Source organism: Ranitomeya imitator, chromosome 2, assembly GCF_032444005.1.
Source record: "Ranitomeya imitator isolate aRanImi1 chromosome 2, aRanImi1.pri, whole genome shotgun sequence".
Classification (NCBI taxonomy): Eukaryota; Metazoa; Chordata; class Amphibia; order Anura; family Dendrobatidae; genus Ranitomeya; species Ranitomeya imitator.
The window spans coordinates 571,358,168-571,485,816 of record NC_091283.1 but is presented as its reverse complement, the minus strand read 5'-3'; the positions used below and the strand labels follow the sequence as shown (position 1 = coordinate 571,485,816).

Here is a 127,649-nt window from a genome sequence, read left to right as displayed (position 1 = left end):
AACTAGTCTATGGTTTATAATTGGTATAAAGACCTTGAGTGTTCTAACTCGAGCCGAGCTAGATAAGAGTCTCGTGGGTGTATCGCTATACAAGACTGAGGCATCTGTTAATATGTTTTTTATGCCAAAAAGACACGACCATATCTGTAGTTTCCATTTTTCCTGTATTCTCATGGGTTAAGTTTTTCCTGTATTCTTATAGGTTAAGAACTGTGAGCGTGTTCTTATGCTGATTGGTTGAAGTATAATTTCTATGACTATGAAAACTCATACACAATAAACGGGGGCCCAGAGATCTGCTCGATCCCCCATACAGAGGCACGAGTCTTCGTCTGGTCATTTTCAGTTGCCGGCAACGCCCTGTAGATTAATCTGGAAATCACTGAGTCAACCGTGAAGGATCACTTTAGATCCTCCCTCAACACCCTAACAACCAGGCAACCCCCACATGTATTCAGGCTGGCTAGCAGCTGTAAATCATGCAGCTACGTCAACAAAAACTAAATCTCCGAGTAGTCAAAATACTCGGAGACCACCCGACCGTGCTCGAGAAAACCCAAGCAACGAGTATACTCACTCATCACTAGTTGCAACATGTGTCGGTGAGAGCTAATCATATGGTAGTACACATAGTAAGGTCCAAAACATATCAAGACGGGAAAGGCATTAGCCTGAAATCAAGGTGTTTCCCGGATACTCATATATGTCCAGTTTGTTTAATTAACGTTTATTTGACCATGCGCCCCATTGGGGGTGAGCTTCTGCTGTTACACCACTCCGGTATGCTGCTGTTGCAATTTCAAATTAGAAGCATTCTAAGGAAATGCCTGTTTAATTTGGGTTTAGGGAATAGATATTTTTCTACAAATTCTTTTCGTATTAGAGCTGCGACAGAGGCTGCAAGATTAGAATTAAATAAATCAATTACAAAAAAGTTGGGAAGGTGGGAATCAAAAGGCTATCAGCTGTATATTAGAATGTAATTGTCCCTAATGCCATTATTATACGGCTTTTACAGGTTTTACTGTCTGGATTCTCGGTCATTCCTTCATCCACTGGGCGGAGCACAGAGCGCAGAAGAGGTGCTATGGACCAAATTTCTCATTACCACCTGGTCGAGGAAGCGTTTGCTGGAAGGGATTCAGAGAGCAGAAAGGGACGCTTTGATTGATCAAGCGTAGTGATGAGCAAATGTATTTGTTACTTGAGATTTCTCCAGCACGCTCGGGTGTCCTCCGAGTATTTTTTAGTGCTCGGAGATTTAGTTTTTCATGCCGCAGCTGAATGATTTACATCTGTTAGCCAGCATAAGTACATGTGGGGATTCCCTAGCAACCAGGCAACCCCCACATGTACTTATGCTGGCTAACAGATGTAAATCATTCAGCTGTGGCAAGAAAAACGAAATCTCCGAGCACTAAAAAATACTCGGAGGACCCCCGAGCGTGCTCAGGAAATCTCGAGTAATGAGTATATTCGCTCATCACTAATCAAGTGCTAATGATGAGTGACAATTTTCGTTCGCCTGACATCATTATAATATATTTAGGAGGTAATGACATCAGGAATGTCAATCCGGATCTCCTTTTTATTATGAAGAAGAATCTGCAGAAGATTAGTGGGCTGTTCCCATGTGTTGAAATAATTTTTTTCAGAGATTATATAAGGAATCTTATGGGTAAGGTCGGAGGGGCTGAAGTTCTGCTAAAATAATGAGGAAGTGTTTGAACAGAACGATTTGTTGAAGTTTTTACCGTCAAATGGCGGCTTTTCGTTCAGACACATTGACTTAGAAGGTGGAGTTCCCGGCCTCTTTCGGAAAGATTTGGTATACCCATCAGAGATTGGTAACGATACTTTCAATCTGAATCTGCAGGCGATGGTGGAAATAGCCCTTGGTGGGGTGGGGCCATACTTACCTAGGTAGGCAAGATAGCTGGTTGGGGTTTGTCATTCAGGGATCTGAATAGACAGCAAGTTGTGGGTTAACAGCCTTTAGCCTTTTGGCTAAGCTGCAGTGATTGGTTAAAGTTTGAATTTATGAAGTTATGGATAATTTTGGGCTGTTATTTAGCTAAAAAAAGGCCATAGCCACATTTTTCTCCACCAAAGTCAATTTCTCTGAGTGGTTTATTTTTAAGTAGGTTATAGTTGTAAGTAGTGTTGAGCGATACCTTCCGATATCGGAAAGTATCGGTATCGGATAGGATCGGCCGATATTCAAAAAATATCAGATATCGCCGATACCGATACCCGATCCCAATGCAAGTCAATGGGACCAAAATATCGGAATTAAAATAAACCCTTTCTTTCCTTGTAGGTTCATTCTACATGAAGGAAAACAACTAAGAATAATGTAGGATGTATTTGGGGAGGTGGCGGAGACATTAAAGTCATAGAGGTTTAGCCCAATCAAATAGAATAGCATGTTTTTTTTTTTTCTTTTAAAGACGTTCGGAGTGACAAAGATATTGACTATGTAAATTTTTTTTTATTTTGTCAGATATTGATGTTTCACTATTCCACGCCCTTCCCCTTCTTTTTTTTTACTTTTCCCACATTTTCATCTTCATCATCATCAGCATCTTTGACATCAACTTCTTCTTCACCTTATTCATCTTCTTCTTCATGATTTACCTTTTTTTTTTTTTTAATACATTCTTCATATTCATTTTATTCAACTATTATTATTCTTCCTATTCTACATATTCATTTTATTCAACTGTTATTATTCTTCCTATTCTACTTCTTCATCATATTCTCATTTGTGACAGGCATTCCCGTAGTTGTTATCTATAAAAGTTGGAAGATTACACCTTCCGTTCTGCCAGTCACAAAAGTTACATTTGTCCGCGTTCAGTTTGGCCTGCAGCATCAGGCTTTATCCAGGGGCACCACGAGGAGGAACGGACTCACCCCCATACACTGCTTAGTCTTCTTCTGCATATAATTTAGATAATATCTTTTGCTCTGATATTAAGTGTTATGCTTAATGTTCTTCTGCTCTTTGTTCTGCAGCCTCTTGTTCTTCTGCTTCTCGGTCTTCCATGTCGTCGTGTCCAGGGTCGTCGTCTCCAGTGTCGTCGTCTCCGCCGTCGTCGTCTCCGCCGTCGTCGTCGTCGTCATCGGGGTGGTCTTCCGGGTCGTCGACGTTAGGGTCTTCAACTTGGAAATGTAGCAGAAGGTACAAGAAGGCTGAGAAAATGCCAAGAACCAGCTGATGGAACTGGAACTCGGATGGCTACCCAAAGGTTCAAGAGCCTATGGAACTACCGAGGACCAGCTGACGTTACTGGAACCCGGTTAATAAGCAGGAGGTACCCGTGCTAAAAAGCACTACCAAGGACCGCCTGACGTTGGCGGAACTCGGATACCCAGAAGGAGGCACCTAAGCCAAAGGCTCTGCCCGGAACCAGCTGACGGTACTGGAACCAGGATGGGGAGCAGAAGGTACAAGAGCAAAAGACACTGCCGAGAACCAGCTGACGGTACTGGAACCCGGATGGGTAGCCGAAGGTCCAAGAGCCAATGGAACTACCGAGGACCAGCTGACGTTACTGGAACCCGGTTACTAAGCAGGAGGTACCCGTGCCTGAAAGCACTACCAAGGACCACCTGACGTTGGTGGAACTTGGATACCCAGAAGGAGGCACCTAAGCCAAAGGCTCTGCCCGGAACCAGCTGACGGTACTGGAACCAGGATGGGGAGCAGAAGGTACAAGAGCAAAAGACACTGCCGAGAACCAGCTGACGGTGCTGGAACCAGGTGGTGGACCCGAAGGCCCACAGGAGAGGAGAGAACAGCTAGGCCGCGAGGCAGCCGCAGTTACCGAACCCCAACAGTTCTACAGGGGGAGCTGGGCCTACTGGCACTACAGAACCAGCCTTGACTACCAGTTCACGCAGCCCACATAGGAAGCTCCTAAACTGGAGGCACCCTGGAGTTGGCTAACCCGACCGCACCACGACGGGGCAAGCATAGGCGTCTCAGTGAGCTTGACACTACCCGGAAACAGCTGACGGTGCTGGAACCAGGTTTGGCACGAGGGAGTACCTGTGACAAAAACACTGCCGAGAACCAGCTGGCGGTGCTGGAACCCAGATGCGTTGCCCCAGTGTGCAAGAGCCAATGGCACGACCGAGGACCAGTTGACGGTGCTGGAACCCGGTTAGTAAGCTGTAGGTGCCCGCGCTTAAAAGCACTACCAAGGACCGCCTGACGTTGGCGGAACTCGGATACCCAGGAGGAGGCACCTAAGCCAAAGGCTCGGCCCGGAACCAGCTGACGGTGCTGGAACCAGGTGGAGGACCCGAAGGCCCACAGGAGAGGAGAGAACAGCTAGGCCGCGAGGCAGCCGCAGTTACCGAACCCCAACAGTCCTACAGGGGGAGCAGGGTCTACTGGCACTACAGAACCAGCCTTGACTACCAGTTCACGCAGCCCACATAGGAAGCTCCTAAACTGGAGGCACCCTGGAGTTGGCTAACCCGACCGCACCACGACGGGGCAAGCATAGGCGTCTCAGTGAGCTTGACACTACCCGGAAACAGCTGACGGTGCTGAAACCAGGTTTGGCACGAGGGAGTACCTGTGACAAAAACACTGCCGAGAACCAGCTGGCGGTGCTGGAACCCAGATGCGTTGCCCCAGTGTGCAAGAGCCAATGGCACGACCGAGGACCAGCTGACGGTGCTGGAACCCGGTTAGTAAGCTGTAGGTGCCCGCGCTTAAAAGCACTACCAAGGACCGCCTGACGTTGGCGGAACTCGGATACCCAGGAGGAGGCACCTAAGCCAAAGGCTCGGCCCGGAACCAGCTGACGGTGCTGGAACCAGGTGGTGGACCCGAAGGCCCACAGAAGAGGAGAGAACAGCTAGGCCGCGAGGCAGCCGCAGTTACCGAACCCCAACAGTCCTACAGGGGGAGCTGAGCCTACTGGCACTACAGAACCAGCCTTGACTACCAGTTCACGCAGCCCACATAGGAAGCTCCTAAACTGGAGGCACCCTGGAGTTGGCTAACCCGACCGCACCACGACGGGGCAAGCATAGGCGTCTCAGTGAGCTTGACACTACCCGGAAACAGCTGACGGTGCTGGAACCAGGTTTGGCACGAGGGAGTACCTGTGACAAAAACACTGCCGAGAACCAGCTGGCGGTGCTGGAACCCAGATGCGTTGCCCCAGTGTGCAAGAGCCAATGGCACGACCGAGGACCAGCTGACGGTGCTGGAACCCGGTTAGTAAGCTGTAGGTGCCCGCGCTTAAAAGCACTACCAAGGACCGCCTGACGTTGGCGGAACTCGGATACCCAGGAGGAGGCACCTAAGCCAAAGGCTCGGCCCGGAACCAGCTGACGGTGCTGGAACCAGGTGGTGGACCCGAAGGCCCACAGGAGAGGAGAGAACAGCTAGGCCGCGAGGCAGCCGCAGTTACCGAACCCCAACAGTCCTACAGGGGGAGCTGGGCCTACTGGCACTACAGAACCAGCCTTGACTACCAGTTCACGCAGCCCACATAGGAAGCTCCTAAACTGGAGGCACCCTGGAGTTGGCTAACCCGACCGCACCACGACGGGGCAAGCATAGGCGTCTCAGTGAGCTTGACACTACCCGGAAACAGCTGACGGTGCTGGAACCAGGTTTGGCACGAGGGAGTACCTGTGACAAAAACACTGCCGAGAACCAGCTGGCGGTGCTGGAACCCAGATGCGTTGCCCCAGTGTGCAAGAGCCAATGGCACGACCGAGGACCAGCTGACGGTGCTGGAACCCGGTTAGTAAGCTGTAGGTGCCCGCGCTTAAAAGCACTACCAAGGACCGCCTGACGTTGGCGGAACTCGGATACCCAGGAGGAGGCACCTAAGCCAAAGGCTCGGCCCGGAACCAGCTGACGGTGCTGGAACCAGGTGGTGGACCCGAAGGCCCACAGGAGAGGAGAGAACAGCTAGGCCGCGAGGCAGCCGCAGTTACCGAACCCCAACAGTCCTACAGGGGGAGCTGGGCCTACTGGCACTACAGAACCAGCCTTGACTACCAGTTCACGCAGCCCACATAGGAAGCTCCTAAACTGGAGGCACCCTGGAGTTGGCTAACCCGACCGCACCACGACGGGGCAAGCATAGGCGTCTCAGTGAGCTTGACACTACCCGGAAACAGCTGACGGTGCTGGAACCAGGTTTGGCACGAGGGAGTACCTGTGACAAAAACACTGCCGAGAACCAGCTGGCGGTGCTGGAACCCAGATGCGTTGCCCCAGTGTGCAAGAGCCAATGGCACGACCGAGGACCAGCTGACGGTGCTGGAACCCGGTTAGTAAGCTGTAGGTGCCCGCGCTTAAAAGCACTACCAAGGACCGCCTGACGTTGTCGGAACTCGGATACCCAGGAGGAGGCACCTAAGCCAAAGGCTCGGCCGGGAACCAGCTGACGGTGCTGGAACCAGGTGGTGGACCCGAAGGCCCACAGGAGAGGAGAGAACAGCTAGGCCGCGAGGCAGCCGCAGTTACCGAACCCCAACAGTCCTACAGGGGGAGCAGGGTCTACTGGCACTACAGAACCAGCCTTGACTACCAGTTCACGCAGCCCACATAGGAAGCTCCTAAACTGGAGGCACCCTGGAGTTGGCTAACCCGACCGCACCACGACGGGGCAAGCATAGGCGTCTCAGTGAGCTTGACACTACCCAGAAACAGCTGACGGTGCTGGAACCAGGTTTGGCACGAGGGAGTACCTGTGACAAAAACACTGCCGAGAACCAGCTGGCGGTGCTGGAACCCGGATGCGTTGCCTATCAAAGATTGTCTTCCTACAGCCCCAACTAGCGGTGTTGGAGCAAAGGGTAAGCAGGGGGAGCAGAGTGTAGGCCGAAGCCTGCACTGGAGTCAGCTTTGTGTCTGCGTTGCGTTTGCAGGACACTTTGCCGGCTACACAGTGGGGGAACAGCAGGCGGTGCTGAACCCCACTAACACATTGGCTGGTGTTTTTCTCTGTGCAGCTAGCACTTCCGGGCAAAAACTAGCGGTGTTATAGCCCAGGGGCAGCAGGAGGAGGAGAGGAGAAGAGTGTAGGCCGAAGCCTAGTTGAACCAATTTCAAAGGTAAACTTTAACCCCCCCTCAGGTGTTACAAAGTACAAGAGCCACACCTTGTGCAGCATTAATGCTGCACAAGTAAAAGGTTGCTCTATTAATTTTTCTACTTGCACACGCTGAATGCAACACGTACACAATTTAGCCCATTCTACAGTCAAACTGTAGTTGAGGCGTGACTTGTATTTTTAAGGAGACGCAGCATAGGTGTCCCAAATAACGCCTTTGTGCTTGGCGCAGCTTCCTGAGCGTTGTTTTTTGCTGTACAGGAGTCTGCGCTCTTGTGTTATCCCTTGGCAATGCCCTTTTAGGCTACGTTCACATTAGCGTCGCGTCGCTTTTGCGTCGGCGACGCAGCGGCGACGCGCCCTTATGTTTAACATAGGGGACGCGTGCGTCTTTTTGCACGCGTTTTCCGACACGTGCGTCGTTTTAGACGCTAGCGTCGGACGCATGAAAACGCTACAAGTTGCATTTTTCTTGCGTCCGATTTCGTCAAAAAACGACGTTTTTCCGTGCGTCGCGCGTTGCGTCGCCGACGCAGGGCGGCGCAACGCTAGTGTGAACGTAGACTTAGCGCTGCCCGTCTTATGACCTCATTTCATGTTGGCCGCTGCGGTTAACGATGGCCATAAATCCCAGACCCACAGTGCCTTTTGATAAAGTCACACTGCGGTGCTGGGATTCGTGGCCTTGAGCAGTAAATATTTTCGACGCTCACACACGTCCTTACACCTGCTTCAGACTGGGCGGCCTCTGCTGATCCCTTTTCGCATGCCGCGGCCATGAGGCTGCACAGTCAGAAGAAGGCGGAAGGAGATGAGTGACGACAGGCGAACATATGCACTGCTCGTGCCCATAAACCACACCCTCGCTGACAAAATAAATAAGACAACGAGGGGCGTTGTTTCACGCAGGGCGGATGCACAGGCGCAGCCAGCTAACCATGATGTCAAAAGACGGGAAGCGCTACCAAGGGTGGTGCTGCGTATCATTAGAAAGGAAAGTCACACCTCAGGGACAGTGGAATGGTCTCAATGAGACACATTTTGTACGTGTTGAGTTCCACGTGGGCAAGGAGAAAAACTCAGCCACCTTGTACAAATGCAGCAGTACTGCTGAACAAGGTGGCTGTTATACATAGAAACACCTGGGGGTGGGGGGCAGGCTCCCTTCAATTTCAGTTCATGTGCCTGCATGGCGTTTGCAGGTCACGTTGCCGGCTACACAGCTGGGGAACAGCTGGCGGTGCTGAACCCCACTGACACATTGGCTGGTGTTTTTCTCTGTGCAGCTAGCACTTCCAGGCTAAAACTGGCGGTGTTATGAGCCCAGGGTCAGCAGGAGGAGGAGAGGAGCAGAGTGTAGGCCGAAGCCTGCACTGGTGGCAGCTTTTGTTCTGCTGTGCCTGCGTGGCGTTTGCAGGTCACGTTGCCAGCTACACAGCTGGGGAACAGCTGGCGGTGCTGAACCCCACTAACACATTGGCTGGTGTTTTTCTCTGTGCAGCTAGCAATTCCGGGCAAAAACTAGCGGTGTTAGAGCCCAGGGTGAGCAGGAGGAGGAGATGAGCAGAGTGTAGGCCGAAGCCTCCACTGGTGGCAGCTTTTGGTTGGTTGTGCCAGCGTGGCTTGTGCTGGACACGATGCCGGCTACACAGCAGGGGAACAGCTGGCGGTGCTGAACCCCACTAACACATTGGCTGGTGTTTTTCTCTGTGCAGCTAGCACGTCCGGGCAAAAACTGGCGGTGTTAGAGCCCAGGGTCAGCAGGAGGAGGAGAGAAGCAGAGTGTAGGCCGAAGCCTAGTTGAACCAATTTCAAAGGTAACCTTTAACCCCCCTCAGGTGTTGCAAGGTACAAGAGCCACACCTCGTTCAGCATTAATGCTGCACAAGTAAAAGGTTGCTCTCTTAATTATTCTCCTTGCACACGCTGAATAAAACACGTACACTATTTAGCCCATTATACTGTCAAACAGTAGTGGAGGCGTGACTTTTCTCTTGAAGAAGACGCAGCACAGGTGTCAAAATTTACACCTAGGTGCTGGGCGCAGACTCCTTACTGTTGTTATTTGCAGTACAGGAGAGTGCGCTCTTGTGTTATCCCTTGGCAATACCCTGTTAGTGCAGGCCGTCTTATGACCTCATTTCATGTTGGCCGGTGCGGTTAGCGATGGCCATAAATCCCAGACCCACAGTGCCTTTCCATAAAGTCACACTGCGGTGCTGGGATTCGTGGCCTTGTGCAGTAAATATGTTCGCCGCTCACACATGTCCTTACACCTGCTTCAGACTGGGCGACCTCAGCTGATCCCTTATTGCCTGCCACGGCCATGAGGCCGCACAGTCTGAAGAAGGCGGAAGGAGGGGAGTGAAGACAGGCGAACATATGCACTGCTCGTGCCCATCAATCACACCCTCGCAGTCAAAATATATGAGACAACGAGGGGCGTTGTGTCGGGCAGGGCGGACGCACAGGCACAGCCAGCCAACCAATGATGTCTGAAGACGGGCAGCGCTAACAATGGGGGTGCTGCGTGTCATTAAAAAGGAAAGTCACACCTCAGGGACATTGTAATGGTCTCTAATGAGACACATTTTGTACGTGTTGAGTTCCACGTGGGCAAGGAGAAAAAGTCAGCCACCTTGTACAAATGCAGCAGTACTGCTGTACAAGGTGGCTGTTATACATAGAAACACCTGGGGGTGGGGGGCAGGCTCACTTCAATTTCAGTTCATGTGCCTGCGTGGCGTTTGCAGGACACGTTGCCAGCTACACAGCAGGGGAACAGCTGGCGTTGCTGAACCCCACTGACACATTGACTGGTGTTTTTCTCTGTGCAGCTCACATGTCCGGGCAAAAACTGGCAGTGTTAGAGCCCAGGGTCAGCAGGAGGAGGAGAGGAGCAAATTGTAGGCCGAAGCCTCCACTGGTGGCAGCTTTTGGTCAGTTGTGCCAGCGTGGCTTGTGCTGGACACGATGCAGGCTACACAGCAGGGGAACAGCTGGCGGTGCTGAACCCCACAAACACATTGGCTGTTTTTTTTCTCTGTGCAGCTCGCATTTCCGGGCAAAAACTAGCGGTGTTTGAGCCCAGGGGCAGCAGGAGGAGGAGAGGAGCAGAGTGTAGGCCGAAGCCTGCACTGGTGGCAGCTTTTGGTCAGTTGTGCCAGCGTGGCTTGTGCTGGACACGATGCCGGCTACACAGCAGGGGGACAGCTGGCTGTGCTGAACCCCACTAACACATTGGCGGGTGTTTTTCTCTGTGCACCTAGCACTTCCAGGCTACAACTGGCGGTGTTATAGCCCAGGGTCAGCAGGAGGAGGAGAGGAGCAGAGTGTAGGCCGAAGCCTAGTTGAACCAATTTCAAAGGTAACCTTTAACCCTCCCTCAGGTGTTGCAAGGTACAAGAGCCACACCTTGTGCAGCATTAATGCTGCACAAGTAAAAGGTTGCTCTCTTCATTTTTCTCCTTGCACACGCTGAATAAAACACGTACACTATTTAGCCCATTCTACTGTAAAACAGTAGTGGAGGCGTGACTTTTCTTTTTAAAGAAAAGCAGCACAGGTGTCGAAAATAACACCTTGGTGCATGGGCACAGCTTCCTGAGCATTGTTATTTGCTGTACAGGAGTCTGCGCTCTAGTTATCCCTTGGCCATGCGCTGTGAGCGCTTCCTGTCTTCTGACCTCATTTCATGTCGGCCGTTGCGGTTAGCGATGGACATGAATCCCAGACCCACAGTGTGTTTTCAAATAATCACACTGCGTGGCTGAGATTCGTGGCCTTGTGCAGTAAATATGTTTGCTGCTCACACATGTCCTTACACCTGCTTCAGACTGGGCGGCCTCATCTGATCCCTTATCGCATGCCGTGGCCATGAGGCCACCCAGTCTGAAGAAGGCGGAAGGAGATGAGTGAACACAGGCAAACATATGCACTGCACATGCCCATCAATCACACCCTCGCTGTCCAAAAAAATAAGACACCGAGGGGCGTTGTTTCGAGCAGGGCAGACGCACAGGCGCAGCCAGCTAACCAATGATGTCAAAAGACGGGCAGCGCTAACAAGGGTGGTGCTGCGTATCATTAGAAAGGAAAGTCACACCTCAGGGACAGTGGAATGGTCTCAATGAGACACATTTAGTACGTGTTTAATTAAACGTGGGCAAGGAGAAAAAGTCAGCCACCTTGTACAAATGCAGCAGTACTGCTGTACAAGGTGGCTGTAATACATAGAAACACCTGGGGGTGGGGGGCAGGCTTCCTTCAATTTCAGTTCATGTGCCTGCGTGGCGTTTGCAGGACACGTTGCCAGCTACACAGCAGGGGAACAGCTGGCGTTGCTGAACCCCACTGACACATTGGCGGGTGTTTTTCTCTGTGCACCTAGCACTTCCAGGCTACAACTGGCAGTGTTATAGCCCAGGGTCAGCAGGAGGAGGAGAGGAGCAGAGTGTAGGCCGAAGCCTGCACTGGTGGCAGCTTTTGGTCGGTTGTGCCAGCGTGCCTTGTGCTGGACACGATGCCGGCTACACAGCAGGGGAACAGCTGGCGGTGCTGAACCCCACTAACACATTGGCGGGTGTTTTTCTCTGTGCACCTAGCACTTCCAGGCTACAAACGGTGGTGTTATAGCCCAGGGTCAGCAGGAGGAGGAGAGGAGCAGAGTGTAGGCCAAAGCCTAGTTGAACCAATTTCAAAGGTAACCTTTAACCCCCCCTCAGGTGTTGCAAGGTACAAGAGCCACACTTTGTGCAGCATTAATGCTGCACAAGTAAAAGGTTGCTCTATTTAGTTTGCTCCTTGCACACGCTGAATAAAACACGTACACTATTTAGCCCATTATACTGTCTAACAGTAGTGGAGGCGTGACTTGTCTTTTTAAGGAGACGCAGCACAGGTGTCAAAATTTACACCTAGGTGCTGGGCGCAGAATCCTGAGCGTTGTTATTAGCTGTACAGGAGTCTGCGCTATTGTGATCCCTTGGCCATGCGCTGTGAGCGCTGCCTGTCTTCTCACCTCATTTCATGTTGGCCGTTGCGGTTAGCAATGGATATGAATCCCAGGCCCGCAGTGTGTTTTCAAAAAATCACACTGCGTGGCTGGGATTCGTGGCCTTGTGCAGTAAATATGTTTGCCGCTCACACATGTCCTTACACCTGCTTCAGACTGGGCGGCCTCAGCTGATCCCTTATCGCCTACCACGGCCAGGAGGCCGCACAGTCTGAAGAAGGCGGAAGGAGATGAGTTAAGACAGGCGAACATATGCACTGCACATGCCCATCAATCACACCCTCGCAGCCAAAATATATGAAACGAGGGGGGTTGTGTCGGGCAGGGCGGACGCACAGGCACAGGCAGCCAACCAATGATGTCAGAAGACGGGCAGCGCTACCAAGGGGGGTGGTGCGTGTCATTAAAAAGGAAAGTCACACCTCAGGGACATTGTAATGGTCTGTAATGAGACACATATTTTACGTGTTTAATTCTACGTGGGCAAGGATAAAAAATCAGCCACCTTGTACAAATGCAGCAGTACTGCTGTACTAGGTGGCTGTTATACATAGAAACACCTGGGGGGGTGGGGCCAGGTTCCCTTTAATTTCAGTTCATGTGCCTGCGTGGCGTTTGCAGGTCACGTTGCCGGCTACACAGCAGGGGAACAGCTGGCGCTGCTGAACCCCACTAACACATTGGCTGGTGTTTTTCTCTGTGCAGCTAGCACTTCCGGGCAAAAACTAGCGGTGTTTAAGCCCAGGGTCAGCAGGAGGAGGAGAGGAGCAGAGTGTAGGCCGAAGCCTGCACTGGTGGCAGCTTTTGTTCTGTTGTGCCAGCGTGGCTTGTGCTGGACACGTTGCCGACTACACAGCAGGGGAACAGCTGGCGGTGCTGAACCCCATTGACACATCAGCTAGTGTTTTTTTCTGTGTAGACAACACTTCCAGGTGGCAACTGACAGTGTTGAAACCCAGGGAATCAAAGAGGAGCAGAGTGTAGGCCGAAGCCTGCAGTGGAGCAAGTTGAAAGGGAACCTTTAACCCCCCCCCAGGCATTTGTTGCTGAAAGAGCCATCTTGTACAGCAGTAATACTGCACATGGCAAATGGTGGCTCTGAAAATTATGCTCCTTGCAAACGCTGAAGTACACACTCATATAATGTGTCCCCTCACACTGTCAAAACGTCCCGGAAGTGGGACTTTCCTTTGTAATGTGACACAGCAAAGCCGTCATTCCAACCCCCTTGGTGCCGTGCGCCACCTCCTCAACGTTGTTTGGTTCTGTCACGGAGCCCGCGCTGTAATGTTATCCCTTGGCCATGCACAGTTAGCGGTGCCCGTCTTCTGACATCATGTAGGTGTCAGGCTGGCAGTGCCTGTGCGTCCAAGCTGCCCGAGATCCAACCTTGCAGTGTCATCTAATGTAGTCCCACTGCGGGCCAGGGATCCATGGGCATGCGCAGTGCATCGCCTCTCACTCACCTCCTTCCTGCTTCTTCAGACTGTGCGGCGTCACGGCCATGGCATGCTATTAGGGATCAGCTGACGCCGCCTAGTCTGAAGAAGCGTGAAGAAGGGGAGTGAGAGGCTAGTATATGCACTGCGCATGGCCATGGATACCAGGCCCACTGTGGGATCACATTAGACGACACTGCGAGGTGGGATTTCGGGCAGCGTGGACGCACAGGCGCAGCCAGGATGACAACAAATGATGTCAGAGGACGGGCAGCGCAAACTGTGCATGGCCAAGGGATAACATAACAGCGCAGGGTCCATGACGGAATCAAACAACGCTAAGGAGCCAGCGCACGGTGGCAAGGGGGTAGCAATGACGGCTGTGCTGCGTCACATTACAAAGGAAAGTCCCACCTCCGGGACGGTTGGACGGTGTGAGGGGACACATTACATGAGTGTGTAGTTCAGCATTTGCAAGGAGCATAATTTCAAGAGCGACCTTTCCCTTGTGCAGTATTAGTGCTGCACATGGTGGCTCTTTCAGTAACAAACGCCTGGGGGGGGGGGGGGGTCCACTTACATTTCCTTACATCTCCTGCTTGATGGCATTCCAGAGCTCCTGCGCTGTGTGGCTTCGATTCCCCAATGAAACAAGTTTCAAGACGGCCTGCTGACGTTTGGCCACGGCTGTGCTCATGTCGGTCATAGGTAAACGTTCACGGGTCCATGTGGAGGTGGACTGTGACGGCTCCTGCAGAGTTGATTCTGAGGAACTTGTGTAAGAGGAGGAATCAATGCGTACAGACTGGATTCCTGCAATCCTTGGAGTGGGCAGGACACGTCCTGCGCCACTCGCACGATCTGTACCTGGCTCAACAACATTAACCCAATGGGCAGTGAGGGAAACGTATCGCCCCTGTCCATGCTGACTGGTCCACGCATCGGTGGTGAGGTGGACCTTGCTACTGACGGCGTTCAGTAGCGCATGTTTTATGTTTCCCTCAACATGCCTGTGCAGGGCAGGGACAGCTTGCCTGCTGAAGTAAAAGCGGCTGGGCACCTTGTACTGTGGGACTGCCAATGCCATCAAGTCACGGAAGCTGTCAGTCTCCACCAGCCTGAACGAGAGCATTTCCAGGGACAACAGTTTGGCAATGCCTGCATTCAGAGCCTGTGCTCGGGGGTGGTTGGCCGAGAATGCCCGCCTTTTCTCCCATGCCTGTACTACCGATGGCTGTAGAGTAGACTGGGAGTGTGAGGATGACTGGGAAGGTGGTGCTGTGGGCGGAATTACACAAGGTCTCTGGACAACAGTGCCAGAGGTTCTTCCATGGCGATCCTGGGAGGAAGCCAAACCAGCTGTTTCCTTGAGCTGGAGGAAGAGGCAACACGAGCTGAAGAGGTGGTAGCTGCCGCTGTTGGTTGGCCTACATCTTCAGTCTGTTTCTGTAACTCCACTGCGTGCCTGGTCCGCACATGTTTCCACATATTTGTGGTATTGAGGTTGCTGACATTTTTCCCTCTTTTTACTTTCTGATGACACAGCTTGCATTTGACAAAACAAATGTCATCTGCAACTGTGTCAAAAAAGGATCAGGCACTGCAAGTCTTGGGAGCGCCCTTTTTGGCTTTGGAAAGAGACAGGCTCCTAACGGGTGCCAAAGTGGAGGCTACAGGCTCCGCAGTCTTCCCCCTCCCTCTTTGGCCCGTAAGGGGAATCTCTTCCTCAGAGCTGCTCCCACCACCTTCCTGTTCCTCACGCCACGATGGGTCAACGACCTCATCATCTCCACTACCCTCTGCCACCAACTGCTCCTCCTGGGTAGTCTCGGCAGCACAGTACGCACCAGAAAGCGGCACCTGAGTTTCATCATCAGATGCGTACTGCGCTGTGGTCACCGGAGGCACTGGCCCACCCGCCTCTTCAGAGTCAGAGAGACAAAGCTGTTGGGCATCACTGCACACTGCCTCTTCTTCCATTTCTCCAATGCTGCTTGGCTGGCCCCCTGTTTCCAAGCCAAGAGATTCAGAGAACAGAAGTAGAGACGGCTCCTGTCCTGGGCTCTCTGACTGCCTGGCCAATTTGGCAGGTGGTGAAGAGACAGATGGCTGCTCTCCAGTGGTCTGTGCCTGAGAGGATGTGGCACTAACTGAAGTCGACGCCGAGGCGTTAGCTGCCATCCACCCGACAACGGCTTCAATTTGGTCTTCACGCAGCCGCGGTGCACGGCTCTCTCCGACAAAGCTGCGCATGAAGGACTGTTCCCTGCTGAAACTGAGTGACGAGTCACCGGCGCCCGCGCAGGCACAGAATCACCACGTCCTCTCCCTGCTCCAGGCCCACGCCCTCGTGCCTTACTCCCTGCCCTCTTCATCTTGGTTGACAGATAAAGATAAGCAGAAAAGTACTAAGGCCTTAGTGTGCTTATTCCTGAAATGCTCCTCCTAACAGGTGTAAGAAACACCAGGGTTACTTACTGGTAACAGGTTTTTCCGGAACCCATGACGGCACACCTGAGAGAGGGGATCCGCCCAGCCAGGACAGGAAACCCTACTGAAAATAAAAGGGCGGTACCTCTCCCTCGCTTCAGTTGGTTTTCAGAGCATGAGAAGCCCCCCTGGTTAGTACACATGGCAATCCAACACCACATCATATTAACTAAAAAAGCACCCAAAACAATAGTGCACACCGAAAAGGTGATAAAGGGGGGGAATATACAGGTGCCGTCATGGGTTCCGGAAAAACCTGTTACCAGTAAGTAACCCTGGTGTTTTCCCTTCCCCCATGACGGCACACCTGAGAGACTTTTGTAGAATGAAACCTTAGGGAGGGACCACCGCTTGGAGTACCCTTCTACCAAAGGTTAGGTCAGCAGAGGAGGAAAGGTCTAGCCGGTAGTGCTTGAAAAAAGTTGAGGGTGAGGGCCAGGTAGCAGCCTTGCAAATTTGATCAATTGATACCTCAGCCTTTTCCGCCCAGGAGGTAGCCATGGCTCTGGTAGAGTGAGCCTTGATGCCTTCAGGAACCGGAGTGCCACCCGCAGAGTAGGATAAGCTAATGGCCTCCCTAATCCATCTAGCAATAGTACTTTTAGCTACCCCACACCCTCTTTTGCTACCCTGAAAGGCTATGAATAGGGTTTGGTCTTTCCTCCACTGACTAGTCATAGATATGTATTGTAATATAGATCTTCTCACATCTAGCATGTGGAACTTTTGTTCCCCTGGATTTCTAGGATTACTACAGAAAGATGGTAAGGTAATCTCTTGACTCCTATAGAACTTTTGTACCACCTTGGGGAGATAGGCCGGGTCTGGTCTTAGAACGATCCTGTCATCAAAAACCTGAGTATAAGGAGGGGATATTGACAGGGCTTGCAAATCACTTACCCTACGTGCCGATGTTAGGGCTACTAGAAGAACTGTTTTAAGGGTAAGTAACTTAGGTGATAACTCCTGTAAGGGCTCGAAAGGGTGTTTAGTTAGAGCTTCTAAGACCAAATTTAGATCCCAAGGAGGGATTTTTGGGATAACGACCGGCCGAGATCTACTGCAAGATTTTATGAATCGTGAAACCCATCTATTTGAGGCAAGATTACAGTTATACAGGGCCCCCAAGGCTGAAACCTGAACTTTAAGGGTGCTGGTTGCTAACCCAAGATGTAATCCTGCTTGCAGAAATTCTAGGATAGGACCCACTGGAGCCACCTCCCCCAATGGTTCACCTAGGAAGTCAAGAAATTTTTTCCATGTCCTACCATAGATTCTAGAAGTTATGGGTTTTCTGCTTTTCAACAGGGTGGAGATTAAACCTGGTGAGAATCCATGGCGACTTAGTAACGCCCTCTCAAATTCCAGGCTGCCAGATGGAAGCCCTTCACCTGAGAGTGGGTTACTGGGCCCTGGGTTAGTAGGTCCGGAATTTCTGGCAAAATCCATGGATCTGTTACCGACATCTGTCTTAGAAGGGAGAACCATGGTCTCCTTGGCCAAAATGGAGCTATGAGGATAATCCTCGCCTGATCTTCCGGATCACAGCTGGGATCATCACTATCGGGGGGAATGCGTAGGCCAGAGAAAACTTCCAAGGTATTAGTAGGGCATCTACTGCGAAGGGATGTTCTCTTGGATTCAAGGAGCAGAATTTTCTGACTTTTTTGTTGTGAGAATTGGCAAACAAGTCTATTTCTGGTGAGCCCCAGGCTTGGACTATTTGTTGAAATATCTGGGGGTTTAAGGACCATTCCCCCTGTCTTAAGCCTCTGCGACTCAGGAAGTCTGCTTGAGTGTTTTCTATGAACCTGATGTGTAGTGCCGACAGAGATAACAGGTGTTGTTCCGCCAGTTGGAAGAGGAGTTTTGACGCATTCATGAGGCCTTTGGACCTCGTTCCCCCCTGATGATTGACATACGCCACCACTGCTCGATTGTCTGTTAGGATTCGAGTATGGCGACCCTGGAGTAAAGGGAGAAAATGTCTTAGGGCTTTCTCCACTGCCCATAGCTCTTTTTCGTTTGATCCATAGTTTTTTTCTCGTATGGACCAGGTACCTTGTACAGAGTGAGATCTCAGATGAGCTCCCCAACCTGTACCGCTTGCGTCGGTCGTGATGATGTCTATGACCGGATTTTTCCACCGGACCCCCTTTGTCAGGTGGTGTTCTACAGTCCACCAAGCTAGGGAATCCCTTACGCTCAGGGAGAGACATAGATTTCCTTCTAAATGCCCTCTTAACAGTCTTTGAGCTGAGAGAACTTCCCACTGTAGATGTCTTAGGTGGAATTGTGCCCATTCTACTGCCGGTATACACGATGTTAACGAGCCTAGAAGGGACATCGCTTTTCTGAGAGTCATTGCGGGTTGACGTATTGCTGTACTGGTCAGGTTTATTATCTTGTCCACTTTGTTTTGTGGAAGGAGGCAGAGCTGACGCTCGGAGTCCAGTATTAACCCCAGGAAGGACTGTATTTTTACTGGCAGTAGTCTGGATTTGGGGATGTTTATTATCCAACCCAGCTCCATTAGAGTTGATGTTACCACTGATATTTGATGAGTGCAGTGGGACTCTGACCTCCCTATTACCAGGAAATCGTCCAGATATGGGACAATTACTACATCCCGGGACCGGAGGTATGACATCACTTCCACCATCACTTTGGTGAAAACTCTGGGGGCTGTAGACAGGCCGAATGGAAGAGCTGTATATTGAAAATGCTTTACCTGATTTTGAATATAGAGAGCTACCCTCAAGTATTTCCGATATTCCTGATGTATTGGTATATGGTAGTAAGCATCCTTTAAGTCTATTACTGCCATGAAGAAGTGTTGGAAGAGAAGTTTTATGGTAATGTTTATAGACTCCATCTTGAAAGTGTAGTTCTCTATGGATTGGTTGAGCTTCCTTAGATTTATAATAGTTCTCCAAGAACCATCCGGTTTTTGGATCAAGAAGAGGGGGAAGTAAAACCTCTCTCCTTCCTCCTGAACCGGGACCTCCTGAAGAACCTTTTTGTGGACAAGTCCCAAGATCTCGGTTTCTAGGGCAGATTGTTCCTGCTGAGACTTCCGTCGGGGAGTTATTATGAAGTTTCGTCTGGGAGGACAGACGAATTTTATTTTTAGGCCGTCTCTGATGATGTTCGTGACCCAGATACTGGGGGAGATATTTACCCAGGCCGGAAAGAAGAGGGAGAGTCTTCCTCCCACTTCTGGCATAATGTCATTGGGGGGATTTTTTTGCCGATGTGGAGGGGCCTTTAAACATATAGCCCGATCCTCTTTTATCTCTAAAGTCCCAATTTTTCCTCTCCCCTGGGGGGCGACCTCTATTATATCTTCTCCTCCGAAAAAAAGGTTTTTTAGGATCTTTAGGGATGTTGGGAAAACCTTTCTTCTTATCTCCTGCATGTTCCAGGATGTCTTCAAGTTTTTTCCCGAAGAGAAGTTGGCCGTCACATGGAATAGAACACAGTTTGTGTTTTGATGGCAAATCCCCCGGGCAACCTTTGAGCCAGAGGGCTCTTCTTGCCGCGTTGGACAAACCCGCGGCTCTAGCTGTTAGTCTTGCGGAATCCGCAGAAGAGTCTGCCAAAAAAGCTGCTGCTCCTTGTAGCAAAGAAATATTTGCAAGGATGTCAGTTCTGGGTACTTTGTTTTTCAGCTGATCTTCTACCTGATGTAGCCAGACCATTAGGGCACGGGCCGTACATGTTCCCGCAATCGCCGGCTTAAGGCCCCCCGCTGAGGCTTCCCAGATGTGTCTCAGGAAACTATCTGCTTTCTTATCAAGCGGGTCTTTGAGAACACCAGAGTCCTCTAATGGAAGGGATGATCTTTTTAAACATTTGGCTACTGCCCCGTCAATCTTAGGGATTTTCTCCCAGGACTCAGAGTCTTTATCCTCAAAAGGATATCTCCTTTTGGATGAAGAGGGCAAGGAACCCATTTTTTCCGGCTTTTTCCACTCTTTGTCAATTAATGCTTTTATTTTTTCATTAACCGGAAACGTGCGTTTCCTTTTCTCTTCTAGGCCACCAAACATGACATCTTCTAGTGACCTAGGTGTCTTCTCCTCTTTAAGCCCCATTGCAGATCTAACTGCTTTGACCAGTTTATCTACGTCCTCAGTTGGGAAACATGGACGACCTCCTGAATCACTGTCCGAGGAGGAATCTGAAGACTGGACAGAGGCCGAGGAGGTAGAGGGAGACCGGGATGTTTTATGACTCCCCTGTCTCTGAGAGGCATCTGAGTCTGTGGACGCCTTACGGCTTCTCCTTCTTGGTTCGCTAATGGCCAATTTTAAGGAGTCTTTTATTTCAGCCTGTATTATGGCTTTTAGGCTAGTGGCAAAATTAGGGGTCTCTTCTTGTATGGTTTTAGTAATGCAGTCAGCACAGAGATCCTTCTGCCACTGAACTGCAAGCGGGTTTCTACAAAGGGCACACTCTCGGTTCTTTGTTTTACCAACCGCTTTCCTGGACCCCTAGTGATCAAAACAGACAAAAATGGACCCTGTTACCATAAGGGTGACATTCACGTAGATCACTCACCACTACCGACAATCAAGGGTACCGATTTTGGAGGCTGGACAGATGCACGTGAAGCGTCCCTCCTGGACGCCGACGAATCCTGCCGGACAGAACGACTGCTGTTCCTACCACTTGAGCGGCTGCTCTTGGTATGCTGGTGGCTCGGCAAGGCATCTGGTGAGAGCTACATTTGCTGCTGCTGTTGCTGTGAAGGCGGCTGCTGCTGCTGCTGCTCCTGTTGTCCTACTTCCATGGTGAAGTTTATGGACATGAGCGCGTCTTCTGTGGTCTAACCCCCTTTTATGGGGGGACCACTGCACTCCCCGCCTCCTTCGGTGCCCAAATTAACCCCCTCCCACTCTCTGCCGTGCCGCCGGAGTTCCCTTTCACCGGCCGGCGTTCTCATCATGGGCGCCGCCATCTTGGATCCGGCGCCCGCCCCCGACGTCACGCGGACACGCCCATTCCCAGCGTGCCTTGCGCGTGACGTCAGACGAGCGACCCGGAAGCGGCCACCGCACCTGGACGCCGGCAGAGAGGGGAGGGCGGCGTGGCAGCCATGGAAGGGAACACAGCCCTCTGACCATGCTGCTCAACGCCCGCTCGGACGCAGAGACCCGGGGGACCTGCGGACGGCGCTTCCAGACTCCCGAACCCGACGCACAGGCGCTGCCTGATTCTTCCACGCCGGGACGGGACCTGGGTAAGTGAACCGCCATGTTCAGTAAGAGGGTCCCTGTCAGGACAGGAAACCCAACTGAAGCGAGGGAGAGGTACCGCCCTTTTATTTTCAGTAGGGTTTCCTGTCCTGGCAGGGCGGATCCCCTCTCTCAGGTGTGCCGTCATGGGGGAAGGGAAAACACTAATGTTGTAAAGTGTGGACTAAACTTTATTATTTTTCAAATGTGGCCTACACAAGTGTTAAGTTGTGTTTGGTGAACTTTACTTTTTTTTTTTTGGCAGATCGGGCTACAGAGCTAGTTTAAATCACACGGAGACCGTGCAGACAGTCGTAAACGGCGCTGCAAGGCCCAAAAAACCTCCTCTAGGTTATCCTATGTAGTGTTTTTCCACTATTTAGCTGGAGACGGGTGGAAAGACACTAATAGGGAATTTTTTTTTTAAATTTTAAACAGGCTGCACTATTTGAAAAAAAGGAAATTTTTTTTCAAGGTATGAGGCAGTAACGCACCCTGAGCTGAATCCAACCGGCTATGGCTGCACACAGACTACAGGCGAGCTGCGCTCACACAGAGACCGTGCAGACAGCCGTAAACGGCGCTGCAAGGCCCAAAAAAAAAACCTCTAGGTTAGCCTATGTAGTGTTTTTCCACAATTTATCTGGAGACGGGTGGAAAAACACTAATAGGAAATTTTTTTTTTAAAGTTTAAACAGGCTGCACTATTTGAAAAAAAAAGTAAATTTTTTTTCAAGGTATGAGGCAGTAACGCACCCTGAGCTGAATCCAACCGGCTATGGCTGCACACACACTACAGGGCGAGCTGCGCTCACACAGAGACCGTGCGGACAGCCGTAAACGGCGCTGCAAGGCCCAAAAAAACCCCTCTAGGTTATCCTATGTAGTGTTTTTCCACAATTTAGCTGGAGACGGGTGGAAAAACACTAATAGGAATTTTTTTTTTAAATTTTAAACAGGCTGCACTATTTGAAAAAAAGGAAAATTTTTCTCAAGGTATGAGGCAGTAACGAACCCTGAGCTGAATCCAACCGGCTATGGCTGCACACAGACTACAGGGCGAGCTGGGCTCACACGGAGACCGTGCAGACAGCCGTAAACGGCGCTGCAAGGCCCAAAAACCCCCCTCTAGGTTATCCTATGTAGTGTTTTTCCACAATTTAGCTGGAGACGGGTGGAAAAACACTAATAGGAAATTTGAGAAAAAATGTGCAGCAGGCTGCACTATGAGCAAAAAAGGACAACTGTGTGAGGCAGTGTGAACCCCCCCTGAGCTGAATACAACCGGGTATATGGCTGCACACAGACTACAGAGTGAGCTGCACACACACACACACACAGAGACCTTGCAGAACGCTGTTAAAACAGCGCTGCAAGGCAAGAGCAAGGTGAACAGTGAAGAACACACAGCGTTTTGCTAAATTAGCCTTTGGAAAGGAAAATAAAGCAATTAGCTATCTCAACTGGCCCTCAGTTAGAACACAGCGTCCTGTCCCTAACTGAAATCACAGCAGAGTGAGCGCAAAATGGCGGCAGCGTTTTTTATAGTGCAGAGTGACATCATTTCAGCAGCCAATCACAGCCTTGCCAGTACTTACATGCCCACCATGCTAAACAGGATGTGCCCACACTTCCAATCATTCCTCATTGGCTGCTGCATTCAGTTTGAATTCTGGGAACTTCCGATTCCGGTATCCGATACGTGGGAAGTATCGGAATTCGGTATCGGAATTCCGATACCGCAAATATCGGCCGATACCCGATACTTGCGGTATCAGAATGCTCAACACTAGTTGTAAGTTAATTCGTATAATGTCATTAGGCCTCATTCAGACGTCCTTGAGTTACGGTGTGTTCTATCAGTGTTTTTCATGGCTAGAGACCCATAATTTATGGGACATATGTCTAATTGCGTCATATGCAAAAAATCAGGGAGACATGATTAATCAAAATTACCCATACAAGTCTATGACATCAGTGTGTTATCAGTATGCTATCCGTGATTAACAATGTAATGTATATTAGACCTATTTTATTTATTTTAGTTGTTTCATCTGTGAAAATCACTGATAAAACACGAATGGTGAAAACGAACACTGACCAAACACTGAGGAACAACGGTCCACATTTTTAAGTACAAGAAATCATGGATATGAGAACACCAGCTATATCAAGTCTAAGATATCTATTTAATAATATACAGTATACAGTTTGTATTAAATCTGGTGACAAATCTTCTTGAAAAAGAGGTACTCCCATCGCTGCCATTCATGGCTGTGATAGTAATACCTGTCTATATGTGGTGGCCCGAAGTAATCAGGATTACAGAACCAGTCGAGCAGGCTGTGCTAAACTATTCATGGATCTCTATTCACTTCTATGGAAGTTACAGAAACAGATTAGCACTACTCACTCAATTCCATAATCCGGATCACCTCTGTTTCTGGCAATGGGTGGGAGTTCAAAAGTTCAGATGCTCCCTCATCACACAATATAAGATTTATCACCTATTCAGTGGACAGACGATATCTGCTACTGGCAGGAACAACCTTTTAAAGGGAATCTGTCACCTCATATTTCGTATATAGACTCCGGCCACCTCCATCAGGGGCTTATCTACAGCATTACGATGACGTCCTCTTCTTGTCTTCCTGCAGCGCTCCTGCGCAGGCGTACCGATTTGCCCAGTTGAGGGCAGCGTAAAGTACTGCAGTGCGCAGGCGCCGCCGGGCCTCTTTGACCTTTCTCGGCGCCTGTGCACTGCAGTACTTTGCTCTGCCCTCAACAGCAAATCGGTACGCCTGCGCAGGAGCCGGGGCTGGAAGCAAAGAAGAGGACGTCATCGTATGAAGATGGGAGGCACCGGACCGCGACACCCATCAGACCGAACCGGGACCGCCCCTGGGTGAGTATAATCTAACTTGTTTTTCTTATCTTTCAGGTTACATGGGGACTTATCTACAGCATTACAGAATGCTGTAGATAAGCCCCTGATGGCGGTGGCCGCAGTTTATATACGAAATATGAGGTTACAGATTCCCTTTAATGTTAGAATTATAAGAAAAAAAATGTATTGCTCAATGCAGTCAGAGCTAAAGTTTCTAATTTGAAAGGGGCGATCCAAAACGAACATTGATTTAATCATAAATCTCTAATGTATAATAATCTAACTACATTTCTAATATACTATAATTAAAAATATCCTACCATTCCCTCGCTAACAATTTTATTCATTTTTTACCAACTTCTTGTTTGATGAAGCTTCAATTTGAGAATCCCATGTGCATGGTGGGATAGTCAAATGGGATGTCATCAGGGGGCACAGGCTTCGGCCACTGTCACAGCCTCTGTCCCCACCCTGACAGGAAACCTCATTTGTGACGTCCCTTTCAGGTGCTGGACTAGTCCCTGCTCTACTGAGCATGTGTCAGATGTGAATTCCGACGGATGCTCTGTAGGATCTTGCCACTGTGCAATATTATTTTTAATGCACAGTGACAGTGCGCTCCCTCGCTGGCTCTGAGAAGTGAGGAGCCAGCAAGAGAGCGCACTGTCAGTGCACATTGTAAGATAACCTGACTAGCAGAAAAAGCTGAGGTCAGCCCTGCCTCTGAAAATAACACTTCGTTTCATGGTGGAGACAGAGGCTGCGGCAGTGACCGAAGCCTCTTATCCCTTATGGCATGCTATTTCAGTATCCCGCTACCAGGAGGAAATTAACTTTATTCTCCCAGGCACTGTTCGGTGTTCAGTCACCAGAGCCCCAGCACTGACTAACAGAAAGATCAGCATCAGGGCCAGTGCAAGGCACAGGGTTATAGCCGACCCCTCTCTGTACACAGAGTCATAACTAAACCCACACCAGCGCCGACCACGTGACTGAGACCTGAACACTACTGGGAGGACTAAAGTTCAATTCCTCCTGGCAACAGGTAGGAGGTCTAAGTGCTGGCACTGGGCAGAATGCTATTAACCCCATATGTGCAGGATAAGTGACAGGTTTCTTTTAACCCTTTTATGTCCAATGTTCTTGTTTCAAAGATTATTCCTCCACCTGGAATCTTCGTCTAATGTGTCATTCAAAGTGGAAGATGTTGAGGCCCCCAAAAGTTCCAAAAAGACAGGTACTGTGGATTTTATAAAAGTGGCTGCACCCCGGATATTAACTGGGAAACATAGACCTGCGAAACCCATAAAGGCAACAGGTTTCTGCTAATAACCAAGAAAAATTATCTTTCACAATTGGTGCAGAATCCAACCAGAGGAGCAGCACTTTTAGACCTAATACTATCTAATAGACCTGACAGAATAACAAATCTGCAGGTGGTCGGGCATCTAGGAAATAGCAACCACAATATTGTACAGTTTCACTTGTCTTTCGCTAGGGGGACTTGTCAGGGAGTCATAAAAACATTGAACTTTAGGAAAGCAAAGTTTGACCAGCTTAGAGATGCCCTTAATCTAGTTGACAGGGACAGTATCCTCAGAAATAAGAATACAGATAATAAATGGGAAATGTTTAAGAACATCCTAAATAGGCAGTGTAAGCGGTTTATACCTTGTGGGAATAAAAGGACTAGAAATAGGAAAAACCCAATGTGGCTAAACAAAGAATAGGGGCAATTAACAGTAAAAAGAAAGCATTTGCACTACTAAAGCAGGATGGCACCATTGAAGCTCTAAAATACTATATAGAGAAAAATACTTTAGCTAAAAAACTAAGGCTATGTTCACACCTAGGAAGGGGGCTGTGGGTTCTCCCGTGGGTTTTCCCGCAGATTTGATAAATCTGCAGGGCAAACCCGCTGCGGTTATCCCTGCAGATTTATCGCGGTTTGTGTTGCGGGTTCCACTGCGGGATTTACTCCTACTATTGATGCCGCATATGCAGCAATATGCAGCATCAATAGTAATGTTAAAAATAATAAAAAATCATGATATACTCACCCTCTGACGTCCCGATCTCCTCTGCCCTGCAGGCGGCGGACCGGTTCCAAAGATGCTGTGCGAGAAGGACCTTCGTGACGTCACGATCATGTGACCGCGACATCACCGCAGGTCCTGGTCGCATAGCAAACCTGAGACCGGACGGCCGCGTGCAGCGCTGAGGAGATCGGGACGTCAGAGGGTGAGTATATCATGATTTTTTTTTTTTTTTACACAAATATGGTTCCCGGGGCCTGGAGGAGAGTCTCCTCTCCTCCACCCCGGGTACCACCCGCACATTATCCGCTTACTTCCCACATGGTGGGCACAGCCCCATGCGGGAAGTAAGCGGATCAATGCATTCCTATGGGTGCAGAATCGCTGCGATTCTGCACAAAGAAGTGACATGCTGCGGGTTGTAAACCGCTGCGTTCCCGCGCGTTTTTTCCCGCAGCATGTGCACAGCGGTTTGCGGTTTCCATAGGGTTTACATGTTACTGTAAACGCAATGGAAACTGCAGCGGACCCGCAGCGGCAAAATCGCCGCTGTTCCGCGGTAAAAACCACAAAGTGTGAACATGGCCTTAAAGCTGCCAAAAAGGAAACAGAGAAGCACATTGCTAAGGAGAGTAAAACGAATCCCAAACTGTTCTTCAACTATATCAATAGAATCATAAGTGAAAGTGTAGGCCCCTTAAAAAAAATGTGGGGAAAGAATGGTTGTTGATGACGAGGAAAAAGCTAATATATTAAATACTTTCTTCTCCACGGTATTCATGGTGGAAAATAAAATGCTAGGTGAAATCCCAAGAAACAATGAAAACCCTATATTAAGGGTCACTAACCTAACCCAAAAAGAAGTGCGAAAGCGGCTAAATAAGATTAAAATAGATAAATCTCCGAGTACGGATGGCATACACCCACGAGTACTCAGAGAACTAAGTAATGTAACAGACAAATCATTATTTCTTATATTTAGGGACTCTATAGCGATGGTATCTGTTCCACAGGACTGGCGCATAGCAAATGTGGTACCAATATTCAAAAAGGGCTCTAAAAGTGAACCATTACACACTGAACGTGAAATCACGTAAATCTGGCATGGAGAAGGACTTGGGGATCCTAGTTAATGATACACTTAAATGGAGCAGCCAGTGCCAGGCACCGGCTGCCGAGGCAAACAGGATCATGGGGTGCATTAAAAGAGGTCTGGATACATATGATGAGACCATTATACTGCCTCTGTACTAATCCATGGTTAGACCGCACATGGAGTACTGTGTACAGTTTTGGGCACCGGTGCTCAGGAAGGATATAATGGAACTAGAGCGAGTACAAAGGAGGGCAACAAAATTAATAAAGGGGATGGGGGGGACATACAATGCCCAGAGAGATTGGCAAAATTAGGATTATTTAGTCTAGAAAAAAGACAACTGAGGGACGATCTGATAACCATGTATGTAGAAGTATATAAGGGGACAATACAAATATCTCTCCGAGGATTTGTTTATACCCAGGAAGGCGACGGTCACAAGGGACCACTCTCTGCGTCTGGAGGAGAGAAGGTTTTCCAACAACATAGAAGAGGATTCTTTACTGTTAGGGCAGTGAGAATCTGGAATTGCTTGCCTGAGGAGGTGGTGATGGCGAACTCAGTCGAGGGGTTCAAGAGAGGCCTGGATGTCTTCCTGGAGCAGAACAATATTGCATCTTACAGTTATTAGGTTCTGTTGAAGAACGTAAATCTGGGGATTTATTCTGACGGAATATAGGCTGAACTGCATGGACAAATGTCTTTTTTCGGCCTTACTAACTATGTTACTATGTTACTTTGTCTCTGAAAATCCTAGCGACCTTGTGGAACCAATGCATAGCTTGAAGACTGATATTTGTTTAGTAGTTATTACTTAAATAAGAGAATGACACAGACACAATTCTTTGTTACATTCTAATATATTTATTACCTTAAGAATAAAGCAATTTTTACGTAGAAGAGTAAATTAAAGTTCCCATTTTTATGGCCATCATATACAGAGATGGCTGGTTTGAGGCTAATACTGAGATGTCCTGGTCATTCTAGATCATTACAGTAGGAGTACACTTAATACTGACTGTTGCCCCAACCTGAGAATTTTGCACGTATATAGATGTATATGTAATAGTCTTCACATGCTATCCTTAGCAGAAGAGCATCCAATACCTGAGCATCACTCATAAATGCTATGGACGCCAATGGTCAGATGGACTTTCCGTACCTTTAAGAATACATGTGACAAAAAAGTGACAATAGATAAACTAACTCTTACCTATATATTACAGAATAAATAATATTCAAGCCTGGACAACAATTTATATGAAAAAGGTTGGACCAAAACAGCAATAAGCTGACTGACTTCCAGTAATATTTTCCATGGCTGTATAATATCCTTCATCAGGGGTGCAAAGATGACGAGCACATTGGTAATACTCCGGGGTACATCTGCCAACTTCAGCATCCCGGTGCAAGATTAAATTCTAGGTCACCCATAGACCTTACATACATATTTACATATGTAGAATGGGGCTTGCAGAATGTTCCCCATAAGTTCTTTATTACGACGTAGGGTGGGATAGGTAAGATTTGCCCAGTGCTATATTTATTGGTACCCCCAGATGAGCTAGGTGACTGGCAGTATATCATCTTGACCCCTGGTTTATAAATACATGTTAAAGGGGAACTCCAAAGAAAACTGGAGCTTACTATTGTAGTTTGGCAGTCATGAATAATGCTTTAGTCCCCCCTCAAATGTGGACAGAGAAACCATCTGTAGCGTTTCGATGACATGGCACATCTCCATGCTCTTGTGGGCATCAGGTCGTTATGATCTTTTCTAACAATTATGCCATCTCTTAAAATAATTTAACTACAAACCCATCTTTTATCCAGTGCATTGTGATTTCCCCAAAGCTGGCAGGTGCGATTGCAGGTACTGCACCGTGCATCTGAAACCCCATCTATTGGGATACCGATACAGCCACTGGGCATCACGGTGGGTTGAGTTTCAGACGAATGCAGCACGACACAGGGTCTGTAGTCACCCTTATTTCCGATTTTGTGCATTTTGACCTTTCTGGTTGTTTACAGAACAGCAAAATATACTATTGTAGTAGTTAAAAAATCATATTAACACATTGTGAGCAAAAATGTTTTTTTAGTACATGCCTGTTCTTTTCTTATTTTATATGCAATAGCAATTTTTTCATTAATCTTGTACATAGTTTTCATTAAATATCCCATCATGTTGTGTCTGCAGCTACTACTAAGGCCTACACGTCTCCATGGTGAGAGACTACGTGTAGCCGGATCAGTCGATTATTTTGCTATCCCTCCATTACTTCTTGCTAGCACTTTTCTTACTTTTGTGAGACAGATGGAGAGAGAAATGACTCCGGTATCTTGCACAGTTTGTTTGTAGTCGGTTACCATGGTGACACAGTTCGGAAAACGAGCTATAGTCACAAAACATTATGGATGTTTAATAAAAAATGTTTGCAAAGTGGGGTCACATGTACTCCACGAGTTTTACATGACTTTGATGGCCAAAACCACACCTGCATATTTTTTTGCCATTTTTTTGGGCATACATGGAGGTATTGTATAAGAAAACTAGGCACCATGGATCAATTTGTCTATGACAAAATGGGTGCTTCAAGGGAATGTGTAATCATAAAAGAACCTGTTAAAAATAGGTTTTTGTGCTAAATTAATCTTTGGAATTTTTTTTTTTTACATATCACAATCTTTAGGAAAAATAAAAAACATAGAACTCTTGCAATTTTCACATTGGCCATTGTTTTGTTTTTAGACTCATACTTCCTGTTTCAGGAAACAATACATGTGCATAGCCACAATGGTGTTTTTTTTTGTTATTAAAGTGTCCAATGATCCTGCGCAAATGTCATGAGGGAGCAGGATCAGCTGTGGCATCACCTATTGTAATTGGTGGATCCTGTGTTATCGGCTGTGTATAAAGAGGTTACTTGTCATTGTAGTACTGACTATGATAATATGGAGCCTCCGCTAAACTCTTAAGTCAGGAAGTTTGAGCTTAAAATATGCCAGCGTGAAAATTGCAGGCTTACTTAGGTTTTTTATTTTTAATAAAAAATGAGATCTGGAAAAAAACTGCTCAAAATGTTTAAAAGTACACGTAACACAAACCTGGATCATATCTGGTCCCTTTACAACAAGTGATGGGTATGATTTGACAACTCAGCACCAAAGCGGAGCATTTACATGTTACATAAATGTTAATTATTCACATTTCTATATGTGACCTTGAGCAAATGGATCACCCCAACATGTGTCCACAAAATAAATATGGTAAAAAAAAACAAAAAGATTGCTTAAAATATCAGATATTTCAGAAATCAGCTGGCAAAGAAAAATACATTACATATTTCTTGTTCATAGCTCCATAGTTTTGTGGTCAAACTGAAATCTCAGTCTCTGACTTTGGATAATCCATTGATGTCATTAGGGTCATATGACATTTCGCTTATCACAAAGTGTGGTACCATCAGCAATCAGGAAAAAAAACCTGGCAAAAAGTGTTCTATTTTCCCACAGGGGAAAATGGAACATTACACAGAGACCATTTAATCCAATAGGATGTGTGTGGACCAGACAGGGTCTCCAGACAAAAGGCGCTAATTGCTCTGTGGCAAAGATCCTGAATTGGAAAGCCCCTCTATGAACACAATTCACCAAAAAAAGTTATGAAAATGGGGTTGTTTGAGTGAATGAATGTATGGTACGGTCATGGGAAGGTGCAATACATGCAGTAGATAGATACACTTGCATGTGCACGCAGGGTCCTACGGTGGCTGTTCAGAGCAGAAAAAAATTCTGGGGCAAAAAAAAAACAAAAAAAACCGCCATCGTATTGCATACAATTTTAGGCTTACACAGCACCTCTGTTGCATCCTTTTACTGCTGGGGTGCTGGAAGCATGGCTTTTATCGAGTGATCATATGACGATAATGTTCATATATTTCTGGTAGTTTGCTCAGTAATGTGTCACAGTGACAGGTCCAAAGACACTGTGAATTAGAAGAGACAGGGCCAGGCCCTCTTTATGTTGTACCGGATAGATCACGGTTACGATACCTGCCCTTTAAAATTAAAGCTTATAAAAAAAAAAAAATGTATAAATGGCCAAGATTTTGTCCTAGTCGCTGCTTTTTGTAGTTGCAATATTAAACGGGTTCGACCTGGATTTGGAAAGGAGACGCGTACATACACACAACGGACAATACATGTAGCAGCAGAGCGCAGAGACAGACTCTGCAGAGCTTTACAATACTGATGCGGATCATCTCTGCAAAATCCTTCTCATACCAAATGTGCGCCACAGAACAGGCGTGCTGTATATACCTGCAATGTTAATAAATAAATAAGCCGACAGTGACACCACTGTTTATATCCTAGTGTTATATACTACCTGGAGCTACATGATAACCAACTAGGCCTGGGATACAATGCCACTTTCTGTAGCGCCACTGATGGATTCTAACCATTAAGTGGCAGCCACAGTCCAGCCAATTGCATACAACTCAATGTGCTACTTTTGACTACAGCCGATGTAGGCAACTAGCTAAAATCAAGCAGTGGCGCTACAAAAAAGTTGGGGTGTAGCCCAGAACTTAGTGATCCCCCAATTTAAAGTGAACTAATGCATGTCAATTTCTAAAAGTCATAGGTAATGATGTACATTACGTACCATCCAATTCTTACTGGGATACCCCGGACCATTTTTCAGGTCTAAGGTGGGTAAAGGTCAGACCTGTGAATATTACCCATGAGACAGGTCTAAAGACAACCTGAGCTCCGGATCTTACCTTTTTCTTCTTTATATAGCTCTGCTATAGTAATAACATCATACACATCTACATTAATAATGCATTGGCTGTGCATAGCAAAGCTTATTCAGAATACTGGCACCGTACATAAGTGTTGAGAAAGGAGGGTCTGCTATGGGCAGTGAGAAGAGTACTCCACTAGCAACTGTCAGGAATACATAAGAGTGCAGGGGTGGTTAGTGCGAGCAACACTGGAAGTTTGGTCTGAAAGGTCTCACTTGCCACCAGGTCCCTTTCCAGCACTGACATCTTGCTTGGTTCTCTGTATACGATTAAATATCTCTTTAAACAGAGCCTTGTACTCTGGTTGACTCTGTTCCAGCCGACGGTCAGCCGCCTCCAGCTGCAGTGTTAGTGCTCGCTCAGGCTCTACTTCTTCTGTAGGGAGGTCTCTGCTGGAATTGTCTCTTGACACCGGACGAGAAGTTTGCACCCCAGCGTGGCAGAGATTGTCCTCGTGTCTTCTGCATTTGGCCAACAGCTCCTCGTAACGTTCCAGCAGTGCGTGATACTGCTCATCCACTTCTCGCAGAATAGACATGCCACGGCGCCTCGTATTGTTGGCATGCAGGGTATAATTTCCTTCATGTCGGCTGGCAGCATCTCTCCCTACAATATCGCTCAGTGCGGTGTCGCTGCAGCTTTTCCTGACAGCTGAGTTTGGAGATGCTGGATTCTTGCCCAAAACGTCGTCCCCGTCTATAGGCTCTGGGTCATCAGTTTCTGGGGTCTTGTTAAGGGGTTCCAGCAGCGCCTGTGATAGGCTATCTCCACGGCTTAGGAGGTAACGCTTTACCTGTGTGAACATTGGGATGAGACATTTAAGTATACAGGGCAGGCACTACATGCTATGGAAGGAAGGCTGAGAATACATCATTAATTCTAGGCTACAGCCATTGTCTGTGTGATTTATGCACAGGATTTAGACACAAAGGCCTCTTTGTATCCATGATTGCCTTTCGTCTTTGGGTAATTGTCTTTACACGATTACAGCCCTTGTTCATAGGCGTACACTGGGGGAGAGTTATCAAAGGCAATTTCCTCATAATTGTATAGCTAGCAAATGGCGCTTGGAATGAATAACAAGCTCAGGGACGCTTGACAACATTTTAGGTTTTCTGAGGACTCGTATTTTATTTATGTCGGCTTCTTAAATGGTAAAGCAGAAATAGAGCATGCTACCCTATTATAAAGACACTCTAAAGAATGCAAGAAATCCAACCACGTTGGATTTTTTTGTGACAGCCACACACTCACCCCAAGGCTGCAGTATAATTGCAGTAACCCCTGCCTTACAGATTAACATGATGCATTCTCCTTAATGTACTCACTTGTTTCATTTGCTGTAATTCCTGCAGTTCGTTCTCAAGTTCTCTTATACGCATCTTACAGCTCTCCATCTCACAAGCTCTTTGCTCCAGCTCTGCATACTCCTGGATGACAGCCTGGTACTCTTGTTCTGCTCGCTCCTTCCGCTGCCGTTCCTCTGCTACCTGCGCCCTCAATGCATTAACTGCCATCTGCAAGCGCTGATTTTCCATTTGGAATGGCTTTTGAGAAATGTCCAAGCAAGAAGCATGCTTGCTGACCGCATCATCGTACCTGTGCACAAGCATTAGTCATTGTCAGTAACACTATTACGTATTTCCTCAATGTCATTCTCATACTCGCAGCGGGCTACACATGGGTTTCAGATGAACCAAATTGCCTTTAAATCTAAAATGTGAGAGCAATGTGGTCAGCACTGAAGAATGGATTTCTGGTGTTACGTTGTAGGACATAAAGACAATATATGTGAAGCATATTGACATATATGGTGACGCAGTGGTTAGCACAGCAGCCTTGCAGCGCTGGAGTCCTGGGTTCAAACCCCATCAAGGACAACATCTGCAAAGAGTTTGTATGTTCTCTCCGTGTTTGCGTGGGTTTCCTCCGGGTTCTCCGGTTTCCTCCCACATTCCAAAGACATACTGATAGGGAATTTAGATTGTGAGCTCCATCGGGGACAGCGATGATGATGTGTGCAAAACTGTAAAGCGCTGCAGAATATGTTAGCGCTCTATAAAATTAAAGATTAAGTATCTAGCCGAGACACTCAATATCCATTATTTCCTCTTTGAGATACATATATGCAGTGAAGGCCAACGTATGAGCCCTTCCAAGACACATTATCCATACAATAAAGGTCTTGACGAAGATCCTGCAAAGGGCTGAAACGTTGTCCTCCACTTTTTATATTGATACATTAGATTAAATAAATATGTCTTGCTAAACGAATATTACCTCTAAAATGTATCAGCATATGGGCTCATGTCCCTATACCCAATGCAGCAGTCAACATGAAGAAACACTAATTCTTTCCTGTATACTCTTGACTTGTGTGTGGACAACCATGGCCTTATCAAGGATCACATGTGGCTCTGACATGAGTCTTTACCCATCTGTCAAACTTTAGATTACAGTATTTTTCGGACTATAAGATGAACTTTTTCCTCCAAAATGTGGAGGAAAATGGGAGGGTGCATCTTATAGTCTGGATGTCCCTAATCTGGCTGTGGTGGGGAGGTGGGGAAGCGGCAGCGGCGGAGCAGTGGGTCACCGGAGGCAGGAGCCGGCTGATGCAGCTAACTACTGTGCCCGCTGCTAAAGAGAAATTAATATTCACTCCATTCCATGCCTATGGGTGTGGAAAGGAGTGAATATTAATTTCTCTTTAATAGTGATTACAGTGTTATCTGCAGCAGCCGGCTCCTTGCAGCTACCTGGCGTTCGAGTGTGCAGGCTACTTAAGGCAATGAACATTCCTTCCCTTTAGTAGTGGCACACATGAAAGCCCAGCAGCTGCCGGAACCCTGCGGCTGACACTGTGCTCTTTAAAGAGCAATGAATACTCACTGCGCTCCACGCACATAGTCTCGGCGTGGAGAACAGTGAGTATTCTGGCAGCTGTCCTCAGCGGCTTGAGAACAGCTCATGACGTCACTGCCATAAGCTGCTTACAAGCATAAAGCGGCTGCTGGCACTGGAGCAGGACGCTGCGAGGGCAGACAGGGAAGGTAAGAATTTTTGTTTTCCTGGTGGGGCCATGCATACCAGGATGGGGAAGTGGGCCAATCATACCAGGATAAGGATGGGGTCATGCATACCAGGATAAAGATGGGGCCAATCATACCAGGACAAAGATGGAGCTATGCATACCAGGACGGAGATGAGGTCCCGCCATACCAGGATAGGTATTGGGGCCATGTATACCAGCATAAGGATGAGTTCCTGCATACAAGGAAGGGGGCCAATCATACCAGGATAAGGATGGGGGCTCTTTATACCAGGATAGAGATAAGGCAGCCATGCATATCAGGATGGGAGATATTAAGTACAGAATTGACAACAATTTTTCCTTCCATTTTTTTTTCTAATTTCCTCCTCTAAAACCTAGGTGCGTCTTATAGTCTGAAAAATACGGTATGTGAGCACAATTCATGAAGGTGTTTAAACCAGAATTCTCGCATAAAACACCTTTAGAAGTCTCAACATTTTTGCATCGATCGGAAGTTGGCTACACCCACCAATCAAGATTGTGATACGTTACGCCACTTTGGTGGAGCAACTTACTCTAACAATGTACTCCAGTCAGTGACTGAAGTAAATTTTTGGAGGCACTGCTCGCCACTTAACAGATGCTGCTTAATGAATTACCCAAATTGTACTCGAGCGAGTAGTTCATTAAGGGTGGTGTGCGCAACGCCAGTCTTAAGGGGAATCTTTCAGTAAGAACTAGCTCTTTTAATCCGTCTGAGTACGTAAGTCATAGGAACTTGAAAAAAATGATATCGTGATATCTGTGATCCAATGTTTTATTCCCAAGAAATCTTCATTTTTTTATATGCAAATGAGCAGTTAAGATCTATGGGCCGGACACAGATCTATAAACCTATTATGTATATCAAAAGGAGTATATTAGAGTGAACGACCAATAAGAAAAACCCCTTAAAATTAACTTTTATTACAAGATTAAAATAAACGTTCAAACTAAACATATTGGGATGGGCTTCCGAATATCTACAATGAGAGAAGAAGATACACTTATCACATTTTGACCATGCATGGATCCATGGCGATGCTGATATTAATACTGTCTGGTGTTATGTTGGTCTGGAAGGACGCTTAGAGCGTAGTGAATGGGTGATGATCTAGACATTGAACGGTATCTATAAACATTCTGCTCATTCAATAGTTCAATTTTTTTAGGAGTATGTTATTGGTTTGACTCACTCCCATTATGTCCACCTGAATACAAATCAGGTAACTTTGTTGCATATCTCTGCAATTTATGAAATTTCTCCTTACATAAGGGTATATGGCCAGACATAATTAATTTATAAGCATTTCAGACCTGTATATTTGGGGGATGGTGGTGGTTTTGTTAAGAGGTCATAGTAGGGTCACATAGGGATAGCCTACGTTGAGCGGGGGCGCCATATAGAATCCTTAGGGTGCCAACCTCAGTGGCAAGGAAGGGTCTGTATGGGCTAATCTACTCCACTCTAGACTGTTTTTGATTTACGCCAAGCCTTGGGATATTCTTTCCCTGCATTTTTTACTCCACTTTATGAATATATAATATGTTTTTTAATCATATTTAATAAAAAATATTTTTTTAAGGTTTTTTTTTTTTTTTTTTTTCCACAAGACACAGATCTACATGAGAATCTGCCTGGAAAGCCTATTTTAAATTGTTTTTTTTTTCATTTACAATTATGATAACAAAAAACCTAAAGTAGTGGTCTGCTCTTAGTACTTACCAGCTGCTGGGGCACAGTTCACGTACACAAGGAAAGGTATGGATAGTGCGACGTCTTTCTCGTTTTTCCCTTCTGGTTCGGACCTTTTCAAGCCCTTGCAATTCCTCAATCTGTCTCTGCAGATCTTCTACCTGTTTCTGTAGACCATCTATAGTGTCTGTCAAACTGGAAATACAAAATATTCAGAATCATGTCTACCGTATATTAAATTGCAATATTTTCCTTCCCCCCCATAGTAAGTTGCTCCATGAAAAGTTATCAGTGGTTAGACAGACAAGGGTCCTGAATACAAGGATATGTTGTTCTCACAGGTCCCAATAAACTACAAGATATATGGCAGACATTGTGGTAGTGCTGCAGATATGCAGTTTGCAGAATCATGGATCTCCATTAAAATTAGCCCAAATCAATGGATCTGATCTGTGTCAGGCAAATACAAAGTGGAAAAAAAAATGTCAAAAATATAAAGAAATAAAATGTATAATTTTAAATAACTCACCTTTTGCAGAAATGTATATAGCAAAATGTAAAACATATTTAGTATGGCATGGGATGTAGATAATGGAATTAGCGCTGACACCTGTATTAAAGTTTTTAATTACTGTAAATTTAGTTATCAATGTTGCATTGTGACATCTGATCTAACGATTTTGTAGAGTCGCAAATGTTTCCAAATGTGCTGGATTCCCTTTTGCTGATCGCACGTGACTCATTTCAATGCAGGTCACATGCGACTTGCATGCAACTTCTCTGCGGTTTGGCCACTTTTTTTTACAGCAAGATTACAACTCTAAAATAGAAGTAAATTGCAGAAAAGTTGCACAGGTTTTCTTTTATTTGCCATTTTTTCTGAGAAGTGCTGTCATGCACCACATGACCGTGTAGCTTTACCCAAAATCACCCGTGTTTGAACATAGCCCTAAGGTCCAATTACATGGACTGACCAGTGGCACGATACAACTGCCGATCGGTAAACGTTTTGCTCATACATCACCGACAGCCAGTTTCCATGGCAAGATAATTGTGATAACAGCGGTTTTAAGAACTCACAATTATGAGGTGTAAATCCCCCTGCTAAGTAACATAATGCAGTCTGGTTCTTCACAACTGTCCAATCTTGAGCGTCTGCTACCACAATGTGTCCTTTCCTATTTTCTCACCTTTCTATTTTTTGTTGCGCCATCTTGTTTTCCTGTACAAGTCGGACATTGGAGGCTTCCAGGTCTCGCGCTACAGTGTCCAGCTGCTCATATACCTTAGCGTGTTGCTCGTTCACCTGGCGGAGCATTTCCAGCTGTTTACTCAGGTACTGTGGAGCCACAAATAAAAAAAAAAAAAAAATTATATATATATATATATATATATATATATATATAAAATTTGCTATTCTAACAGCGAGTGTGTCTGAGTTTCAACTTATGTCCATGTTTTTAGTGCACGCTTAAAATTGTAGACGCTGAGAATATTACATATTGTAACGTAAGTTACCATCAGCTTAGTAACGAGAGTTACTATACTGTGCGGTAACGTAAGTTATCTATATTTCTTGTAATAAAAACGGTTGCGTTTAACTTGAGAGGTTAAAATAAATTTGTTAAAGTTGCTGAAACTATGGTGTTTTAATACAATAAAAATAGTGCTTCTCCCCCGTTTACCAGAACAGAAACTTTGGCAGACTCATGAAGGACAATTGCCTTTCCTTTTTCTGTAACGTAAGTTACCAAGCAATAAGGCCATGTTCACACGATCCTTTTTTTCATGCGGAATTGCCGCGATTTTCCCGCTGCGGGTCCGCAGCTGTTTTCCATGCAGGGTACATTACATTGTACCCTATGGAAAACAGGAACTGCTGTGCCCACAATGCGGAAAATAAAAAAAAAAGCCGCGCTGAATAGCTGCGGGAAAAAAGAAGTACCATGTCACTTCTTTTTTCGGAGCCGCAGCAGTTCTGCACCCATTGACCTCCATTGTGAGGTCAAACCCGCAGTAAAACCCGCAGATGAAAAAAATATCTGCGGGTTTTACTGCGGTTTGTGGTGCAGAACCGCTGCAGCAGGAAGTGCGGGGAAGCGGGCGGAAGTGCGTGGGCGAAGTGTGGCTGCCCCCCCGTGCTCCGATCCCGCCCCCTCCGTGCTCCAATCCCACCGCCCCGTGCTCCGATGCCCCCCCCCAGTGCTCCGATGCCCCCCCCCGTGCCCTAATCTCCCCCCCCTTATACTTACCCGACGTCCCGGTGTCCGTCCGGCCATCTTCTCCCTGGGCGCCGCCATCTTGCAAAATGGCGGGCGCATGCGCAGTGCGCCCGCCGAATCTGCCGGCTGGCAGATTCGTTCCAAAGTGCATTTTGATCACTGAGATATAATCTATCTCAGTGATCAAAATAAAAAAAAAATAGTAAATGACACCCCCCCTTTGTCACCCCCATAGGTAGGGACAATAAAAAAAAATTAAGAATTTTTTTTTTTTTCCCACTAAGGTTAGAATAGGGTTAGGGGTAGTAGGGTTAGGGGTAGGGTTAGGGTTAGGGGTAGGGTATTTTCAGCCATTTTAACCCTAAAAAACTTCCTAGAAAACACACAGACTCTGCATAGAAAACTGCATAAAAAAAAAAAGGATCAAAAAACGCATAAAAAAACGCATCAAAAAACGCATCAAACAAGGACAAAAAAAGGACCAAAAAAAGGACCAAAAAAAAGGACCTGCGTTTTCTGCCAAGAGCTGCAGTTTTTTAAAAAACAGTCCTGAAAAAAAGAGGATGGAAATCAGGAACGTGTGAACATACTTTTTTAAAAAACTGCAGCTCTTGGCAGAAAACGCAGGTCCTTTTTTTGGTCCTTTTTTTGTCCTTTTTTGATGCGTTTTTTGATCCTTTTTTTGATCCTTTTTTTTTATGCAGTTTTCTATGCAGTTAAAATGGCTGAAAATACCCTAACCCTACCCCTAACCCTACCCCTATTCTAACCTTAGTGAAAAAAAAAAAAAAAATTCTTAATTTTTTTTTATTGTCCCTACCTATGGGGGTGACAAAGGGGGGGGGGTGTCATTTACTATTTTTTTTTTATTTTGATCACTGAGATAGGTTATATCTCAGTGGTCAAAATGCACTTTGGAACGAATCTGCCGGCCGGCAGATTCGGCGGGCGCACTGCGCATGCGCCCGCCATTTTGCAAGATGGCGGCGCCCAGGGAGAAGACGGCCGGACGGACACCGGGTAAGTATAAGGGGGGGAGATTAGGGCACGGGGGGGGGGGCATCGGAGCACTGGGGGGGGCATCGGAGCATGGGGCGGTGGGATTGGAGCACGGGGGGCGGGATCGGAGCACGGGGGGGCAGCCACACTCCGCCCACGCACTTCCGCCCGCTTCCCCGCACTTCCTGCTGCAGCGGTTCTGCACCACAAACCGCAGTAAAACCCGCAGATATTTTTTTCATCTGCGGGTTTTACTGCAGGTTTGACCTCACAATGGAGGTCAATGGGTGCAGAACCGCTGCGGCTCCGAAAAAAGAAGTGACATGGTACTTCTTTTTTCCCGCAGCTATTCAGCGCGGTTTTTTTTTTTTATTTTCCGCATTGTGGGCACAGCAGTTCCTGTTTTCCATAGGGTACAATGTAATGTACCCTGCATGGAAAACAGCTGCGGACCCGCAGCGGGAAAATCGCGGCAATTCCGCATGAAAAAAAGGATCGTGTGAACATGGCCTAACACTGTATTTTGTATTTAATTTTATTGTTGAAAAACAAAACTGTGTTGAAATCTATTGAGAATAGTTTAATGTACAATATACATTCACTCCTTTTTGTGCTTGCCTTCAAAGAACAGTCCATAGCCAGTTTTTGGCTTGTGAATGTAACGTAAGTTATCATGGAATGACCCCCAAAGAGAAGAGAAGGGGGACTAGGGCTGAGCGCTGAAGAACCCCAGCAGGAAGCGGAGAGAAAGAAGAGTCGGCAATTACAAGCCCTGGCAAAAATTATGGAATCACCGGCCTTGGAGGATGTTCATTCAGTTGTTTAATTTTGCAGAAAAAAAGCAGTTCACAGACATGGCACAAAACTAAAGTCATTTCAAATGGCAACTTTCTGGCTTTAAGAAACACTAAAAGAAATCAAGAGCAAAAAATGTGGTAGTCAGTGATGGTTACTTTTTTAACCAAGCATAGGGGAAAAATTATGGAATCACTCAATTCTGAGGAAAAAATTATGGAATCATGAAAAACAAACAAAAAAACATTCCACAACATCACTGGTATTTAGTTGCACCACCTCTGGCTTTTATAACAGCTTGCAGTCTCTGAGGCATGGACATAATGAGTGTCAAACAGTACTCTTCATCAATCTGGCTCCAACTCTCTCTGACTGCTGTTGCCAGATCAGCTTTGCAGGTTGGAGCCTTGTCATGGACCATTTTCTTCAACTTCCACCAAAGATTTTCAATTGGATTGAGATCTGCGCTACTGAATGAACATCCTCCATGGCCGGTGATTCCATAATTTTTGCCAGGGTTGTAATAGACTGTAGGAGCGGTCAGAGAGGTAGGAGGAGAACCGTAAGAGCGCGGTTTCTTTGAGACAGATAAATAGGAGCGTAGGAAGGTGGAGCTGGTGATCCACAGTGTAGAATGCTGCAGAGAGATCCAGGAGAACCAGCAGGGAGTAGTGACCATTACATGTAGTTGTTAGTAGATCATTAGAGACTTTTGTAAGGGCAGTTTTTGTAAAATGTTAAGATCAGAATCCTGATTGTAAAAAGTCAAGAGACTAGATAAAGCATTCCGGGAGTTTAGATATGAAGTGGAGATTAGAGTCAGGTCAGTAATTAGAATTAATTTCTCATGCAACAGCCACTTCTTGGATAATGTAGCATTACATTAAATTCAAGAATGGTCAACTATGTATGATTAACCATGTAATGCAAGAACATTCTGGGCCACCATTGCAGAAATCATTTTCATCATCTTCCTGTTCTGGCTCACAGGAAGATCCAAAGCAGGGAACCCACCTTTGTGACATCAATAAGTGCCCAGTGGGAATATGGATAGAAAACCCCTTCAATGATGTCCTGTTACCTCAATCTCCTGCACCTGGTCCTCATTGCTCAGGTACATCTGCTGCAGAGATACTTCCAGCTCCTTGTTGCGCTCTAACAGGGTCTTCCCAAGTTCTGCTGCCAGATGCAGATCTGATAGAGAGAAACGTACGCTTAATCCATGAAATCAGATTCTCTGTTGCTATCCTTTCAGAACATACACATTATATATTATTCATATTTGTAATGTCAACTTCCTCTGCTACGTAGTATTCATATCTCACCACCATGGCTTCTTAAAAGAGAAAATGGATCATTGTGTTAGACTGTCAGGCACCACACATTCATAATTCATTGAGAAAACAATGGATGGTTTCTAGCCATGAATGAATGCAAGCACAAAGCAGACACAGTCATGCAAACATTCTCAATTTTGAAGAACAAACATGAAATAAAGTTAAGCCCCATTGTTGACTAGAACAGGTTATATATATATATTTTTTTTTAAAACACCACTCCAGCAGGTTTTTTTTGTACTGCAGTGCTGGAGTGGTGCGATTAATGCAAGTTCTCTGCCACTACTCGCATACTTGCCTGCCGCAGTGTTCATCTTTCATCAGCGCTGCTCCGATCACACCCAAGCAGTTTGTAACCTACCGGATCACTCCAGCGTTTCATGGAGCGGGCTGGAGGTCACAAGCTCTCAATGCAAGTCTATGAGACTCGTACACTTACACTGAGAGCGTGTGACTGTTTCTTCTGATTTATGAGGAGGCAGAATTTGCAGTCACAAGATAGCACCACGCGACCTGAGGGGCGCCGGATGAGCTGAAGATGGCGGGCAGTGAGTAGAATATTAGAGGCAGGGATCTTGCATTTCTCTCTCTGTCTGCTGGCATCCACAGGATACATCTACCTAATCTAGACATGCCGGGAATTCTCAGGAGCACAATTCCAAAGCAACAAAACTAAATTCTGAATATCTTTTTGTGGAAATGCTGAGGATTTACCAGAAGAATTGACATGCTGTGGATAACCTGTAGACCTGCACAATTTAGGCTCTGAACTGTGACACATATCATATTGTGGATAAACAACCTTGTTTCAAGCATGTGATGCTCCTTCAAACTGGGTATGTTCCCACGGTCAGTAAACGCTGTAGGCTGGACGCTGTGTACATCCGCAGCGTCCAGATGTTATAGCATAGTGGATGGGATTTCAAGAAATCCCATGTCCATTATGCAGGCACCAGCGCCCGCGGCTCACCAGCGGAGATGCACATGTGGCACGTCTTTCCAGACCGCAGCATGTCTATTTATCTTGCGGAGACGCCACCCATACAATGTATCGTACGTGGTGAATCCGCATGGTTCAATGAACACATGCAGAATCACCTGCGTTCAAAAGCCGGCAGAGCTTTGGACGTAGCGGACATGTGCTGTGTGCAAAGCGCTGCCAATTACTGAATGTCTGCACATACCCTAGCAAGTAATAGGTATGGGCAATATGAAAATTACAGCTGACATCAGATGAAAAGGGGAGATGATGACTAAATCTTAGCATTGTGTTTCTGTGAGTGTCACACTAAGCAAGGAGAGCAGAGAGAGGAGAACAGACAGAGGAGAACAGAGAGAGGAGAACAGAGAGAGGAGAACAGAGAGAGGAGAACAGACAGAGGAGAACAGACAGAGGAGAACAGACAGAGGAGAACAGACAGAGGAGAACAGACAGAGGAGAACAGACAGAGGAGAACAGACAGAGGAGAACAGACAGAGGAGAACAGACAGAGGAGAACAGACAGAGGAGAACAGACAGAGGAGAACAGACAGAGGAGAACAGACAGAGGAGAACAGACAGAGGAGAACAGACAGAGGAGAACAGACAGAGGAGGGCAGACAGAGGAGGGCAGACAGAGGAGAACAGACAGAGGAGAACAGACAGAGGAGGGCAGACAGAGGAGGGCAGACAGAGGAGAACAGACAGAGGAGAACAGACAGAGGAGAACAGACAGAGGAGAACAGACAGAGGAGGGCAGACAGAGGAGGGCAGACAGAGGAGAGCAGACAGAGGAGGGCAGACAGAGGAGGGCAGACAGAGGAGGGCAGACAGAGGAGGGCAGACAGAGGAGAACAGACAGAGGAGAACAGACAGAGGAGGGCAGACAGAGGAGAACAGACAGAGGAGGGCAGACAGAGGAGGGCAGACAGAGGAGGGCAGACAGAGGAGGGCAGACAGAGGAGGGCAGACAGAGGAGAACAGACAGAGGAGAACAGACAGAGGAGAACAGACAGAGGAGAACAGACAGAGGAGAACAGACAGAGGAGAACAGACAGAGGAGGGCAGACAGAGGAGGGCAGACAGAGGAGGGCAGACAGAGGAGAGCAGACAGAGGAGAACAGACAGAGGAGAACAGACAGAGGAGAACAGACAGAGGAGAGCAGACAGAGGAGGGCAGACAGAGGAGGGCAGACAGAGGAGGGCAGACAGAGGAGAACAGACAGAGGAGGGCAGACAGAGGAGGGCAGACAGAGGAGAGCAGACAGAGGAGAACAGACAGAGGAGAACAGACAGAGGAGAACAGACAGAGGAGAACAGACAGAGGAGAACAGACAGAGGAGAACAGACAGAGGAGGGCAGACAGAGGAGAACAGACAGAGGAGGGCAGACAGAGGAGGGCAGACAGAGGAGAGCAGACAGAGGAGAACAGACAGAGGAGAACAGACAGAGGAGAACAGACAGAGGAGAACAGACAGAGGAGAACAGACAGAGGAGAACAGACAGAGGAGAACAGACAGAGGAGAACAGACAGAGGAGAACAGACAGAGGAGAACAGACAGAGGAGAACAGACAGAGGAGAACAGACAGAGGAGAGCAGACAGAGGAGGGCAGACAGAGGAGAACAGACAGAGGAGGGCAGACAGAGGAGGGCAGACAGAGGAGAACAGACAGAGGAGAACAGACAGAGGAGAACAGACAGAGGAGAACAGACAGAGGAGAACAGACAGAGGAGGGCAGACAGAGGAGAACAGACAGAGGAGGGCAGACAGAGGAGAACAGACAGAGGAGAACAGACAGAGGAGAACAGACAGAGGAGAACAGACAGAGGAGGGCAGACAGAGGAGAACAGACAGAGGAGGGCAGACAGAGGAGGGCAGACAGAGGAGGGCAGACAGAGGAGGGCAGACAGAGGAGGGCAGACAGAGGAGGGCAGACAGAGGAGGGCAGACAGAGGAGGGCAGACAGAGGAGGGCAGACAGAGGAGGGCAGACAGAGGAGGGCAGACAGAGGAGGGCAGACAGAGGAGGGCAGACAGAGGAGGGCAGACAGAGGAGGGCAGACAGAGGAGGGCAGAACTGTTTGAGGACTTAAGAATCAAAATTGTTGAATATCAACAATCTCAAGGTTACAAGTCCATCTCCAGAGATCTTGATGTTCCTTTGTCAAAGGTGAACAAAATAATAAAAAAGGCACTGTAGCTAATCTTCCTGGACGTGGACGGCAGAGGAAAATTGATGAAAGGTTGCAACGCAGGATTGTCCACATGGTGGATAAGCAGCCTCAGTCAAGTTCCAAAGAAACTCAAGTTGTCCTGTAGCAAAGGGTGCATCAGAGTCAGCGCAAACTATGGGTCGACATTTGACTGAAATGAAACATTATGGCAGGAGACCCAGGAGGAGCCCACTGATAACACAGAGACATAAAAAAGCTACACTGCAGTGTGCTAAAATATACACAAGCCAAAATCCTTCTATGAAAGCATCTTGTGGAGAGTGGAGACAAAGATAGAGCTGTTTGGTAAAGCAAATCATTCTACTGTTTAATGAAAACAGAATAAGACCTACAAAGAAAAGAACACAGTGCCTACAGTCAAATATAGTGGAGGTTCAAAGATGTTTTGAGATTGTTCTGCTGCCTCTGGCACTGGGTGCCTTGACTGTGTGCAAGGCATCATGAAATCTGAAGATTACCCAAGGATTTGGGGTAGCAATGTAGTGGCCAGTGTCAGAAAGCTTTGGTCTTATGTCGTGTGTCTTCCAGCAGGACAATGACCCCAAAAATACTTGAAGAGCACCCAGAAATAGATGGAAACAAAGCACTAGAGAGTTCTGAAGTGGGAAGCAATGAATCAGGATCTAAATCCTATTGAACACCTGTAGAGAGATCTTAAAGTTGCTGCTAGGAGAAGGCACCCTTCAAATATGAGAGACCTGGAGCAGTTTGCAAAACTGCAGGTCATGCAGCTTGGATTTTCAAAATCACCAGCATGCCCTATCTGCTGCAGATATTTTTTTTTCTGGTATTTACAGCAGATTTCATACCTCATCTTACAATATGGGAGCAATCAGTTGCAGAAATTGTTAAAGCGACCCTCCACCCCCACCATAGTCAATGCACTATAGAATTTATAGTAAATGTCTAGACTCTTCTCAGTGTTAAACATGGGATTCTGTGATGGCTCTTTTGCACATCTGCCTACTCTATGCCTGAAGTACTGATTATGGCAAACTACTATAATTGCTATAGCTACGCCTTTGTCTACGGCTGGTGACAATAAACCATATAATTAAAACTAGCGATGATCGAATAGTTTTGGATAATTCCTTATCTGAATAGCTATAGCGCTTACCGAATAGCTGCATCAGGAACCCGGATACCTGGAGCGCTCCCAATAATCAGCTGTTCGGAGCCTCAGCTGCATGTTTTGCGGCTGTGTACTAGTGCCAGCACATGCATGGAGAGCCTGTTTATTTTGACTGTCACACAGCTGCAACACATGCAGCTGCGGTGCCGAACACCTGATTATCGGGAGCGCTCCAGGTATCCGGGGTCCCGATGTAGTTCTTTGGTAAGCGCTATAGCTATTCGGATAAGAAATTATCCAAAGCTATTAGCTCATCCCTTATTAAAATATGCTGTGGTGTCATCTTGTTTGACTAAGTAAAGGAAGGTGTGATCAATATAATACCTCGCACAAAATATGCCAGTGTTGGGTCTGCTATAATTGTGATATTGCCATGTATTAATATGGAGACCTGGCAGAAATCCATGACTACATAATATCTGGGTATAAGTAGCCCTGTAAAAGGGGTTGTCCAGAGGAGAACACTTCTCAAAGGTCTCAAACTGCTATAAAAAAAAAAAAAGAATGGAAGAAGTAAAACAAAGGCTTGGGGGGGGGGGAGGGGATAACACAGAGAATGGGGCCGATTATGACAATCACACTCAGAACAAACTCAGAGTTTGAGCCGAGTGTCATCTTAGGCTAAGCTCACATTAGCGTTTGAGCCGCAGCGTGGTGCTGTGGACTTCTTTCCTTAGCTCCGCCTACTTCTGCGTGCGTCCTGCGTACCTATCTTTAACATTGGGTACGCAGGGACATGCCTTGTATGCGGATGCCTCCGCCGTTTTGACGTGCCTGCCGAACGCAAGAAAATCCTACATGATGCATGCAGAAGTAGGCGGAGTTAAAGAAAGAAGTCCGCAGCACCACGCTGCGGAATCAAACGCTAATGTGAACCCGGCCTTTGATCAGATTGTCTCACATGAAAGAATCAGCACAGGTGTGGAAAAGATGGAGACCTTAATTTCTCCAAAAAAATTGCAGATCTGCCCTGCCCCGTAGTATAACATTGGGCCGAGTGCTATGTGATAAAACGTGGGATAGCACTTGGTCGTTTTATTCGCTTGTGCGAGGGAACCCTTATACGGACCCTCAGTGACCCCCTGCAGCTATGCCAAAACTTACCTAGTCTTCACTGGCCTCCGCTTCCTTAACCACCAGAATAGGAATCGCCGGCCTAACCAACCTCCGGCTGAGCTGTAGAAATCATTTTCATGCTCACGGAAACCCCAGAAAGGTCATAGAATTTCTCAGTTAGTCCGTGTGCCCACAGTCAGTTTTTGACGCTGAGTATTTTTGCTACGTAAAAAAATCCCAGTGTCTTACAGTTGTAGCAACATGGATGGGAGCTATGGAAATCTCGTGACGACTGCGCTTTTTTTAATTGCTCAGCATAAACTGACCTGCGGGGTGAATTTCAAACCTGCAACAAGTCTATTTATCTTGCGGGTACGTTTTCTGTGCAAATTTTCCCCATAGACTTACAATAAATGTGGAAATTCCGCAAATTAAAAACGCACATGCGTTTGTAGTGCGTTTCCATGGAAGCATGGCATCTAAAACACATTGGATTCTACACATATCTTATTATTATCATAGCACCATTTATTCCATGGCGCTTTACATGTCAGGAGGGGTATACAGTGCAAAAGGTTTGTGGTCTTGTAAATGTTACTTTCTGCTTATACAACTGCCAGTACAGGTGGGGATGGTTTATTTCTATGGGGTAAATGCAGAGGATTTGTTTATAGACCCCTGTGAATGGAGCCTGTGGGGAAATTCTTCAAAAAGCTACAGTAGGAATGTATGGAAGAGCCGAAAGCAGCGTCCTGTATGGTGGGTTCATGCAGGCGAGGGTGGTAGCTAAAATCCCAATTCTAATGTAGTGTTTATCTGACCAGAGAATCTGACCGCAGCGTGATGTCGTCATTCCAGCTATGTCTCACTTACTGGGCTGCTTGCTGTAGTTTTGATAAGAATGTTGTAATCAGCAGGAGATTATCACTAGAGGACTAGTAATATTGCTGCCAGGTTGTCACCCATATTCATGAGCTCTGTATATCTTCACCCCACCACTGATTGATGGCTTTCTGCCTATGCACAGCAAACAATTCTCAGTGAACAGGGTCACACAGAGCTCAGCAATCAGAGAACTGCAGTGGACAAAACAGTAATTTTATCAAAACTGCAGCATTCGGCCCAGTAAGTAACACATCACTGGAATCAGGGTCTCTACCCCTACGTTACGCTGCTCTCAGACGTGGTAGCAAAAACCTGGTGACGGATTCCCTCACTGAAGGTCCCTTCCCAGGGTGTGATCTGCAGCGTTACAGAGTGGCAACGTGGCGCGCACTGTACGATGTGTGTCACCCCATGGGCCGCCATTGTGTTCCGCAGCGGGCGGCTCGTTTCTACAGGCTTGGATGCAGTGTTTTTGTGCCAAGGGAGCAGATTTTGGTTTCTGATAAAAAAATGCTGCAAAAATGCAAAGTGTGAACATAGCCGCACGTAGGGAGTGAGGCCAGTGTGTAAACTAGCCACAGACATGTGATGGGGGGCGTGCAGCCCCCTCACCGATTACACCAGGCTACACACATAGGGCACCTGGGTCCATCTCTTACCTTGCTCCAGGTCATGGTGGTCATACCAAGGCTCGTCCTCCTCGCTGTGGAACTCCTCCATTCTTCCTGCCCCCAACATCAGGCCAGGTGGGCAGCTGGATCTATGGGTGGGACAGGACCAGAGGATTAGTGACCCTTCTGCACCCTACCCCTAATACCGGCTCCCAGCACCATGTCAGCTGTACCAAGGGTTAATAATCAGGGGTCACACAGCAGGCAGCTCACGCCACACAGGCCAGTGATTGGGGCCGGCCACCGACTACAATGCCCAGCAGCTGTGTGCAGTGTGCGGCACGGTGACTGACCAGGACCGCACCACTGTGCTATAGGGGCCGCCCACACCTGCTGGCCCGGCCAGTGCTCGTCACCCGGCGGCCTGTGAGGCTGCACACCCCCGCTCTTCCCGGTCCTTGTCCTGTATCCCGGCTCCCCGTAGCATCCCGTCACATCCCTGGGCCTGGACCGGCGACGCCCCGCCCCTCAGATCCAGGCAGGAGCGCTGCTGATTGGAGGCCGCGTCCCCCTCCTCCCCACATCATCCGGGGCTCCGGCATCCTTAACCCGTGCATGGCCGCAGCAGGGCCACCGCATTACCGTGCAGCACACACCAGAGCGCCGCTTGTACACGTCCCAGCATATATGCCTAGAAACTAGCGATTATATGATAACTGGGCGGAGACTAATACAATGTGGGCGGAGTCTAGAGAGGTCACCGTGACCTGTCAGTGATAGAACACATACTCCAGCTGAGTGGGCGGGCCTGGTGACGCAGGAGAGGGCGTTGACTGACTGATCCGGTTCCCTGGCTGCTGCAGGCGGATCTGGAAGGGATCCGGACCGGGCCGTGAACAGGCGGGGCTTATAGCCGGCACCGGGATGGGGAACACGGACACGAAGCTGAACTTCAGGAAGGCGGTCATCCAGCTGACAACGAAAACACAGGTACCGGGCGCTGGGGGAGGGGCCACGAGTCCACACCTGTAGGAACAGGTGTCTGTATGTTACATATGGTGCGGGGCTGTGTCATACCGGGCCATCTGCTCCATACCTCTGTGTGCTGCCAATTACACATGCATCATGTAGCCTCTTACACCCTGCGCTGGGCATACACCTGCATCATGTAACCTCTTACACCCTGCGCTGGGCATACACCTGCATCATGTAGCCTCTTACACCCTGCGCTGGGCATACACCTGCATCATGCAGCCTCTTACACCCTGCGCTGGGCATACACCTGCCTCATGTAACCTCTTACACCGTGTGCTGGGCATACACCTGCATCATGTAGCCTCTTACACCCTGCGCTGGGCATACACCTGCATCATGCAGCCTCTTACACCGTGTGTTTGGGCATACACCTGCATCATGCAGCCTCTTATACCGTGTGTTTGGGCATACACCTGCATCATGCAGCATGTTACACCCTGCGCTGGGCATACACCTGCATCATGCAGCCTCTTACACCGTGTGCTGGGCACTACACCTGCCTCATGTAGCCTCTTACACCCTGCGCTGGGCACTACACCTGCATCATGCAGCCTCTTATACCCTGCGCTGGGCACTACACCTGCATCATGCAGCCTCTTACACCGTGTGCTGGGCATACACCTGCATCATGCAGCCTGTTACACCCTGCGCTGGGCATACACCTGCCTCATGTAACCTCTTACACCGTGTGCTGGGCATACACCTGCATCATGTAGCCTCTTACACCCTGCGCTGGGCATACACCTGCATCATGCAGCCTCTTACACCGTGTGTTTGGGCATACACCTGCATCATGCAGCCTCTTATACCGTGTGTTTGGGCATACACCTGCATCATGCAGCATGTTACACCCTGCGCTGGGCATACACCTGCATCATGCAGCCTCTTACACCGTGTGCTGGGCACTACACCTGCCTCATGTAGCCTCTTACACCCTGCGCTGGGCACTACACCTGCATCATGCAGCCTCTTATACCCTGCGCTGGGCACTACACCTGCATCATGCAGCCTCTTACACCGTGTGCTGGGCATACACCTGCATCATGCAGCCTGTTACACCCTGCGCTGGGCACTACACCTGCATCATTCAGCCTCTTATACCCTGCGCTGGGCACTACACCTGCATCATGCAGCCTCTTACACCGTGTGCTGCCAATTACACTTGCATCATGTAGCCTCTTACACCGTTTGCTGGGCACTACACCTGCATCATGCAGCCTCATTCACCGTGTGCTGGGCATACACCTGCATCATGTAGCCTCTTACACCCTGCGCTGGGCACTACACCTGCATCATGCAGCCTCTTACACCGTGTTCTGGGCACTACACCTGCATCATGCAGCCTCTTACACCGTGTGCTGCCAATTACACCTGCATCATGTAGCCTCTTACACCGTGTGCTGGGCATACACCTGCATCATGTAGCCTCTTACACCCTGCGCTAGGCACTACACCTGCATCATGCAGCCTCTTATACCCTGCGCTGGGCACTACACCTGCATCATGCAGCCTCTTACACCGTTTGCTGGGCACTACACCTGCATCATGCAGCCTCTTTCACCGTGTGCTGGGCATACACCTGCATCATGCAGCCTCTTTCTCCGTGTGCTGGGCACAACACCTGCCTCATGTAGCCTCTTACACCCTGCGCTGGACATTACACCTGCATCATGCAGCCTCTTACACCCTGCACTCGGCACTACACCTACATCATGTAGCCTCTTACACTCTGCGCTGGGCACTACACCTGCATCATGCAGCCTCTTACACCCTGCGCTGGGCACTACACCTGCATCATGCAGCCTCTTACACCGTGAGCTGGGCATTACACCTGCATCATGTAGCCTCTTACACCGTGTGCTGCCAATTACACTTGCATCATGTAGCCTCTTACACTGTTTGCTGGGCACTACACCTGCATCATGTAGCCTCTTACACCCTGCGCTGGGCATACACCTGCATCATGCAGCCTCTTTCTCCGTGTGCTGGGCACAACACCTGCCTCATGTAGCCTCTTACACCCTGCGCTGGACATTACACCTGCATCATGCAGCCTCTTACACCCTGCGCTGGACATTACACCTGCATCATGTAGCCTCTTACACCCTGCGCTGGACATTACACCAGCATCATGCAGCCTATTACACCCTGTGCTGGGCATACACCTGCATCATGTAGCCTCTTACACCCTGCGCTGGGCATTACACCAGCATCATGCAGCCTCTTACACCCTGCGCTGGACATTACACCTGCATCATGCAGCCTATTACACCCTGTGCTGGGCATACACCTGCATCATGTAGCCTCTTACACCCTGTGCTGGGCATACACCTGCATCATGTAGCCTCTTACACCCTGCGCTGGACATTACACCTGCATCATGTAACCTCTTAGGTCGGCTTCATACTACCGTAGAATGCGGCCAAGTGCTATGCGAGAAAACATTGCATAGCACTCGGACCAGTGTTAATCTATGGGGCAGCTCACATCAGTATTTATTTTCTCAGACGTATTTGATGTGCGTGTAAAAGCGCAGCATGCTGCGATTGTATGCGTATATCGCCCGAGACTTGCCACTGCAAGCCTATGGGTGCGAGAGAAAAAGAAAAAATCAAACAGCACTCGAACCATGTGAGTGCTGTCCAATTTTTACGCATTGGCATCATTTGAAAAGCCGGCAATTCATTTGCAGCATACAGTAAAATCAGACTGACAGGTTAGGATAGGATATATACATAAAGAATATAGAGATGTCAGTGACACATACAGTGGGGCAAAAATGTATTTAGTCAGTCAGCAATAGTGCAAGTTCCACCACTTAATAAGATGAGAGGCGTCTGTAATTTACATCATAGGTAGACCTCAACTATGGGAGATAAACTGAGAAAAAAAAATCCAGAAAATCACATTGTCTGTTTTTTTTAACAATTTATTTGCATATTATGGTGGAAAATAAGTATTTGGTCAGAAACAAACAATCAAGATTTCTGGCTCTCACAGACCTGTAACTTCTTCTTTAAGAGTCTCCTCTTTCCTCCACTCTAATAACTAGAGCGGGGGCACCACATAGGAAACGGGGATCCAACCTGGTCTATACTATACTAAGCCATGAAAAAACAACACAAGAAATAGACCATAAAAGGGGATCACCCAAGGCAATGGATTAAATATGAAAATTACAAATTTTATTAGAATAACACTCATGGACATAGGAAACAACCACATGGAGCACACAATTAAAAGCATTTAAAATTGGTCACACATAGGACCTAGAAACATGAACAAATGGCCCATAATAGAACCCTCCTCCTAGATGCGATCCCTCCCCAAACGCACTGTAATGGCTAATAATAATATATAGTACAGTGTAAGATGTCTGCATGAACAGCACTATTGGAATATAGGGTAAAGCAACACAACCTAAGAAGTATAGTTGTGACCATGATATATAATGCACCAGTCTGAATACCTCACACCAGCAGGATTACCTATGTAACACAAATAAGCAGATATGCAAAAAAAAAAAAAAAAAAATAACCTTTTTGCAATAACATAAGACATAGACAAAAGCTTAATAAAGCATACACAGTGAATCAGATTGATCCCAAACCACACATATAGCATGTAGGTCTACTCCATTAAGGTATAGAGTTGTATATAATGCAACGTTAGTTGTGTAGCGCTTCCACTGGTCTAGTCTAACGTGGTATATAACCTGTGCCATTAAGTTGCAAAAGCTCCCATAGTAAGGGAAATAAAAAGATCTGCTGAGGAGTGAGGATTCAGATCACCAATAACAAGAAACCAGTATGCAAACCCAGGAGCTGTTCAAGCTCTGTACATAGCCAAGGGGGGTATCAACAGGAGGAGCAGAGACCCTACGCGTGTCGCCACACCAGTGGCTTCGTCAGGGGCAGCTCCTATGGAGATCCTGCGTCCTTATCTAATCGAGTAATTGCAATTTAAGCAGTTGCAGCTGTGCTGCTTACCAGAGGCCGGCATGTGTTCCATCACCCAGTGATTCCAGAGGCGGTGCTTAGTGAGCTAAGCAAACATGTGAGCCTGGAGGGCTCCCCCCCTCCTACCTTCGTCACCATGCCCTTGGAGTGGTTGCCATAGCACCATGTAAATACTGCAATCCCTGGATTAACCAGTGTGCACACGTCAGGAGATTCCTCCTGCTGTGTGTCGTCACACTTTCAGTCCTGTTACCATAGTCACCAGATGTATACAGAAACTGAGGAGCACAGCAGCACCTACAGAGTCTATACCAATATGTCTTGCCGCACCTTATCGCTTCAGTGTGAATCACATCACTACATACTGGCGGCACAGGAATATTAACCCCTTCCCGACCTTTGACGCCACGTAGGCGTCATGAAAGTCGGTGCCATTCCGACCCATGACGCCTATGCGGCGTCATGGAAAGATCGCGTCCCTGCAGATCGGGTGAAAGGGTTAACTCCCATTTCACCCGATCTGCAGGGACAGGGGGAGTGGTAGTTTAGCCCAGGGGGGGTGGCTTCACCCCCTCGTGGCTACGATCGCTCTGATTGGCTGTTGAAAGTGAAACTGCCAATCAGAGCGATTTGTAATATTTCACCCATTATAACGGGTGAAATATTACAATCCAGCCATGGCCGATGCTGAAATATCATCGGCCATGGCTGGAAATACTAGTGTGCCCCCACCCCACCCCTCCGATCGCCCCCCCACCCCCCCGATCTGGCCGGTACACTGCTCCGGCTCCCCTCCGTCCAGTGCTCCGCTCCCCCCCGTGCTCGTGTCCGCTCCCCCCGTGCTCCAATCACCCCCCCGTGCTCCAATCACCCCCCCTGCACTCCGATCCACCCCCCCCGTGCTCCGTTCAACCCCCCCGTGCTCCATTCCAGCCCCCCGTGCTCCGTTCCACGCCCCCCGCGCTCCGTTCCACCCCTCCCGCGCTCCGATTCCCCCCCCCGTGCTCCGATCCCCCCCCCCCCCCGTGGTCCCCCCCCACCCTATCATACTTACCGATCCAGCCGTGGTCCCGTCCGTCTTCTCCCGGGCGCCGCCATCTTCCAAAATGGCGGGCGCATGCGCAGTGCGCCCGCCGAATCTGCCGGCCGGCAGATTCGTTCCAAAGTGCATTTTGATCACTGAGATATAATCTATCTCAGTGATCAAAATAAAAAAAATAATAAATGACCCCCCCCCCCCTTTGTCACCCCCATAGGGACAATAAAAAAATAAAGATTTTTTTTTTTTTTCCACTAATGTTAGAATAGGGTTAGGGTTAGGGGTAGGGTTAGGGTTAAGGTTAGGGCTAGGGGTAGGGGTAGGGTTAGGGTTAGGGTTAGGGTTAGGGGTAGGGTTAGGGTTAGGGCTAGGGTTAGGGCTAGGGTTAGGGTTAGGAATGTGCACACGTATTCTGGTCCTCTGCGGATTTTTCCGCTGCGGATTTGATAAATCCGCAGTGCTAAACCGCTGCGGATTTATGGCGGATTTACCGCGTTTTTTTCTGCGCATTTCACTGCGGTTTTACAATTGCGATTTTCTATTGGAGCAGTTGTAAAACCGCTGCGGAATCCGCACAAAGAAGTGACATGCTGCGGAATGTAAACCGCTGCGTTTCCGTGCAGTTTTTCCGCAGCATGTGTGCAGCGATTTTTGTTTCCCATAGGTTTACATTGAACTGTACACTCATGGGAAACTGCTGCGGATCCGCAGCGTGTGCACATACCTTTAGAATTAGGCTATGTGCACATGGTGCGGATTTGGCTGAGGATTCGTAGCAGTTTTCCATCACGTTTACAGTACCATGTAAACATATGAAAAACCAAATCCGCTGTGCCCATGGTGCGGAAAATACCGCGCGGGAACGCTGCGTTGTATTTTCCGCAGCATGTCAATTCTTTGTGCGGATTCCGCAGCGTTTTACACCTGTTCCTCAATAGGAATCCGCAGGTGAAATCCGCACAAAAAACACTGGAAATCCGCGGAAAATCCGCAGGTAAAACACAGTGCCTTTTACCCGCAGATTTTTCAAAAATGGTGCGGAAATATCTCACACGAATCCGCAACGTGGGCACATAGCCTTAGGGTTAGGGTTAGGGTTAGGGTTGTGGTTAGGGTTAGGGGTGTGTTGGGGTTAGTGTTGTGGTTAGGGGTGTGTTGGGGTTAGGGTTGTGATTAGGATTATGGCTACAGTTGGGATTAGGGTTAGGGGTGTGTTGGGGTTAGTGTTGGAGTTAGAATTGAGGGGTTACCACTGTTTAGGCACATCAGGGGTCTCCAAACGCAACATGGCGCCACCATTGATTCCAGCCAATCTCGTATTCAAAAAGTCAAATGGTGCTCCCTCACTTCCGAGCCCTGACGTGTGCCCAAACAGTGGTTTACCCCCACATATGGGGTACCAGCATACTCAGGACAAACTGCGCAACAATTACTGGGGTCCAATTTCTCCTGTTACCCTTGTGAATCTAAAAAAATGCTTGCTAAAACATAATTTTTGAGGAAAGAAAAATGATTTTTTATTTTCACGGCTCTGCGTTGTAAACGTCTGTGAAGCACTTGGGGGTTCAAAGTGCTCACCACATATCTAGATAAGTTCCTTGGGGGGTCTAGTTTCTAAAATGGGATCACTTGTGGGGGGTCTCTACTGTTTAGGCACACCAGGGGCTCTGCAAACGCAACGTGACACCCGCAGACCATTCCATCAAAGTCTGCATTTCAAAAGTCACTACTTCCCTTCTGAGCCCCGACGTGTGCCCAAACAGTGGTTTACCCCCACATATGGGGTATCAGCGTACTCAGGAGAAACTGGACAACAACTTTTGGGGTCCAATTTCTCCTGTAACCCTTGGGAAAATAAAAAATTCTGGGCTAAATAATTATTTTTGAGGAAAGAAAACGTATTTATTATTTTCACGGCTCTGCATTATAAACTTCTATGAAGCACTTGGGGGTTCAAAGTGCTCACCACACATCTAGATAAGTTCCTTTCAGGGTCTAGTTTCCAAAATGGGGTCACTTGTGGGGGGTTTCTACTGTTTAGGCACATCAGGGGCTCTGCAAACGCAACGTGACTCCCGCAGAGCATTCCATCAAAGTCTGCATTTCAAAACGTCACTACTTCAATTCCAAGCCCCGGCATGTGCCCAAACAGTAGTTTACCCCCACATATGGGGTATCACCGTACTCAGGAGAAACTGGACAACAACTTTTGGGGTCAAATTTCTCCTGTTACCCTTGGGAAAATAAAAAATTGCAGGCTAAAAGATCATTTTTGAGAAAATAATTTTTTTTTTTATTTTCATGGCTCTGCGTTATAAACTTCTGTGAAGCACTTGGGGGTTCAAAGTCCTCACCACACATCTAGATTAGTTCCTTTGGGGGTCTAGTTTCCAAAATGGTGTCATTTCTGGGGGATCTCCAATGTTTAAGCACACAGGGGCTCTCCAAACGTGACATGGTGTCCGCTAATGATTGGAGCTAATTTTCCATTTAAAAAGCCAAATGGCGTGCCATCCCTTCCGAGCCCTGCCGTGCGCCCAAACAGTGGTTTACCCCCACATATGGGGTATCAGCGTACTCAGGACAAACTGGACAACAATATTTGGGGTCCAATTTCTCCCATTATCCTTGGCAAAATAGGAAATTCCAGGCTAAAAAATCATTTTTGAGGAAAGAAAAATTATTTTTTATTTTCATGGCTCTGCGTTATAAACTTCTGTGAAGCACCTGGGGGTTTAAAGTGCTCAATATGCATCTAGATAAGTTCCTTGGGGGGTCTAGTTTCCAAAATGGGGTCACTTGTGGGGGAGCTCCAATGTTTAGGCACACAGGGGGCTCTCCAAACGCGACATGGTGTCCGCTAACAATTGGAGCTAATTTTCCATTCAAAAAGTCAAATGGCGCGCCTTCCCTTCCGAGCCCTGCCGTGTGCCCAAACAGTGGTTTACCCCCACATATGAGGTATCGGCGTACTCGGGAGAAATTGCCCAACAAATTTTATGATCCATTTTATCCTACTGCCCATGTGAAAATGAAAAAATTGAGGCGAAAATAATTTTTTTGTGAAAAAAAAGTACTTTTTCATTTTTACAGATCAATTTGTGAAGCACCTGAGGGTTTAAAGTGCTCACTAGGCATCTAAATAAGTTCCTTGGGGGGTCTAGTTTCCAAAATGGGGTCACTTGTGGGGGAGCGCCAATGTTTAGGCACACAGGAGCTATCCAAACGCGACATGGTGTCCGCTAACGATGGAAATAATTTTTCATTCAAAAAGTCAAATGGCGCTCCTTCCCTTCCGAGCCTTACCATGTGCCCAAACAGTGGTTTACCCCCACATGTGAGGTATTGGTGTACTCATGAGAAATTGCCCAACACATTTTAGGATCCATTTTATCCTGTTGCCCATGTGAAAATGAAAAAATTGAGGCTAAAAGAATTTTTTTGTGAAAAAAAAGTACTTTTTCATTTTTACGGATCAATTTGTGAAGCACCTGGGGGTTCAAAGTGCTCACTATGCATCTAGATAAGTTCCTTGGGGCGTCTAGTTTCCAAAATGGGGTCACTTGTGGGGGAGCTCCAATTTTTAGGCACACGGGGGCTCTCCAAACGTGACATGGTGTCCGCTAAAGAGTGGAGCCAATTTTTGATTCAAAAAGTCAAATGGCGCTCCTTCCCTTCCAAGCCCTGCCGTGCGCCCAAACAGTGGTTTACCCCCACATATGAGGTATCAGCGTACTCAGGACAAATTGGACAACAACTTTCGTGGTTCAGTTTCTCCTTTTACCATTGGGAAAATAAAAAAATTGTTGCTAAAAGATAATTTTTGTGACTAAAAAGTTAAATGTTCATTTTTTCCTTCCATGTTGCTTCTGCTGCTGTGAAGCACCTGAAGGGTTAATAAACTTCTTGAATGTGGTTTTGAGTACCTTGAGGGGTGCAGTTTTTAGAATGGTGTCACTTTTGGGTATTTTCAGCCATATAGACCCCTCAAACTGACTTCAAATGTGAGGTGGTCCCTAAAAAAAATGGTTTTGTAAATTTCGTTGTAAAAATGACAAATCGCTGGTCAAATTTTAACCCTTATAACTTCCTAACAAAAAAAAATTTTGTTTCCAAAATTGTGCTGATGTAAAGTAAACATGTGGGAAATGTTATTTATTAACTATTTTGTGTCACATATCTCTCTGGTTTAACAGAATAAAAATTCAAAATGTGAAAATTGCGAAATTTTCAAAATTTTCGCCAAATTTCCGTGTTTATCACAAATAAATGCAGAATTTATTGACCTAAATTTACCACTAACATGAAGCCCAATATGTCACGAAAAAACAATCTCAGAACCGCTAGGATCCGTTGAAGCGTTCCTGAGTTATTACCTCATAAAGGGACACTGGTCAGAATTGCAAAAAACGGCAAGGTCTTTAAGGTCAAAATAGGCTGGGTCTTGAAGGGGTTAAACAAAAAAAAAAAAAAAAAAAAAAAAAAGCTTTCCCTGTTAAACGTCATACTGATTATAACGTGTTTTTGCAAGGTGATAATTAAACCGTGCAGCAGTCAGTGGACCCATCAGAGCGCATATGCAGAAGAGGATAACTACCATCTTTTATCATCACACCCTCAATACAAATGCCAAGATTCCTCATAGGCGCACAAAAGGGGCAAATTTAAGTGGATACAACCTCCTTAAGATTTCAGTAATGCGTGTGCCTATGGGGTTTCACCCCATTTGACCCCCATATTAGTTGGGGTTATTTAGCCATGGACCCCAATACCATCAGTGCAACACGCACTGAATATCACTCATGAACATTAGTGAGCTCATTGGTGTACACACGCCTGGTGGTCGCTCCCCACTTTATAGCATCATACCCCTGATACACTTGCCATAAACGCTTAGTGCGTGCCCAATACGGACAACCAAACACTGTACATATAGGTAAGCACAGCCTCCGCTACATTAAAACGGCACGAACACATAAAGAAAATCCTCACGTTACAAGCCCTGATCATTGAAATTAAATAAACATGGACATTAGTATCACTGATATGGTATACAGTGTAGTAAGAATCCTCAGGAACCCATGTAAATCTCCACTACTTAGGGGTCAACCTTCATACAGTGGGGATACCAATTATCCAGCATATATTGAAACGGGGAAAGGACCGTCAATACAGTAGAGATAAATATGGGTACATAGAGGTAATGTTCATAATACAAACGGATCACGGCGAGCCAAATTGGATGTCCGTAAGCACTGGATACTGCTATTCTCAAATTACAAAGGGATTTTTTGAGGGTCAAATGTCTCCGAGAGTGGACAGACCGAGACTCCAACCAAGAAGTAACATCAGAGGAGATTGACTCCAGAGCCACATATTAGACTTCACTATCAAAGCCATGGGATTATAGACACCATAGTTACCACAGAACAGTTCAAAGGCGCATTTTTTTAGAGAACCTAGGTTTATTACCAAAACCAGCCACCAACTACCAATATGCAGGCCCCAATGTCCCCATATCTCATGGAGGATATAGAACACTCATATCATGGCAGGTGCAAATGTAGCTGGGGGTGGGAGGGTGTGGGGGGGGGGGGGGGTTGAATACTATGCTGTTCACGCAGACATTTGGTCAGTTACCTCATACCACCCTTAAGAAGATCATACTGTTCATGCAGAGATCAAGACCTGGTAAACAGGGAGGTAAGATTACAAGCTTATCATGAACCTGCTCAGGCCTTCTTTCAATCCTGTACATATACGCTTGAGCATAGTCTCAGACAAAAGGGCTTCAATTGCTTATTCAAACCCAAAACCTATGGAATACGGTTTCAAGATTGTTTATAAAACCCTGTGAACAATAGATCTTCATTAAGTCCAAATGGGGTTTGACTATTCAAATTGAAAATCCATTTAGACTCTCGTCTGAGCAGTTCGAGCGTGATGTCTCCACCTCTGATGTCTGGTTGAACAGATTCCAGGCCCACGATCTTAATTCCTCTGCTCTGTGAATTATGTGTCGACAGAAAGTGCGATGCCACAGAGGACAATGTTTTGCCCTTTTCCAAGTCCTTCTTTGCCGTTGTTATAGTTGAAAGATGTTGTTGTATTCTTCTTTTTAACTCCTGTGTTGTTTGGCCAACATATGTCTTTGGGCATGGGCAGATGAGGGCATAGACCAAATTACGTGATTTGCAGTTGAAATACGTTTTCACAGCCATCTGTAATGAGGGGGAAAGAGATGAGAAGAACATTTCATTACTGCCAATAAACGGGCATATACTACAATTGCCACAAGGAAATGTGCCAGTAAGCCTAATTCCTCTGTTCAGCCTAGTTACCTGGCGTTTAAAGTGGCTGTGACTCAAACAGTCTTTCAGATTTTTTGGTCTTCTCGCTATCAGGCTTGGCCGTTCAGATATGTGTGGTTTTAGTTTAGGTTCACTACAAAGGATCCCCCAGTACTTTGTAAGTATCCCACGAACCTCCTGCCACTGGTTGTTGAATGTGGTAATGACCCCTAATGGTCTTGGGGCAGTTTTTTGTCGGGGTTGCAATAGGCTTCCTCTATCAACCTCTTTTGCCGTGCTGTATGCATTCGCGATTACCTTTCTAGGATAGCCTCGATTTTTAAACCGTTGAGTCAAGTCCTGTGAATGCCTTCGGAAATCCTCCTGAGTACTGCAGTTACGCCTTATCCGATAAAACTGTCCCTTTGGGATGCCTTTCTTCAAGTGCTGTGGGTGAAAACTTGAAAAATGTAAAAGGCTATTAATAGCCGTAGGTTTGCGGTACAGCGTGGTTTGAACGTACCCATCCCCAGGATAGAGCTTAAGATCAAGAAATTCCACTTCCATCTGTGAAAAGTGTGACGTCAATCTTATGTTCCATGGGTTCTGATTGAGAGTATCGACGAACTGATGGCATTCTTCCAGGGTGCCTGTCCAGAGAAAAAGGATATCATCTATATAGCGATACCATTTGATGACATGTGATGAAAAAGCCTCCAGACAGTACACCCTGGTGACCTCCCACCACCCCAAGAACAGATTTGCGTACGAGGGCGCACACCGTGCGCCCATCGCGGTCCCTCTGATTTGTCTATAAAAAACCCGATCGAAGACAAAATAATTTTTGTCCAAAATAAAAGAAAGTAGATCGAGCAAGAAGGAGTCGTGTTGTCTGTCACCTGTAGTGTTCTGATCCAGAAAGAAGGCAACTGCTTGCGTCCCCAGGTCATGTCCAATGCAGGTGTACAGGGCTTCAACATCTAGTGTGACGAGCCATACACCAGGTGGAACTCTTAGAGTTTGCAGTTGCTGAATCAGGAAGGTTGAGTCCCTCACAAAGGAGTCTAGTGATGAAACCAAAGGCTGGAGAAAAAAATCCACATAAGTACAGGGGCGTTCTAAAAGGCCCCCCAACCCAGATACAATAGGTCTACCTGGGGGTGTTTCCACAGATTTGTGGACCTTTGGGATGAGGTAAAAAGTTGGTACCCTAGGATGGCGATTGGTCATAAATTCCCTCTCTCGCTTATTAATGATGTTTATGGTGAACGCTGAGTCCAGGAGCCGATCCAATTTGGACCTAAATACGTCAGTCGGGTCTGATGGTAGAACCTGGTAACATTCAGAATTTGATAATTGAAGTTTTACCTCATTTAGATATAACTCAGTAGGCCATATCACTAGGTTACCACCCTTGTCAGCCTCTCGGATGACGAAATCCCGGTTTGAGCCAAGTCTCACAATGGCTTTCTGTTCAGCCCTATTCAAATTTCTCCCCTTATTTGGGTCTAATTTTAGACTTTGTACTTCGTGACATACAGCATTAAAAAAACTCTGTAGAACCGGAAAAAGAGACAGAGAAGGTGTAGCTTGCGAGGGTAACCTACCAGGAAATTTCTTTTTTTTAGGGTGTCCAGATTCACCTTCTTCCAGTAGTTCAAGTAGATCTCTAAAGACTTCTCGCTCATCAGCAGGTAGGCCATCCACAATGGAGGGTTGGTGGTATAGTAATTTGAAAGCCAACTGTCTACAAAAAAGGTACACATCTTTGATTACGGTAAATTTGTCCAAACCATTGGTTGGACAAAAGGAGAGCCCTCTCTCCAATACTGAAGACTCTACATCTGAAAGATTATATGATGAAAGATTAATGATAGACAGCTTACCAGAGTCCGAGGGGCTAGTCCCTAGAAACGGGGGATTCAGCGTTTCCTGTTCTGTCTCGTCTCCCGTCTGTATTTGGGAGACCAGGCTCTGTAGTTCCTGTTGTGTCTCTTTCGGACCGTGTCTCCTCCTTCGGCCCCTCCTATTGTGCCTTCTGCCTCGCTTTGTTCCGACGATAAAAAATCGCTTGATGTAAGCTCATGTAAAGTTGCCACATCTCTTTCTGTTGGTGGATTCAAATTAACTCCCCTCTTGTTGCCCTTGTGCACCCATCTGTATGCTCGTCCGTTCTTAAAGTCCAGCTGGTCTCTTTTGAATTTCTGCCTCTTGCCCCCTATAATCTCCTTTTCAAATTTTTCAATAATATTCTTAAGTTGGCCTTGGAATGGCTCAACTAGAGTTTTCTTATCAAATGTTTCCAATTTACTTTCAATATTCTTGATTTTATCTTTAATTACAGACAGAATTTCTCGATCGTGTTCAATGAGCAAATCTATCAGAATATTCGAACATGTTAACAAACCCTTTTCCCATACTTTCTGGAAGCCCTCATCTGCTTCCCAGGCCGGAAAAATCTGCACTCTAAGTCCTCTGGGCACCAGACCCACTTTTTTATATTGTTCTAAGGTTTTGATGTTCCACCACGTTTTGGTGATGGATTTGTGCAATCCAATTAACTCACTAGACACCACCTGGAAATCCATGTCCATATTGCCACTATTACCTGACCCAACAGGGTCTTCTTCAAAGATATTGCATGTTTGACTGTTCCATGCTGCCTCTCTAGCTGCTAGATCCATGCCTACAAATAATAATATTTCAATAACACCCACTTAGAAATACACATACGTTAACCAATTGTGTCTTTCCTCCACTCATCACCTGTAGTAATGGCACCTGTTTAAACTTGTTATCAGTATAAAAAGACACCTGTGCACACCCTCAAACAGTCTGACTCCAAACTCTACTATGGTGAAGACAAAAGAGCTGTCAAAGGACACCAGAAACAAAATTGTAGCACTGCACCAGGCTGGGAAGACTGAATCTGCAATAGCCAACCAGCTTGGAGTGAAGAAATCAACAGTGGGAGCAATAATTAGAAAATGGAAGACATACAAGACCACTGATAATCTCCCTCGATCTGGGGCTCCACGCAAAATCCCACCCCGTGGGGTCAGAATGATCACAAGAACGGTGAGAAAAAATCCCAGAACCACGCGGGGGGACCTAGTGAATGAACTGCAGAGAGCTGGGACCAATGTAACAAGGCCTACCATAAGTAACACACTACGCCACCATGGACTCAGATCCTGCAGTGCCAGACGTGTCCCACTGCTTAAGCCAGTACATGTCCGGGCCCGTCTGAAGTTTGCTAGAGAGCATTTGGATGATCCAGAGGAGTTTTGGGAGAATGTCCTATGGTCTGATGAAACCAAACTGGAACTGTTTGGTAGAAACACAACTTGTCGTGTTTGGAGGAAAAAGAATACTGAGTTGCATCCATCAAACACCATACCTACTGTAAAGCATGGTGGTGGAAACATCATGCTTTGGGGCTGTTTCTCTGCAAAGGGGCCAGGACGACTGATCCGGGTACATGAAAGAATGAATGGGGCCATGTATCGTGAGATTTTGAGTGCAAACCTCCTTCCATCAGCAAGGGCATTGAAGATGAAACGTGGCTGGGTCTTTCAACATGACAATGATCCAAAGCACACCGCCAGGGCAACGAAGGAGTGGCTTCGTAAGAAGCATTTCAAGGTCCTGGAGTGGCCTAGCCAGTCTCCAGATCTCAACCCTATAGAAAACCTTTGGAGGGAGTTGAAAGTCCGTGTTGCCAAGCGAAAAGCCAAAAACATCACTGCTCTAGAGGAGATCTGCATGGAGGAATGGGCCAACATACCAACAACAGTGTGTGGCAACCTTGTGAAGACTTACAGAAAACGTTTGACCTCTGTCATTGCCAACAAAGGATATATTACAAAGTATTGAGATGAAATTTTGTTTCTGACCAAATACTTATTTTCCACCATAATATGCAAATAAATTGTTAAAAAAAACAGACAATGTGATTTTCTGGATTTTTTTTCTCAGTTTGTCTCCCATAGTTGAGGTCTACCTATGATGTAAATTACAGACACCTCTCATCTTTTTAAGTGGTGGAACTTGCACTATTGCTGACTGACTAAATACTTTTTTGCCTCACTGTATATACAGTCATGGCCAAAAGTGTTGGCACCCTTTAAATTGTTTGAAAAAATTAAGTATTTCTCTCAGAAAATTATTGCAATTACACGTTTTGTTATACATATGTTTATTCCTGTGTGTACATTGGAACAACACAATCAGAATAGAGAAAAAAGGGCAAGTTGGACAGAATTTCAAACAAAACCCCCCAAGTGGGCAGGACAAAATTGCTGGCACCTTTCCAAAACTGTTTAAAAAAACTTTGTTTCAAGCATGTGATGCTCGTTGAAACTCACCTGTGGCAAGTAACAGGTGTGGGCAATATGAAAATCACACCTGAAAGCAGATAAAAAGGGGAGAAGTTGACTCAGTCTTTGCATTGTATGTCTGTGTGTTCCACCCTAAGCATGGAGAACAGAAAAAGGAGAAGAGAACTGTTCTGGACTCAGGACATGAGAACCAAAAATTGTTGAAAAATATCAACAATCTCAAGGTTAGAAGTCAATCTTCAGAAATCTTAATGTTCTTTTGTCCATGGTGAGCAGCATAATAAAGAAAGATTACAACCCACGGCACTGTAGCTAATCTCCAAGATATGGCTGACAAAGAAAAATTGATGATAGATTGCAATGCAGGATAGTCTGGATGGTGGATAAACAGCCCCAATCAAGTTCCAAAGAAATCTAAGCTGTCCTGCAGGCTCAGGGTACATCTGTGTCAGCGTGATCTATCCATCAACGTTTTAATTAAATGAATCGCTATGGCAGGAGGCCAGGGAGGAGCCCACTGCTGACACAGAGACATGAAAAAGCTAGTCTGCAGTTTGCCAAAATCCTTCTGAGAAGGCATCTTGTGGACAGATGAGACCAATGAAGAGCTTTTTGGTAAAGCACATCATTCTACTGCATCCTGAAAATGGAGTGAGGCCTGCAAAGAAAAGAACATTGTACCTACAGTCAAGTATGGTGGAGGTTCAAACATGTTTTATTATTGTTTTGCTGCCTCTGGCACTGGGTGCCTTGACTGTTTACAAGGCATCATGAAATCTGAAAATTACCAACGGATTTTGGGTCTCAATGTAGTGCCCAGTGTTATAAAGCTGGGTTTCTGTCCTAGGTCATAAGTCTTCCAGCAGGACAATGACCTGAAACATACTTCAAGAAGCGAAAAAGCACCCTGAGAAGGATGGAAAGAAACTGCTGGAGCGTTCTGAAGCATCCAGCAATGAGTCCAGATCTAAATCCCATTGAACACCTGGGGAGAGATCTTAAAATTTATGTTGAGAGAAGGCACCGCTCAAATATGAGAGATCTGGGGCAGTTTGCAAAAAAAGAGTGCTCCAAAATTCCAGTTGAGATGAGTAAGAAGCTTGTTGATGGTTATAGGAAGCGATTGATTGCAGTAATTTGTCAAGGGTGCCAAAACTTTCGACCATGACTTTATGTATGTATGTATGTATGTATGTATGTATGTGTGTATATATATCTCTATATCTCTATGTGTGTGTATGTCCGGAATTGGCATCTGCACCGTCGCAGCTACAGCCACAAAATTTTGCACAGTCACACGTCTGGACCCCGAGAGCATCATAGGCTATGTTGTGAGGCGAAATTTTAACCCCGCGCGTTCCAATTCACCAAACAATTTTGCCCCTATCTACATAATGGGGAAAAAAGTGAAAGGAAAAGTGTTGGAGGCAAATTGACAGCTGCCAGATGTGAACAAGGGGGACTTAAAGAATGAGAGCGATGGCGCCAAAGAGTATATACCATACAGTTGCTAAGGTGGGGCCCCGACATGGGATACTCAGCACACACGGGGATATGAACACACACACAAAATGCGCCACACACTACCACGTGCTTGAACACATATTACCCTCAGCACACATTTCACCACACATACATCAACCTCGCCACATAAAAGTCGAAACACAAAAGTCGCCGCTCAAAACTCGCCACGCGCAAAACTCGCCACATGCAAAAACTAGGCTCACGCAAAACTCGCCACAAGTGCAAAACTCACCTCATGGAAAACTCGCCACACGCAAAACTTGCACACGCGGAAAAATTGCCACATGCACAAAAGTTGCAACACATGCAAAAGTTGCCTCACTCAAAACTTGCACATACTCAAAAGGCACCACACATAAAAAGTCGCTACATGCATGTCGCCACACGCAACTCAACACACACAACTTGACAAATGAAACTGTGTGTGTTTTAGGGCGAGTTTTGTTTGTCAAGTTGTGTGTTGAGTTTTGTGTGGCAACATGCGTGTAGCAACTTTTTGTGTGTCGAGTTGCATGTGACAGGTTAGTGTAGCAAGTTGTGTGCAGCAAGTTTTGCGCATGGCGAGTTTTGCGTGTGGAGAGTTTTATGTGTGGTGCCTTTTGAGTATGTGCAAGTTTTGTGTGAGGCAACTTTTGCATGTGTTGCAACTTTTGTGCATGTGGCAATTTTTGCGCGTGTGGCGAGTTTTCCATGAGGTGAGTTTTGCACTTGTGGCGAGTTTTGCGTGAGCCTAGTTTTTGCATGTGGCGAGTTTTGCGCGTGGCGAGTTTTGAGCGGCGACTTTTGTGTTTCGACTTTTATGTGGCGAGGTTGATGTATGTGTGGTGAAATGTGTGCTGAGGGTGGTATATGTGTTCAAGCACGTGGTAGTGTGTGGCGCATTTTGTGTGTGTGTTCATATCCCCGTGTGTGGTGAGTTTCCCATGTCGGGGCCCCACCTTAGCAACTGTACGGTATATACTCTTTGGTGCCATCGCTCTCATTCTTTAAGTCCCCCTTGTTCACATCTGGCAGCTGTCAATTTGCCTCCAACACTTTTCCTTTCACTTTTCCCCATTATGTAGATGCCAAGAGTGTGCAAAGCAGTCATCAAAGCAAAAGGTGGCTACTTTGAAGAACCTAGAATATAAGACATAATTTCAGATGTTTCACACTTTTTTGTTAAGTCTATAATTCCACATGTGTTAATTCATAGTTTTGATGCCTTCAGTGTGAATGTACAATTTTCATAGTCATGAAAATACAGAAAAATCTTTAAATGAGGTGTGTCCAAACTTTTGGTCTGTACTGTATATATAAAAAGCCAGCAATTTATGTACCGTGTACTGTAAAATCACTGCAGGAGCCGACAGCATGGAAGAGATGTATTACGTACAGTAAATACAAATAGTTTAGGTAGATATACAGGTGTCAGACAAATACAATTAGTACAGTGTGTATGCAGCTTACTGTACATGTATTTAATAAAAGATACATTTTCGGAAATAAATGATGTGGGCGGGCTCAATCGCAATTTGTGTAACCAGCAGAGGGAAAGCCGACGCCTGGGGGACTGTATTTATAGCCTGGGAAAGGGGAAATACCCATGGGGCTTCCCAGGCTATTAATATCAGCTCACAACTGTATACTTATCCTTTACTGGCTATTAAAATGGGGGACGCAAAAAAAATGACGTAGGGTCCCCCTATAATTAATAACCAGCAAGGGCTATGCAGGCAGCTGTGGGTTGATATTAATAGCCTATGATGGGGCCATGGATACTGCCCCCCCCCTCCCCCCCAGGCTAAAAACATCAGCTCACCCCAGAAAAGGCACATCTCTGAGATCCGCCGATTCTGGCACTTAGCCTCGCTCTTCCCACTTGACCTGTAGCGGTGCCAAGTGGAATGAGAGTTGGGGGGGGGGGGGGGGAGGGTTTGATGTCACCTTTGTATTGTCAGGTGACATCAAGCCCCGAGGTCAGTAATGGAGAGGCATTACTAACCCCACAGTCACATTGTGTGAAAAGACACCCAGAAAAAAGTCCTTTAATTGACACAGACTCCTTTTAATAATCTTAATTACACAATACTTACGACCATCTCCCCCATTCCCCTGATGCCCTCGTCATCTGCAAATGTAAATAAATAAAAGAAAAATAAACAAAACAATGAGATTCTTCACTTTTCCGCAGAGATGCTGCTAATCCAATTGTCCCACAACGGGTCTAGCTCTGCTACGTCTAGATGGCAGGGTGGATGGTTGCATGATGCATCCATACAGCCTGTCATTGAGTAGACACTGAGCACCGTGTGCTCAGTGTCTCTCTGTGAACTCCTTTTACTTAGCTGATGGCTCCGAGCATGAGAAAGTTCTCCTGCTGGGGGTGCCATCAGACAGGTCCTGGGAGTTCACAGCCAATGAACTCACCTTACCTTTCTGATGTCAATGCGAGCGCCATGGGAAAATGGGGTTATCCTAGTAGTGGACAACCCCTTTTAAAGCGGACCGGTCTACAGGTCAAAAGTGATCATATTTTGCTTTTTTAAGACAATCAGAGGAAAAGTATAATAGAAACACGTCACCACTTCTGTATTATCACCTACTGCTGGTTTTGGCTTACAAATACTGAGGTAAAATACCAAATACTGAACGTGTGAACGTGGCCTATGGGTGAGAAAACCTCCTCAATAAACAAAACTGTCCGAGCTCATGTCCCACTCCCAAGGTCTAAATTTGCTGGAAAACCTTTGACTTTAATTTCTGACCAACTTTCTGTTCTTTATAAAATACACTGAATTCAGTTATTATAGACTAGATGGTGGCCCGATTCTAATGCATCGGGTATTCTAGAATATGTATATAGCACAGGCCACGTAGTATATAGGAGCCATGTAGTATGTAGCAGACAAATACTACGTGGCTATATACTATGTGGCTGCTATATACATACATATTGTAGAATACCCGATGCGTTAATACAGGCCACGCAATATATAAGTGGCCACGCAGTATATAACACAACCACGTACTATATAACACAGCACATGCAGTATATAGCAGCCACGAAGAATAGAACACAGGCGACGTAGTATATAACACAGGCCATGCAGTATATAACACTGGCCACATAATATATAGCACAGCCCACGCAGTATATAGCGGCCACGTAGTATATAACACTTCCAAAGACATACTGATAGGGAATTTAGATTGTGAGCCCCATCGGGGACAGCGATGATAATGTGTGCAAAATGTAAAGCGCTGCGGAATATGTTAGCGCTATATAAAAATAAAGATTATTTTATTATTATAACACTGCCCATGCAGTATATAGCAGCCACGTAGTATATAACAGTGGCCACGTAATATATAGCACAGCCCACGCAGTATATAGCACAGCCCACGGAGTATATAACACAGCACATATAGTATATAACACTGCCTATGTAGTATATAGCAGCCACGTGGTGTCTAACACAGCCCACGTAGTATACAGCAGTGTGGGCACCATATCCCTGTTAAAAAAATAATAATTCAAATAAAAAATAGTTATATACTCACCCCTGGGATCCACCGAAGCTCCGGCGATACGTGCGCGGCTGCCGCCATCTTCCATTCCCAGGGTGCATTGCGAAATTACCCAGATGACTTAGGGGGTCTCGCGAGACCGTTAAGTCTTCTGGGTAATTCTGCAATGCATCGCTGGGAACAGATGATGGCGGCAGGCGCATGCGGCTCGGCGGACTACGTAGGGTGAGAATTGCAGTTTTTTTTTTTATTTTTAACATTACATTTTTTTTACTATTGATGCCTCATAGGCAGCATCAATAGTAAAAATTTGGGGACAGACAGGGTTAATAGCAGCGGTTACGGAGTGAGTTACCCGCGGCAGAACGTGGTCCGTTACCGCCGGCATTAACTCTGTGTGAGCGGTGACTGGAGGGGAGTATGCGGGCGCCGGGCACTGACTGCGGGGAGTAAGGAGCGGCCATTTTCTTCCGGACTGTGCCCGTCGCTGATTGGTCGTGGCAAAACAGCCACGACCAATCAGCGACTTGGATTTCCATGACAGATAGAGGTTGCAACCAATGAATATCCGTGACAGAAAGACAGACAGAAGGACAGACAGAAAGACGGAAGTGACCCTTAGACAATTATATAGTAGATGGGTTACTGTGTAACACATGAAAGGCTCGTACACACCTGACTCCTGTTCTTTATATAGTCCCGCATAGTAGCGATGTCTTTTAGATTTATTTATTTTTTTAACATTTATATTTCTACTGATTATTTTTTTTGTCCTTTTTCAGGATTGTCATGGTGAGTTTTACAGTAAAAACAGCAGCTGCTATAATTTATTGGGTTCTATCTGGCCACCATGTTGTCTCCCACCCATAAACAAGAACAAAAGGGGGCGCACTCGTATATCCAATCGGGTGGTGCTCAGAGGAAAAAAATTCCAATGCAAGATATATATATAACCTCTGGCACTCAAAAAAAAATCACAATTTCTTTGCTTTTAATTAGTGGATTTATTCACTACAGGTCATATTATAACAGACAATCTCCAACGTTTCGGCATTTCATGCTTTTATCAAGGAAGTCTAAGATAAATAATGAACAATCATGTGTCAATAATAATAATATAACGTACAACATAATGTATACAATCCATACAAATCGTATATCCTGTGATGCCATATGGTAGTGAAGATCCCTAGAGAAGAAAAAATCACCGAAAAAAGTGAACCAGTACACCTCTAATCAGGATTATAAGAAATTTATACAAGTATACCACATACTATAAGAACCCAGTGGAGGCCTCAAGAACTCAGGACACAATGGAAAAAGAAAAAAAAGTCAGATGAGGAATAACCCTTAAGCGCCCAGATAAAGTATAATGATCCAACCCATAAAAAATACCTTGGTCCAGGCTATATACTAAAGAACAATTGCGGAATCAGCCAATCTGCTGTTAAAGTAAACATAGTGAGCAGTCCAGTAATAAATTGACCATACCTATAGGGCAATCCCCAGAGCATAAATACCTTAATCCTTATGGAGCCACGTGAGACCGGTGCGCGCGCTGGCCTGGGTACTTTAATATATGCTGCTGCCTTCAGTGTCCAATATCGTTATCTTAGGTTTGGGGGTTTATGCTGGGACTTATGATCTCCCTTTGTCTCATAGCGCTGTGCTGCGCAAGCGCTTTGTCTCATCAGCTGTTATACAGCTGATGCGATGCTGTCGCTTGTTCTTTGCTTGTATTTTACACTGCGCATGCGCGTACTTTCGCTTTGGATCCTCTCCATGTACAGCGCTATGCTGGGAGCGGAGGTGACCTAGTTGATCACACAGCACTTAAACCCACTTTACGGCACTGTTTATCACTGCAGGCCAGCGCGCACACCGGTCTCACGTGGCTCCATAAGGATTAAGGTATTTATGCTCTGGGGATTGCCCTATAGGTATGGTCAATTTATTACTGGACTGCTCACTATGTTTACTTTAACAGCAGATTGGCTGATTCCGCAATTGTTCTTTAGTATATAGCCTGGACCAAGGTATTTTTTATGGGTTGGATCATTATACTTTATCTGGGCGCTTAAGGGTTATTCCTCATCTGACTTTTTTTTCTTTTTCCATTGTGTCCTGAGTTCTTGAGGCCTCCACTGGGTTCTTATAGTATGTGGTATACTTGTATAAATTTCTTATAATCCTGATTAGAGGTGTACTGGTTCACTTTTTTCGGTGATTTTTTCTTCATAGGGATCTTCACTACCATATGGCATCACAGGATATATGATTTGTATGGATTGTATACATTATGTTGTACGTTATATTATTATTATTATTGACACATGATTGTTCATTATTTATCTTAGACTTCCTTGATAATGCATGAAATGCCGAAACATTGGAGATTGTCTGTTATGATATGACCGGTAGTGAATAAATCCACTAATTAAAAGCAAAGAAATTGTGATTTATTTTTTGAGTGCCAGAGGTTATATATATGTCTCCCACCCAGACCCCCGAATAGAGATTCTGCACTACATGGCCACATTCAACAGGGTTATCACCTATTGGCGGGGACCTGACTGTTAGGCTATGTTCACACTTTGCGTTTTTGCTGCATTTTTTTCTGTAGGCAAAACCTGCTCAATTGGCAGTAAAGAAGTAGCTTACAAAAAGCTTTTTTGTTGTCTCTTGTGCTTGCTGAAAAAGTTTAGACACCCCCCCCCCCCTAAAAATCATGATGCAACTTTTAAGGGTTTTGTACCGAAAACATACATGTGTGTATTGCTGCATTTTTGCACTTTACTGATTGCTTTCTATGGGTGATGAAACACTGAAAGAAGCGACATGCTGCAGTTTAAAAAAAAAAAAAAAATCAGTTTTCCAAATCATTCAGGAAAAAAAACCATTTATGTGCATGAGATTTCTGAAATCCCTTTCCTGGTACTGTAAAAGACAGCTTAAAATTTGCACTAAAAAACGCAGTAAAAACACAACGTGGGCACATAGCCTTAGGGCGCACAGATTGGCCAATCAGAACTTTCATCCTCTTTACGATGGCGCATCAGTGCTCGCGCTCACCCATTGCTCCGTTCATTCTCTATTGGGCTGACGAGCTCTGCAGTTGTTTTCTTCCGGCAGCCCTATTGGGTAGGAATGGAGACGCGCTCCGGTGTCCCTCATCCTGCTATCGGCCTAAACCGTTTTATATATGAATCCATGCACAAAAATTGTGGCCTGCTCAATTTCTATATACAAGGTGTTTGTCCACAAATAGGTAAAAAGCAATAGAATTATGTATACTTACCTGCTCTAACTCGCACCCAGTGTTTCAGGAAGCCTTGTTCAATCTCTGCTGGGGCCCATGATTGGCTGCAGTAGTCGGGTGACTGCTGAAATGGCGCGTTATCAGCGGCACATCCAATCACACACAATAATTGATATTTTTTTGCATTTCTTTGCTTGATCTATAATGTTAGTAGGACAGGAGCCTGTGAGCATGTGCAGTAGGAAGCTCTGCTGCTGTGACCTGGCGATACCCTATACCACCACGAGCTTCGTACTGCACATGCTCACAGGCACCCGTCCTACTAACATTGTCAGAGTAACAAGACCCTGGCCATTTTATTACCTCCTTAGACACATTTACTAATGAAATATATTTAGTAATTTACTTTTAATGTCGTTTTTTGTAACGTGTCTTGTCACCATATATTGAATGTGAGGAGAGGGGCAGTTTTTCCAGGCTAGCTGAATATTACGGAGGGGGAAGGGCATTTGCTTTCTTGTTACACCTGTCTAAGGTTCACATTGCGTTCAGTGTCTCCATTAAACGGACTACGTCACACCGCGGCATAACGTAGTCCGTTAACGGCGCCATTGAATGCAATGTCGGACGCATCGCTAGCGCACGCCCACAGTGGGCGTGCGCTAGCGATGCGTCCGACATTGAGTAACGGACCTGAGACGCGGGCTGCAGCGTTTCCGGGTCCGTCACTGCTAGCGCAGATAGAGCTATCAGATGCTCCATCTGCGCTAGCGCTGTGCAAAGTCGGCACTTGCGTCAGCACAGCCCGTTTAACGTATGCGTTGAATGGACTGCACTAACGCAGTGTGAACCTTTACCCACACACAGAAGGCCTGTAAAACAAGTTCCAACAGTAAGGCACATTGCCGGGAATCCATGACAACAGCAGATTTCCCATCCCATAGCCCACCCCTCTTTATGAGTTAATTTGTCTTGTTTGACATCCATTTTGTTTTCCTGGTCGCACAGACGTGGCTGGGGGCGGCCTGGCAGTGTAACTGTCTGCACACAGCTCTACCCCCACACCTTTGTTTGCCCATCTACAGTATTAAGCCTTATGGCAGCCGCAGACGCCTGATGCAGCATGTGTGTAGTGTGTGCGTCATGTCAGCGTCACCGCTCCGAGTGGCCTCCGGAGACGCTGCACAAGCCTCTCCCTCTCCCGCTCACTGGTTAATTAGCCATAATTGATCACACGTATAGAAAAAGCTGCTAGTGTCACTCATGTGGCTACGGACGTTCTGAGGATTGCAAACGTATGACATGCAGCTTTCCAAAAAATATTGTAAAACCATAATAAAGGATAATGGCTATAAGGGATACAGCCCATAATTCTGATATAAAGACCTCAGCTGCATTCACTGTAAACTGTATACAGTCAAAATAATCTGTATACGCTCGGATGCCTTAAAGTTTCTTTTTTATAAGCCGGTTAAAAAAAAAAAGTGTAACCTTAAGGACCACTCCTATGTTTTTTATTTTACCGCTGGAATGGTTCCGTACGTCCTCTACACCTAGAACTAGTTACCAGTCTTCTGCGGGTTGTGACCTGCCGGGTCGCTGCAGTGTTTGCTGGTAGATCACTACTCGATGTAGGTCTACGAGAGCCAGAACGAGGCTCCCATAGACTTACACTGAGAGCTTGTGACCGTTACCTCTGACTAGCGGTCACCAAATGGCGGATTGAGACAGTCGTGGGACTTGGAACAGCTGACGACGGCAGCAGGCGAATAATACTTGAGGCTGGGGACTTGGGTTAATAAAGTCATAAATGGTCATTTTTTTTTTCTTCAGTTTTATTCCCGCTGCTCTTCTGGGTATTCCTCCTCTCTTTTTTTTTTTTTTTTGATCTGGTATATGTATAATAATGCAGAGCAGCTTAGTGATGCCCCCCAAAAATCCTGTGAGCACCGTCTCTTTAGTAAAAAGAAAAAAATAAATATTTGGACCTGCATATCAGATGTTAAAAAAAGAAAACAAAAAATCGAATACTTGGGGGCAGTGGGAATAAAGGAAGAGCTGAAACTGCCCACATTTGACTTTGTGACAAGATCTCTTTAATATAGAAAACTGAAGTTAAAGGGGTGGTCCGGAACACATATTAATTGTCATACTAAATCCCTATCTCGTCGGTTCATATCAGCAGTAACGTTCCGGCGTGCAGAGAGCAGCCACGCCCCGCAACAAAAATAAGGAAAGCAGTTAGATAGTGTCGTTAGGGAATTGTTAATGAAAGTATATTAGAAAACAGTTTAGATTATGGCATTAAATAGATGGGGATTTAGGATGAAAATGAATTTGTATTTCAGACCGTCTCTTTAATCTAGACCCCGCCTGGAACAGCGAATCCTGAAAACAAAAGCACCAAGGTCATGTCCGAAATGAATAAGTAAATAAATATGTCCTGGCTGGCAGCTCTGATGTGTGTGGCCGGCCTCTGAAATCTCTGATATGGCTGGCCATGACAGCTGCATACCTGTCCTTTCACGCACAACCTGTAGAACAGCACGGTCATGCCCAACAACGTGTTAACGCTGCTTTATCGTACATGCTAATCGAATACATACCAATGTTCCAGCACTATAATGTGCCATTCCCTCTGTCAGGGGGTGGTTTCTCTTAATCATCATTCAGTCAGCACTATTAGTTCTGGAACTTCCTTTTCAGTGGCATGTTTGCCCACCTGTATTATGCCTTTTATGCAGTTTGATAGGCAGAGTAGAAGGAGCAGAGAGACACGGACCGGATCCCACTCGCTGTATTCTAGGACAGCGTTTCTTCTGCTAGAAATGGATTACACATGACAAGCGGCAGTGGACAAGTTAGATGTCTACTGGAGTATTTTGTGGTGTTTTATTGAGGAGTAAATCATGTTTTTTTTTTAAATTCAGTGGCCTGCACATTGCTGATTTAGTGTAATATTAATCAAGCGAGATAGAGATGAGCACAATGCATAATATCCACAATACTGTACCAGATAAAAAGATGAGATTTTAAAATGCTTGACCTATCAGTACTGGAATATTTCAGCTGACCTGCATTTCATATTTAAAAAATTCGTAGAATGTTAATTATTTGTGAGGGATTTTTGCAGACTTTACCATTTCCAATGTATATGGTGAATTCAATCATGAAAATGAGTGACGTGGAAATACTTCAGAAGTGCATTTCCCCTTAAGGCCACATGCACACGTTCAGTATTTGGTCAGTATTTTACCTCAGTATTTGTAAGCCAAAACCAGGAGTGGGTGACGTGTTTCTATTATACTTTTCCTCTGACTGTTCCACTCCTGGTTTTTGCTGACAAATACTGAGGTAAAATACTGACCAAATACTGAGCGTGTGAACGTGGCCTAAGGCTCCTGTTTTTTTTAATCATTTTAAAACACCGTTCCAGTGACTACAATGTCATTATTTTATAAGTGTTTTTCCTTTTGAACCTTTGGCTTTTATCCTGTCACATTTGAAGGCCTGTTAAAGGGTTGATGGTGGCTTGTAGGATTGCTGCTTCCAACAGGAGGCACTATAGAGTTCAAGCCCGCTTCCTCTCTGAAGAGGCAGTTTGTTTATTATCTTTTTGCACATACATTTATCTTTTCTTGGGGTTTTTGAAATCCTGTAGAGAAGCTTATGGGAACCCAAAAAAAGACAGCTGTATTTAACCCTTAGATGACATCCGTGAAGAGGTCACCAGCAGTCGGCTACTAATCTTACTCCGAGTCCATACATGCTTAGCACCTCCTTCTCCTCCATACACTGCAGGTGCCGGCTGACTGCATTTTTATATTGGAGGACATGAATACAATATATACATATTTTATGTTATAGTATTAGTGAAACTGTGTACAGTATATTGCAGAATGTGGGCTCCACAATGTGTTTTTTTTTGTTTATATACAGACTATTACCGTATATACAGTACTAGATTGTGGCCCGATTCTAACGCATCGGGTATTCTAGAATATGTATATAGCAGCCACATAGTATATAGCACAGGCCACGTAGTATATAGCAGACATACTACATGACCTGTGCTATATACTTTATGACTGCTATATACATACATACATATTGTAGAATACCCGATGCATTAATATTGCGTGGCCACACAGTATATAACACAGCCCACGCAGTATATAACACTGGCCACGTAATATATAACACAGCACTCGCAGTATATAACATTGGCCAGGTAGTATATAGCAGCCACGCGGTATATTACACAGCCCACGTTGTATATAACACTGGCCACGTAATATATAACACAGCCCACACAGTATATAACACTGGCCACGTAATATATAGCACAGCCCACGCAGTACATAACACAGCCCACATAACATCTAACACTGGCCAGGTAGCATATAGCAGCCACGCGGTATATTACACAGCCCACGTAGTATATAGCAGTGTGTACATATGCACGTGGCTGATCGCCGTTATATTTTGTGCGGTGCCTGCCTACTTCTGTTGCTTATATAGATACATATGCACGTGGCTGATCGCCGTTATATTTTGTGCGGTGCCTGCCTACTTCTGTTGCTTATATAGATCCATATGCACGTGGCTGATCGCCGTTATATTTTGTGCGGTGCCTGCCTACTTCTGTTGCTTATATAGATCCATATGCACGTGGCTGATCGCCGTTATATTTTGTGCGGTGCCTGCCTACTTCTGTTGCTTATATATATAGCAGTGTGGGCACATATCCCTGTTTAAAAAAAAAAAATAAAAAAAAATAAAAAATAGTTATATACTCACCTGCCGGGATCCAAACCAGCGAAGCTCTGGCGCAGGCGATGCGCGCGCGGCTGGCGCCATGTTCCGTTCCCAGCATGCATTGCAAAATTACCCAGATGACTTAGTGGTTTCGCGAGACCGCTAAGTCTTCTGGGTTATTTCACAATGCATCTCTGGGAACGGAACCTGGCGGAGGCCGCGCGCGGCTCAGCGGACTATGTAGGGGGAGTATAGCAGGTTTTTTTATTACTTTTAACATTACATCTTTTTTACTCTTGATGCTGCATAGGCAGCAGCAATAGTAAAAAGTTGGGGACACACAGGGTTAATAGCAGAGGTAGCGGAGTGCGTTACCCGCGGCATAACGCGGTCCGTTACCGCTGGCATTAACCCTCAGTGAGCGGTGACTGGAGGAGAGTATGCGGGCCCCGGGCACTGACTGCAGGGGAGTAGGGAGGGACTAATCGGACTGTGCCCGTCGCTGATTGGTCGCTGCAGCCATGACAGGCAGCTGGCGAGACCAGTCAGCGATGCGGGATTTCCGTTACGGAAGTTGCAGACAGACAGACATACCCCTTAGACAATTATATATATCTAGATGGTGGCCCGATTCTAACGCATCGGGTATTCTAGAATATGTATGTATATAGCAGCCACATAGTATATAGCACAGGCCACGTAGTATATAGGAGTACTACGTGGCCTGTGGTATATAACATGTGGCTGCTATATACATACATACGTATTGTAGAATACCCGATGTGTTAATATAGCCCACGTAGTATATAGCAGCCACGCAGTATATAGCAGGCACGCAGTATATAACACAGCCCACGTAGTATGTACCACTGGCCATGTAATATATAACACAGCCCACGTAATATGTAGCACAGCCCACATAGTATCGAACAGTGGCCACGTAGTATATAGCACGCAGTATAGAACACAGCCACGTAGTATATAACACTGCCCACATAGTATATAGCAGCCATGTAGTATATAACGCAGCCCACGTGGTATAGAACACAGCCCACATAGTATCTAACACTGGCCAGGTAGTATATAGCAGCCACGCGGTATCTAAGGCTACGTTCACATTTGCGTTGTGCGATGTTGCGTCGGAGACGCAACGCACAACGCAAACAAAAATGCACCAAAACGCACGCTAAAACGCATAGTTTTGCGGCGCATGCGTCCTTTTTTGCCGAATTTTGGACGCCAAAAAAATGCAACTTGCTGCGTCTTCTGCGCCCTAACGCTTGCGGCAAAAAAAACGCATGCGTCACAAAACGCAGCACATCGCCTGTCCATGCGCCCCCCATGATAAATATAGGGGCGCATGACGCATGCGTCGCCGCGGTTGCGCCCGACGCAACGCAAATGTGAACGTAGCCTAACACAGCCCACGTAGTATTTAGCAGTGTGGGCACCATATCCCTGTTAAAAAAAAAAATAATTAAATAAAAAATAGTTATACTCACCCGCCAGGATCCAGCGAACCTCTGGCAATGCGCGCGCGGCTGCCGCCATCTTTCGTGCCGAGGATGCATTGCGAAATTACCCAGATCACTTAGCGGTCTCGCGAGATCGCTAAGTCTTCCGGGTAATTTCGCAATGCATCTCTGGGAACGGAAGCTGGTGGCAGGCGCGAGCGCATCGTCGGACTACGGAAGGTGAGAATAGCAGGGTTATTGTTTTTTTTATTATTTTTAACATTAGATCTTTTTACTATTGATGCTGCATAGGCAGCATCAATAGTAAAAACTTGGTCACACAGGGTTAATAGCGGCGGTAACGGAGTGAGTTACCCGTGGCATAACGCGGTCCGTTACCGCTGGCATTAACCCTGTGCGAGCGGTGACTGGAGGGGAGTATGGAGCGGGCACTGACTGCGGGGAGTATGGAGCGGGCGCCGGGCACTGACTGCAGGGGAGTAGGGAGGGACTAATTGGACTGTGGCCGTCGCTGATTGGTTGCGGCAGCCATGACAGGCAGCTGGCAAGACCAATCAGCGACTTGGATTCCATGACAGAGGCTGCGACCAATGAATATCCGTGACAGACAGACAGAAGGACAGACAGAAAGACGGAAGTGACCCTTAGACAATTATATAGTAGATACCGTATATTATTCTGAAGCAGCAGTGTATAATGTCAGTGTACAGGTCCTTCTCATAAAATTAGCATATAGTGTTAAATTTCATTATTTACCATAATGTAATGATTACAATTAAACTTTCATATATTATAGATTCGTTATCCACCAACTGAAATTTGTCAGGTCTTTTATTGTATTAATACTGATGATTTTGGCATACAACTCCTGATAACCCAAAAAACCTGTCTCAATAAATTAGCATATTTCACCCATCCAATCAAATAAAAGTGTTTTTTAATAACAAACAAAAAAACCAACAAATAATAATGTTCAGTTATGCACTCAATACTTGGTCGGGAATCCTTTGGCAGAAATGACTGCTTCAATGCGGCGTGGCATGGAGGCAATCAGCCTGTGACACTGCTGAGATGTTATGGAGGCCCAGGATGCTTCAATAGCGGCCTTAAGCTCATCCAGAGTGTTGGGTCTTGCGTCTCTCAACTTTCTCTTCACAATATCCCACAGATTCTCTATGGGGTTCAGGTCAGGAGAGTTGGCAGGCCAATTGAGCACAGTAGTACCATGGTCAGTAAACCATTTACCATTGGTTTTGGCACTGTGAGCAGGTGCCAGGTCGTGCTGAAAAATGAAATCTTCATCTCCATAAAGCATTTCAGCCGATGGAAGCATGAAGTGCTCCAAAATCTCCTGATAGCTAGCTGCATTGACCCTGCCCTTGATGAAACACAGTGGACCAACACCAGCAGCTGACATGGCACCCCACACCATCACTGACTGTGGGTACTTGACACTGGACTTCAGGCATTTTGGCATTTCCTTCTCCCCAGTCTTCCTCCAGACTCTGGCACCTTGATTTCCGAATGACATGCAAAATTTGCTTTCATCAGAAAAAAGTACTTGGGACCACTTAGCAACAGTCCAGTGCTGCTTCTCTGTAGCTCAAAAGTGGCTTTACCTGGGGAATGCGGCACCTGTAGCCCATTTCCTGCACACGCCTGTGCACGGTGGCTCTGGATGTTTCCACACCAGACTCAGTCCACTGCTTCCTCAGGTTCCCCAAGGTCTGGAATCGGTCCTTCTCCACAATCTTCCTCAGGGTCCGGTCTCCTCTTCTCGTTGTACAGCGTTTTCTGCCACATTGTTTCCTTCCAACAGACTTACCATTGAGGTGCCTTGATACAGCACTCTGGGAACAGCCTATTTGTTGAGAAATTTCTTTCTGGGTCTTACCCTCTTGCTTGAGGGTGTCAATGATGGCCTTCTTGACATCTGTCAGGTCGCTAGTCTTACCCATGATGGGGGTTTTGAGTAATGAACCAGGCAGGGAGTTTATAAAAGCCTCAGGTATCTTTTGCATGTGTTTAGAGTTAATTAGTTGATTCAGAAGATTAGGGTAATAGGTCGTTTAGAGAACCTTTTCTTGATATGCTAATTTATTGAGACAGGTTTTTTGGGTTATCAGGAGTTGTATGCCAAAATCATCAGTATTAAAACAATAAAAGACGTGACAAATTTCAGTTGGTGGATAATGAATCTATAATATGTGAAAGTTTAATTGTAATCATTACATTATGGTAAATAATGAAATTTAACACTATATGCTAATTTTTTGAGAAGGACCTGTATATATAGTACACAACTTAAAGGATACATCCATATAATGTAAAATATTTCCATACAGCTGGCGGCTATTTACAATCATTCAGAGTCCATTTATATCGATGGCCTACCCTTAGAATACGTTCTCAATATCAGATTGGTAGGGGTGCACCCCTCCGGTCACCTGTTTTCGGTGCTGGCTGCGGCCAGAAGTGCTTGGATGCAGAGCAGTATAACTTCGTCAGTGCAAATGTGTCCGCGGTCCAGGACTGTAATCCGCCGCCATTCACATGCATAGGTGAGGATGTGCAGCACGCCGCTGTGACCAGTATTCAGTTGATGCAGCTGTGCTGTTCCAAGCTGCGACTGATTACGTCCAGCCAGCACTGGGAGAGCTGATCGTCCAGATGTTGAACCGCCACCGAACTGGTGTTGATGATCTATTCTATGGATAGGTCGTCCATGTTAACGTACTGGAAAACCCCTTTAATGCTGACAAAATGCGTGCAGGATTGTTCCCATCTTCATAGATGAGTGTTGTGGGATAGTGGCACTTTTGCCATTGACCATAGTTACTAAAAACATAGGCGTTCTTGATGTATAATCACTTTCTTTGTTTATTTACAGCTAATTGCCTAGGTGGCTAGCTATATACAGTGCAGAGAGGCCGGCCAGGATTGGGATATAACGGCGCACTCCGCGATCCCAGCCAACTCAATAGAAAAGATCCTGTAAGCACTTCACATGCTCGTCCACTGCTGCTAAACTACAGTGGTGGTTGGTCACCTAGGCAATGAGCCATATACAAGAGAATAGTGTTAATATGTCAAGAACCCAAACAATTTTAATAAACAAGCCCTTTTGCAATTTACAGTTTATGCAAGCACTATCCAACAATATCGATGTATAAAAATTTGCATAACCCTTTAAAGGGATTGTCTCATCGTCATATATGGGTAAAATTGCAAACTGCTTGTAAAAACTAGCAACTTTTGCAGTTTACCTCTTTAAAAAATTAATTAAAATCCTCGTTCTCAAGTATGGGGGGATTTTTAACTCTATTGTGTCCTCTATCAGAGGTGGTCGGTTTCCTAGGTAAAGATCACTTGTTGGCAAGCTCTTTGCCATAGCACTTATAAGCTGTTCTTTGAAGCTGGCCAGATTGAGCGCCCCTGCACTCCTCTGGGCAGGACACACCGTTAAGGCCCGAGGCTGCAGCTGGTCTGGACAATCACCATATAGAGGTTAAAGGGATTATCTGGCTCTTTTATAGGCTATCCGCATTAGATTGGTGGGTCTCTGACTGTTGGCACTGCTGGTTTGCTGTTTTAGTGGTTGCAATGCTCCAGTTAGTGCCCCTTCCCCATCACTGTCTTTGGGGCACCGTTCTGTACTTTTAGTAGTGCCTGTGCTTGGTTGGATCTGAGCTGTAATTCCAGGCACAGCCACTAGTAGAAGTACAGAGCTATGTACACAATGAAGGGGCCTCTCTTCAAGCAATCATCAGTGGGAGTGCGAAACTTGGACCACTATTGATCTAATCTTGATGGCCTTTTGCTAAGGCTAGGCCATCAATTTTAAAGTCTATAAAGGCACGGATGATTGACCTCCTGGAGACCAAAACATCCAACACCGCGGAGACACCATCACGTGTTTCTCAACGCAGTGATCCAGAACACTGCCCCGAAATATGCAAATGCAAGTAGAGGAGCTGCGGAGACACCATCACGTGTTTCTCAACGCAGGCAGTGAATAGCCAGGCCTTTCCCCGGGAAGGAACAACCAAGGGAAGGGCAGCATCCAATAAAGGAAAACATCCAATAAAGGAAAACCACCTATGCCAAGCATGGTATCCATCCACAGACAGCTGTTTCGGGGTGTTTTGCCCCTCAGCCAGTTTCCTACTCCACACTGATGAGGGGCAAAAACCCCGAAACAGCTGTCTGTGGATGGATACCATGCTTGGCATAGGTGGTTTTCATTTATTGGATGCTGCCCTTCCCTTGGTTGTTCCTTCCCGGGGAAAGGCCTGGCTATTCACTGCCTGCGTTGAGAAACACGTGATGGTGTCTCCGCAGCTCCTCTACTTGCATTTGCATATTTGGGGGCAGTGTTCTGGATCACTGCGTTGAGAAACACGTGATGGTGTCTCCGCGGTGTTGGATGTTTTGGTCTCCACGAGGTCAATCATCCGTGCCTTTATAGACTTTCTACTAGGCACTGCTCCTGATAGCCAGTTTCCTACTCCACACTGATATCAGGAGCAGTGCCTAGTAGAAAGTCTATAAAGGCACGGATGATTGACCTCGTGGAGACCAAAACATCCAAAACCGCGGAGACACCATCACGTGTTTCTCAACGCAGTGATCCAGAACACTGTCCCCAAATATGCAAATGCAAGTAGAGGTGCTGCGGAGACACCATCACGTGTTTCTCAACGCAGGCAGTGAATAGCCAGGCCTTTCCCCGGGAAGGAACAACCAAGGGAAGGGCAGCATCCAATAAAGGAAAACCACCTATGCCAAGCATGGTATCCATCCACAGACAGCTGTTTCGGGGTTTTTGCCCCTCATCAGTGTGGAGTAGGAAACTGGCTATCAGGAGCAGTGCCTAGTAAAAAGGCTATAAAGGCACAGATGATTGACCTCGTGGTGACCAAAACATCCAACACCGCGGAGACACCATCACGTGTTTCTCAACGCAGTGATCCAGAACACTGCCCCCAAATATATCAATTTTAAAGGGAACCTGTTAACTGTTTCATGTGTTTATATTATTAAACTTGCCCAGGTCAACATTGTTTTTATTGTGTACAACTCTTTAAATTCTCTCTATTTTATTTTTACTTCTTGCAGCCGGTTGAAGCCACAGATGACGCCTTTTGGGACCAATTTTGGTCTGACTCGGCCACCTCTGTGCAGGATGTATTCGCTTTGATCCCAGCTGCTGAGATTCGTGCAGTCCGAGAGGAGTCGCCATCAAACTTGGCCACATTATGTTACAAGGTAAATGGTGACAAGCCACTAATAACATTCGGGGTGTTCCATTTTGAAATGCGTTTCTTGACATACTTAATATCTGTGCCCTGCAGGCAGTGGAAAAGCTGGTGGCAGGTGCCGATAGCGGTTGTCACTCAGACAATGAAAAGCAAATGGTGTTGAACTGTGCCCGGTTGTTGACTCGGGTACTGCCATATATCTTTGAGGACCCAGACTGGAGGGGATTCTTTTGGTCCTCAGTGCCTGGTGCCGGGCGTAACCAGGTAACATAATCAAAACCTCTCAGAGGAACAATTCATTTATTCTTATTTTTTTACTTTTGTAAAATTTCCCTTGTGAACATATTGGATCGGTTTTGCATTTGACATCGCAAAATGTACTGCCAAACCTGACTGTGTGCTTGAAAAAGGGACTTTGAGCCCCCAAACGCATTGTATTTTGAGACTGTACATTTTCGATTCATTTAATAAAAATGGTGACTCATTTTTCTGGCTTCCTCATTACACAACATTTCTGTTATCTTTCAGGATGAGGATGATGAGGAAGATGGATCTCGTCCATTAGCTGAATCTCTGCTCCTCGCCATTGCCGATCTTCTCTTCTGTCCAGATTTTACAGTGCAAAGTCACAAGAAGAGTGGAGCGGTGAGCACTACCTCAGACTAGTATAATCTGGGAAGACTAGTTCTCCCGAATCCAAATGTCTATCTAATTGTGTAAAGTGTACCATCGAGAGTCAAAGACCAGCAAAGTCTGCGCTGAGCTGGGATGGCACATGCCCCACATTAAAGGGTATTCCCATCTCCAAGATCCTATCTCAATATGTAGTAGGTTTAATAATATTAGCAAATATCTCCAATTAGAAATGTAGTATAGTTCTTCTGATAAGCTGTGTCGCTTACCACATGTGCAGGGCATTGCACTAGCTTAGGTATCTATGGTTACGACCACTCATAGTGACAGTTAGACATCTTTTAGTGGCTGTAACCATAGATACCTAAGCTACTGCAATGTGTAATACTCTCTTTCAATGTCCACATAAATCACTGAATCTGGAATGAAAGAATTAAAAACCCCAAAGTGTAGACAGAATTTCCATTAGGTTCAAACATGTTTTTCTTTACTAGATTTTGGTGAATTTGCATTTTCCGGTCACATTTGATTATTCCTTCTCTTTAGGATACTTCAGAAGACATTCACACTCTTGACAGCTGTGAGTACATCTGGGAAGCTGGCGTTGGCTTTGCTCACTCTCCAGCACCCAACCACACACATGATCTCAACAGGTAGGTGACCATCAGCCCAGTGGTAAGACACCAAGAGCAGGACTCAGAGGCTCCGTCATATATGACAAGAAGAATAATGCAACACTCAGACTTATTCTTACTATCAAAATGATGGGCACAATGGCAGAAGTCAGTGGCGATTGATTTCCATCTTATGATGCATTTGTTGGCACTCGGTTCTTTTTTTTTTTTTTTTTTTTCGTCCTTTGATGTAAAATTAAAAATTTGGCGACATTGTTAACAAAGCCTAAACTGTAAGAAGAATTTGCTCTGATGGGGAAATGTCTACTTTATGGCTAGATAATCCTAGGTACACAAGTGACCTATCCGCTAAGTATGTTTTTAATGCTTTGTTGGCCTAAAGGGTAATCTTTCTCTTCGTGGAGAGTGCCAAGTTGGTGTAGGGCTTTGTAGGCCATCCCATGCCCCCCTGTGAATTAAAATCTGCACCTCTCTAGAGTTCTCTAGTGCCACCAATTAGCACTAGTAACCCTTGGCCCTCTAAAGGACCTTGTTAGAGTTCCTGACCTGTTACTAACTGTAGAGGATACTTACATGTTTGGTTCCCTGTATCATCTATATATAAAGTTGAGGGTATGAATGTATGTATGTGTGTATCGAGCCACGCACACTCCGCATAGCAGGCACAGGCCACATCTAGCTCTGTCGTGTCTAGAATGGAGTTGCTCCTGTGAGGCATGACGTCAAGGGAAAGGGAGGCGCCTCATGGATAGAGATGTGAGGGGGAAAATGAGAGAAGTGAGGTGCTGCCGCAGGTGGAGGCTGTGTATAAAGCAACACTCACACATTCCGTATTTGGTCAGTATTTTACCTCAGTATTTATAAGCCAAAACCATGACTGAGGGAAAAATACAGAAGTGGTGACATGTTTCTAATATACTACTTTTTCTCTGATTGTTTTACTCCAAGTTTTAGCTTACAGGTACTGAGGTAAAAATACTGACCAAATAACGTGTGAACGAGGTCAAAAGGAGAAAAGTGTGGTTCTGCGCTGCAGAAGAAGTAGGCTGTGTATACGATTCACTTTATTGCAATTAGTGCAATTTCTCTCAGGATCAAGTGTTTCCAATTGTATATGGAAGAGGAGTGTGAGGTGCTGCTGGAGGAGGCGACTATACAGGAGAAAAGCTGTGCTGCAGAAAAATGCTGTATATAAAAAAGGAGCGTGAGGTGCAGGAGGAATAAGGCCCCTTAACTGCCGCCATTAAAAGTTGTATCGGCAGTTTAAGGAGTTAATATTGTGTTAAAAAAAAACCTTTTAGCTTCAACAAAATTGCTCGACACAAACCACAGAACAGGATATACTATATACAGGGGAAGATGACATGAAGGTATATGCTATATACAGGTGGAGATGATATACAGGTATATACAGGGTGGGCCATTTATATGGATACACCTAAATAAAATGGGAATGGTTGGTGATATCAACTTCCTGTTTGTGGCGCATTAATATATGGGAGGGGGAAAATTTTTCAAGATGGGTGGTGACCATGGTGGCCATTTTGAAGTTGGCCATTTGGATCCAACTTTATTTTTTCCAATGGGAAGCGGGTCATGTGACACATCAAACTTATTGAGAATTTCAGAAGAAAAACAATGGTGTGCTTGGTTTTAACGTAACTTTATTATTTCATGAGTTATTTACAAGTTTATGGCCACTTATAAAATATATTCAAAGTGCTGCCCATTGTGTTGGATTGTCAATGCAACCCCTCTTCTCCCACTCTTGACACACTGATAGCAACACCGCAGAAGAAATGCTAGCACAGGCTTCCAGTATCCGTTGTTTCAGATGCTGCACAACTCGTATCTTCACAGCATAGACAATTGCCTTCAGATGACCCCAAAGATAAAAGTTCCTACATGAACAGTTTCCTGGAACGTGGATTGGTTGTTGTGGGCCAGTTGAATGGCCACTAAGGTCTTCCGATCTCACCCCCTTAGACTGTTATCTTTGGGGTCATCTGAAGGCAATTGCCTATGCTGTGAAGATACGAGATGTGCAGCATCTGAAACGGACACTAGAAGCCTGTGCTAGCATTTCTTCTGCGGTGTTGCTATCAGTGTGTCAAGAGTGGGAGAAGAGGGTTGCATTGACAATCCAACACAATGGGCAGCACTTTAAACACATTTTATAAGTGTCATAAACTTGTAAATAACTCAGGAAAGAATAAAGTTACGTTAAAACCAAGCACACCATTGTTTTTCTTGTGAAATTCTCAATAAGTTTGATGTCACATGACCCTCTTCCCATTGGAAAAAAATAAAGTTGGCTCCAAAATGGCCAACTTCAAAATGGCCACCATGGTCACCACTCATCTTGAAAAGTTTTCCCCCTCTCATATACTAATGTGTCACAAACAGGAAGTTGATATCACCAACTATTCCCATTTTATTTAGGTGCATCCATATAAATGGCCCACCCTGTACTATATACAGGAGGAGATGACACACAAGTATATACTACATACAGGAGGATATGACATATAGGTATATACTATATACAGGAGGAGATGACATATAGGTATATACTATATACAGGAGGAGATGACATACCGGTATATACTATATACTGGGGAGATGACATAGCAGTATATACTGTATACAGGGGGAGATTACATACGGGTATATACGGAGGTGAAAATGAGAGGCGTAAGTGCAAAATGAGGGGAGTGAGGGGAAAATAGTGGAGTGATCGGAAAATGAGAGGTGGGGGGGGGGGGATGACAGGTGTGAGGGGGAAAATGAGAGAAGTGAGGTGGTATAACTAACCACAGTTAGCCCGGTAAACGCCAGGCTCTTCCGCTAGTTTTGTAATAATGAAGGGCCAGTTGGTATCTTCCAACAGAAAATTATTCCCTGGTGACACCATGGAAGAGAATTCTCCAAGTCTTACAAGTTTGGGTGGCAGTTTTCTTGCGCCGAGAGTAGAGAAATATTATTTATCTCAAAAGATTATAAAATTAAAGTGTTCTTCCTTTTTATCTTTCTATTAGGACTGAACTTCTCAAACTCCTGCTGACATGTTTCTCTGAAGCAATGTATCTTCCTCCATCATCAGAGACCAGTGGCACAACCAACCCATGGGTGCAGTTCTTCTGCTCCACGGAAAATCGGTATGCAAATGAAAACAAGATTGTAAGAATAGTACAGAGTTCTCAGGAAACTGCTCAACTTAGAGTGAAAAGAATCAGTGCTCTACTTTCAGTACGTGGTTTGGTTAATAGTGAAACGTTTGTAAAATTGGACAAGTCAATGTTAATTCCTTTTGCCAGCAGAACTTAATGGTAGAAGGAGATAGCAGTGGTTGAGTGACCAAATTTATAGGCCCTGTACGTGTTCTTGAGTCTACAGTGCTTACACCAGCAGTATAGGCAGTGTCTAACTGCATCTAATCGGCATTTACTGGGTAGTTAACTACAGTTTATTGTTCATTATAAACAGCTCTTTCAGGCAGATTTTATTGATGGACAGAGGTTTTACTTGAAGCTTCTGTTTGACAGTATAAAATGTATAACAGGGCATCCCACCTAGGACTCATGTTGGTGGTGTTTGTCTCCTCGTATGGGCTAGATTGAGTTTTGGGAATGTGCAGACTCAAAGGGCCTAAGTATGATGCACCACTTATAGGTGTGCCCCTAATTCCAGTTATTCCCAAATCAATGTTTTATCTTGGATATCTCAAGAACCCACAGAAATGTTTGAATGCAGCACTACTATTTCTTTGAAAATTACTGATTCTCCCTTATGCGACTGTCAGTTCTGTGATAGATGAAGCACTGCTTTTTGATTTTTGTTATAAACAGATGTGACTCTAGAATATCACGTATAGTGGGTGAAATAAATATTGAACACATGAAGAAAGAGAGGTACAAAAAGCCATGGAAAGTCATGACAGCAATTGAAATCTATCAGTAATTAGAAAGCAATCCTGCCACTTAGTGAAAAATATCAGCTGGTTCAACTGATGGCCTACAAAAAAGGTGTCTCATTACCAAGGTGTCTCACAAGTAACATCTCATGATTGGTAAAAACATACTGATGGCTTTGGTTACAGAAAAATTTCTTAACTCCTCGCAAGATTTCAGACAGAGGAGTGAAAAGAATTATCAGAAGAGTTGTCTAAGAGCCAAGGTCTACTTGAGAGCTACAGAAAGACCTGGAATCAGCAAATACAGTTGTCAGAGAACGCTAACTAATGCACTAAATCTCCATGGCCTATATGCATGCCTACCAATCAAGATTCCATTGCTGGACAAAAAACATGTTCAAGCGCAATTTAAGATTGCCCAACAACATTTAGACAAGCCTGTGAAATACTGGAAAATATAGTCTGGTCAGGTGAGAACAAAATTGAATTCTTTGGATGCCATAATACACACCGTGTTCGAAGGCCAAAATACACTGTATTTTGCCCCCAAAATACCATACCAACAGCAAAGCTTTGAGATGGAAACATCATGGTGTGGGATTGTTTTTCAGCATATGGCACTGTCAAACTTCATGTAACTAAAAGAAGGATGAATGGACAAATGTATCGAGACATTCTTGATAGAAATCTGCTGGCGTCTACCAGGATGATGCTTAAATGTCAACCCTTGTTTCAACTTTAAGCTGATGATCCCAAAAACACAGCCAAGGAAACTCTCAACTGGTTTCAGAGAAAATAAAGCTGCAAGAATAGCCCAGCTAATCACCTGACCTGAATCCAACAGACAATGTATGGAGTGAACTAAAGCTCAGAGTTCATAGGAGCCCACAGAACCTTCAGGATTTGAAGAGTGTTTGGGCCAAAATCCCACCCGAGCAATGCATGCAACTAGTTTCTCCATACAGGAGGCATCTTGAAGCTGTCATCACCAACAAAGGCTTTTGTATTTATTAAATTTCAGTAAGTGTGTTCAATGCTTTTTTGTCCATATGTCATTTATCATTATTATACATAATTATGGAAATCTATGGTTTGATTTCTTTGCCGGTGTTGATTGCAGCCTTGTTTCCCCTGAAGATGCCAGTAATGTGAAACAACATGTTGGGGAGGCAGCTGGTTACTTATTTTAAAAGCAATTGTTTTGTCAGTTTGTCACACTAAGCATTAGAGTGTTGGTCTGTAGCCAACCTATGCATTGACAGTATGTAATATTCCACAGGATCACTGAGTGAGGAGTTTATGTAGAATAGTGGGGGCAATTGCCATTAGCCTGTATCCAACTAGGGTACACGAGCACAGCGATAGGACAAATAAGGACTTAAATGGTGTGAGAACCAGTCCTTATTTGTAACTGAACTGCAGTATGGAACTATTGAAGTGGATTACATCGAATTCAGACATGCCCAAGTAACGCCGTCTTGAAAAGTACAGTTATTATACTGTGAAAAATAGACCTTTTCTCTCTGCGATCCTAACATGGAATTACTTTGAACAGAGACAATAACAAAGGGACCACCCCCGTGTCAGTCTACAAATGAATGGTCTCTCATTATTTATATGATTGCCTTAATAACTATCAATATAAAATAGAGATTGTGTATCTCTTGGACCAAAGGAAAATATTCCTAATTATTGACCAATGCAAACCTTTATGATTTTAATATTGCACATTGGCCCTATATTAATGGGATAAAGAAAGGTTATATTTTATCATCAAGAATCTTTAGTTGGGGTTTATTTGCCTTAGGCAATTTGTGAACGGTGTATTTAATACCCTACGCAGATTCTTTTGAACAATTTTGGTGGCTTTAATTCTCATTATTACACATAACTTAGTTTATGATCATCTATGGTTTGATTTCTTTGCCTGTGTGGATTGGATGGGTTGTTGCCAACATCTGGTGAGAATTTCATGTGAATAGCACCTTTAGAAATATATTTACCGTACTTAGAAAATTGGTGACGACTTGTTCAATTCTTATTTCACCCGCTCTTTATTTACAAGCTAACGTACATGTGGCTTCTGTAATGACATAACAGGAAAACTCTAAATGGCAAGAGATTTATACCGGTAAATAATGTATGAGTAGGTGGCACTGCTGGTATCCCCAAAGTCCAATTACTTCTTGTTTTTCTTTTAGTGTTAAATCCTTTTAATAGCTATTAGGCTCCCTGAATCCCATATTAAATACAGAGATTCTTAGACTGATTGATGAAAAGGTTGTCAAAGCAGAAAATGTTGATGACTAGTGATGAGCGAATATATACTCGTTACTCGAGATTTCTCAAGCCCGCTCGGGGGTCCTCCGAGCGTGCTCTGGAAATCTCGAGTAACTAGTATATTCGCTCATCACTATTGATGACTTATCATCTGGATAGGTTATCAATATCAGATTAGTGGAAATAAAACACTTTACATCTCCATCGATCAGCCATTATTAGCTTCGGGGATGGCTGGATGTCAACACTAAAAAGCACAACTCCATACACTGCTGACTGTATAGTGTGGATCAGCTCCTAGGTCATGGAAACTAATGATAGCTGATCAACCCTGACCTATATGCTAGTGATGACCTATCATAATGGATTGTGCAGACGACCATATAACTTGGACGAGTGCTATCGGCCATTTTGACGGATGGCACTCATCTCCAATGAAACCATGCACATGTCCGAGTTCCTTGGAGTGGCCCAAGGAAAAAGGTTGCAGCATGCATCATTTACCTTCGATAATAATTGGGTCATGCACAGCTGTTGAGGTCTATGGGTCAGTGGAAAACATCGGACCACAATTGGACGACAACTGAGTGCGGTCCGATTTTCACATACCGACTGGAGAAGATAGAGAAACTTTTTTTATTTTATTTTATTTTTTATCCCCTCCACCTCCGAGAAAAAGCCCCACATTAAGGATAGACATTCCATGGTGATGTATCTAAAGGGGTTGTCCACCTTTTGGGAAAAACATCTTACTTAAATGCACGTATTTTGGGCAAAATATCATGCTTTCAATTTGCTTTTCTATAGCCTCCGTGTTGCAGTATGTATTTCTGGCTACAGAATGAGTTAACTATGAATCCGTCAGTGAGCTTGCTATGACTGTCTGAGTTTGTAAGGACGGAATAACGCTGCCGTCGATTCTCTCATGCAAGAGAATCTAGCTGATCATGCTAGTGACACTCGGCTCAAACTGTGTCAGAGTTTGAGTTGAGTCTCCTCTTTGATGCAATTCTTTTGCATGAGAGAATCACATTGCAGGTGTGGAGAAGACAGAGAACTTTAATTTCTTCATCTTTGCCATTGACTCGTACTGCACTTGCATGTCATCTAAGTGCAGTCTGATGTTTCACACGCACCCATAGACTTGATCTTCACCAGAGTGTGTGTGTCTGTGTGGTCAGAGTTTTAATGAAGAACATTCTTCTCCAACTGGCCATGCATTTTAGATAGACATCCACTGAACGCTTATTTTGCCAACAGCTATCCCCCCCATACACATGCCTGCTCAAGCAACCAAGAGTACATGAGTTCTGAATGGGGAGAGGGGAGTGAAAAGTTCCCATATTCGACTGGTAGCAGCTAATAATCATTGGCAATAAAAGGATCAGGCATGCTGACCTCTAACAGCCTCATCCCTCTTTCTGTCATTGTGGAAGTCGGGATACAATCTTAAATGTTAGGAGTTCTGCTCCTCTTCTCAGTGACGTCACCGCTCTTCGGACTCCCTCTATGATCTGTGTGTGTTCCGGAAGTCTCTTTTACAATATAAGGCCATGGAGCCTTGTTCTGACTCTCCATAGAATTACATTATAACAGCCACTTCTGGGGTCGCCCAGTGTGAGTCTGCAGAGTGGTGACGTCACTGAGAAAAGGAGCAGAATGACTGACTCTGAATCCCTGAGAAGGCGGCGGCGGTAGTTGAGGACACATAGTAGGAATTAACACATACACACTACATTACATACACATAGTCACAGATTTAGTAAAAAGTAACTTAATGGGAGGGCTTCTAAAATATTAATTTACATGAATTAAAAAGAATGAATTGACATTGTAATGTTAATGTAGCAATAATATTATCTGACCGATTAGGACTATAACACAATATCGGGCTGTAATGAAGAATCCTTGGGACCAAGATGAGTCGAACGGTTTTTATTTCCACAACACCATGCAATGCTGAACTAATGTCATCCGATGCAGTTGTTTTTTCCCCCCTGAACAAGATGCTAGTCCAGTGCTAAAACGCGTTATGGAAGTAAAAACCTCATCTTGGTCCCAAGGATTCTTTATTACAGCATCGCAGCCCGATATCGTCTTATCGTCCTAATTGGTCAACCATCCCGGAGGAGATGACCCCTAGCCACAATGCAGCAGGTGAGGAGTTGTGCCTGCACACAGCCTGCTCAGGTGAGCAACTTCCTTTTACTTTCCTTGTGCCCAAAAGGGTATCACCCGATGGTCTTGGTCTATTTTGTTTCCCTACAGTTTTTCTACCAGTAATAATATCCGCACATATCACATACGTTAACTATTAATGTTGGCAGTATGTAAAGATCTGCATCACGATTATAAATGGTACAAGACGCCCGCCACTCTTTAGGGCCGGAGCGATTATGGCTAAGTGTCTCTCACGGATCTTAACAGTTCTGTTAATTTCTTTTTAGTAAATATTTGATCCCTTAGCCACCTGATGGGAGATTGTATTAAAATATTGAGTTGGAATGTGAGAGGTCTGGCGGATAAAACACGGCGGGCGGCAAGTTTGCAGTATGTCCGAGAACATAAGGTCTCAATGATATGTCTGCTGGAGACACATTTAGTGCAGGAGAGGGTGGATGTATTGAATAGGCGCTGGATACAGAGGGCGTATCATTCTACTTTCTCGGCGTACTCTAGGGGTGTGTCTGTGTTAATACATGCGGGGGTGCAGTATGAGGAGGTAATGGTAAAAGAGGATGTGGATGGTCAGTATGTGGTGGTGAAATGTAAAATAAATGGAGTGTTGATGTGTATAGCGGCAATGTATATTCCGCCCCCATACTCAAGTAAGAAGATAAGAGAGGTGCTGGAGAGGGTAGAGCGTTGGGGAACGTTACCATCTCTAATTATTGGCGATCTTAATAATATCTGTGATGACTTTTGGGACAAAAACAAAAATCCCCAGAATAGAACAGGGGGACATATCACTACGTTTGGGACCTATGTCCGGGAAGTAGGTATGATTGATTTATGGAGAGTTAGACATATTGGGGAAAGGACGTACTCATGCTACTCGCCAGCTCATGGTACTTTGTCTAGGATTGACTTGGCGCTGGGTAACTGTTTACTGGACACGATGGTAGGGGAGGTGAGATATTTGCCTAGGGCTCTTTTAGACCATAGTCCAGTTGAGGTGGAATTTCGGCCGGTGGGGACACGGATCGGGAGCAGGAAGGAGTGGAAGATTCACCCTAATTGGCTACACAGTATGGACTTGGAAAAGATAAAGAAGGAGTTGGTGGAATTTTTTGAGATCAACGAGGGAAGTGTAGATGTTCTTACTGTGTGGGAAGCCATGAAAGCGTACTTGAGGGGACTGCTGTTCAAGGATATTAGCAGGTGTAAGAGGAAATCGAGAGAGATAGAGAGGTTGGCGGTTGAAGGGCTGAGGATAGCCGAGGATGAGATGGTAATAGCGGGTACTCCGGAAGCTGGGAGGAGGCTAAAGGCAGCTCAGAGTCAGTTGGAGGAGGTATTGCTCGGTAAGGCTGAAAGGAAGAGGGAATTCATGAATCTGGCGTTTTACCAGGAGGGCGAATCTGTGGGTCATTTGCTATCGATAGTGGCTTCTGCCCAGAGAAACACTTCCTTTGTTCATTCTTTGGTATCGGGGAGCGGTGTGGCTGTCTCTGAGACTTCAGAGATTTTGGACATTTTTGCGGATTTTTATGCGGACCTATATTCCTCTCAGGTAGATGGGTCGGTGGAGGACACTGTGGCGTTCCTTGAGGAATTGGAGCTCCCAAGGCTGAGTGACATAGATAGAGAAGATTTGGAAGCTCCCATCACGGAGGAGGCGTTGGGTCGGGCACTGCAGTCTATGGCTAATGGGAAGGCACCTGGCGTAGATGGATTTCCTGCTGAAATTTATAAAAACTTTGGGGAAGTGCTGATCCCTAAATTAAGGGTACTTCTGGAGGAGGCTAGGAGTGGCGGTCGTCTACCGGCATCTATGCGGGAGGCCATAATAGTGGTGATTCCTAAGGAGGGGAAGGACCCGACACAGCCGGATTCATATCGGCCAATCTCCTTGCTTACTACAGACGTTAAACTTCTGGCTAAGGTGTTGGCGATGAGGTTGACAAGTGTTATTTCCGGCCTGGTGCACTCAGACCAGTCCGGCTTTATGCCTGATCGGTCCACTGCGATCAACTTACGAAGGCTGTATATGAATTTGCAACTCAGATCTGACAACTGTGGCCAGAGAGTTATTGCATCTTTAGACGCTCATAAGGCGTTCGATAGTGTGGAGTGGAGATATCAGATAGCAGGTGCTCCGGAGTATGGGGTTTGGACCGCAGTTCATATCCTGGATTCGACTGATGTACTCGATGCCGATGGCTAGGGTTAGGGTAAATGGGGAGTTATCACGGACCATACAACTGGCTAGAGGGACGAGACAGGGGTGTCCGCTCTCTCTTTTGTTTGCTCTGGCTGTGGAACCACTGGCTGCTAAGCTTCGACGGTCTGATGAGGTGACTGGGTTTAAATATGGGATGATTGAAGAAAGGGTGACGTTGTATGCGGATGACATTCTGCTATTTCTGGCTGACCCGGGTACGTCCTTGGAGGGAGCCATTGGGATTATTGAGCGTTTCGGATCGGTGTCGGGACTTAGGATAAACTGGAGTAAGTCTGTCTTGTTTAAGGTGGATGATGATGGTGGGGAGCCACTGGAGGATGGGCGACTGGAGGTGACTAGCCAATTTAAGTACCTTGGAATATGGGTATCTATGCCTGTTACTGACTATATACATAGAAATCTGACTCCAATCTTAGGTGTTCTTAAAGCGAAAGCGGATGCTTGGCTTAAACTGCATTTATCTGTGGTAGGTAGGGTGAATCTTATTAAAATGATTTTGATGCCAAAAATACTGTATATTCTTCATAATGCACCAGTTTGGATACCACGCGGGAGATTTAGACAGATTAACTCTCTGTTCAGGAATTTGATATGGGGGAGACAGCATCCGCGTATCAAACTGGAGACACTTCAGCGACCCAAGGAAGATGGGGGATTGGCATTGCCTAACCCTGAAATATATTTTCTTGCAGCCCAGAGTCAGCATTTAAAAGGCTGGGTGCATGAAGGGTCATCTGGGGCGGTACAGCGGCTGATGGAAGTGGTGACAAAAAGAAGGCCAGTGGTACAATGTTTGGAGGATGGATCCCTGGGGGCTCTGGGGAAATTATACCCGACTGTGTTGTTGATACGCAGGCTGTGGGGTAGGCTGAGACATATACGGGGGGTCACGGATTTGACTAGATTCTCACCGCTATGGCATAACAGCAACTTACAGGAGTTTGAGGCACTGGGGGTACCGACAGACTGGCAAGTCAAAGGGATTCAATACGTGTATCAAATAATTGAGCGAGGTGAATTGAAATCATTTTCCCAATTACAGGCGGAATTTGGTCTTGGGACTGTGGGGGAATTTCAGTATTTGCGGATGAGGCATGCTTTTGGAGCTCAGAGTAGAAACGGAGGTATTGGAATTCAGAGGGATATAGTACTGGAGTATGTGTGTAATGAAGGGACTACTGGGGGAGTCATATCTACTTTGTATAAAGATCTGTTGCACACTTTCCTATTGGGGTTTCCAATAATGGCGAGAGCTAAGTGGGAGAGGGATCTGGGTCCAATGGAGAATGAGACTTGGGAGTCGGTGCTAGAATGGGTCCCACGATTGTCACTGAGCGAACCGTATAGACTGTCACAGCTCTATGTGATACACAGGGTTTATAAGTCACCGATGGTGCTATATAAGGCTGGTTTGCGTGATGATTCTGAATGCCCGAGGTGTAAAACTGCAGATGCAGACATTTTCCATATGATGTGGACATGTCCGAGGTTGGCTGCCTTCTGGGTGGTAGTTTTGAGTCGTATGGAAGGTGCGTATGGATGTAAGGTGCCAAGGGATCCACTTGTGTGCTTGTTGGGATGAGTGGATAACAACCTGAAGATAGCTATTGCCAGATTGTTATACATGGCTAGGAAGGTAATAGCTCGAAATTGGATTAGGGAAGAACAGCCGTCTCCAGTATGTGAAGCAGGGCCTGACACTGGAAAAGGGGTTTTATAAAAAAAGAGGGAAAATCGAAATGTTCAATAAAATGTGGTCTCCGTGGATTGCTATGGGATAGGGGTATTATAGAGGGAGAGTTAATTAAGGTTCCTAATTAATGGTAATGTTAAATGTGGCTTATATTATTGGCCGAGGGATTAGATAGTATATTGGTCTAATGATGGAAGTGCTAAGCAAGGTGAGCTGCTTTGTTGGGTGGGGTTGGGGGGTGGTGGGATTGAAGGGGAATGTTTCAAGGGGGGGAAAAAAAGCTTTGTATTGAAAATAAGAATGTAACATGTCATTTATCTTGTTATTCTTAATAAAAATGTATTTGAATAAAAAAAATAAATATATTTGATCCCTTTTTTAAATTTTTTTTTTTTTTGCTTTCTTTTCTCGCCGCAGACATGCACTACCGCTCTTTACATCCCTCCTGAATGTGGTTTGTGCATATGACCCTGTTGGTTATGGGATTCCTTACAACCATTTGCTTTTCTGGGATTCTCGAGAACCAATGGTCGAGGTCTCGGCCCAGCTGCTCATTGTCACATTGGACTCGGACCACACCAATACATCTAGCCCCAGCATGGATGGGACTACCACTAGCACTGCCATGGACGAGGGTGAAGTATGTAACCTCATTATGCCATGCTTTTATTTCCTGACTCCTGCTTACATACTAATACTGCTCACTGTTCTCTTCTAAGAGCCCAGCACCTGACAATCTATTTGTGAATTATCTGTCGCGGATCCACAGGGAGGAGGTAAGAAGGTGTTGCATACTGGATTGGTGTTCATAGTATAGATTTATAAATATCAAAAGACTGACCGTCCCTTCCAAACAGACAAATGTGAACAGGTGCAAGCTAAGGGAGCCACTCTATATGTTAGTAACAAATTAAAGCTGCACTCTGACCCGCTATAGTATGCAAACATGGAATACATGAAATTGCATTACTGCTCTTGAAGATGAGTTGGAAAACTAAGGTACTTGATGCATAAATTTGCCAATTCATGTGTACCCAACGGCCGGCCAGCGACAAAGCGTACCCTCTCTGCTGGGACCTTAACCTAACTTGATATCTCTCCTAGGCTAAAAGCATGCAATCACATAGTTAGGTAGTATACGTTTACTTAATGCCAACTGTTAAAATAATTATACATTTTTATTAGACATAAATACATATACAAATCAAAAATATGTATACACACAGACAAAATGAGACACCACAGAAACAAAAACCGGGGGACACCTATATGGCAGAGTTTAACCTCTACACCACCTATGACGTATAGGTATGACCTCGGTCGTGTCCCTGCTTTCCATGTTGGCTCTGGCACTGAGCCTTTGTGTTTTTCCTGCACATGACATTTGATCTGATCAGCTGTCAGGTGCCGCTAACAGCCGCTGGCGGAATCGCGATCCATCTGCGGCTGTTAACATGTTAAATGCCACTGTCAGTTTCCAACAGCGGCTTTTAACATGGCCGCGCCGGAAGCGCGTCACTAATCCCGCTCATCAGCGCCCCTATCACATTACCGCGGGTTGCCGATGGGTTGGCATGACGACCCGGGGTCTGCACAAGACCCCTGTGGTTGTCATTGATGGAATGCTATGTGCACCGCCCTGTGGCTGGCATTCATAGCAGGTGATCATTTTGGCTACACACAGAAGGTTCAGCCCTGCTGTATATAGCACAGGTGATCGGATGATCGCAGCTTCTAGTCTCCCATGGAGACTATTGAAGCATTTGAAAAGTAAAATAAAAATGTTTTAAAATAAATAAATAAATAATACACATATTTGGTATTGCTGCGTTCAGAAACGCCCGATCTATCAATATGCAAAAATAATCCAATGAGGTTTTTTTGGTCACTGCAACATTGCAATAACAGGCGATAAAAAGATCATATTTACTCCAAAATGGTAGCAGTAAAAATGTCAAAATAAGCCCTCACCCTGCCCCTGATCCCGAACAATGTAGACGCAATGGGTCTCGGAAAATGGTAGGTAACTTTTTAATTTTTTTGCAAACTTTGGTATTTTTTTTTTACCACTTAAATAAAAAATAACCTATACTTGTTTTGGTATCTGCAAACTCGTAATTACCTGGGGAATCATAATGGCAGGACAGGTTTAGCATTTAGTAAGCATGGTAAAACAATTGAAATTGCCAAACAAATGCAATTTCAAAACCAATTTTTTTTCCCCTTTTTCCAGTACACGATATTATAAAACCAATGGTATCGTTCAAAAGAACAACTTGTCCCGCAAAAAAGCAAGCCCTCACATGGCCATATTGACTAAAAAATAACAAAGTCATGGATCTGGGAAGACGGGGAGCAAAAAACGGAAAAACCCAAGGTGGTGAAGGGGATAAGCTATAGTAGAAGCCTTGCTACAGTATATATGTCAGAGAAGGGTAGATCTAAGATATGGGTAACAGAAAGTATGAATTAATGGTATAGGAATTAAGGCAATTGATGACACATTATCCAAGTAAGCCCCCTATGTAAGATTAAATTTACATGAAAGTATATATATATTTTAATGGGACACAACCGAAACAAGTAAAACATTTTTATTTTTTTTTTCTTTGTATTTATGTCTAATAAAAATGTATAATGATTTTTAACGACTTGTATTTTCCCTTATTGGTGTAAATGCTTGGTTATGCAATTAAGCCTTACTGCATGGATTGTAAATGTAGGTGTTTAACATAGATTTAGTTATAATTATCCTCCAAGTTCAACTAGAGTCTAATGTTAGGCTCCTGTAGCCATTGTTCAATGACTTTACATCACTTGTAAATTTTCTATAAAAAGATGGGTGGCCATTTTCATCATTTTCACTTGGCTAACTCAGGGGTGCACAAACTATCCAAATGCTGCGTTTGCCATGCAGTACTATTCTCTGTGGCACTCAACCATCTGGACACATAAATGGCTTTATGTGGAGCTGCTCACATGTAGTTTCCAAGTCCCAGGAAAAAGGTGTGGCGCACAGCATGGGTTTTTAAGGGACAGGCAAGTGTTAAAGGGTTTCTTCATTTTTATATTGATGACCTATCCCATGGGGAGGTCATCAATATCAGACTAGTGGTGGAAGGCAGCTGTTCTTAGTGCTGGTGGCAGTCGAATGTTAGCAGTTGCAGAGCTCTGTCATCTGTGTGGTGGCCACTGCACGGTACTGTAGATCCAATCCTATTCAGTTGAATAGTTCATGTGGATGTGCAGTACTCAGCCACGTCTGCTGCCATATGATGGAGCTGTGCTGCTCAGCCCTTCATCTGCTAACGTCCGACTGGCACTGAGAACAGTTGATCAGTGGGGATGCCGAGTATCAGACCTCCACCGATCTGATCTTGATGGCCTATCAATAGTAGTGGAGAAACCCTTTCGTAGTTCGTGTGGCTATATTTGGAGAATAGAGGTCCTTTGACTCTCATGTATGACTCTAGAAATGAGTGGAGGAGGTGGAGAGAATCACAAGTATGCATTTTGTGCTTTTCCCTGGATTTAAAAAAAAAAAAAGAAAAAGAGATCCACATTCTCCTCATTGGTGCTATCCTGGAATATAAATGTGAGTGTAATACCCTTTTAAATATTACTGTGGCACTTGTAATCAGTATAACAATTTGACCATCAAACTAGAAAAATTGTGCACCCTAACTTGTTATAGCGTTCTTATTTTTTTTAATGGATGCTGACTCGCACCGTTATTACTAACTCCTAGGACTTCCAGTTCATCTTGAAGGGGCTTGCCCGTCTACTCCTTAATCCACTCACTCAGACATATCTACCAAATTCCACCAAGAAAATCCAATTTCACCAGGAACTACTGGTTCTCTTCTGGAAACTGTGTGACTTTAACAAGGTCAGGAGTGATTCTTTGGGTCTTTAGATTCAGTCTGTGCCTGCTGTAGTTTTAGAATCGGGCCATTTTGCCCCTTCCTGACCAGGCACATTTTTGGTTTATTTTTGCATACTGTATGTGCTTTTAATGGCTCCAAAAATGTTCTTGTTTGGATGTTAAATTAGTCTGCGTTTTTTATATTAGTCAATTGTATTGTTTTGATGGGGGCTGGGCTAAGAACAGCGCTTTGGACTTCAGTTGTTTTCTTTATTTGGTCTTATTTCTTTTCTCTTGCTTGTTTTTAATTTTTTAATTCTTTCATTTTTTTTCACTCATTACGCCCCCATAATGTCATAAAAGACCTTCTGCGGGGCATTTTAGTATTTTAAATACAGTGAACATCAGCAATATAAAAATGTAACACTGTCATATTAGCCCCCATTACAGGGCAAATTCAGCCTCCTGATTTGCAATATTGGAGCTGGGCCTGCTGTGATCCAGCAGCTCCTGTTCCATCTCATCACCTGGTGATCACATGACCACTGAGTCTGGAGAAGGAAGCACTGTCAGTGCTTCCTATACTGTATGTGCAGCCCTCATTCAGTGCTGCGCATACAGTGATCAGGATGAGAGAGATGGGAATAAACCATCTCTGCCTTCTTTAAGGGCAGTCCAGCTGTGTTTTCTACAGCTGCTCTACTTTGCAGTGATATTTTAGAACATCACCCAGACCGTAATAAACACGTGGAGCACTGGCTGCTGTGCCCAGTGGATTGGGTGCTTGGCCTCTCACCGTGTTCTTCTCTTTTGCTTTCACAGAAGTTCCTGTTCTTTGTTCTTAAGAGCAGTGATGTCCTGGATGTTCTGGTTCCCATTCTATTCTTCTTGAACGATGCCCGAGCGGACCAGTGTGAGTCTTCACTCTTGTTCTTTCCTCCATCACCTCAGTTTTCGCCTTCTTCACTCATCTCTTATCTTCATGTTGTTGTGATCATTTCTGTCATATATTGGCCACATACAAAGTTGTTCACTACGTTTCTTTTTACAGCCCGTGTTGGACTTATGCACATTGGGGTTTTCATTCTTTTGTTGCTAAGTGGTGAGAGGAATTTTGGAGTTCGTCTCAACAAACCCTACTCTGTGAGAGTCCCGATGGATATCCCAGTGTTCACAGGAACGCATGCGGACCTGCTTATTGTGGTGAGTGGTAAATGTGTGCAGCTTGTTAGAAAGGATGTGACTTTATATTCTACTTTCTCAACAGTACCTCTTTTTCCCTCATAGGTTTTTCACAAGATCATCACCAGTGGACACCAGCGTTTACAACCTTTGTATGACTGCCTGCTGACCATCGTAGTGAATGGTAAAATGAGGGAAGGCACACTAGAAGTAGATTTTAGGGTTGTTGTTTTTTTTTTTTTAACCTTCGTCCGGCTGAGTAGGTACAATTGTAACTATTCCGTTTTAAAATTGCAATAACTTTTTTTTTTTTTTTTTTTTCGAAAAGCCATAGAGGGCTGAAATTTCGTGACATCTCTGCAGTTTTGGTCCAGAATATATTGGCCAAATTTCAATAAAATTATATATGAAGGCACAATTGTACCTCTGCAGCCTGTTAACGTTGTAAAATTATGCAGCCTGACGAAGGTTAATTCCGATTTCTTCTGTATATCTAGCTGCATATAACAAAATAAGATGGTCACATGGTTGCCAAGGATAACCTGAAACCTTTCCATATTAATGGACCTAGGCATTAAAGGGCTATTCTCAAGTTTGTGGGTTAGGGGATAACTTCCTGAGTGCTGGGGGTCTGACTGCTGAGAACAGTGTGTCTGAAGAGCCCAGTTTGAACAGAGTTGTGGCCCATCATGCACACTGCCATTCATGGTTATAGGACCACCGGAGATAAGAGTACAGCACTCTGTTAGTCTTCAGCACTCGCATAAGAATGAATGGAACGGCAGTGCGCATGATTGACCTCTGTTGTTTTCACACGGGGCTGGATCCCCAGCAATTGGTAAGTTATCCCATATCTATTGTTGGATAAAGAAAAACTTCCGATCTTGATAATATTCCTTTAAATAACTGTTGCCTACTTTGATGTCCAAATTAATTTTTAGGATGGATGGAAATGAACGACAGACCATTCTAGACATTCTTATCTCTATTGGAATCAATGTGCTATGTAAAAATTTGTTTCTCGTTTCACATTACTTCCTCTAACAGCAGACTTAGAAGAATTTTCTGGCAATAAATCAGCCAACAAAAAATTCTGGCCACCAAAATAAGGGAATGTAAATGCATTCTGCAACTATATGGAGGCAGGAGCAAGCATATAGAGGACTCAAAACCCCTGGAAAAACTATGAAATGCATACATTTCTTTGTTTTCTAGACACAGCTTTTTGCACATTAATATATCATTCTAAGGGACCCAAAACACAACTGACAGTTCTAGTTAGGGAAAATCCACATAATTGTGGAATATTTTCCTGTTGTGGACACCAATGCGCTTTACATCGAGGTGCGTGTCCTTTTTTGTCCACTACGTGGCAACTGGAACAGACTCTTTGCTGTAATAATCTGTGAGCCATCCATATGTATAATACTAGTACAATCTAGGTTGATACACTCAAGAATATAGCCCTAAAATCATATCTGATGAGTTTATTACTTTTTATATGTTTTCATGTAAAAATCTTTTAAAAGTTTATACGTCCAGATAACCCAGTTGTATTTTTTAGATGGTCTTGACACTCCTGGTAGCTATAACCATGTTTGTGTGATGGGTAAGGTTCTATAATTGGGACCTCCATCTGTTGAGAGAATAGAGGTCGCCGAAGCCTAGTTCTGTAAACCACAGTAGACCAACACCTTACAGAAGCAGTCCGCAGCTACTTGCAAATATGACTTTTTCCTCATTCACAAAATTCTATAGCAATAAACTGGGTTGATTGTTAAATAAATAAGATAATGCCTTTGCCTGTATATAGTGATTTAAGTATATAGTGCCAAGTACTGTTCATTTAAGAAGGTGATGGCCCACCGGAGGATTCTCCTGTTCTCCTGTGGGCCAGTCCAACCCTGCGCCTACATTTGTTCTGTTCTATATGGCTGCCACTAGACACACTGGCTTGCCCAAAAGAGTTCAGCGAACCCTCTTACTTTGTATGATACGTAAAGGACTCGCGTCTACAGAAGTTATTCTTTCATCTGTTTGCCATGCTCACCTTTGTAAGGTTGTATTTATCCTTGCTCTTTTTCATTGCACAGTGTCCCCATACTTAAAATCCCTTTCCATGGTAGCATCCAACAAGCTGCTCCATCTGCTGGAAGCTTTCTCCAGTCCTTGGTTCCTCTTCTCCTCCCCACAGAATCATCATCTTGTTTTCTTCCTGCTTGAAGTTTTCAATAATATTATCCAGTATCAATTTGATGGTGAGTTTCACTTATTATATATCTGTATTTGTACCATTTTTCATGAGGTTTCATGTGAAAAGACAATATTGTAGTCTCTTTAACCCCTTAACCCCCCTGGAGCTTTTTTCGATTTTGCGTTTTCGTTTTTCACTCCCCTCCTTTCCAGAGCCATAACTTTTTTTATTTTTCCGTCAATATGGCCATGTGAGGGCTTATTTTTTGCAAGATGAGTTGTGCTTTTGAACGACACCATTGGTTTTACCATGTCGTGTACTAGGAAACGGAAAAAAATTCCAAGTGCAGTGAAATTGCAAAAAACGTGCAATCGCACACTTGTTTTTTGTTTGGCTTTTTTGGTAGTTTCACTAAATGCTAACACTGACCTGCCATTATGATTCTCCTGCTCATTTCCAGTTTATGGACACCAAACATGTCTAGATTCTTTTTTTTATCTAAGTGGTGAAAAAAAAATTTCAAACTGCTAAAAAAAAAAAATTGCGCAATTTTCCTATACCCATAGCGTCTCCATTTTTTGTGATCTCGAGTTGGGTGAGTGCTTATTTTTTGCGTGCTGAGCTGCCGTTTTTAATGATACCATTTTGGTGCAGATATGTTCTTTTGATCGCCCGTTATTGCATTTTAATGCAATGTCGCAGCAACCAAAAAACATAATTCTGGCGTTTTGACTATATCGCTATGCTGTTTAGCGATCAGGTTAATTCTGTTTTTTATTGATAGATCGGGTGATTCTGAATGCGGCGATGCCAAATATGTGTAGCTTTGATTTTTTTTTTTCATTGTTTGTTTTATTTTGATTGGGGCAAAAGGGGGGTGATTTGAACTTTTTTTTTTTTTTTTTTTTTTTTCATATTTTTAAAAAACTTTTTTTTTTTTTTTTTACTTTTGGCATGCTGCAATAGCCTCCATGGGAGACTAGAAGCTGGCATAGCCTGATCGGCTCTGCTACATAGGAGCGATCATCAGATCAGATCAGGGTGGCACTCACAGCAATTCGGCATCAACAACCATAGATGTCTTGAGACCTCAGGTTGTCATGCCGATGTACAGATGACCCCTGATCATGTGACGAGGGTCACTGGTGTGTGCATTTAAGGCCGGATGGCCGGAAGTGTTTGTTAAATGCCGCTGTCAATTTGACAGCGGCATTTAACTAGTTAATAGGCGTGGGTGGATCGCGATTCCACCCGCGCATATTGCTGGCACATGCCAGCTGTTTAAAACAGCTGACATGTCCCGGCTTTGATGTGGGCTCACCACCGGAGCCCACATCAAAGCGGGGGGATACTGCGTACTATTCCGTCCGATGGTAGAAAGGGGTTAAGCTGTATCCTCACTATTTGCTAGAAACTAGGGTCTGGAGTCCTCATGAAACAGTTTCCCATTTGTGTACTGTTCGTCTGCATTTATTTCTCTTTTATATTTTATTTACTTATCTTAAACTCTTGTTCTTCTTGTCACTTTCCAGGTAACTCTAGCCTAGTTTATGCCATCATTCGGAAGCGCAATGTATTTCACCAGTTGGCAAATCTCCCATCAGACACTCCATCCATCCAACGTGCACTTCAGAGGAAAAAGAAAACTGCTGAACCCCTATCGCGCACCAACTCTCAAGATGGAGTATCCATGGAAGGCTCCCGCCCTGCTGCCCCAGCAGAACCTGGCACCCTAAAGACCAGCCTGATAGCCACACCTGGTATGTTGGCGTTGTGGTTACTTATGTATAGGATGATTTTTAGGTCTCCCGTCATGTCCCTGTTCGTTGATCCTGTGTGTCCCCCAGTTGGACAGCCACTTTCTCAATGCCCTGTAGGGCATAAATACATTTAAATATGAAGGGAATCCTTCACTATTGTGAACTCTCCCATGTATTTACAAAGTTGTCCAATGATGTGTTATGGCACTGAGCTCCCACAGTCATTACAAGCAATCACGTGGGTTAGTAAAATCAGACCAGCGCAGTCAATTAGTCGATGGGGCTGCTACAGTCTAAGCAGTTGTACTGATAGGATAACTATTTTATGTTTGATCTTGTACTATAAAGTGTCAGTTAAAATGAATTGATTAATTCACCCTAACAGGTATAGAGAAGCTGACTGAGAAATCCCAAGTGTCAGAAGATGGGACTCTACGAGCTGTTGATCCTGAAGTGCCTTCATCCCCCGGAGAGCGCAACGCGCCTCGCCCATTGAGCGACACCGAGTCTCAGAGTGGGGTGTGTGGATTTAACATGTCTCCTTATTTTTCTACATTCTTTGATGCAAGTTTTACATTTGTGTGAACTATTCAGCAGGCACTGTTGTGTTTACATATTGGTGATGTGTTCAATACTTATATACACAGTCACTGGCAAAGTATTGGAGGGGAGATAAGCTTCAGTGACTTGAAACCTGAAAGTTTGCTCCAGCACACGAAGTGCTGAGAGAGGTTAATCTGCCATTTAAGGGCTAGGTTTTTAAATGTACAGCTGGAGAACTCTGGGACTGCTGTGCACCATATCTCCTCCCCAGGGTGGTGTTTAGAAGGTAAATAGTCCGCCTTCTGAGTCATTAAGTGTTCAGTGTGCCTGGAGAGGCTAACTCCTAGTGGTGCTTGTGTTTATAGTAAAGTGAACCGTGTGTTTTTGGTATTCCAAAGCAGGCGGATCCCCACAGCTATTTATAGACTGTATACCATTTTGTTTGCTTTCCTGCTTTGCCAGAAGGACTGTGTTTATTATTACTTTGCGCTGATATATCTATACTAGCTATTGAACCCGTTCTACATCCAGGTGGCGAGCATTTATACTGGTATATGGTCTTTATCCTGGTATGTGCTGCTCCATCCTGCGTCCCCATTCTGTCATGTGCTGCTCCATCTTGCGTCCCCATCCTGTCATGAGCTGATCCATCCTGCGCCCCTATCCTGTCATGTGCTGCTCCATCCTGCGCCCCTATCCTTTCATGAGCTGCTCCATCCTGCGTCCCCATCCTGTCATGTGCTGCTCCATCCTGCGTCCCCATTCTGACATGTGCTGCTCCCATCCTGCGCCCCCATTCTGACATGTGCTGCTCCCATCCTGCGCCCCCATTCTGACATGTGCTGCACCCATCCTCCGCCCCCATTCTGTCATGTGTGGCACCCATCCTGCGCCTCCATTCTGACATGTGTGGCACCCATCCTGCGCCTCCATTCTGACATGGGCTGCTCCCATCCTGCGCCCCCATTCTGACATGTGCTACTCTCATCCTGCGCCCCCATTCTGACATGTGCTGCACCCATCCTGTGCCCCCATTCTGTCATGTGCTGCACCCATCCTGCGCCTCCATTCTGACATGTGTGGCACCCATCCTGCGCCTCCATTCTGTCATTTGCTGCTCCCATCCTGCGCCCCCATCCTGTCATGTGCTGCTCCCATCCTGCGCCCCCCGTTCTGTCATGTGCTGCTGCCATCCTGCGCCCCCGTTCTGTCATATGCTGCTGCCATCCTGCGCCCCCGTTCTGTCATGTGCTGCTCCCATCCTGCGCCCCCCGTTCTGTCATGTGCTGCTGCCATCCTGCACCCCCGTTCTGTCATGTGCTCCTCCCATCCTGCGCCATCGTTCTGTAATTTGCTGCTCCCATCCATATGCCCCATACGCTGCTCCATAAAGGTTTATGGCCCCCATAAGATGCTCCATAGTATATGCCCCGTACACTGCTCCATAAAGGTTTATGGCCCCCATAAGATGCTCCATAGTATATGCCCCCGTACACTGCTCCATAAAGGTTTATGGCCCCATAAGATGCTCCATAGTATATACCCCGTATGCTGCTGCTGCTATATATATATATATATATATATATATATATATATATATATATATATATATATATATATATATATATATATATATATATATATATATACACACATACACACACACACACACACACACACACACACACACATATATATATACATATATATATATATACATATATATATATATATATATATATATATATATATATATATATATATATATATATATATATATATATATATATATATATATATATATATATATATATATATATATATATATATATATATATATATATAAAAAATACCATACTCGCCTATCGTCGCTGGGCGCCGAGTGCTGGGGGACCTGAGCAGGCGGGGACACCAGCGCGTTGTGGGGGTCAGGTGCCGGAGTCGCCGCTAGTTCAGGCCCCCGGCACTTGCTATATTCACCTGGCCGTGATCCAGCACTGCCCGCCGCTCTGTGTTCCGGATCCTCTGGGTGTGACTGTTCAGTCAGAGGGCGGCGCGCATTAAGCGCGCCATCGCGCCCTCTGAACTGTGAACGTCACAGGCAGAGGACCCGGAAGATGGAGCTGCGGGTAGCGCTGGAACGGGACAGGTGAATATAGCTCATACTCACCCTCCTGCCGCGTCCCTGCTATCCGTTGGAGCTCGCGGTGTGCGTTCAGTGCTTACGCATACCACGATCTCCTGGAAGCGTCACTCTGTGGAGTCCAGACTGCGCTTGCGAAGTCTATAAAGGCTTCGGACAGAGTGACGCTCCCAGCGTTATATTATAGATACTCTGTGAGGGGTTGACTCACTCGGCTGCTTTTGCAATTCTGGCCTAATGACAAAGCAATAACATAAAGTCCAATAGAGTCCTTTTTCCTGTGAGATTCATCCGCAGGGAACACTCCAAAGGTAGCTCCAGGGGGAGCTGAGGACTTTGAGACTTTACTCTCCCAACACCCAATATAGAGAAGATAAAAAACTGGCTGCACATTTAACTCCCTAGCCACACCTTTGAGGTGTAGATATGGTGCTTAGGCATCTCACCCATCTCTTTACCTACTCACAAAAACCCAGTCCCTTATCATGTCTGGTTAACCCCTTCAGCACATAGCATGCTGGAGAGAAACTTACGGGTTTCAGATCACTTAAGAAAGCTATTTTCGTGGCACATACACTGCTCAAAAAAATAAAGGGAACACTTAAACAACAGAATATAACTCCAAGTAAGTCAAACTTCTGCGAAATCAAACTGTCCACTTAGGAAGCAGCACTGTTTGACAATCAATTTCACATGCTGTTGTGCAAATTAAATAAACAACAGATGGAAATTATTGGCAATTATCAAGACACACTCAATAAAGGCGTGGTTCTGCAGGTGGGGACCACAGACCACATCTCAGTACCAATGCTTTCTGGCTGATGTTTTGGTCACTTTTTAATGTTGGTTGTGCTTTCACACTCGTGGTAGCATGAGACGGACTCTACAACCCACACAAGTGGCTGAGGTAGTGCAGCTCATCCAGGATGGCACATCAATGCGAGCTGTGGCAAGAAGGTTTGCTGTGTCTGTCAGCATAGTGTCCAGAGGCTGGAGGCTGACTTTGTGAGGATGGTCGGAGTGCCCAACGTCCACAGATGGGGGTTGTGCTCACAGCCCAACATCATGCAGGACGCTTGGCATTTGTCACAGAACACCAGGATTGGCAAATTCGCCACTGGCCCCCTGTGCTCTTCACAGATGAAAGCAGGTTCACATTGAGCAGATGTGACAGACGGACAGAGTCTGGAGTTGCTGTGGAGGGTGATCTGCGGCCTGCAAAATCCTTCAGCATGACCGTTTTGGCAGTGGGTCAGTAATGGTGTGGGATGGCATTTCTTTGGAGGGCCGCACACCCCTCCATGTGCTCGCCAGAGGTAGCCTTACTGCCATTAGGTACCGAGATGAGATCCTCAGACCCCTTGTGTGACCATATGCTGGTGCGGTTGGCCCTGGGTTCCTCCTAATGCAGGACAATGCCAGACCTCATGTGGCTGGAGCGTGTCAGCAGTTCCTGCAAGATGAAGGCATTGAAGCTGTGGACTGGCCTGCCTATTCCCCAGACTGAATCTGATTGAACACATGTAGGACATCATGTCTCGCACCATCCACCAATGTCACATTGCACCACAGGCTGTCCAGGAATTGGCGGATGCTTTAGTCTAGGTCTGGGAGGAGATCCCTCAGGAGGCCATCCGCCACCTCATCAGGAGCATGCCCAGGCATTGTAGGGAGGACATACAGGCACGTAGAGGCCACACACACTACTGAGCATCATTTTCTTGTCTGGAGGCATTTCCACTGAATTTGGATCAGCCTGTAACTTTGTTTTTCACTTTGATTTTGAGCATCATTCCAACTCCAGACCTCCGTGGGATATTAGTTGTGATTTACGTTGATAATTTTTAGGTTTTATTGTTCTCAACACATTCCTCTTTGTAATGAATAAAGATTTACAACTGGAATATTTCATTCAGTGATATCTAGAATGTGGGATTTTAGTGTTCCCTTTATTTTTTTGAGCAGTGTATTTCCCCTCACATACAGCGCCAGTGATCCTGTCACAAAATAAATATACACTACAATTCAAAAGCTTAGGGTTTCACCCAGACAAGTTTGTGTTTTCCATGAAAATTCATACTGTTATTAATCAAATGAGTTGTCAAATGAATTGAAAATCTAGTCCAGACATTGACAAGGTTCGAAAAAAAGATTTTTATTTGAAATAATAATTTTCTCCTTCAAACGTTGCTTTTGTCAAAGACTGCTCCCTTTGCAGCAATTACAGCATTGCAGACCTTTGGCATTCTAGCAGTTAATTTGCTGAGGTAATATGGACAAATTTCACCATGCTTCCAGAAGCCCCTCCCACAAGTTGGTTTGGCTTGATGGGCACTTTTTGTGTACCATACGGTCATGCTGCTCCCACAACAACTGAATGGGGTTTAGATCTGGTGACTGCGCTGGCCACTCCATTACAGATAGAACACCAGCTGCCTGCTTCTTCCCTAAATAGTTCTTGCATAATTTGGAGGTGTACTTTGAGTCATTGTTCTGTTGTAGGATGAAATTGGCTCCAATTAAGCGCTGTCCACAGGGTATGGCATGGTGTTGCAAAATGGAGTGATAGCCTTCATTATCCAATATCCCTTTTACCTTGAACAAATCTCCAACTTTACCAGCACCAAAGCCTCCCCAGACCATCACATTACCTCCACCATGCTTGACAGATGGCGTCAGGCACTCTTCCAGGATCTTTTCAGTTGTTTTGCGTCTCACAAATGTTTTTCTGTGTGATCCAAACACCTCAAACTTGGATTCGTCTGTCCATAAAGCTATGTGCACACGCTGCGGATTTTGCTGCGGATTCGCAGCGTTTCCGCAGCTGCGGGTCCGCAGCGGTTTCACATGCGTTTACATTACAATCTAAACCTATGGGAAACGCAATCCGCAGTGCACATGCTGCAGAAAAAACACGGGGAAACACAGCGGTTTACATTCCACAGCATGTCAATTCTTTGAGCGGAATCCGCAGCGGTTTTACACCTGCTCCATAATAGAAAAAAGCAGGTGTAAAACCGCAGTGGAATCCACACAAAAACCGCAGCAAATCCGCAGGAAAAACACGCAGTTTTTGCCCTGCGGATTTATCAAATCCGCTGCGGAAAAATCCACAGAGGATCATTCTACGTCTGCACATACCCTAACACTTTTTTCCAATCTTCCTCTGTCCAGTGTCTGTGTTCTTTTGCCCATATTAAGCTTTTTCTTTTATTAGCCAGTCTCAGATATGGCTTTTTCTTTGCCACTCAGCCCTGAAGGCCAGCATCCCGGAGTCACCTCTTCACTGTAGACGGTGACACTGGCGCTTTGTGTGTACTATTTAATGAAGCTGGCAGTTGAGGACCTGTGAGGCGTCGATTTCTCAAACTACAGACTCTAATGTACTTGTCTTGTTGCTCAGTGTGCAGCGGGGCCTCCCACTTCTTTCTACTCTGGTGAGAGCCTGTTTGTGCTCTCCTCTGAAGGGAGTAGTACACACCATTGTAGGAAATTTTCCGTTTCTTGGCAATTTGTTGCATGGAATAGCCTTCATTTCTAAGAACAAGAATAGACTGTCGAGTTTCACCTGAAAACTCTTTTTTTTTTTTTTCTGGCCATTTTGAGAGTTTAATGGAACCAACAAATGTAATGCTCCAGATTCTCAACTAGCTCAAAGGAAGGTCAGGTTTATAGGTTCCTTAATCAGCCAAACTTTTTTCAGCTGTACTAACATACTTGTACAAGGGTTTTCAAGGGTATTCTAACCATCCATTCGCCTTCTTACACAGTTAGCAAACACAAAGTACCATAAGAAAACTGGAGTGATGGTTGTTGGAAATGGGCCTATATACGTCTATGAAGATATTGCATTACAAACCAGACGTTTGCAGCTAGAATAGTCATTTACCTCATCAACAATGTATAGAGTGTATTTCTGAATCATTTAATGTTAGCTTCATTGGAAAAAACTGTGCTTTTCTTTGAAAAATAAGGAAATTTCTAAGTGACCCTAAACTTTTGAACGGCAGTGTATGTGTGTGTGTATGTACAGTGGGGCAAAAAAGTATTTAGTCAGTCAGCAATAGTGCAAGTTCCACCACTTAAAAAGATGAGAGGCGTCTGTAATTTACATCATAGGTAGACCTCAACTATGGGAGACAAACTGAGAAAAAAAAATCCAGAAAATCACAGTCTGTTTTTTTTAACAATTTATTTGCATATTATGGTGGAAAATAAGTATTTGGTCAGAAACAAACAATCAAGATTTCTGGCTCTCACAGACCTGTAACTTCTTCTTTAAGAGTCTCCTCTTTCCTCCACTCACTACCTGTAGTAATGACACCTGTTTAAACTTATCAGTATAAAAAGACACCTGTGCACACCCTCAAACAGTCTGACTCCAAACTCCACTATGGTGAAGACCAAAGAGCTGTCAAAGGACACCAGAAACAAAATTGTAGCCCTGCACCAGGCTGGGAAGACTGAATCTGCAATAGCCAACCAGCTTGGAGTGAAGAAATCAACAGTGGGAGCAATAATTAGAAAATGGAAGACATACAAGACCACTGATAATCTCCCTCGATCTGGGGCTCCACGCAAAATCCCACCCCGTGGGGTCAGAATGATCACAAGAACGGTGAGCAAAAATCCCAGAACCACGCGGGGGGACTTGGTGAATGAACTGCAGAGAGCTGGGACCAATGTAACAAGGCCTACCATAAGTAACACACTACGCCACCATGGACTCAGATCCTGCAGTGCCAGACGTGTCCCACTGCTTAAGCCAGTACATGTCCGGGCCCATCTGAAGTTTGCTAGAGAGCATTTGGATGATCCAGAGGAGTTTTGGGAGAATGTCCTATGGTCTGATGAAACCAAACTGGAACTGTTTGGTAGAAACACAACTTGTCGTGTTTGGAGGAAAAAGAATACTGAGTTGCATCCATCAAACACCATACCTACTGTAAAGCATGGTGGTGGAAACATCATGTTTTGGGGCTGTTTCTCTGCAAAGGGGCCAGGACGACTGATCTGGGTACATGAAAGAATGAATGGGGCCATGTATCGTGAGATTTTGAGTGCAAACCTCCTTCCATCAGCAAGGGCATTGAAGATGAAACGTGGCTGGGTCTTTCAACATGACAATGATCCAAAGCACACCGCCAGGGCAACAAAGGAGTGGCTTCTTAAGAAGCATTTCAAGGTCCTGGAGTGGCCTTGCCAGGCTCCAGATCTCAACCCTATAGAAAACCTTTGGAGGGAGTTGAAAGTCCGTGTTGCCAAGCGAAAAGCCAAAAACATCACTGCTCTAGAGGAGATCTGCATGAAGGAATGGGCCAACATACCAACAACAGTGTGTGGCAACCTTGTGAAGACTTACAGAAAACGTTTGACCTCTGTCATTGCCAACAAAGGACATATTACAAAGTATTGAGATGAAATTTTGTTTCTGACCAAATACTTATTTTCCACCATAATATGCAAATAAAATGATAAAAAAAACAGACAATGTGATTTTCTGGATTTTTTTTTTTTCTCAGTTTGTCTCCCATAGTTGAGGTCTACCTATGATGTAAATTACAGACGCCTCTCATCTTTTTAAGTGGTGGAACTTGCACTATTGCTGACTGACTAAATACTTTTTTGCCCCACTGTATGTATGTGTGTATGTATGTGTATAATAAATTTATTAAAAAAAAAAAAAAATATATATATATATATATATATATATATATATATATGTATATATATGTATATATATGTATATATATGTATATATATATATATATATATATATATTAGTGTGCATTGTAGTATTACATATTTGCATGGCATGTCCTCAATGTTTAAATTAATTTTTCCCTTTGCCATAAAATTTAATAAAGCTATCGTCTACCCTATGACTGAAAGATTTCTGATATATTTCACATATATAGCCACCCTATCTGGTGTCTGCTTGCCTCCTGCTTGCCACCCTTGCTCACCTTGTCATTCCTTTCTTCCTGATTTCAATATGTCTGCCACAATGGTATGGGGAAGTGAATTGGGAAATCTAAACCATGCTTTACCTGCTTTTTTTATGCTGTGGGATCGGAAAGACTGTGGAGGTATGATTGAGACGTACCTTTGCACTGTGTTGGCCATCTTGGTATGAGGAGCTGCGGAGCACTGATCTGAGCAGAGGAGGGAGCTGGAAATGGCGGGCACCAGGCAGGGTCACAATTTATGTGAATTGTATAGTTAGTTTTCAGTCCTATGGCGGAGGGTCGCTTTTTGGTCCCATAATCAAGATTGTAGAACGTCTATAAAGGCACGGATGATTGACCTCGTGGAGACCAAAACATCCAACACCGCGGAGACACCATCACGTGTTTCTCAACTCAGTGATCCAAAACACTGCCCCCAAATATGCAAATGCATGTAGAGGAGCTGCGGAGACACCATCACGTGTTTCTCAACGCAGGCAGTGAATAGCCAGGCCTTTCCCCGGGAAGGAACAACCAAGGGAATGGCACCATCCAATAAAGGAAAACATCCAATAAAGGAAAACCACCACCACCACATGCATTTGCATATTTGGGGGCAGTGTTCTGGATCACTGCGTTGAGAAACACGCCATGCTTGGCATAGGTGGTTTTCCTTTATTGGATGTTTTCCTTTATTGGATGCTGCCCTTCCCGTGGTTGTTCCTTCCCGGGGAAAGGCCTGGCTATTCACTGCCTGCGTTGAGAAACACGTGATGGTGTCTCCGCAGCTCCTCTACATGCAAGATTGTAGAACAGCATTTTCAAAGTTACATTTGTTAATAAGGCTGCAAAAGTTCAGGAAACTGAACCCCAATTCTATAAGTAGTAATATAATTCTAAAAAAATGGAAGCGGCAACCCAATTGATCCAAAAGGGAAATTCAAGCTCTAGTGACCCAGTGTTACAGTAATGTTTCAGCTTGCTGAATGGAAAGGGTCACCACACTGAGTCTTTGCCCCGGGTGAAGAAAAGTAAAGACTCTTGCATATATAGTTGCGTATTTGGTTCCGATATCTGACTTTCTCTGTAATTTCATTCCATCCTATAGGACGCTGCACAAGGCCGGCAGAGCAGACGTCACTCCAGCACCTCTTCTCATTGGAACCCATCTACAGACTGGGTGAGTCAAGATGGGGCGGAGGCACACAATGTTAAGGGCATTGAAAGGGTTATCCCACAAAGTGAAAAACAAAAATCTCTGGAGATGCACACATCATTACTTTAATCATATCATTGAAAAATATCACTGTGATTTTCACACCTATTTATTGCTTTGCAATTTTAGTCTATTCTCTTTGTTTGGGTGGGCAGCATGTTCTATCTCTCTTACTAATCTTATCCCCGCTCACCTACTTCATGTGTGGTAAATGTCCTCCATTACCATCCAGTGTCAGCCGTATCACTGTCAGATCACTACGCAGCATGGAGGGAAGGGACAGGGCAAGGCAGCTACTGAGCATGTGCGGCCACCATTAAATGTGGAGTATTAGGGGGCAGTGCTGTAGATGTCACTTGTTCATAAAACCACATGCTATTTATAATTACAGTGTTCACAATCTGTTTAGTTTTCAACAAAACGTTTTGCGAGACAACTCCTTTAAGTCATTAAAATGAAGTAATGTGGACATCACTAAGAAATAGTTACAATTACCGGGTCTCTTCTCTGAGGTTTGTACAAAAACTGTGCTGTATGTATGTCTGAGCATACAGTAATACATTGTCACTACTGGGGGGTCTGTGTAGTGAGAGTGGGCCAAGATGTGAATTGTTTCTGCTGCCTCCCTTCATACAGTCCTTGAATTAAATGATAAAATACGGTTTACCTGCGGCTGCCACTAGAGGGAGCTCATGCATACAGATTTGTATCACGTGCGAACTGTGAATCTTAGGGCCGTGATCTCCCTTTAGTGAAAGACGCAGATATCAAGAATTGTATATATATATATTTTTTTTTATTCATCACTTTACACAAACGTTACAGCGCTATACACCAAACACTGACGCCCCTCTCCTCTAGGATCCTAAAACTGCAAAAATTTGGAAATCTCTGCAAAAGGAAGCAGTTTTTTGCATTTGGTTGAAGGAGCTTAAGTGGATTGTCTGTTTGATGCCATAGATGTTTGCTTTTCTTAAAAATAATAAAAGCCGCCCCAGTGCCATCTCTACGCAGCTCACCACTGATCTTTAACATGGCAGCAGCGATGATGTCAGGGTAGACAATATAAGACCACGGAGTCCAATGATGGATTGATGTGATGACACCGCTACAACCATGTCACAAAAGACCATTGGTGAGCTGTGGATAGGTGGCACTGGATTGGTCAAACCGCCATCTCTTCAGCTGAGGCTGAGAACTTTGAACCCATCCTTTTTGGTAACAGTGTGGTTTTCAGAGGTTCAAGTTGCACCTACCGCTTGTCTTGTCCTGTCTAATATGAAGACGGTGTGCTGTAGGTTAGCTAGGAGCTGGTACGGCGAGTATTCCCAGCTATGATAACAGTGAACGCTGAGGTCTCAGCCTTTATACATCACTTCTGAAGACAGGTATATGACAATGCTGCGGTCATAAATAACAGCACATTGTGCTTGACGGTACCATGCAGAGTCATTTAGATGTAACTCTGCTTTTTACTGCTGGACTTTGCTCAGTGCCTCCCAAAATAGCCAAGGAGGAAGTGTAACAAATGTATTACCTTTGACAGACTTGAAAATATGAAATCAAATCTCATCAGTGCAATCTGTGATGATTAGGTGCTGCTTATCTGGCCTTTTTGCCTTTCATTGGGTAGATTTCACGTACCCTTTTTTCTTCTAGGCCTCTGCATGCTTAGGGTAGTCTACTATGTTATTCCATACAGTAAGAGACCCTGTGGGTATGCTCACTGTATGCACCACGAGCTTTCCCGGCCAAATGTAATGAAAAAAAACAAAAACAAAGCGCAAACATTCCTTTATTTTATTTGAAAACTTGATTGATCAAAAGGAATTTGTCTCCAGATTTTTTTCACCTAATCTGAGAGCAGCATAATGCAGAGACAGAGTCCCTGATTCCAGCGATGTATCACTTTCTGGGCTGCTTGCTGTAAGTTTGATAAAATCACTGTTTTTTTATCAGCAGGAGATCATCACTGCAGGACTAGTAAACCTGCTGCCATGTAGTCCTCCACATACAACACTGATTGGCAGTATTCTGCCTATGCACAGTGTACACAGAAAGCTGCCAATCAATGGTGCGGATGGGGTTATACAGAGCTCAATGTTCAGAGAATTGCTAAATCTACTGCAAATATAACCATGATTTATCAAAACTGCAGCAATCCGTTTCTGGAATCAGGGTCTCTTTCACTATATTATGCTGATCTTCGTTGGATAGCAAAAATCTAGTAACAGATTGCCTTTAGTGCACCATGGTAAATGAAAGTGGTATATACAGTATACTCTTGCTCCACTCTTTATATGGTTCCTTTAGAGTAATCTGCTGTGCTTATAAAGTATAGTATTTGTCATCACTTTTTTTCCCTTTTCTGTTCATAACTTCAATTAATTTCACAATGGACACACTAATTTTTATGCATGTATAAGTGACTAAGAGAAATAGTAGTATTAACACTGTAAGCGCCAAATAACTATTTATGAAACTGAATTTTGACTAGGTTTTTAATCTGAAAGTCTGTGGTATGTGTGCGATGAAAATGTACCACATTTACTATTCACAGGTTTTGTCTTGGAAAGTGAAGCTGCCCCTGCAGACAATCATGAGGCTGTTACAGGTCTTGGTTCCACAAGTAGAGAAGATCTGCATTGACAAGTAAGAGGTCAAAGCGCTTGGTGGCGATGACAGACTAGGGACGTGTAGGGTGCTATTAGGAGTGTGATGGGGGAGGGTGTTGAAATGTGCAAGCTTGATCTTATTTATTTTCTGCATATTTGAAAAGTAACCTACGGGTGCACCCTGCCATTGACAGATTTCTGCTTTTTCTTTTTTTTCTGGCATAAATGAACGCGAAGCTGCACGCTTTGAGCTTTGTGGGTTTTCCCCATAAAGTATTTTTCCTTCTCTCTTCCCCCCCTTGTATCCATCCTCTAGCTCTGGATTTGATATTAATGTGGTATGACCCTCTCATGTTTTGCAGGGGACTAACTGACGAGTCAGAAATTCTGAAGTTTCTGCAGCATGGGACACTTGTGGGGTTACTACCTGTGCCTCACCCCATTCTGATTCGCAAATATCAGGCCAATGCTGGAACCGCTATGTGGTTTCGTACATACATGTGGGGTGTCATCTACTTGAGGTGAGATTATCATACTAAAGAAATAGAAATGCGGATAAGCAGATAGCAGCGTCATTTTAAAGTGATGTTCAGTAATAGATGTGTGAAAACGGACTGAGCTTGGTTCTACATCTATATTAGCACTTCTGTTTAGTGGTGTTCTAACGTGAATGGCATACACCTCATTATTTGGGGCATAGATGATGTACTGGCTTATGATTGGTTTAAAGGGATTTTCCAGGACTACATCTTGGGCTCTCCTGGCCACCTACTCCAGTTATGCGACTGCCTGAGTGGGTGCCGATCCTAAAGCTAGGCCAGTAATTATGCAGTACCAGAGCACTCCTTAATCCTCCCGTTTGTAAGTCTTTACTTTAATAGTACAGTGTTGCATCATGGCGTCAGGTGCTTCCCATTGTGGCAAGAAATAAATGTTAGGAGGCCAAGATCTGTATCGGAACCTTCCCTCAATCCTGATAGTTGAAAAGAGGAAAATACATATGAAAAATGAAATGTAAAAAGAAAATGAAAAATAAAATAAACCCTTAAAATGGAAAAAAACAAATGGAAAAAAAAACAAAATTAAAGTGCATCCTCTTACATTGGGGTTATCTTCAGGGGCATTCTTTATGACATGTGCGTAAGTTATATGTACATCTGTCACCCTTTCAATAATGAGTCCAGATCATGCAAAATATGTGACCTCCTATTCACACAAATGATTTTTTTTGTCTGCACTGCCTTGCTGAATCTGAATCAATTATAAAAGTTTTTACACAGGTATCTTGCTGAATGTCACCATCTTACCCAGTGTATGGCATTTGTTATTGGGTGCAAACTAGAAAATATTATATATTTTCTAGTTTGCACCCAATAACAAATGCCATACATAAGCTAAAGATGGTGACATTCAGCAAGATACATGTGCAATAACTTTATATAATACAATAATGTATTTGATATTGTTTTAAAGAGATGGAGTTAGAGGAATATATTGTACTTTTTGGGTTAGGAAATGACGTCAAATAACAAACAGGAAATTAAATATTTTGTATGAATTTCTTACTATTTTTTTTTTTTCCCTGTATAAAACTAGAATGATTAAATAATTATTATGCTGGTGTCATTTTGGTGCCAATAAAAGACTATTTGGGTAAAGTATAGTGCAAAAGCGATGTTGCCCTTTAGAATATTTATCATTTTAATATGTGGAATTTTGCTGTGGGTGTTCTGATATCTGAAGGTCTTCATCCTGAAAGGGTTAATATGCTTGCATTGAACGACTCTGGTTCTCTTTTGCAGGAACATGGATCCTCCTATCTGGTATGACACTGACGTGAAGTTGTTTGAGATCCAGAGGGTTTAGACATTAACCTTTAAAGATTAACTACGAAGTACCTGCCGTACATGAAATCATCACGTCTTGTCATAGGATGCCCACTCCTAGGCGCTCAAGTGTTTGCACAAGTTATCGACTACTTAATTCCAAACCACTATCTGCTTCATGGAAAGACAGCATATCATCTCATACCATGTGTACTACTGATAAACGTTTGTTACTTTTATATTTTTGTTTTACGTATTGATTTGTAGTTGAGAACTTTACAGCTGCTCTCGATTATTGATCCCCGGTGTCTAATGCCGGCATCATTATGGGCCACATGTCACCTGGGCCAGGTTTACACTATGTTCTCGCTACATCTGTATGGTTTGCCCACACGGTCCTCTCTATGGGTGGATGTTGAGCCTGTGTTAAAGGGCAATTCCTCCTGCTAAGAAATCCGTGTCACACACAACGGGTCACATTGGAATGTGAATATTTCCTGGGCAAGATAATGGTCAGCCTTAGAGGATGTCCATTATTAACCAATTGTTTCAATTTATATATTCACATGCTCTACAGTCTGGTGACTTTCTACATACAGTTTTTGTACAGAGTTACAGCCTGGAATATAGGGAGCAATTTATCAAAGTATTTTCACCAGAAAACTGATGTAAAACACTTTTGAAAAATTTACAAAATTTCGCATTACACGAGGTTGTGCATAAATCTGCAACTTTTGGCGCCAGTTTGAAGCTGCTCTGCTAAAATGGATGGAGCTTGAGTGGAGCCGGCACAGAGACAAGGCTAAGCCCGCCAGTCAAACTTGACAAAATTGGAGTAGCATTTCAGTCACGGCACACGCCACTTAATGAACTTGGCGTATCATACACCAGTAAGCCCTTCATTAAGACTGGTTGGCGCAACGCTTGTCTTAATGAATTGACCCCACTGTCTACAGCTACGTTCACAATTTTGCTGGTTGACATTGGACATCCGCAACTTTCACATGGACAGACGCATCTCATGTTTCTTAGCTGTGTTCCTATAGTATAGCAGCCCACATAGGGGAACATGTTGTAACACTTGCATTTCATTAGAGAACATTGGCGTCAATTACGCCAAATATTAAGAGGCCGAAGAGTTCCTGATAAATGTGTATTTTTGAGTGTCTGCTGCCAGAGGCCAAAATCTGCTAAAGGTACCGTCACATTTAGCGACGCTGCAGCGATCTAGACAACGATGCCGATCGCTGCAGCGTCGCTGTGTGGTCGCTGGAGAGCTGTCACACAGACAGCTCTCCAGCGACCAACGATGCCGAAGTCCCAGGGTAAACATCGGGTTACTAAGCGCAAGGCCGCGCTTAGTAACCCGATGTTTACCCTGGTTACCAGTGTAAATGTAAAGGAAAACAAACACTACATACTTACATTCGGGTGTCTGTCCCCCGGCGTTCTGCTTCCCTGCACTGTGTAAGCGCCAGCCGTAAAGCAGAGCGGTGACTTCACCGCTGTGCTTTACGGCCAGCCGGTGCTCAGTCAGTGCAGGGAAGCAGAACGCCGGGGGACGCAACAGACACCGGAATGTAAGTATGTAGTGTTTGTTTTCTTTTACATTTACACTGGTAACCAGGGTAAACATCGGGTTACTAAGCGCGGCCCTGCGCTTAGTAACCCGATGTTTACCCTGGTTACAAGTGAACACATCGCTGGATCGGCATCACACACGCCGATTCAGCGATGTCTGCGGGAGATCCAGCGACGAAATAAAGTTCTGGCCTTTCTGCTCCGACCAACGATGTCACAGCAGGATCCAGACCGCTGCCGCGTGTCAAACTCAACGATATCGCTATCTAGGACGCTGCAACGTCACGGATCGCTAGCGATATCGTTGTTAAGTTGTTCAGTGTGAAGGTACCTTTAGGCTTTGAGGAAGTTTACATATGGTAATTTACTCAGCCTAATTCTGCCCACTTCTGCCATTTATACAGGAGCGAGAAAAGTGTAAGGTTACAAATCTTAGTGCAAATATGGAGTGTGCCAAAGTTTTCAACATTTTTGACACCAGAAGCTGGTGTAAATAGTTAAATAAATTCCCTCCTCCAACAGATTATTGTACAGTTCCAATGTAATAATTGCACTTCCCACAATGTAAATCACTAGAGAAAGCTCTGATTCTACAAAGATTGCTTGGGAGATTTCAGCTCTGAACCCTGAAAATTTTTTTTAATGCAGCTCTGGACTATAAAATGGACTGCAATTCCCAATCTATAAAAAGATAATTAATCAAATGCGTTAAAAAAATTTAGAATAATCTACGGAAAAAGTTAAGCACATGTAGAAAGGTGAATATAAAGTCTAGAAAGAGTGAATTGCTCAGAGAACCAGAGATTTAAGCCAAAAGCTGTCTCTTTTCACCTCCGCCAGTGATGTTTGAAATATCAATTTGAAAATGAAACCTTTTGATCTGATATTTCTCGAACAGGAAAATTAAATATTTAAGGCTATTATTTAAAAAAAAAAAAAAATAGAACCTACTGTCATAACAAATATGGCTGCTTGTACATGACGTCATGCATCACTAGGATCAAGGAGGACTTGCTCTTTACACCCCTTGTTGAATAGCACTACTGTATGTGAAATCAGATATAATCTATTACATTATATTAATATATTGATCTATAATTTAAATTTGTCTTTAAGTGTCTGCATAAAAACAAGTCAAAGGTTGCAGAGCTCTATGTTCACTGCTCCATAAATCCATTACCCTGATATGTGCCTGATACTGACATGTTTGTACAAGTGCTGTGCATATATACTCTTATGCTTCTTCATGCACACTTTGACGGCTGAACTTGCATACCAATGATACAGATATCTTTCAGCTTTAATAAATAATTGCATTCCAAATTAAATTAAAGCACCTTTATTTAGAACTACGTTCCTTTTGGAAATATATGAAAATATTGACAACATTTCAGTGGGATTATAGTGTAGGAAATATTGTTCAGCTTTTATGGAATTAAGCATTAGAACTAGTTTAGATACATGCATCCATCTCCACTTCATTATCTGATGTCTACTTAATGAATCTTCCCACGGGAGCACAGATCTTCCTATTTACACTGAAAGCAATTATATTCTCTAACAAAGCTCAGGTTTGTTCAGATACCAAATGATAGAATTTTGGTTCTGATGTATATCTTTAGTAGTCGAAGATGACCATGACTTCAGGGTTTAGGGGAGGATCAGTGGCTGTTGGTCCGGTGGTGACTGATGAGGCCAATCACTTTCTTTTTGCCTCAAAGATTCTCCTATCTTCAGTTGCACTTGCTCCTGCGGTGATCCTGCCACGCCAAGCTTGAAGGTCCAAGACCAGCTTCTCCCATTCGTTCGTGTCAACTACCAGGTTTTTGAGAGACTCTTTAAGGCAGTCTTTGTAACGGTTCATCTGCCCCCCAACTGCTCAGTTTCCCTGACACAGTTCTCCGTACATCAGTTGTTTAGGCAATCTGCATCCTGATCACGTGTCCAGCCCACCTGGTTTGAGGTTTCAGCAGGAGAGTGTAATTGTTGCAGTGCTCAGATTGTTCCATGATTGCTGTGTTGGGGACAGTGTCTTGACACCTGATGTGGAGAAGTGTGTGGAGACAGCTCAACTGAAAGTGATTTTGCTGTTTGGCATGCTGGCTGTAGACAGTCCAGGTTTTGCTGGCATAGAGAATTGTGGTAAGGACCCACCGCACGGTAAACCTTCAGCTTAGTGGTAAGGCTGAGACCCCTTTGCTCCCAGACGTTCTTCTTATGCAGTCTCTCAAAGGCGGAGCTAGCTTTGGCAATTTTGCTGTTGACCTCAGCGTCTATGGTCATTATGTGGGAGAGTGTGCTGCCCAGGAAGGTGAAGTTGTCAGCAGCTTTGAGGTTGTGCTCTTTCACCATAATGTGTGGCTGCTGGTATGGTTTTCCTGGAGCACGCAGGTCATTCACATGGGAAGAAGGAATCAATATCGCCATTACACACTGAATGGGAAACCACTGGGTAAATCTGACATGGAGATGGACTTTGGGATCCTAGTTAATGATCAGCTTACCTGGAGCAGCCAGTGCCAGGCAGCGGCTGCCAGCGCAAACAGGATCATGGGGTGCATTAAAAGAGGTCTGGATACACATGATGAGAGCAATATACTGCCTCTGTACAAACCCCTGGTTAGACCGCACATTGAGTACTGTGTACAGCTTTGGGCACCGGTGCTCAGGAAGGATATAATGGAACTAGAGCGAGGGCATCAAAATTAATAAAGGGGCTGGGGAACTACAATACCCAGAGAGATTAGCTAAATTAGGATTATTTAGTCTGGAAAAAAGGCGACTGAGGGGCGCTCTAATAACCCTGTATAAGTATATAAGGGGACAATACAAATATCTCTCCGAGGATCTGTTTATACCAAGGAAGGTGATGTCACAAGGGGGCATTCTTTGCGTCTGGAGGAGAGAAGGTTTTTTGTTGTGAATTCTGTTGTCAGGCTCCCTCCTGTGGTCATGAATGGTACTTTGGCTGGTTCTGTCCATGGGCTTCCTCTGGTGGTTGTGAGCGGGGCTGCGGCTTCTGAGTTTCCTTCCACAGGTGACGAGGTTAATTCGTTAGCTGGCTGCTCTATTTAACTCCACTTAGATCATTGCTCCATGCCACCTGTCAATGTTCCAGTATTGGTCTTGTTCTCTCCTGGATCGTTCTTGTGACCTGTCTTCCCAGCAGAAGCTAAGTTCCTGCTTGTTTTTCTTTGTTTGCTGTTTTTCTGTCCAGCTTGCTATTTTGATTTTTGTCTTGCTTGCTGGAAGCTCTGGGACGCAGAGGGAGCGCCTCCGCACCGTGAGTCGGTGCGGAGGGTCTTTTTGCGCCCTCTGCGTGGTCTTTTGTAGTTTTTTGTGCTGACCGCAAAGTTGCCTTTCGTATCCTCAGTCTGTTCAGTAAGTCGGGCCTCACTTTGCTAAATCTATTTCATCTCTGTGTTTGTAATTTTCATCTTTAGGCCGGCTTCACACTCAGCGTATGAAAATACGGTCCGTATATTACGGCCGTAATACGCTGAAATGTCCCGAAAATAGTGGTCCGTAGCTCCTCCGTAGGCAGGGTGTGTCAGCGTTTTTTGCGCATGGCATCCTCCGTATGTAATCCGTATGGCATCCGTACTGCGTGGTTTTCTCGCAGGCTTGCAAAACCAACATA

General features: G+C 45.0%; 3 protein-coding genes across 4 annotated transcripts; 1 reads left to right on the top strand and 2 right to left on the bottom strand.

Annotated features, from left to right (window-relative positions):
• Positions 1 to 29,374: 29,374 nt before the first annotated feature.
• CDR2L (cerebellar degeneration related protein 2 like) lies at positions 29,375 to 49,849 on the bottom strand. 2 transcript variants are annotated; one of them, XM_069752150.1, is made up of 7 exons: positions 49,784 to 49,849; positions 49,176 to 49,276; positions 41,974 to 42,086; positions 38,067 to 38,215; positions 36,907 to 37,071; positions 33,436 to 33,706; positions 29,375 to 32,900 (listed from the first exon to the last, which is right to left on the bottom strand). In XM_069752150.1, exons 2-7 carry the CDS (start codon positions 49,252 to 49,254, stop codon positions 32,319 to 32,321), a joined length of 1,359 nt encoding a protein of 452 aa, XP_069608251.1. In that variant the 5' UTR covers positions 49,255 to 49,276; positions 49,784 to 49,849; the 3' UTR covers positions 29,375 to 32,318. The 2 variants fall into 2 exon arrangements, with proteins under 2 accessions (XP_069608251.1, XP_069608250.1); XM_069752149.1 differs by having other exon boundaries at positions 49,518 to 49,807.
• HID1 (HID1 domain containing) lies at positions 49,655 to 122,667 on the top strand. Its single transcript, XM_069752147.1, has 19 exons — positions 49,655 to 50,117; positions 85,435 to 85,584; positions 85,671 to 85,841; positions 86,106 to 86,222; positions 86,757 to 86,863; positions 89,884 to 90,003; positions 99,554 to 99,776; positions 99,856 to 99,912; positions 102,885 to 103,025; positions 103,824 to 103,914; positions 104,053 to 104,204; positions 104,289 to 104,367; positions 106,277 to 106,441; positions 107,910 to 108,137; positions 108,523 to 108,656; positions 117,880 to 117,951; positions 120,548 to 120,639; positions 120,965 to 121,123; positions 122,405 to 122,667. The coding sequence occupies exons 1-19, from the start codon at positions 50,052 to 50,054 to the stop codon at positions 122,466 to 122,468; spliced, it is 2,388 nt and encodes a 795-aa protein (XP_069608248.1). The 5' UTR covers positions 49,655 to 50,051; the 3' UTR covers positions 122,469 to 122,667.
• On the bottom strand, positions 60,992 to 63,153 carry LOC138667886 (uncharacterized). Its single transcript, XM_069755967.1, has 3 exons — positions 63,058 to 63,153; positions 62,350 to 63,004; positions 60,992 to 62,100 (listed from the first exon to the last, which is right to left on the bottom strand). The coding sequence occupies exons 1-3, from the start codon at positions 63,151 to 63,153 to the stop codon at positions 60,992 to 60,994; spliced, it is 1,860 nt and encodes a 619-aa protein (XP_069612068.1).
• Positions 122,668 to 127,649: the final 4,982 nt, after the last annotated feature.

Coding starts and splice junctions, on each gene's coding strand:
- CDR2L (XM_069752150.1), bottom strand. CDS start 49,254: ATGTTGGGGGCAGGAAGAATGGAGGAGTTCCACAGCGAGGAGGACGAG. Junction 42,087..49,175: donor CCACCATGACCTGGAGCAAG/GTAAGAGATGGA, acceptor TCTCTCTATCAG/ATCTGCATCTGGCAGCAGAA. Junction 32,901..33,435: donor AATTACAGCAAATGAAACAA/GTGAGTACATTA, acceptor ATGTTCACACAG/GTAAAGCGTTACCTCCTAAG.
- HID1 (XM_069752147.1), top strand. CDS start 50,052: ATGGGGAACACGGACACGAAGCTGAACTTCAGGAAGGCGGTCATCCAG. Junction 85,842..86,105: donor CTGGTGCCGGGCGTAACCAG/GTAACATAATCA, acceptor GTTATCTTTCAG/GATGAGGATGATGAGGAAGA. Junction 106,442..107,909: donor TATCCAGTATCAATTTGATG/GTGAGTTTCACT, acceptor GTCACTTTCCAG/GTAACTCTAGCCTAGTTTAT.
- LOC138667886 (XM_069755967.1), bottom strand. CDS start 63,153: ATGGCCTACCTGCTGATGAGCGAGAAGTCTTTAGAGATCTACTTGAAC. Junction 63,005..63,057: donor TAAAAAAAAGAAATTTCCTG/GTAGGTTACCCT, acceptor CCGGTTCTACAG/AGTTTTTTTAATGCTGTATG. Junction 62,101..62,349: donor TCTGGATCAGAACACTACAG/GTGACAGACAAC, acceptor TTCTCTGGACAG/GCACCCTGGAAGAATGCCAT.